This window comes from Stenella coeruleoalba (genome assembly GCF_951394435.1).
Source record: "Stenella coeruleoalba genome assembly, chromosome: 1".
Lineage (NCBI taxonomy): Eukaryota > Metazoa > Chordata > Mammalia > Artiodactyla > Delphinidae > Stenella > Stenella coeruleoalba.
The window spans coordinates 5806098-5950276 of record NC_137169.1 but is presented as its reverse complement, the minus strand read 5'-3'; the positions used below and the strand labels follow the sequence as shown (position 1 = coordinate 5950276).

The following is a 144179-nucleotide window of genomic DNA, read 5'->3' as shown; positions in this document are numbered from 1 at the left end:
TGTAAAAGTATGAGATTAGATCACTCCCTAACATCATACACAAAAATAAACTCAAAATGGATTAAAGACCTAAATGTAAGGCCAGAAACTATCAAACTCTTAGAGGAAAACATAGGCAGAACACTCTAAGACATAAATCACAGCAAGATTCTTTTTGACCCACCTCCTATAGAAATGGAAATAAAAACAAAAATAAACAAATGGGACCTAATGAAACTTCAAAGCTTTTGCACAGCAAAGGAAACCATAAACAAGACCAAAAGACAACCCTCAGAATGGAGAAAATATTTGCAAATGAAGCAACTGACAAAGGATTAATCTCCAAAATTTATAAGCAGCTCATACAGCTCAATAACAAAAAAACAAAAAACCCAATCCAAAAATGGGCAGAAGACCTAAATAGACATTTCTCCAAAGAAGCTATACAGACTGCCAACAAACACATGAAAGAATGCTCAACATCATTAATCATTAGAGAAATGCAAATCAAAACTACAGTGAGATATCATCTCACACCAGTCAGAATGGCCATCATCAAAAAATCTAGAAACAATAAATGCTGGAGAGGGTGTGGAGAAAAGGGAACACTCTTGCACTGCTGGTGGGAATGTGAATTGGTACAGCCACTATGGAGAACAGTATGAAGGTTCCTTAAAAAACTACAAATAGAACTGCCATATGACCCAGCAATCCCACTACTGGGCATATACCCTGAGAAAACCATAATTCAAAAAGAGTCATGTACCAAAATGTTCATTGCAGCTCTATTTACAATAGCCAGGAGATGGAAGCAACCTAAGTGTCCATCATCGGATGAATGGATAAAGAAGATGTAGCACATATATACAACAGAATATTACTCAGCCATAAAAAGAAACGAAACTGAGCTATTTGTAATGAGGTGGATAGACCTAGAGTCTCTCATACAGAGTGAAGTAAGTCAGAAAGAGAAAGACAAATACCATATGCTAACACATATATATGGCATTTAAGAAAAAAAAATGTCATGAAGAACCTTGGGGTAAGACAGGAATAAAGACAAAGACCTACTAGAGAATGGACTTGAGGACACGGGGAGGGGGAAGGGTAAGCTGGGACAAAGTGAGAGAGAGGCATGGACATATATACACTACCAAACATAAAGTAGATAGCTAGTGGGAAGCAGCCGCATAGCACAGGGAGATCAGCTCGGTGCTTAGTGACCGCCTGGACGGGTGGGATAGGGAGGGTGGGAGGGAGGGAGACGCAAGAGGGAAGAGAGGTGGGAACATATGTATATGTATAACTGATTCACTTCGTTATAAAGCAGAAACCAACACACCATTGTAAAGCAATTATACTCCAATAAAGATGTAAAAAAAAAAAAGCCAAAAAAAAAAAAAAGGAAAATAAAGGAGAGGGTATCTGAAAAGAGAGTATTTTTATTTTTATTTTTTGGCTGTACCATGCAGCATGCGGGATCTTCCCCGACCAGGGATCAAACCCATGTCCCCTGCATTGGGAGCATGGAGTCTTAACCACTAGACTGCCAGGGAAGTCCAGAGAGAGTCATCTTTTAACTGACTGCTGTTGCCATGGGAAATACTAAGGATGGAATGTGCAAGGATAGTACAGGGAACAGCATGAAATGGGAGAGAAATGGGGGAAAAAAAGAGCTTATTCAAGAAAGGGAGTAGAGGGAGCTAAGAATTGGAAAGATAGGCTAAAGGCAGAGAATAAAAAGCCTTAAATGCCCATCTGAGAAGTTTGGACTTAATACGTTAAGCAAGTGTGGTTATTAAAGACCTCCCAGCAGTTTGAAAGTCTGAGAAAATCTGCACTAATAAGATGAATTTGACTCCCACTGCTGACTTCCATCCAGAGAAACCCTCCTGGTGCAGAACAGTTCAACTGCAAACAAAATATTCTAAAACATCTTTATAAATACATTGCTGGACTCACAAAATAGTAAGTGAAATCTTCAGAGACCTGACAAAAGAAGAAAACATGACTCCAAATAGGTAAGAAAATGATGAAGTTGGCATCTGCTCTGAGGACATCTGCCAATTCCTGAAGGCCTAGAGCAGAGGTCAGAAAACTATGGCCCAGGGGCTACATCTAGTTTATCTCCTCTTTTTGTAAGTAAAGTTTTATTTGAACCCAACCCCACCCATTCATTTATGTATTGCCCATGGCTGCTTTCATGCTATAAGAGCAGGGGTGAGTAGATGCCACAGAAACCATATGGTCTGCAAAGCCTAATACATCTACTCTCTGGCACTTTACAAAAAAAAGTCTGCTGAACCTGGCCTTGAGTTTTAATGGGTTGAGTTTATGGGATTTGGGAGACAAAGCCAGGCACCTGCATAGGGTGGGATGCCTTATGAAAGACTGAATAAAGTGACACCTTCAATAGATGCATTAGGAAAATGTTTTCCCTGAAGAGGGAGATGGAGGAGATACTTGCTTGTTCATATCTTAGCTGTGGTGGAAAGGAAAATGTTTCCCCTGAGAATTTCTACCATAAGCCCATCTTCACACAGGTTAGAACCCACATTATCTATGTGGTGACCAAAAAAACTCTTAGCCAAAACTTCAGTTTATTCAAGTGATCTTGGCTAAGAAGGGCCCCTAGGTGTCCAGCATAAACAAACACCAAACCTTGAATTCCCATAGATAAAGAGTCAAAGAATAAAAGCTTTAAATCAAAAAGCACAAAATGCATGAGGAAACAAGTTACTAAAAGTAAAGCTAAGCAGAAAAAACAAACAGTAAGAGTAGACTCACAAAGACTGCAGATATTGGAATTATTAGATACGAAAAGTAAAACATTATGTTTACGATAATTAAAAAAATAAAAGAAAATATCAGAGAAGGAAAAAGATTATTAAAAATGAACAAGCATATTTGAAATAGAACCAAATACAACATCTAAAAATGACAAATATAATAAATGATATCATAAAGTCAATTAATGTTAATAGTAGATACAATGAAAGAGAGTAATAACCGATTGGAAGATAGATTTGAAGAAATTACACAAAATACAGCACAGAGAAACAGAAATAGAAAATAAAAAGAGGGCTTCTCTGGTGGCACAGTGGTTGGGAATCTGCCTGCCAATGCAGGGGACATGGGTTTGATCCCTGGTCTGGGAAGATCCCACATGCTGCAGAGCAACTAAGCTTGTGTGCCACAACTACTGAGCCTGTGTTCTAAAGCTCACAAGCCACAACTACTGAGCCCGTATGCCACAACTACTGAAGCCCACGTGCCTAGAACCTGTGCTCCGCAACAAGAGAAGCCACTGCAATGAGAAGCCCACACGCCGCAACGAAGAGTAGCCCACACTTGACACAACTAGAGAAAGCCCATGTACAGCAAGGAAGACACAAAGCAGCCAAAAAAAAAAAAAAACACACAAAAATCTGACAACTAAGTTTTCATCAGTTATGATAATATTAAAATACAACGAAATAATACTTTTAAAGTTCTGAGGAAAAAATTGTCAACATAGAGCTGCATATACATGAAACTATCTTTTGAGAAGGAGGGTGAAAAAAAGACATCTTCAAGCAAACAAAACTGATAGAGTTTCAACCAATATATCACCCACTAAGGAACTTTCAAAAGAAATACATTGTAGAGAGAGAGAAAACCAACCTCAAAATAACATCTGAGAGACCAAAAAAGCAAGAAAGAAGAAAAAGAAACTCCCTAAAACAAGACAAATAGGAAGTTCAGAATAATATAGTAAAAATGAATTCTAATCACCAGTAAATATATCAGCAATCACAATAATTATTAGTAATTAAACTCTCCATTTAGAAGACAAAGGTTTTTTTTTTACATCTATCTCTGTGCTTTTTACAAGACATACATAAAACTTAAGGGAACTCAAAGATTAAAAAGAAAATATTGGAAAAAGATTCACCAACATACTAAGTAAAAGAAAGCCAGTATGACTATAGTCATATCAAACAAACAAACTTGAAAGCAAAACTTATTACTAGAGGTAGAGGTTAATTCCACAGTAACAGAATGTTCAGTTTACCAGACAGGTTTAACAATCCTAAACTTGTGTGCACCAAATGACATAGTCTCAAAATATGTAACTAAAAAGTCAACAAAACCACTAGGAGAATAGAGAGGAAGGATAGACTAAGAGCAGAGAGAATAAAGAAAGCTACTATGAGGAGCTATCCAGATTTCCCTTGAGCACTGAAACTCTTACTTCTAGGATTAGTCCCCATACTTCTAGGATTGCAGCCAGAAAATAGCACTTAGCCATCGATTCTCTTTGCAGATTGCCTCAGCTGAAGAAAACTACCTCGCCCAAGGTTACTACTACTCCCAAGGGCAACTCACATCCAATGACTGGCTGATGAAGATGGAAGGAATACAGGCCCAGCTCCCTTGCCCGAGTTGGGACAATCTGGCTATAGAGCTTTCCATAGGATCAGCAGAGGTCTGTATCACAGCTCAACATCTTCTGCCCAAGTCTGCTTCTTCATCCTCTCTTCCCCAGATCCCAAGAGTAAACTCTAAACAACATCCTGTGTCTCAAAGCCTGCTTCTCAAGGAAGGCAATCTGCAACAAACATCTATGGGAGATGCACTGATAAGAAATTGAAGATATGGAATTAAAGGTCAGGAAGGAAGATAGGGTTACCATTAGATTTTGAGGCAATTCCTATAGAGGTGATAAGAAAAAGTTCAGGAATTGAATGAGATGGCTAAATTATAAACAGGTAAAGACAGCTTCAAAGGATGCCTACAGCTAAGCATCCAGGAAAGAGAAGCACAGGCGACATAGGAGAGGCATCAGAAAGGTGTAATCGTGTAGGTGTCACCAAGGTGAAAGGACAGAAAACATGAAGAAATTTTAAGTTAATGTTAAATGCTTCATTTATAGGTAAGAAAATTGTGGTTATGGCTACATAATGTGTACTAACAACACCCATTTCTCTTTTCTCCTAGTCCCTTCTCTAATTTTACTGTGGGAAACTACCACCCCCTCTACTCTTAGCTGATGTGATTTGGACGGCACTGACTCTACCTATGGTTCCAAAGGTGGGCTCATGTTTGGCTTGGACAGTCAGAGCATGGCAATCCCTGGCTTTCAGTTTGAACTAGTGAGAGTAAGGCTCAAGGTTTTTGTTCAAACCATTAAATGAACTCTTTTTTTTTTTTTGATTGGCTGGCCCTAGGGTTTGCTGGCGGCCACCATGCCACTGAGGAACCTCAAGATGAAGTCAGTATAAAAGAGGACAAAGCCACAGTGAAATAAAGTCCTAATCGGGTGACATCATTTGAGCACCGGAATACAGCTGTGCATATAGCTAGACACCCTTAGACTTTTCTGTTACTGAACCACTGAATTCCTGGGTTTTTTTTTTTCCTTTTAATCCAATTTGAGTTGGGTTTTCTTTCACTAGCAAAGTAAAAAATTCTAAGTGATAGCATGAGGATAACTATTCCATATTCGATTTTGTAGTCCACTTTTTTCACTAAACATGATAATGGAAGAATTTGGGGTGATTAAAAGTAAATTAACTGCCTAGGTCTGAGTCCACAGTTAGTAGCTGTGCAACCTTGGGCATATTACTTGACCTCAGTCATAAACTGAGGAATAGCATGTACCTTATAAGGTTGTGAAAGTTACATTAACATATGCAAAGCCCTAAGACTGTGCCTAATACTTGGTAAGTGGTGTAAAAATGTTAGCTATTATTAATCATTATTTCTAATTACAAAATCTTCATAAGCGTCATTTTAATAGATGAATGGATATTTCATACTTTACTTAGCCAATCGTCCTACTAACAGGCCAGTTTTTCACTATTGTGAATAACACTGCATCGAACATCTTTGAGCACAAAGCTTACTCTGTATATGATTATTTCCTTAGTTTAGAGTACTAGTGAAAATACCAGTTCAAAGAGTCTATTTGATTCTCAAAGATTTTTAGGGACGTAGAGTCTACAGCCTTGCTCCAAAGATACTTCCTTTGCATTTTTGTTTTTTTTTTCGGTACGCGGGCCTCTCACTGTTGTGGCCTCTCCCGTTGCAGAGCACAGGCTCCGGACACGCAGGCCCAGCAGCTATGGCTCACGGGTCCAGCCTCTCCGTGGCATGTGGGATCTTCCCGGACCGGGGCACGAACCCGTGTCCCCTGCATCAGCAGGCGGACTCTCAACCACTGCGCCACCAGGGAAGCCCTTCCTTTGCATTTTTATACCAATTAGTCTATTTGCACTCATCCAAATCTTCCTTCCTGTAATTTAAGCTTAGACCTATGATCAAAAGGAGATATAAAATACAGGCAGACCTTGTTTTACCGCACTTCACTTTGTTGCCCTTCGCAGATACTGTGTTTTACACAAATTGAAGGCTTGTGGCAACCCTGCATCAAGCAAGTCTATCGGTGCTATTTTTCCAACAGCATTTTCTCACTTCACTTCTCTGTGTTATATTTTGGTAATTCTCACAATATTTCAAACATTTTCTTTATTATTATATTTGTTATGGTGATCTGTGATTAGTGATCTCTGATATTATGATTGCAAAAAGATTACAACTCACTGAAGGCCCTGATGATGGTTAGCATTTTTTAGCAAGAAAGTATTTTTCAAAATTTATTTTATTGAGGTATAATTGATTTACAATTTCTGTTTACAGCAAAGTGATTCAGTTATACATATATATACATTCTTTTTCATATTCTTTTCCATTATGGTTTATCACAGGATACTGAATATAGTTCCCTGTGCTATACAGTAGGACCTTGTTGTTTATCCATTCTATATATAATAGTTTGCATCAGCTAACCCCAAACTCCCATTCCATCCCTCTCCCACCCTCCTCCCCCTGGACAACCACAAAGTCTGTTCTCTATGTCTGTGAGTCTGTTTCTGTGTCGTAGATAAGTTTATTTGTGTCATATTTTAGATTCCACATATAAGTGATATCATATGGTATTTGTCACAAGAAAGTATTTTTAATGAAGGTATGTACACTGTTTTTACACACATAATGCTATTGCACACTTAATAGACTACAGTGTAATGTAGACATACTTTTATACGTACTGGGAAACCAAAAATCACGTGACTTGTTTTATTGGGATATTCGCTTTATTGCACTGGCTGGAACTGAACCTGCGACATCTCTGAGGTCTGCCTGTAAATGAGTCTTTACTAGGATCGTATACTCTAATTAATGAAATGGAATAAATGCTTATAAAGTATTATAGAAATTTTAAAATAGAAATAATCCGAAAGCTCAAATAAGTGGATATTTTCTGAATTTTACTTTGAAAAAATAGAAACCATCAGAAGAATATAGTAGATTGGCAATAAATATTTATTGAGTGAATGTGATGATTACCCTAATGTCCTGAAGCGCCTCCTGACGGATGCATCATTATAGATGAATTAATAGGGAGTAGACTTTAGTATATTTCTAAATCGGTGAAAACGAAGTTTTTGTTACAGTTTTCCTCAAACAGCCTTCATTAATGACAACACCCTAAAGTTAATTATATAATCACATGTGTTTTACAATGTAAGAAACTGAGCAAAGGAATGGTCACTTGTCTTAATTACACAGTCAAATATGCCTTTTTATTAAAAAAAAAAACTGGCCACCTTTAAGATATCACTGATTCACAATCATTATTTTAAGAAAAGTACAATCTGGAAAAAAGATGACTTTATCCCACAGTCTTAAATTGACTAAGGAAGAGATCAGAAACAACTCAGAAGAAATGACAGTGGCCAATTGAACTGAAGTATCAACCAACATTCACCTAACCTTTATAATAGATTTGAAGTTCACACCCTCTCTCATAAAAGGGTCATTGAACCTAAAGCCCTGAGTTCTAGCCGTGCCTCCACTAGAAATCTGTAACTTTTGCAATGTTGTAGACACTGAGGGATTTATTATAAAACACCATGAACCCCAATCTGTATTTCCCCAAGCGAGGCCACCAGCCACAGATGCCATTCCTGTCACCCCAAGTGGCTGAAAACCAAGGAGTTGACCAAAAATCTATGCGTTTGTCTCTTTCTCTCTGTCCCTCATCTTGTTTCCCATCTGCTTCATAATTACTGCCAAACGTTGGTGCAGCTCTCCATGTCCAAGGGTTAGAAGAACTAATGCCCTAGCCAGAATGATAATTCAGAACTAAGAAGATAACTTAGCACCCTCAGCCCCAAATTATAAATCTTTTGGTCACATAAGGCCTGTGGCAATAAGAGTGACATCTCAACATGCAAACATTTCACTGTCTACTTTAAACCTTTCCGATAGCACCCTCCGCCTATTTTTAGCACCGAGTCTGAACTTCTTCACATCACATGACATATACAGTCAAGTAAAATCTGGCCTCTACTTAACCTCTCCAACCTCACCTCTTACCTTCTTGTCATTGGGAGTGAACTTGACCTCCTCAAATGTCAACATTCTGAACATTTTCTGTTTGCCCTGTTCTCCCTTCATCTTCCCACAGCTGAAGCAACCTTCACCTCTCAGTAGAGACCTCACATGGTCCGAAAAAGCTCTCCTGACTCCCCCGGGTCTGGGTGGGTGCCTTTCTTATGATCCCCATAGCACCCTGCCAGCCTCTATCACCTTATGGCTTCCTGGGGGCTTGTTTACAACTCTCACAACTGAAAGTTCTCTGAGGGGAGGGATTGTGTGTCTTTTGCTTACTGATGGGTACCTAGTATGGCCTGGAACATAGGAGTTCAAAAAACATTTATTGATGGATGAACGAATGAAAGTATGAATGAATGAAATTAGAAATACAAAAAGCGGGGTGAGGGAGGGTTGGATCGGGAGTTTGGGACTAGCAGATGCAAACTATTATATATAGAATGAATAAACAACAAAGTCCTATTGTATAGCACAGGAAACTATATGCAATACACTATAATAAACCATAATGGAAAAGAACATGAAAAAGAATATATACATATAACTGAATCACTTTGCTGTACACCAGGAATTAACACAATACCGTAAGTCAACTATACTTCAATTTAAAAAAAGGAGAAGAAATACCGAGAGGTGTTGACATTCATTCAGTTCTTACAGCATCTAGTCACTGGGTATATCCCATTACCTTTGCATTCCAGAGAAGATGGTAAAGCTGTTCATATTAAAAAGTTCTGTAGGGACTTGAAGTTTATGGACAAACCAAACCTATTTTTTTCTAAAGGAAACATGCCTATGGATGTTGATAAGTATGGGCTTACAAGTAAATGTTCCTAGACTTATGACCACTTGTTATCTTCCCTTCAGAGTCACTAGGAAGATTCTCCCTGCCTGTAGTTTATCTCTCCAAGAAAGGCTGATGCCTGAAATTTCATTATGACAGATCCCTTTCTTTGGCTTAAGGTTTTATAGCCTCTTAAGTGAAAATACTGCAAAGAAAGTAAAACATTTTATCTTATGAATCATTTATGCTCCTGGAATTTAACAAAACAACCTCCTGGATAAATTAAATCATGTATACTAATAAGCAATAGAGAATTTTGGAATCTTAGACTGAAAGGTGTTCAAAAACTCAAAGAATATATAACAGGTAATTCCGTGGCGATCCAGGAGTTAGGACTCCATGCCTTCACTTCTGTGGGCCCCAGGTTCAATCCCTAGTCAGAGAACTAAGATCCTATAAGCCGTACCGCTTGGTCAAAAAAAAAAAAAGAGAAAAAGAATACATAACAACACTAACAATGAGAATAACAATTGATTTAAAAAACAGCTAACATTCATTGAATCCTGATTGGAGCCAGGTTGTCATCTAAATACTTTTATGTACACAATATCATTTATCTACCCTATGGAGCAGGACGTACTGTTATCCCCAGCTCACTAGGTGTTGAGAGGTGAGGAGCATGCCTGAGTCATATAGCTAGTGATAGAACTGGATTCAAACCCAAATCCTCTGAATGCAGGCCCTAAGCTCTTCATCCCTACACCATTTTCCTTCTTCTTCTTTTATCCGGAAGAAAAGAAAATATCTGCTACCAAGGGACCAATTTGGTAGAATGATACCAAGTTATTTTAGAACTAAATCCAAAGAAAGAAGCATCTCTGTTTTCTTGTTTTAATATAACAATTTAACTTTCCATATGTGTTGTGTTTGCTGAACTATTCGCTTGTGTCTATGTAAACATACCTCATCTGTGTCAACGGCAATGAAGGAGTGAAACATATTTCTGAAATCTCTTAATGAAGAGTTGACATTAATATTTTTAATTAATTAATTAATTTGACAAGGGACTAGAGCACACCCTACTGGCCAGCTAGTGGGAAATACAGCATTTACTTGGAAGAAAATGTCATGTTAAAATCTGAAGATAAAAATCAGATTACTGTTTCCAAGAAATTTGAAAAAATTGTCTCGTAAACATCTATATATTAAATTAGTGTATCTATAGGACACTAAAAAATTTCTAAAGGTTATAAGTTCTAGAAATGGGATAAAACTAGAAATATATTAACAGCCAATAGCATCAAATGTTGGTTAAGAGAGCATTAAGTAAATGAAAAAGTGGCTCAGTTAAAAACAAACTATACAAATAGCCCTCCAAAACTCATACTAAGCAAAATCAGGTAAGCCCTGGCCCTGACACTTAAACTAGTAGATGGATAAGTTAAAACCAGCCTCTTGGGGCTTCCCTGGTGGCGCAGTGGTTGAGAGTCCGCCTGCCGATGCAGGGGACACGGGTTCGTGCCCCGGTCCGGGAGGATCCCACATGCCGCGGAGCGGCTGGGCCCGTGAGCCATGGCCACTGAGCTTGCGCGTCCGGAGCCTGTGCTCCGCAACGGGAGGGGCCCCAGCAGTGAGAGGCCCATGTACCGCAAAAAACAAAAAAACAAAAAAACAAAAAACCAGCCTCTTCAGTCTTTTCCCGGGCTGAGCGTACTGCATGTACTTTTTTCTTTCTTTTCTGTTTTCTGTTTTGTTTTCTTTTTTAGGGGAAAAGCTAAGAAGGGGGAGTAATATCCCTAATTAATATCCCTGGGGAAAATGGAAGTTGTAAATTTGAAAGCTCCATGGAGATTTTGATTTGATGAGGCAATTCCCATGGGTGAATCTCGGCTCATATCAGTGGGAGAGTTTAAAGTAATCCACAAAGTTTATTGGAAATACTGTGTAAATATGTGTGTGTGTGTGTGTGTGTGTGTACCCAGATGTCTCCAAAACATAAAGTGACAACTAAACAAATGATCTTTGTGAAACGCAATTCTTCCATTCTCATGCATTTTTTATTGCACACATCTATAAATTGGTTTTTTTAAAAGTGCATAACTACATATACTGTGAATAGAAAAGGCTCTAGGACTAACAGAGTAATGCAGAAAGTGTCTCACTTTAAAATATGTCTCTATAAACAGAGCCCAAACACAAAAACATCTATAATCAAGATGAATAACCACCAAGTTGCGATCCTCTTCTACAGTATTCGCATAATATCCAAATAGAAATTTGGAAGTGTCATAACGCCCTGTCCAGCACATGTGTGCTTACACATGACTTGCAGGGATACTGGGGGAGGACAGAAAGAAACAGTGTCCTTCGGAAAGCAGAGACTGCGATCCTAAGGTTTCTGAGCCAGAACCTCTCCCTGTTCTCACTCCAAGTACAGCCTCTTCTTACTCTGAAAGAAGGGCAAGTGTAAAGTGACAATCTGGGTCAATGTGAAGTAAGTCTAACATTTTAAATGTTACATTTAGGGTTTTTTAATATTAAATAACAATCAGCCAGTATAAATTCCTTGGGAGGTGGCCTCAAAATTAGATGAATTGGGAGATGTAAAAAAAAACATTGTCTGACTTTAACTTTCTTCCTTACTGGAGATAATTTAAAACATGCTAGATTCAGTACAAAGAGGGTATTTTTTCCCCTAAACCTCTAGACTAGTGTTCTAATCTGTTAAAAGTCATGCAATGATCATTTGATAAACACAAAATGCTCATTTGAAGTTGCTTAGCATTTTCCTTTTAAACTGTTCCACAAATACTCCACAATATTATTGACATGTCAGTGTTATTACAAACTATCATTAATAGAGTCTTAGATAAAAGATATGTGGGGTATAAGTGTTCTCATGTAATTCAGCCACAGCTGAAAGCCACATTGTATGAGTATTATTGTAAGCAAAATTCAGTAAGCCATCAGCTCTAACTGGTTTTTCCCCCAAAATGAATACATCAAGATGTTTATTTTCCAGGGCCAGGGGGCGGGGGGGCGGAAATTTAGGAGTTTGGGATTAAAATATACACACTAGTGTATATAAAATAGATAACCAACAAGGACCTACTGTGTAGCACAGGGAACTACACTCAATATCTTGTAACAAGCCATAATGGAAGAGAACAGAAAAAGAATATATATATTCATATAGATATGTATAACTGAATCACTTAGCTGTCCACCTGAAATTGATACATCATAAATCAACTATATTTCAATAAAAATTTTTTAAGATGTTTACTTTGCAAGTTTTAAATAGATCAGAAGAAAAAATCAGATTCATCAAGAATGACTCATGTGATTTTGTGATTTTTTTTTGATAATTTACCGAAACGTTAGCCCATCATACAGCTCTCAACCCTATACTGAGTATCCTGTTGATCTTCTTTCTCTAAAGAAGGGGTGTGTTTGATGGTTGCTCTGGTGATTATCACTGTTTAATGAATAGGAGAATGTAAAACATGCCAATAAGGCCAAAGCACAAATTACAGCTGTATTGTGGTTACTTGAAATCGTGCAACCAGGGTGCCTTTTGGATGAAACTTGAGCTTGGCTAGGTCCCCATTCAGTAAATGCTGGACTGTGAGGTCTGAAAAGATGTTCTCTGGCAAGTTCTCAGGCTGATCCTTTTTTTTCATACTGATAGTGTATGGGTAAGCTGTAAACATAAATGAAACCAAAATGGGGGGAAAAAAATCTGGATAGATTGTGAATAAAAAACCTAGTTAATTTGGTAAGAAAATTAGCGATTAGTTGTGACTAATTTTCATCATCCTAAAATACTACTACATGAATGGCAGTAAGAAAAGTTAACAGAAAGATGGAATAAATGAATTCTTAAGTAGCAGAGCAATGAAATGACCCAAGAAGCCCTGAAGTCCAGAAGGAGCCCATCAGAATGAGGGATAGAGCTCTCTCTGCTAAATGTTTGTTTATCTTGCAAATAAAAGAGAGTTTTGTTTTGTTTTTAGTTTGGGTTCCTAAGGCCTTGAATTCAAAATTAAGCCTTTGAATTAAATTTAAAAGAATGTAAGTAAATAATAGGGGAGAAAAGGCAAATCACTTCATGGAGTGTAAAGTTAATAGTTAACCTGATAATGAGGTCGGAATCTCATTCCATATGTTAAACTACTCCAATTAGGTAGTGCTAAATGTCTAACTATTGGGCATTACTGCTGAAATGCAAGAAGGGCCTCTGAGGAGACCAAAGAGGTCAGCAAGAGGTCTCTGGCCTCTACTCAATAGAGTACCATTCAGGGGATTTCTTCTAGTTAAAACTGGAGGGTTTCTGTCTGTTTGCTTTTTTTCTTACTTTAGTTACTCTTGGTTTGTTATCATTTGTATTATTTATTTTACGGTTAAACTATAAGCCTAAGTTGCATCACCGGCGCCTCGAGAAACCTCCTCCTGCCGGCTTGCTGGTGTTTTGTCCTTGGGCATCAGTGGCTGCCCTGATGCCAAGAGATGTTGAGGTCTGCCTGGGTCTATTAAGTAAACACGAGGTTCGGAAGTCAAGCGGACGCCGTGTTGCGGTGAGGGGGTGCTTCTGGAAGCCCGTGGGCGGCCCTATCCGGGTCAACTGCCACCAGGGCCTGGCCTCCGTTGGCAAACGTGTGGTCAAAGGTGAGGTTGCCGGGCACCCTGCCAGGAAAGGCCCTCACCAATGTGACCTCGCTGCCCCTCGCTGTCTCACACGGTCCCACTCTGCCCCACGCTGTCCCTCAAGGTTCCGATGCCCCACTTTGTCCTTCCTTGTCTTGAGCTGTCCTTGATGTCCCACACTGTCCCACCCTGTCCCGCGCTGTCCCTCCCACGCCGCGGCCCGCGGGCCTCGTGGTGAGCGCGTGGCTGCAAACTGCAGACGCGTCCCCCACCCCAGGCCGGCCCAGCAGAAGCTCCGCTTGCCTCCCCCCCGGTGCCCTCAGCCCACCCACGCGGCGGCGGCCCGCTGACACGGGAAGACAAAACCCTCCCTGGGGCTGGAAACGGTGGAAACCCCGCGCAAGGCGCGGTGCCGCCTTTGGGTCGGGCAGGAACCGCGGCCGAGGCCGGGCGGCCCGCACACTTCAGAGGAAGATTCCCGGGAGGGGGTTCTCGGAGCTGGGCAGCGGCCACCCGGATCCGACAGAGGGGAGGCGCCCAGACCGCGGCGGCCCAGAAACACGGCCCTCGGGAGACAAAGACTGCGTCCCAGCGGGGCCGCGCGACACTGGCAGACCCCACGCGAGCGCCTCCGGACCCCACGCGAGCGCCTCCGCCGCGATATCGCCCCTTTAAGCGGCTCGCGCCCGGAATTGGCTGCGCGGGGGAGGTGGGGCGGCGAGGGGCGACGTCACGGCCCCGCCCACTCGCTATATAGTGAGGCGGCGACGGCGGCCGAGTGCGAGTGGGAAACGCTAGTGGGAGCGGGTGGCCGGCGAGCGGCGAGGCGCCTGCGCGGTGTCCGGGCCCCTGAGCCCGCGGCGCTGAGACAGCCGGGACGGACATGCGCGGGAGGGCGCCGTGGGGCAGCCGCGGCTTCGCTGGGGTAAGGGGCCTGCGGGCGAGGGCGGGGCGGCGCCGCGCCCCTCAGGGCTCCGGGCGGCTCACTGCGCGGGGCGGGTCCCCGGGGCGCGGAGAGGGTCGCCCGGTGCAGAGTCTCCCGGGACGGAGGGAGGGGCCGGCCCGGGGCGCCAGGGACGCGGCTCCGGGAGCGGCGAGCCGGGGTCCTGCGTCCGCGGGCTGGCGGCGGCCTCGGGGTCTTTCCTCCTCCCGCTGGGGGCTGCACTAGTCTGGTCCACACCGCGCGCCCGCCAGCTCTGTCCTGGGAGCTGCGGGGGGCCGGGATCGGCGCCGGTTCTGACCCGCGGTTCTTCTGCCTAGTCTCGGCGACGACGGTCATCCCCAGTCGGTGTTCTTAATTCATCCGAGCAGCCCCGCGCCCTCCTCCCCCCCTCTCCTCCCAGGAACGTGATTCTTTGCTGTGAAGGTCCTAAATGCTGCCTCAGATGGAAGGAACTGTAGAATTCTGTGTTCGAAACGACAGCACTTATTGATTGGCCGGTTCTTGTGTGTGTACGTGTGTGTTTATATGTATATCATAGTCTTATACAAATTAGATGACTCCTTTACCAGGATTGATACTGGATTGGTGCTTGCGAAGTCTATATTAAGATTTCGTCATTGCTCGAAAGAAACCAGTGTCTTACCTGATAAAAAAATATGAGTAGAGTGTTAGTCATAAACGTAAGTGCAATCAGAATAGAGACTGTAGCTTTAAAAGAGATGTGTTGGTGACTTTAGGTGCACCTGCAACACAGGTAGGGCAGGACTGGTTTCTAGGCAACTGTTGGGGGTGAAGAAAGGTGAGGTTAAAATGCCTTCCCCCCCCCCTTCTGGAGAACAAGTGTTCTACAAAGTTTCAGGCTTTTATAAATCTGTTAAGAATGCAACGGGGATATGTTTGTTCAGGAGACTGAAGCATCTAAATAAGTTCACCATATCTGGTTTTGCCTTCTTTTTTCAACTGCATTTCTTTCTTTTTCTTTTTTTTTTAATCCTTACTGGAATTATATAGTTGTAAGTGAAGTTTTCCTTAAACCAAGGCATTTTGGTACTCATTTCAGAAAATGACCAAATTTTGCTAAGACCAAAATAAAAGAAGTCGGTTCCTTGTTAACAGGCCGACTATGATTGGTTATCAGTATGTTATCAATCAAGCTTTTTTCCAGATATTAGCAAATTTGAAGAGAAATACATATGGGTTTTAGCATGGAGTTCAGACACTGTTCATCTTTGCCTTCACTTCATACAGAAGTTTCCTTTTCAGCTGTGTGTTCTTGTGGACACTCACTGGTAGGTGGGAGAGGTCTGGGAGTAATAATTTATAATCTAACAGATGTTAGACTGTAAACTCCTTAAGGGTAGGAACCCTGCCTTGCACAACTTCTGTCTTATGCAGCTTTGCACATAGTTGATGACTGATAAATAATTGCAGGAAAGCATATTTTACATTTTAAAGCTCAGCAGGATAGGGCCAGTCGCTGATAAAGTTCGGGAAGCAAATCTGTTGTTTTTTTTTTAATGGCCGTTATGAAATGTCTGAATTATTCATATTTTGGGCAGATAGGGAAAACCACTGTCGTGATGCACTGGGTTTCCTACTTTCGGTTCACAGTCGATTCTAGTTGCTCTTTCTGTGAGATTTAATTATACTGTAGACTTGAGTTTTCGTGTGAAAATAACTGCTGCTCCTCAGAGGAGCCAGATAATATTTCCTTTCTGCTAATAGTAATGGTAGCTTTTAAAAGCAAGTCACCTGGGACTTCCCTGGTGGTCCAGTGGATAAGACTCCGCACTCCCAATGCAGGGGGCCCGGGTTCTATCCCTGGTCAGGGAACTAGATCCCGTGTGCATGCTGCAACTAAGAAGCCCGCGTGTTGCAACTAAAGATCCCCATGTTGCAACTAAAGATCCCATGTGCCACAGCTAAGAGCTGGCACAGCCAAAATACAAAAATTTGAAAAAAAATCAAGTCACCTAAATTACAGGTGCAATCTAACATGCTTGAAACTGACCTGAATGTCTACATACCGTGAGGTTGCTTTCAAAAGGGGACCAGAGGAGGAGAAAGGTGGTGCCAGGGGTAATTCGAGGAATTGGAATGTCACAGACTCCCGCCATGGAGGGAGTCTGCTCTTAAGCTAAATGCATTTGTGTGGGTACCTCAGCACCAGGATTTCTGTAGCATCCTTTGGTGCTGTTGTTTGGCCATGCGTTATAAAAGCTGAGCGGGATAACTCAGCAGGTAAACGAAATCCAGTTGTGGCATTCTGGCATCATTCGCACGGTATAAACATGCTGTGTAAAGATAGGTAAAACTGCTGAGTTTTGGGGTTCTGAACATACGTTACTAGCTTAAATACAGAAGTTCGTTTTAAGGTAGGGGGAAGTTAATGTGGGATTCAGATTTCAGAAAAGGAAAAAGGATTCTGCGATATGGAGTCCTCGTTGATACTTGAATCCAATTCTTTATACCATAACATTGGGCGGTATTACCGAAAGGCCATTGAATATATTTTTAAAATGTGGGGCTCTGGCTACACGACGTAGCCCTTTTCGACTCCAAAGTGCCGTGATTCAACAAAAGATTACAGTTTAACAGAGGAAACAGTAGGAAGGTCAGGATGAGAAGACATTGTCCAAAAGCTCTTGTTAAAGACCCCCAGCATATGAAACCCCATAGTCACAGGTTGGGATTTGAAAATACTGTTCCTCTCTGCGCGGAATGCTCCTCTCCTGACTCTTCTCATGGCTGCCTGTTTTTTCATCGTTTAGATTCAAATTTGAAAAGTCACCTGAGAGAAGCCTTCCCTAGCCACCTGTGTGAACAGGTTCTTCTGCCCCCTTGCCCTCTCCTGTTCTCCGCTCATTCCCTTGGAAGTGACCACAATCTGAAATAGTGCGCTTACCTCTTACCTCTCTCCTCGCTAGGCCGAACCTTAGTCAGCACCACCTAGCGTCGTATGTAGTCCAGAATAAGCATCCGATAACTATTTGTGAAAATAATGGAGCCCTGCCCTCTAAAAACCAGTGAGCCAAATGCATGAGCTGAGTTCAGGCTTCTCTGCGCAGCTGACCAGCGCTTGGGTCCTGTCCTTTGTGTCAGTTTCTCCATCTGTAACCAGGAATGTCAGGAGGAGAAACGTGGCTGTCGCCTGAAATGAAGACACTCTAGAAAGGAGAGGTGGTGAAAGTGTAGTGGGGAAAATGCTAGATTACAGGGCAGAAGAGCCGCAATGGCCCTTTGCCAACAGGAAGATGCTTAACCTCACTTCATTTCCTCCTCTGTAAAATGGCGACTATAATCCCTGCCTCCTCTTACAGGGATGCCTTGGGGATCAAGTGAGATAACATGTTAGAAAGTGTTTTGTCGTCTGTGGACCGCTTTCCAAATACAAGACATTTTGTCATTAAATTCTGGATTTTACAATAGAGCCTGATTATCACGACCCACAGGGATCCATGCTGGGAGTGGGTTAAAAGGAGGCCCCTTGGGTGTATGTAGGGACCCCTTTTTACGGGCGGAGACAGACCCGCGTATATCAGATACCATCTTGTAACGGGTTATATGATGGCGGGGCATCCACGTGTCACTGAAGGTTGATGGTGTCAAAGAACTGTTTGAAGTGGTCACGGAATATCAGACTGATAACTTAACCCACCCTTTCCAGAGGATACATAGGACAGACCTGCAAGTAATAACTTGTACAGGAGAATTTGAGGGAGTTGAAGTATAATAGGAACTTTCATAGGCTAAAGTTTGCCCAAGAAAAAACTATGACCAAGCAGCGAAGCCCCAGGACAGTCTGTCTGAGCCACCCTGAAACCTTGAGCATCGTAGCGGGTCAGATCTTCCCCCGGTTTAATTAAGAGCTTGGAGAGCCGTGTGGTGTGTGGGAAGAGCCTGGCTCAAGTCTGGGCCCCAAGTTCCTTAGCTCTGTGCTTGCGGTTCCTCGGCTGTAAATGAGGGTGGTAATAGGCACCCACCTCCCAGGGTTGTGGAGAGGATTAAATTAGTTAATACACATAAAGCACTTGGAACAATGCCTGTCAGATAAGTGTCCAGCGAACTAGTTATTATCCTTACTGGGTTTCTGTTCACTGTAACAATCTCGAGTTACCCATTGGGTGACTTAAACGCTCATTAATTAAATGTGAAGTTTTAGACTCGCTTCCTGTCATTAGACTATTGTGCTCATTGTCCTTAAAATTTGAATAGAAATCACGTATCTTTCACAATTAGAAATCTACCGTGTGTATGTCTAAAAGGAATAATATTTTTCCATCCAGTGTGTCTTTGTGTTCAGCTGATGCTAGCGCTGTGTAGGAAAAGGACAAAGGACAAAAGAATCCATTCCTGCTGTGGGGCGTTTCTGCTCTGTCACCAAAGCCGTGTAGGAGACTGAGGGAATCCAGAGGCTGTCGGTGACCATGGTAGTGGAGCAATACGTTTTCTGTTGGCTTGACATTTCTTAAAATACTTAGCTGGAGAATATTCTGAATTATTTCAGAGCTTAGGTCACCTAGCTTTGACCGCGACAGTGTGAAGATCAAACATTTTCCTGGTTGCCGTGGTTTTTCCCACCTACACATGGGCCATCATGGGCCAGGTGCAGGGCTGCAGGAGGACAAAACGTCCATCCCCACCACACTGGGCCACACGCACATCTTCACTGAAACCACTGAGTTTAGTTACGTGTTACTAACTTCAGATAACACACTTTTAAATCATCTGGGCATTTAACGCAGCGGCTGTTGGTGCTTCCACAGTAGCGGGGCGCTCTCCTACCTTGCTGCCCCTCCTCCCTTCCCCCAGATCAGCCTATTGAAGTGAAATCCGAGAAAAACCCTGAATTAGGGCCTGTGATTTTTGAAGAATCTTCTGCTTTTAGTAAATCAGCTCAGGCCACACAACACTATAGCGATCATAAACGCTGAATGTGTTAGGCGAATGTCAAATAAGTTTTCTCCTTTTATTAACGGCAATTAAAATCCTGTAAAGGAGCTAAACTGAGCGTTCAGTGCAGATCGCTTGGCCACCAGCGCTTTGGACACGAATCACAGTAAAAATAGTGAGGTGTGGTTTTGTTTTCTTTGCTTTTTCATTTTCCCGAAGGTGATTATTTTAGGCATCTTCAAAATGAAAGATGAGTTGGTTTACTTGGGGAGGGTCTAAAATCATGGTAGTTGTCGTGGCCTTAAGTCAGTTTCTTTTCACAGATTTTGGCTGTGAATATAGTTACCTTATATCTCCCTGGGTATGGAAATAGGTCGGTAGGTAATTGTTACATGCAGCTGCGAAGACCATTTATCACCCTGAATAAACAGAAATCAGGTTCTTAAACCAGATTGAAAGAAGGAAATTACATCACGCTTTCAAATAAGGAAGCACTGGGCAGAAGTGGATGAGTTGTGTGACAAAAATGTGCCCCTCCCCCTCTCATGGATTGCCTGAGATTTATTAATGAGATCTGCGGCCAGGTAAGCCTATCTAGGTTATTGTCTCAAGGTAGCCTGTTTTTAAAAGAATAGTCTCAAAGAGGCTGTCCTCAAGCAAAAGGCACGTCATTTCACCTATTTGATAAAGAATGGGCAATGTGCTTTTGGATGGAACCCTTTTTTTTTTTTTTTTTAAGGAAAATGACCTTAAATTTAGCAGCAAAAACACAGGAGGTGCATTACAATCCGGAAGAGAGGAGAAGGTGAAATTCAGTGTTTCTAGAAAGCATCCCCTGATTGCTTTAAGTAGACATTTAGTAACAGATGCCAGTTGGGAAAGTTACACTGTTAACCATTTAAGCTTCTAATTTTTTACCCAGTCTCAAACTGTCCAGTTTGGATTTTGGAGATGAATTTAGTGGAAATTCCTTGCTGGCTACCCGTCCTAGACTTGTTCCGCTATAATTGGGCAATGTCAGCAAATGTTAAGTTTATCGCTTACACACCTGTGTTTTTCCCCTTCTTCACTGGTTTGTATTATAAATTCCATAAATCTTTCATGTAATTACTTTTTTAAAAATGAGATGAATATTTTCTCAAGATCCACTTACTAAGTATGTGTCAGAAATGAATGCGGTCAGGATCTGTTGGGGCGGGGGGAGTGCTGTCCTAGAAAGTTCGGCTGATAGAAGGGGACCAGGGGCACAGAACAACCCGAGCCCTGGACAGCCTCCTCCGGCTTCTCCCAAGGGAGCGGGTTCATGGAGAGGGTGGCCCTGAAGCCTACATTGATTCCTAACAGCGATGTGGGGAAAGGAGAAGAGCTTGAGAAAGGTGGATGGGGGCCTCGTTGTGAAGGCCTTCAACGCCAGACCGAGCAGCTTGCACTGAGCAGCCCTTGAAGACTTTGACGAGGTTGGAGCAGTGGGAGATGAGGAACAGCGATCTGGTGTGCAGGGTGGGTGGGGACTTTCAGACCCGAGGCAGATCTGGACGGAAGGAAGATAGGTTTGAGAAACAGCGTAGAAATAAGCTGTGGACCTTGGCGATTGAAGGTACATCTGCTGTAACTCAGGTTAAAAATGGTGCCTTTCGGAGACGTGTGATCTGCTTAGACTGTGAACTGGTTTGGGAAGGGGGAGGGGATGTGCAGTGGGTGACAGGAGGCCTTTGGTTAGTAAAGTTGGAGATGCCAGGGGACCATCCGACTGGAAAGGTAATCACCAGACAATAGGAAATGCAAAGTGGAGGCTTGCGCCTGGGCTGGACTCGGGTTTCGGGAAGCTGTCAATGTAGAGTTGAAGCCCTAGAGGGGGATGAGAACTCCAGGCAGCACCGGGTTGTAAGGAGAGAAAGTAAAGGGACAGCCTCAAGAAACACATGGCTTTAGGGGTTTTGTTCTGTTTTGTTTTCCTTGAATTAAAAAAAAAAAGAAGTGATGTTAACAGGAAAAAGTAGTTCACACCTGGGATGGGTATTTAACAGCATTTTTGACACAAAGGCTAAAAATTAGTTCATGTATTTGAGAAAAGTTACTATGCCCAAGGTTATTGAGACCCTGGTCTATATACCAGACTGAGTGGGTTCACATTAGCTTTCGTATTGTTTGCATTTCATCGCACAATGCCATCTTGGACTTACAGTTCCTGGTTTTCCCACGTAGGTATCTTTTTGCAGCTGTTTTCCTAATGAATTGTAAGGTAGCGCTAGTTTTACAGTTACAAGGGAACAAACTTCGAAACACGGCAGCATCAGTTAAATTTCACTTGAGCGCCGTGTTTCTTTTTGACTCGAGGTTGACCAAATTGATTGACTTTTTTTTTTTTTTTTTTTTTTTTTTTTTTTTTTACAGAGGAGTATACATATTGAATACTTCCAGAGTTTTGAAAGAGGCATAAAAGAATTCCAGGTGGTTGAGTTTACAACCTGAGGAACACACTTTAAAAGTTTCCTTCCAGACCCCCTGCAGGTTCCCTTTTTTGAGTCTACAGTTGGGAGTTATTTTCCAGAAGAAGAGAGCACACAGTGACACTGCCCTGGGAGCTCCCCGTGCGAGCCAGTGGGAAGTTTGGACAGTTTCATAACATGGCCCATTCACAATTCCCCATTGAAATGTAGAGGCAGGTCACCTTCGATGAATGCACAAAGACACTATTGTGGTCACAAGCGAGCTGCCTCAGTGAACACAATTCTTTTTATACTAAAAAAAAAAAAAAAAATTTTTTTTCTTAAGAAAGCTAACAAGGAGGTGATGGAAACAATGACCGAAAAATAACTTTTTCTAGAACGTGTACATAATGTTAAGGGACCACTGAAATGGAAGTCCAGAATTCCGAGGTCATTTCAGCAGAGGCGATGGTTACACAATCACCCTGTTGAAAGCGAAGATTTAGATGGCATTCGGAGGCCGACCCACAGTAATTACTGGTAGTTCTTGCTGGCCTGCAGACAGGTGAGGGCTGGGCCTTCACCGTCCCCTGCAGCACTTTCCTGTAATCTGGATGGGCGATCTTCAAACGTGTGCTTTCAAACCAGTCAGATACCATATTCTTCTTCCTATCTGGCCTTTCAGTTTTCTATCGCCACAGATACTGTCCCTGTCCTCCTGCCAGTGCTTGCAGATTGCTCAGAAACAGCACCCTAGACCACCGGGCAGGGACAGAGAGGGTATGTCTAGCAATTTTTTGCTGAAGATTTTATCTTAAATTTTTCTTAGAGCTTAACTGCATTCAGGGGAAGTAAAAACACATTTGCTTTGTTCCTGATCTTAAAAACCAACCCTCAGAAACAACAAAAAAAGACCTCCCAATAACTTAGATTTCTGAAATGATGGGGGTTTTTTCCCCCCCTCTTCTTAATCACGTATCTTTAGAGACCGATGAAAGAAAGATAATGCTTGACTATTAGAAATAATATTTTAAACCTGTTGAAATCTCTGCCTAGTATATGAAAACAGCTGACTTCGGGAGAGTAAAAAGCTGAGAAGGGCTGATCGGACCCCGTCCTCCTTTGTCACTGAAACATTAACTGTCTGCATTCCTTTTTACGTGAAAAAAAATGAATCATCAACATTTGCAGAGTATTTTTTTAGACCCTTAGCTTTAAAAAAAACAAAAAATAAACCCTGTGCCTTACATATTGTTTACATTCAGTTGCTGCTGACAATACTAATAGATGGCGTTGTACAAACGTTCCCTTACTGAGCACCTGCTAACGTTCAGGTGGTGATAATTAATGATTGGGGTGCAGCCTCTTTCCTGAGCTCACAGTCTTGTAGGGGGTGATGGATTTGACCCTGAAACAAAACTCTGACCTGTGTGCCCCTCCCCCAGCACAGCACCCATCTCACTCGTCTTGTGTCACCCACAGTCCTCAGCACGGCACCCAGCTCTCGGTTTGTGCGAAAATACTTGCCAAGAGGATGAGAAAGCGTTAGAAAGTGTATGTACACGTCGCACAAGGGGCCAATGTGACACGGAGACTTGACAAGTGACGTCCTCACCTTATTCTAAGCAAACATGCGTATCTGAAGACAGGGCAGACGTGGATGCTAATAACGAATACACCGTGGTAATGAATACGGAAAATGGGGACTGGGGACTCCAGACACATCTGACAAGGGGGCGGAGGGGTCTGAAGGTGAGGAACTGCTGGGTTAAGAAAACTGTAATCCATGCCTCGCAGCTAGGCAGGACAGACGTAAATTACTAGGCAGTTCACAGGGGAGAATGTGGAGAATGCAGTCTTCAGTTTGCCTTTAAAAGGGAGGAGGACGCTATCCAGGTCTCTGCCGAAGCCGCCATGCAGAACTCGATTTCCACGGGAGAATGGAAATGAGTATCTTCATATGTAACGAGTTCTTTTTTCTCGCAAAAGTAGTTACTGGAGAATTTGTCTTCCCGGGGCCCACATCCGAAATACGGAATCCAAGTAAATGCTGGGCTTGTGGGGTTGGTCATCAGGGGCCGAGTGTACTCTCCTGCTTCATCTAAGCGTTGGGGCTTAGAGAATATTAGTGTTGCAGATCGGAACCCAGTAATTTCTGAAATTACTTGTGTAGCTCGGGGGTCGGGGTGGGATGAGCTCCACTCTCAACACAACCACACGCTGGAAGGTCCGTGTGTGTGCTCCGGCGGGTGAGGCCGCTGTGTTGTGCAGCTGTCAGCGCGCAGGACCTCTGCCTCGGCTGGTCTGTTTCCCATTGGCTGAAAGCATCTCACATCCTGGATTAGTACATTCCCCCGCCCCCCAAAAAAGACTTATAATGTCTACATTTACGTACCCTCGTGAAAAGTAAGAGCTAGGTAACATAAAAATGGAAGAACCGGGCTTCCCTGGTGGCGCAGTGGTTGAGAGTCCGCCTGCTGATGCAGGGGACGCGGGTTCGCGCCCCGGTCCGGGAAGATCCCGCGTGCCGCGGAGCCTGCGTGTCCGGAGCCTGTGCTCCACAACGGGATAGGCCACAGCAGTGAGAGACCCGCGTACCGCAAAAAAAAAATGGAAGAACTGAGTGGAAGTCGGTCGTGGAACGTTTCCATTCCACAGCCCCCGAAATTGTCTCACCGTGGCGAGTTGCGTGTGCTTCGGGATTGTTCCGTTTACTCTCTCCTCTGTATCCCCTCTAGGAAATGAAAGCCACTGGCTGACCACACATCCCTCCCTGGGCTTCACGAGTTTTAAGACTTCCCAGAATAAGGCACAATGTCCATGGCCGGAGTCGCTGCTCAGGAGATCAGAGTCCCGTTAAAAACTGGGTTTCTGCACGATGGCCAAGCCCTGGGGAGCCTGAAGGCCTGCTGGGGGGGCCGCGGCGAGTTTGAGAAGTAAGTGCAGGACGTGGGGCCGCTGGAGCCTGAGTGTGTGACGTCCGAGTGAGGGCGGGGACGCGATTGCTGCCTGTTTGTCACCAAGGTGTCTGTCCTTTCCTTTCAGCGGCTTTTTGAACATCGACCCCATAACCATGGCCTACAGTCTGAACTCGACGGCGGAGCACCTAACATCCATAGGTATGTGTCCTGAAAGCCCAAGCGCCCCTGGCACTGGGGGAGGAGGGTGGTGGCAGCCCCTCGCGTGAGCTTGGCCTCCAGCGTTATTTTCTAAATGAGGGAACGACCTGAGCTGTTTCCGACAGGAGCCGGTCCCCTAGTGGCGACAGATTCTGAAGCTAAGCGTGTTCTTAGCCGCCTTTGCACCTCAGCCTGAGTCACTGGGTCTCCCCGTGGGGGTGTGAGCTTCTAAGGCGTCCCAGCGATGAGACATAATAACTCTCAGGAACCCCGGACAGGATCTCTCTTCTTCCTGACGAGCCTCGAATGCCTGTTCGAAAGTGACAAAGCGGTATAAGTGTTGACAAAAACTTAGAAGAGTGTGTGTATGTTAGTCCTCCTAACGTGAACCTGGTGTTCCTTAGATTTTTGCCAAGGGCTGCTTGTCCCATCGCAGGCGAGTCTCTGGCTCGCGGTATCGCAAGGGGCCTGGTGAGGCTCTGTCCTATCTCAGGGCCGCCCTGAGTGTGCTGTGTGGTCCACCTCTCAAAGGACCAGGTTGGTGCAGGCTGGCACTCGCGTAAGTTACATGCTGCTGGCCTTCTGTGGATTCTGCACACGTCACAGAACCTGTCTGGGGCGTGTGGGCATGCGCCGCGCACGCGTCCAAGGCAGATAGAAGAGGTCATTTGTTCTTTGAACCGGATCAGGTGCGTTCCCCACCTCCGGGCCCTAATTACGCCCGTGGGGCTTGCCTGGGTGTGCTCGGCGTTCCAGCGGCTGGGGGTTTGGCCAGGAGCGACCCGGCAGAAGGCGGCAGGAGCGCGGGCAGCTGAGGGCGAGCGTGGTCGATCTTGGGTAACCTCTCGGGTTCCTTCCAGGGCGCGCTTCCAGGTCTGCTCCGATGAACGGCAGCCACTTTCCGGAGCACGGCCCCTCCGCCAAGTCTCGCCTGCCCCCTCTCATCATCCCCCCGAGTGAAGGCTGGGGGCAGCAGGAGGAGGGTCGGGTGGCGTGTGGATTGAAGAAGCTGGCAGTGAACGGGGTCTGTGCCTCCACGCCCCCGCTCACCCCCATCAAGACGCCCCCGTCCCTCTTCCCTGGCGTGGCCCCCTGCGAGCGGGGCTCTAGGCCCCTGCCACCCCTGCCCATCTCCGAGGACCTCTCCCTGGACGAGACGGACTGCGAGGTCGAGTTCCTGACCAGCTCGGACACGGACTTCCTTCTAGAAGACTGCGCGATCTCCGAGTTCAGACCTGACGGCCCTGGCAGGCGCAGCTTCCGAGGGTGCGGACAGATCAACTACGCGTATTTCGATACCCCGGCCGTCTCGGCCGCGGATCTCAGCCAGGCGCACGACCAGGCTGCTGGGGGGACGAGTGCCAACCCCCCTCTGTCCCAGGCCCACCGGAGACTGAGGAGGTGTCACTCAGGCCCCGCAGGGTCCTTTAACAAGCCGGCCATCAGGATCTCCAGCTACGTGCACAGGGCTTCTCCCAACTCCGATGACGACAAGCCCGAGGTGCCCCCCCGGGTCCCCATCCCTCCCCGGCCGGCCAAGCCGGACTACAGAAGGTGGTCGGCCGAAGTCACTTCCAGCACCTACAGCGACGAGGACAGGCCCCCCAAAGTCCCGCCGAGAGAACCCTTGTCCGGGAGTAACTCCCGCACCCCGAGCCCCAAAAGTCTCCCGTCTTACCTCAACGGGGTCATGCCCCCCACGCAGAGCTTTGCCCCCGACCCCAAGTATGTGAGCAGCAAAGCCCTGCAGAGACAGCACAGCGAGGGGGCCGCCGGTAAGGTCCCCTGCATCCTGCCCATCATTGAAAACGGGAAGAAAGTGAGCTCAACGCATTATTACCTGCTCCCTGAGAGGCCGCCCTACCTGGACAAATACGAAAAGTTTTTTAGGGAAGCAGAAGAGACACACACGAGCACCCCCATCCAGCCCCTCCCTGCCGACGGCGGTGTCTTTTCGGCCCCAGAAAAGCTGGACTCGAAACCAAGAGTGGATCTGGCAGGCCACGTGAAGCGCAGACATTTCTCCTACGTGGTTTCCCCTTAGACCCTGGGTCCTGGCTCAGCAGAGGCGCCGCAGCAGCCAGCGGTTCTCCTGCAGTTCTGCAGCCTGATGGCGGTTCCCAGGAAGACGGGGCAGGTCGCAGGGTCAGAGAGTCGAACTGTCTGTCTTAAAGAGAAGGGTTTAGAGGGTCGTGAGGTGCTGCCACGCTGAGCATCCCTGCCCGTGTTAGTGGCGGAGAAAAGTCCGCTCAAGTCTGTGATTTAAAGATGTGATGCGGGAAGGAAGGATGGGGACATTTCTGTACGTGCTCACGTTATGCACCCGTACCTACACTTGTGGTAAAGTCGTAGATCCTAGTTGCAAGTTAACCAAGTAGTTGCTATCTTAGAGTAATATATATTTAGAATGATAAAAACTAAAGCTGGAGGATGGCTCCTGGCAGACTGAAGATTGAGCACATGGAAGAGAATACAGAATACAGTATTGTTTAGATCAAAATCATTAGAAAAAAACCCAACTATTTCTGCTTACTAAGTTGGAGGATTTCTGGCTCGGAGGCCTGTTCCGTTTTGTCTCATTCATCTTTGCAAGCAGTTTTTCCATGGAGGGCAGGGCATTCGTTCTTTCCGTGATTTAACCTGCCTCGTTCAAGTCATCCCAAGACCTAAATCCTTTAGGTCTTGCTTTCTGGTCTGTTGAGGGGAGGGATGGCCACATATTTGGTACCGTATTCTCACCTGTCCGTGTCTCACATCTTGAAAAATGGGAAGGTAACAGAATTAGTCAGTCATTTTTCCTTACCATTCCTGCTGTATTCTACCCCCCACCCCCACCCCACCCCGAAACACAGGGCGCTCGGGGGGGAGAGCAAATTAAACTCTTCGCCAGTGTTGAGGATGTCAGTTGAAGCAATAATGAGACAGCAATGCGGTTGAGAGGATCTGTGTGGGGACGTGTGTCGTGGGTTTTTTTGTTTTGTTTGTTTCTTGTTTTTTTGTCCTGGGTTTTTTCCCTCCCCTTTTTTAGACTGTATAAATAAACGAATACAACACAAGCTGGCCTTGTGTTGCTGGTTCCTCTTCAGTATTTCCCGGGGATTGTTTGCTTTTTAAGTAAAACACTTCTGACCAACAGCCCAGTATGTCTTAAGAGCAGAGGTCACCTCAGCACTGCTTTGGAAACTCTCACAGTCGGCTGCTCCGCTCGGAGAGCTCACGTTCCCATTTTCACAAGCTTCGCTGTATTTATCTTGTGTAGAGCCGCACAAAGGAGATGGTGCTCAGTGACAGAAGTACCTTACTGCAACGTTCTTCATGTTAAACAAGCTGTTTACAGTTTAAACTGCTGAGTGATGTTATTTGAGTTATTTAAAGCTTATATTTTAGTATGAACTAAATGAAGGTTAAAACATGCTTTAGAAAAATGCACTGATTTCTGCATTTATGTGTACAGTATTGGACAAAGGATTTTATTCGTTTTTGTTGCATTATTTTGAATATTGTCTTTTCATTTTAATAAAGTTATAATACTTATTTATGACACCGTTAATAATGTTTCTTGCCTACACTCTTATAAAATTTTGTGTCTCGAGGGAGGGGGAGGGGAGGTGTAAAAAAAATTTGTGTCTCGAGTAATATGACAACATGACCATTTTTAAGCACAAGGGAACATTTTTAAGCAGTCTAACATAGGCTTGAAATTTACCACCATTCCCTAAAATGACAGACGATTTAAGCAATGTACATTTAAGTAGTATACAGACAGTGAAAACGAGCTGTTTGTATTTATAACAATTAAGAAGGTGCATCTGAATTGATGCTGGTTTGTTGCTGTGGAAACAGGTTCCTTCTGGGGAGGGGCGTCCCCATCCAAGGGGCTCTAACAGGAAGCAGCCAGCTCTGACATGGACCTGATGTGACGCACTTTTTTTTTTTTTTTTTTTTTTTTTTTTTTTGCGTTACGCGGGCCTCTCACTGCTGTGGCCTCCCCCGCCGCGGGGCACAGGCTCCGGACGCGCAGGCCCAGCGGCCATGGCCCACGGGCCCAGCCGCTCCGCGGCACGTGGGATCCTCCCGGACCGGGGCACGAACCCGCGCCCCCCGCATCGGCAGGCGGACTCTCAACCACCGCGCCACCAGGGAAGCCCCTGATGTGACGCACTTTGAGTTTGAGGACTGGGTCTGGGTTGCCCTGGGCCCCTGGGGGAGGCTCTGCTTCTTGCTTGATGCAAGGCCACCAAAGGAAGGCCAGCCTGCCCTGGCTTCTCATTGAGTCATAGGTTTGGGAGGCGGGAGGAGGCTGGGATGCCGTCGGGGAGGGTGCCCGTCCGGTGTCGCCTGGTCCTTTGCCTGTTCGCCTCCCTTTCTTCTGCCCTGTCGCTGAAATCCAGCTGCCTGCCGTCCCCCGCCCCCGGCCCGCGACACTCCCCAGCTTCCTGGGCGACGGCAAAGCTCTCCATGACTTTACCTGCACCCCTGCCTGTGCTTGGTTCCTTCCAGAGTAAAGAGCGAGGACTCGGAAATGGTATATCTGGGCTGAAAGTCCAACTCCAGCTCTTTCTAATGACGTGTTGGGCAGATTCTTCGAAATCTCTGTACCTCAGTTTTCTCATTGGTAAAACTGGGGGAGAGGGTTACAACTACGACCGGGAATTATCTGTGACAACGGCGTATAAACCAGTAGCTGGTACACAGTGGGGGCCCTGTCTGTGGATTGATTTCATCCTCACCCCACAAGCTGGGCGTTATTTCTGGCAATTGACAGATGAAGAAATGGGTTTGAGGAGTTCCTTCAACAGACGTTTGTTGAATAACTACCAAGTGCTGGATCCTCGGAAAACACACCCAGGCCCTTATGGAATTTGAAGCAGTACCTAGTGACCATTTGTGATAAACGCTGGAAAGGAATGAACAGCGGTGGTGACAGAATGACAAAAGGGCCCCCACCTCTCTGAGGTGATGAGATCTGAAGGGATGGAATCTGAGCCAAAGGAAGCAGAGTGAACTGGGAAGCCCAGGACGGGGACCGCAAGGCTGGAGGGAAGCTGGGCATTCGCCAGGGGCCGGAAGTTACCCAGCGAGAGCGACAACGGGGAAGGGTAGCGGATGCCACTCAAAGGTCTAAGCAGGGGATGGATGGGATGGGATGTGTTTCAAGAAGACCAAGGGCTGTTGCATGCAGAACGGATTGGAAAGGGGGAGACTTCAGGACAGGCTGTCGGAACTGAGATCCGAGTGTCCGGCGGTGGAGACGGAGAAACACTGGCTTTGCAGATACTTGGAGGTAGAAATAGCAGGTGGTGATCTCAGGTGGGAGGCAGACCCAGGTGTGTGGCCCGGGCCACTGTGCCTGTCCCCCGGGGGCTCCCGATCACGGCACTGAGACCGCACCATCTGCAGCTCGTGGTTTTTGCCTGTTTTTCCCACTCCACTGCCTTTTCTTTGTACTGTGGTCAAGACCATCTTTAATTCATTGCGTACTTGCTTCCCTCTCACCTTCATGTTGTTCCTTGATTTTGCGCGACTATTATCTTTTCCTGTTTCTTCCTGGCCAGTGCCACTAGTGACCAGAACGCTATCCATAGCACCGCTTGCCAGCTCAGTCCTTGGCCAGCACACAGAGCAGATGGAATTCTAAGCGCTCCCCTGGCCCAGGGCAGCCCTGGGCCTGCTCTCTTAGTGTCGATAAGACCGTTACGGGCGAGGAGACAGCCGGCTCTCAGCTGCCACTGAATGCACTCTTGAGTCCTCACTTAAAGACGGGCCTTACCTAGTTAACAAGGCTCTGGCCTAAAGTCAGGAAGTGCAGGCTCATCTCAACCTCCCACGTCCTCCGGGAAGGATTCCCTGAGCTTCCCTTCCCCATGAACGGGAGACCACAGCAGAGCAGGGCCCAGCCCTATGCAAACAGAAGGAATTTATTATTAGGGACCGTTTCATGGCAGAAAGCAGAAGCTAAGTTCAAGAGGACTCCTTTGTTAAGTCAACCCCAAATCTGGATAATATTAAATTCCAAGTCTCTCTAGGCTGCAGTCATCGAGTATGCCTTGCCGATCTTACCAAATTCCACATTCTAATGGAAGTTTAATCTTGTTTATGTGTTGCTTATTTCTCTTTAGGTCTCAAGGGATGTCTTAACTGTGTTATGAAAAGATCTTTTAAAAGGATGTTTCTTAATGCTAGGGGCCCTCGTCAAAACAACAGAGCCATAGATTTTTCTAGAGCAATTCATAGTCGGAGAAAAGAGAACTACATCCACCTACTGGTTTAAGGATCAAAATATATATTAAGCTATTCTCTATTTTAGTTCTTTTTAAAAAAATTTTATTCATTTTATTTTTTGGCTGTACTGCATGGCATGCGGGATCTTAGTTCCCCAACCAGGGATCGAAACCCGTGTCCCCTGCAGTGGAAACACGGAGTCTTAACCACTGGACCGCCAGGGAAGTCCCTCTATTTTAGTTCTTAATTTCATCACATAATTTATTATATTAGGGTATAGGGAGACATTTTCTTAAAAATAAGCTCCTAGTATGGTTATTTCATACAGAGCTTTGTTTTTGTTTTTGACTTTTCGTTTTGAGATTAATTATAGATTCAAAAGTTTCAAAAACAGTACAGAGAGCTCCCCTGTACCCATTACTCAGATTTCCCCAATGATAACGTATAATCATAGTCCATAATCAAAGCCAGGAAATTGACATTGCCACAACACATGTGTGTGTATATATATATATATATATATATATATATATATACACATATACGTGTATATATATATATATATATATACAGTATTTTATTTAGCAATAGTTACTATCAAAATGGACTTAGGGCCTACTTTTATAAAATTAACTTAGAAATTCATTTCAGCATTCTGTTAGGCATTTTGTGAAAAGCCAATAAAACTTTAAAACTATGTTGCCGTGTAAAAATGTCTACATTATGGTAACGGCAACTGAGAAGATAAAGCTGACTCAGGCTGGTTCTGACCTGCCAGGATTCTCCACAAGATTACTTTGCATTAGCTCTAGTCAAGATATTACTTCAAACTTTGAGGATTCTTGAATGATTTTTCCTTTAAAGGCCTTCAGATAGACAGACTGAGGTTCCACACCTTTGAATCTGAATCGTGTAACAACAGGAGGCAAACTGTGAGTTTCCAATCCAGTACTAAAGCTTGGGAATGGGGGGTATGGTGGTGGTATGGGTTCTTGTTTTTAAGAAAATACGCTTAGGTCCAACTAAGATACACTCAGAGACTGGTTTGCTTTGCAGACTAGACCATTTGACAAACGTTCTGACCCTTTTCCTCTCCACATTTGAATCATACACCTTTTAAGAGAAGTTTTGGTGTTTTATTTGGAAAGGAGAGAGAGGAGAGAATAGGGCAGAAGGTTCAAGTGCATCCGAAATCAGCTAGCCTGATGGTACCAAGCGAAACAGTGTAACTGAAGCATGTCTAATGCGATCTGAGGGTGTGAATTTTCATGCTTGCTTTTCACTTGAATGTATCAAACTTCAAGATACTTCTACCTAAGCAGCCCAGATGTGTTACTAGAGCGTGTTTAGACAGGCTCACCTCGGCTTTCACGTGATCTGCCCAGAATTCAGTGGCAAAGGTAGGTATAGTGTTTACGTTTTCCAGCACCTGCAGAAATGCTTTCACATCAGAGCAGCCCTTGACGGCCCTTTGCTTCTCAGGTCCGTGGCCACCTGGCAGGGCCGCAGGGGGGGTTTGGGATGGAGAGGGGGCTGGGGATGGTTGGGAAGGTTTTCCCTGCCTAGAAAGAGAGCTGCTGGCAGGCCATTGGGCTTACACGTGCCTCCACTATGCCGTCATCCTTCACCCTGCGATCCCATCAAATGGCCTGGAAGCCAAAGTAAGCCCACCCGTAGCAAGTTCTCTAAAACAGCATCCATGATGGCACGTGAATCTTCTCTTCCTCCCTCCCCCAACCAAAGTAAGAGGGGGAACCGAGGGGTTATAACCAAGGGACTGGTCCTTGGGAACGTACGAGCATTCGTCATCTTGAACTCTGTGCCCCGATGGGAAAAGGCAGCACCTTCATTCCTTGGAAATAACTTTGGATCCGTGTCAAATAAACATCTGAATCACATGCTTCTTGCATGTTTCTTCATTTCGCAGTTATGAGGGATTAGCCCAGCGCCTCCCCTGGGACCGCGTGACTTTTGTGCACACCCCTCTTGTGTAAGGCAGGATGAGTCTGTCTGTCAGGCCTGAGCTCTGAGTGGCCCTGGGCTCAGCACACAGGAAGCTGTATTTTGCCTGTGCCAGCTCCTCGGCCGTGCTGAGGTTCTTGCAGGCACTAGTGTCCTGTACACAGTTTTCTACCTAGTAACCGATCACAGCTCTTGGCTAAGCAGAAGCCGGGGCCGGATCCTGAGGTTCAGGGAGACCTGGGAGCCCGGCTCAGCGCACCCACAGCAGCCCACACGCATGATAAGACTTGTCTGCGTATCGTCCCGGCCTGGGAGGCTCTAATTACACGTCTGGGGCTCGCAGGAGCCCAGGTGGCCCGGCTCACAAGATCCCAGAACTGTGAAGATAGCGCGGGCACGGTTCTCACTGCCTGGGCAGCCGGATCAGGGAGGCTTCTCCGGGCCCCGTGCGTCATTTCAATACGAATTATGACAACCGCCTTCCAAAGACAACAGTCCATTTACCCAGGTGGCTCTTCTGCAAGCACTGCCACAATTTTATCCTCCCATCAAGGTTTCAGGCTCTACCTTTCTGGTCTTTCCAGCTCAACTTTCCACCTGCCCCCTAACTGGCACAGCAGAAAACAGCTGGGCATCGCGGCAGAGTCAGTGCAAAAAAGCACAATATCGAGGCCCCAGGCAGCCGTGTTCCCCCCACTCAAGGTAGCTTTGGCCTGAGAGGTGGCTCGCGGATGCCACTTTGACTGATTGAACCTGTTCCTGCATTTCCCTGACCGTGTTAACAGTCACCAGTTATCAGAAACGTGCCCTTTGCCAGCGGCGGTGCTGGGCACACGGAGATCTTGCGTGAAGCTACCAGCATCTGCCTTACAACCAAGCGACCTGGTTCAAAAGAAAAGATGCTTGGGACTTCCCTGACGGTCCAGTGGTTGGGACTCCGTTCTTCCACTGCGGGGGGTGGGGGTGGGGCGGCGGGTTCGATCCCTGGTTGGGGAACTAGGATCCTGCATGCCGCGTGGTATGGCCAAAAAAAAAAAAGAAGAAAAGAAAAAAGACACTTGTACGGAGCCGCGCGAGAAAGTCACTGTCACTGGGACCAAAATCCTGATTTGGCACACGTCAGAGGCTCATTGAGGAAAGAAAGGTGTGCCGTGGGAGCAGGTAACACAACAGGTGTTCAACCTGTCATCAGTCAGCTGTATGGGAGGATTTTGTGGACAGCAGCCAGAAATCTGTATTTATTTTTGTTTTCGAGGCTAGTTTTTTTTTTTTTTCTTCCAAGCTTACTGGATGCCGAATCAGTGCAGTTTTTTCCTTTTGCAAGAATCCGCACACTTTAACGCTAATAGGTTGGCACTTCTTTGGTTACTGATGAGTATCTCATAAAGAAATTGATTTACCAAACTGAAATTGTCATGTTTTATAGTTGATTTAGATGTGGTACATATATACAATGGAATATTAGCCATTAAAAAGAACAAGATGATGCCATTTGCAGCAACGTGGATGGACTTAGAGATTATCATACTGAGTGAAGTAAGTCAGACAGACTAAGACAGGTATCATATGATATCACGTATATGTGGAATCTAAAAACAAAAGGCTACCAATGAATTTATCTACAAAACAGAATTAGAGTTACAGATGTAGAAAATAAATTTATGGTTACCGGTGGGTAAGGGGGGGAGGGATAAATTGGAAGATTGGGATTGACACATATACACTACTATATATAAAATAGACAACTAATAGAACCTCTAGTATAGCACAGGGAACTCTACTCAATACTCTGTGATGACCTATATGGGAAAAGAATCTAAAAAAGAGTGGATATATGTATACGTATAACTGATTCACTTTGCTGTACACTTGAAATCCTCATTTTCTTTCTTTTTTTTTTTAAATTTATTTATTTTTGGCTGCATTGGGTCTTTGTTGCTGCGCGTGGGCTTTCTCTAGTTGCGGCGAGTGGGGGCTACTCTTTGTTGCGGGCTTCTCATTGCAGTGGCTTCTCTTGTTGCAGAATACAGGCTCTAGGTGCATGGGCTTCAGTAGTTGTGGCTTGCAGGCTTTAGAGCGCAGGCTCAGTAGTTGTGGCATGCGGGCTTCGTTGCTCTGCAGCATGTGGGATCTTCCCGGACCAGGGCTCGAACCCCTGTGCCCTGCATTGACAGGTGGATTCTTAACCACTGTGCCCCCAGGGAAGCCCCAAATCCTCATTTTCAATGTTTTCCTCTAAAACCTGGGGTATCATCAGTCTATAGACATCTTCTATTCATGTCTTTTTTTTTTTCTTAAATCATATTCTTAATGGTTCTATGTATTCAGTAATCCTAAAAAGACAGATTTCTGGATACAGAGTTTTCTCTGAACAGCCTTACAGGCAAAAAGAGGTGTTACCGTCCCACCCAGCGTGCATTATAATTCTGTCGTTGCTTAATCCCCACCCAAATGCCCATTTCCAGCTATACAAACTTATATTATTCTTTCTGAATCATACATACATGCCACACCCTGAGTTGCACGTAAAACTTTGCTGTGTTATTTCTACATCACTGTGTCCTGACGCAAGCTGTGGCTAACTTAGAAGCCCTTGTATATTTTTCTGGACTCATTTATCACCTCACTTCCCCGTAACTGGTTCTAGGTGGGAATTTCATGGAAAGGTTTTCTTCTGAAATTCTGTAGCCTAATGTTGAGGATATGTTTTCAACCCCTCTCCCAGTTGCAAATCCTGACGTCAGCAGGTCTTTCTCCTTTAAGTTTGAACCTCAACCAGGACAAGAGACACTGTATTATTCGGAGGGGTGCAGAGCCCCTACCCTGTGGTCCATAACCAGGAATGTGATGCAGGCGAGCTGTGGGGACCCATCCATAGCCCAACGCAGGTGGGCCTCCTGCCTCCCTGGTAAACATATCCTGGAGTCCCCTGAAGTCAAGAATAAACCTGGGACCTCCCTGGCGGTCCAGTGGTGAGGACTCCGCGCTCCCACTGCCATGGGCCTGGGTTCAGTCCCTGGTTGGGGAACTAAGATCCCACAAGCCACGCGGCGAGGCCCCCCGCCAGAAAAAAAACACAAAAAAACCTTTAAGTAAAAACCCAAAATGTCTATTGGCATACCGGACTGTTTCAGGAATTCACGAAAGATACAGAGTAGATAGGTGTGGTTTGTTGGAGAAATAGGATCAAAGGAAAAGGAAACCTAAAATATTCACAGGCAGTGACTTCTGTGAAAGCAGTCCAAGAGTTCTGAGAAAGTTCTGTGTTTATGGAAATGGAACAGGAAGCAGCCCTGGGGCAGTAGTCAGGGTGATTATCTGGGGAACCACTTTCGGAGTATCCGCTGGCTAGCGGCGGCTCCCACTCCCTTCCCTGTACTAAACCCGTGCCAGTGAGTGTCTGCCTCCAGGCTAGAGCGTTAGTGTCCAAGAGACAGGCAAGGCCCCAGGCAGCAGGAAGTCTCTAGGTGGGACGGAAAGCCCTTCCCGATGAAGAGGACCCATCCCCACTGCACACCCTGTCAGAAGCACGGACCCTCCTCTTCCAAGCACATGTGATCAGAGCCTGGATCCACAGACAGCAGAATTGGGGGTTTTCAAACACAAATAGGAGCCTAAGATTAAAAATCACCAAACATCTGAAAACCAATGAATGTCAAGAAGAGCACACAACTCTATAAACAGAGACCAGCACCCATGCAAAGATTTCACAAAGTAAACAGGTGTGGAAATAACCCTCAGACACAATATTACAAGACACAAAACCAAGGTATTATGGGAAAAGTCCGAGGAACAGCAAAGGAGAAGAAAAGTAAAGAGGCGTTTAGAATCTGAGGAGACAGGAACAGAGAGTGGCATGAAAGAAATAATTAAAACATAATGGAAGAAAATTTCCCAGATCTGAAGAAAGATACAGGTCTTCACATGGAAAGGGCCCTCGGGTGACAAAATGACTTACTTGGAAATAAGACACACCCTTACACATTTCCCAAAACTTCAGAATACCGAGAGAAAAACAAAAACAGAAAACAACACCGTTTCCAAAGGAAAATAAGCAGAAAATTACCCTCAAAGAAGTAAGAATTGTATGAGCCCCAGCAACATAGGATGCTGGTGGAAACTGGAGCAATGTCATCAAGGTTCTAAGAAAAAAGGACTTTGAACCCAGAGGCCTTTACTCAGCCAAATTAGCATTCACGTGAAAGGTCACAGCGAAATACTTGGGGCATATAAACCTCAGGAAGTCTGTCACTCTCAGATTTGCTCCCTGAAGGAATTTCTCAAGGATTGCCACATAGCAAGACACAAAGAATCCAAGAAGGAGGTAGCTATGGTATCCAATGGGCAGTGGCCAACAGAGCAGCCATTACAGCTTATAGTGAAGTTTAAATAGTTTTTATGCATAGCTAAAAAATGAATAATAATAGAGAACTAAGATCCCGGATTAATTCAAGGAAAAGGAGAATGAGAAGGGAAGTGAAAACAGACTCAGGTTTTGGTCTTTCGGGAGGAGAGGATAGAATTGATTAATTCTGGATATTATTGAATACTATTAGTGTACATTAAAAATCTAGAGGAGGGGCTTCCCTGGAGGTCCAGTGGGTAAGACTCCACGCTCCCAATGCAGGGGGCCCAGGTTTGATCCCTGGTCGGGGAACTAGGTCCCGCACGCATGCCGCAACTAAGAAGTCCGCATTCCGCAACTGAAAGATCCCGTGTGCCGCAACTAAGACCCGGCACAGCCTAAATAAATAAATGAGAAGTGTCAGGCTCCCTAGGAAACCATTAAAAATTAAGCTGTAAAATATAGAGAGTGGCATGGGAATTAAAAAAAAAATCTAGAGGATAGGAGACGATGTCTGAAGTAGGTTCCCGCTTCTCCATTCTTTGCCCACTGAATAAAGCTTGCTGTTCCAGTCTCAAAAGACAAAAAATCTAGAGGGTAAGTTCCACCTCAGGTAATAGCACAGAAGCTATTGAGAGTTAGAAACTCGGGAAAAACATAACAAACAACTAGGTGAAGACACAGTGCCCTAGACGGAAGGAATCTCGGGGTGGTCCACCTCATCTTACAGGGCTGAAAAGACAGAAGCTGGATTTAAGGGCTGCCAGAGTAGCTGGGAATTGAGGGAGGGCAGATCCTGAAAGGAGGAAGCCCCCAGATCTGTGTACAAATAACCCTTCAAGCCTGGGCTGATTGCTGAACCTGGTATGTACGGGTCATGCCTCCAAGGAGCCCAGTTGAAAGTGCCAAGTGGAGAGACAGAGGACTGAGCAGAGATTTCAGCAGCTGCCCGACTGCAGACTCAGAGTTTGGAATTCAAGTCCACCCTAGTTCGAGGTGTTTGGTAAACCCCCTGGGCTTTATACTAAAACCCCAGAAAGGCCATGTTTTAGAAGTGAGGCCCGTATATACACACACATACACATACATACATACACACAGTGGAATATTATTCAGCCATAAAAAAGAATGAAATAGTCCCATCTGCAGCAACATGGATGGACGTAGAGATCATCACACAAAATGAAGGCACTGAGGGCAAAACTGAAATAAACATACCCTAACAAAGCCTAGAACTGAGCTGCCACAGGACCAAGTTTATCTGCCAGTAATTTAATGGCCTTCTAGAACAAAGTTCATCACCTTTCAGAGGAAGTTGACAGAAACTATGTGTCTGTCATGATGTATCACCCATAATGTTCAGTGTACGATCAGAATTTATGAGACACGCAAAGAAGCAGGAGACTGCATCCCATAATCAAGAGAAAAAAGCAGACCCACAGAAGAGCCAGACACTAGAATTAGCGAAGACTCAAAAATAATTATTATAAATATGTTAAAGATTTGACAGGAAAAGAGGGATATAATGGGTGAAGGTATAGGGATGACTTTTTAGGAGCAATATAGAAACACTAAAAAAGAGCCAAATGGAAATCTTAGACCTGAAAAATGCTATATCTGAAAGAAAAAATTTTAGGAGATTGAAAGCAGATTGGATACTGCAAAAGAAAGGATCGTAATGTGAACATAAAAACAGGTAAGTAGAAGGTATTCAAACTACAGCACAAAAAGAAAATCGATTGGAAACTTGTCCCAAGTGGGATGGTAGAAATTGGATGTACACCTTCTAAAACACTTGAAGAAAAAGAAAATGAAACTTTAAGAGAGTGATCAATCCAAGAAATGGTAAGAGGAGAAATTTAATATGAAAAATCATGGTAAAAAGCAAACATAAAATAAGATAGCAAGAATAAGTCAAAACATTCCAGTAATCACAAGGGGTATGAATTAAATTCCCATTTACACTCTTTGGCAGAAATTGCAGCAATACCTTTTTAGATACGCCTCCTAGAGAAATGGAAATAAAAACAAAAATAAACAAATGGGACCTAATGAAACTTGAGCTTTTGTACAGCAAAGGAAACCATAAATAAAACAAAAAGACAACCTACAGAATGGGAGAAAATATTTGCAAATGATGCAACCAACAAGGGATTAATTTCCAAAATATACAAGGAGCTCATACAGCTCAATAACAAAAAAACAAACAAGCCAATAAAAAATGGGCAGAAGACCTAAACAGACATTTCTCCAAAGAAATCACACAGATAGGGCTTCCCTGGTGGCGCAGTGGTTGAGAGTCCGCCTACCGATGCAGGGGACGCGGGTTCGTGCCCCGGTCCGGGAAGATCCCACATGCCGCGGAGCGGCTGGGCCCGTGAGCCGTGGCTGCTGAGCCTGCGCGTCCGGAGCCTGTGCTCCGCAACGGGAGAGGCCACAACAGTGAGAGGCCCGTGTACCACAAAAAAAAGAAAAGAAAAAAAAAAATCACACAGATAGCCAACAGGTACATGAAAAAATGCTCAACATCACTAATAATTAGAGAAATACAAATCAAAACTACAATGAGGTATCACCTCACTTTGGTCAGAATGGCCATCATCAAAAAGTCTACAAATAATAAATGCTGGAGAAGGTGTAGAGAAAAAGGAGCCCTCTTGCACTGCTGGTGGGAATGTAAATTGGTACAGCCACTGTGGAGAACAGTATGGAGGTTCCTTAAAAAACTACACATAGAGCTATCATATGATTCTGCAATCCCACTCCTGGGCATATATCTGAAGAAAACTATAATTAGAAAAAATGCATGCACCCCAAAGTTCATTGCAGCACTATTTACAATAGCCAAGACATGGAAGCAACTTAAATGTCCACTGACAGATGACAGATGAATGGATAAAGAAGATGTGAGATATATACACACACACACACACACACACACACACACACACACATACATACATACATACACACAATGGAATATTATTCAGCCATAAAAAAGAATGAAATAGTGCCATCTGCAGCAACATGGATAGACGTAGAGATCATCACACAAAATGAAGTAAGCCAGACAAAGACAAATATATGATATTGCTTATATGTGGAATCTAAAAAAAAGAAAAGATACAAATGAACTTATTTACAAAACAGAAATAGACCCACAGACATAGAAAACAAATGTATGGTTACCAAAGGGGAAAGGGGGGTAGGGATGAATTAGGAGGTTGGGATTAACATATACACACTACTATATATAAAATAGATAGCCAACAAGGACAGGGAACTCTACCCAATATTTTGTAATAACCTATAAGAGAAAAGAATCTGAAAAATAATATATATGTATGTATATATGTATGTATAACTGAATCACTGTGCTGTACACCTGAAACTAGTAGGACATTGTAAGTCAACCATACTTCAGTAAAATAAAATTTATGTAAACAACAGCAAAGAAGATGAAGGTGACATTAAAAATAGAGACTTTCAGATTAACGACAACCAAATTGATATGTTATTCGCAGAAGACACACGTGAAAAGAAAGTTATATGTTAGTTGGAACTGCTTTTGAATACAAATAACAGAAACACCAACTACAGTGTCTAACAAAGTGGGTTTATTTTTCTTGTAGAAGTCTGGAAGCACGTGGCTGCTGGTGTTGGTTCGTCAGCGTAGGGGCGGTATCTCTGCAGTTCTCTTGGCCTTTTCTTCATGGTCACAGGATGGCTGCCAAGGCTTTACGCATTACATCCACATTGAAAGCAGGAATGGGAAAAAAACAACACTGGTCCCATGGCTTCCTCTTTCAGGAAAAGCAAAAACCTTCCCAGAGTTCTCAACAGACTTCTGCTGGTGTTTCAGTAATCAAAACTGTTGTCAGGGCTTCCCTGGTGGCGCAGTGGTTGAGAGTCCGCCTGCTGATGGAGGGGACACGGGTTCGTGCCCCGGTCCGGGAGGATCCCACATGCTGCGGAGCGGCTGGGCCCATGAGCCATGGCCGCTGAGCCTGCGCGTCCGGAGCCTGTGCTCTGCAGCGGGAGAGGCCACAACAGTGAGAGGCCCACGTACCGCAAAAAAAAACAAAAAACAAAAAACTGTTGTCAGCTGGCAAGAGGGGAGGTCACCCCAGCTTATTTAGTAAAGGCAGACAAGAGATAAGGGATTTCGAAATGAATGCTCCATAGCCAGTGAAGAGTGTCTCACACAGGTTCAAAATACAGGGATGGAAAAGATACACTAGGCACAGGCTGACAAAAGGGTAACAAGAACTGGGAGGCTGCAGAGCGGTGAGAAGCAACCCAGTAGCTCTGAGCAGGTCATGATCAACGGACTCAGCCCGCTTTTCAACTCCTGTATTGTAGAGGCTGGAACGTAAAAACCTAATTTCTGATGCTCTTTTGCAGCTAGACTCTAGACATGAATTAGGTTCTCCCAACTGCATGGACCTGCATGAGATTTGGTAGCTGGAATTGAGGCCAAGACTGTTGTTCCGCTGGCAACCAAGGTCATGACGAGGAGTGTAAAAGATTGGCAGTGGCCAGACTCAGCATTTCAGGGTTTTATCAGCAGCTTTGTGGGTAGATATGGTCATTATGGAAACAGCCGCAGCAGCAGTGGCCTCCTAACCCTGGCTTCCTTATGCCTGAATCAAAACTACACTGATGTGGTCTTCAACTCAATAGTTCCAGGGGAGCTTTCCTGATTTACCACACCTCCAGTTTTTCCAGTGATTTTATAAGCACCTAATTTCCTGTTTTAAACCCCTTTCTGCTTAAAATACACTGAGTGGTTTCTATTTCCTGCACTGAACTCTGAAACTGGTAACACACACAACCACTCAGGTCTTAGAATGATAGGGCCCCTCAGGTGACTTTCAGAAGTAGTGTAAACCCTCTCTGGGAAGAGCTCAAACTCAGTCTGAACCTCAAAGAATCCTATAGAATTAACAATAAAAGAAAGGAAAATGAACACTTCCCAAGCAAAAACCACAAAACACACAGGGAAACAAAGCACCATAAACAAAAACAGCAGGAACCACAGACAGCAGAGACAGAACTGCAAAGACTTTGGATTTGGGAATTATCAGACACACACGGCTATATTTAACATAGATAACCAGTGAGGACCTACTGTATAGCACAGGGAACTCTGCTCAATACTGTGTAACAACCTAAGTGGGAAAAGAATTTGAAAAAGAATAGTTACATATATATGTGTAACTGAATCACTTTGCTGTACACCTGAAACTAACACAACATTGTCAACCAACTATACTCCAATATAAAATAAAAATTTTAAAAAAAACATAAAAAACACATATGTTTGGTATATTTAAATAAATAAACATGTGCCTACAACAAATAGATTTGAAAAAGAATAAAACATTTTAAAGTAAAATTAATATGTAACAGGGCTTCCCTGGTGGCACAGTGGTTGAGAGTCCGCCTGCCGATGCAGGGGACACGGGTTCGTGCCCCGGTCCGGGAAGATCCCACATGCCGCGGAGCGGCTGGGCCGTGGGCCATGGCCGCTGACCCTGTGCGTCCGGAGCCTGTGCTCCGCAACGGGAGAGGCCACAACAGTGAGAGGCCCGCGTACCACAAAAAAAAAACCAAGAAAGCAAAAAAAAACCAAAAACAAACAAAACAAAACAAAAAAATGTAAAAAGAGAGGTCAAGAGATATGAAACATATAATAAAAGGAGGTAAATTACATTATCTGGAAGGAGAGACAAGAGGGAATGAGGAAGAAGCAATATTTGAAAAGATAATGGATGAGAATTTGCCAGAATTGTTGAAACATACCAAGGCTCAAATCCAGAAATTCTAATAAATCCCAGCAGATTAAAAGGAAAGAAGGAAGGAAGGAAGGAAATAAATCCACAAATCATGGATTTGCAGTGCAAAACACCAGAGGAAAGGAAAAGTTTTAGAAGCAGCCAAAGCAGGAGAAAAAAAAAAATCACCTACAAAGGAATAACAATTAGATGACTAAATTCTCAGCTGCAACAATGGGAGTCAGAAGAAAAATGCTAGTTAAAAGAAAACATTGTTGGGGACCTCCCTGGTGGTCTAGTGGTTGAGACTCCGCACTTCCACTGCAGGGGGCGGGTGTTCGGGGAACTCAGATCCTGCATGCCGCGTGGTGTGGCCAAAAAAAAAACACTGTTGGGCCAGATTTTTTAAAAAATAATTCTTCTCTATGCTATTCACAAGAGGTGCTTCCAAAACATAAGGACACTAAAAATTTGAAAATATAGAAAAAAGTAAACCACAAAGTAGTGGCCAAGAGAAAGCTGAAATAGCTTATTAAACATCAGACAAGGGCTTCCCTGGTGGCGGCAGTGGTTGAGAATCTGCCTGCCAATGCAGGGGACACGGGTTCGAGCCCTGGTCTGGGAGGATCCCAGATGCCGTGGAGCAACTGAGTCCGTGAGCCAGCCACAACTACTGAGCCTGCGCGTCTGGAGCCTGTGCTCCGCAACAAGAGAGGCCGCGATAGTGAGAGGCCCGCGCACCGTGATGAAGAGTGGCCCCCGCCTGCCACAACTAGAGAAAGCCCTCGCACAGAAACGAAGACCCAACATAGCAAAAGTAAATAAATTAATTAATAAACAGAAACAGAAAATTATCCAAAAAAATCAGACAAAATAGACATTAAAGCAAAAAGCAATAAAGAGGACTACTACATAGTGATTTTTTTAAAATCCAGTTTACCAGGAGGAGATAACAATTCTGAACTTATATGTATCTAATAATATAGCCTCGAGATATACAAAGCAAATATGTACGCATCTATGAGAAGAAACTGACAAAGCCACCATTACGGTGGGAAAGTTGAACACACTTCTCTCAGTAACTGACATATCAAGCATATAAGAAATAGGTGCGGACAGAGAAGATGTGACTAGCACAGTTAACACACTTGATGTAATGAATATATAAACATCGCACCCAGCAACTAAAGAATAGAGTTTTTTACTGAAGTAAGTATAGTTGATTTACAATGTTTCAGGTGTACAGCAAAGTTATTAAGAATATATATATATATTTTTCAGATTCTTTCCCAAGAAGGGACTTTATTTTTATTTTTTTGCGGTACGCGGGCCTCTCACTGTTGTGGCCTCTCCCGTTGCAGAGCACAGGCTCCGGACGCGCAGGCTCAGTAGTTGTGGCTCACGGGCCCAGCCGCTCTGCGGCATGTGAGATCTTCCTGGACCGGGGCACGAACCCGTGTCCCCTGCATCGGCAGGCGGACTCTCAACCACTGCGCCACCAGGGAAGCCCAGGAATAAACATTTTTAAACTAAACTTTTAACTGAATGAGAACATAAATAGAGAAGAGTACACAGATCAAAAATATATGACTCGACAGTCCTCGCGGAGAGTCGCCGCGGTTTCTTGCTTCAACAGTGCTTGGACGGAACCCGGCGCTCGTCCCCCGTTCCGGCCGGCCGCTCAGAGCCAGCCCTCGCCATCACCTCACGGCGCCCTCCGACCGCCCCAAGGTCCCCGCCGCTGTCGTTACAGCGCCGCGCAGCCACCGCCACCGTTTCACCTCAGCCGCCCGCCATGACGACCACGTCCCCCTCGCAGGTGCGCCAGAACTACCACCGGGACTCGGAGGCTGCCATCAACCACCAGATCAACCTGGAACTCTACGCCTCCTACGTCTACCTGTCCAGGTCGTACTATTTTGACCGCGATGATGTGGCTTTGAAGAACTTTGCCAAATACTTTCTTCACCAATCTTGTGAGGAGAGGGAACATGCTGAGAAACTGATGAAGCTGCAGAACCAACGGGGTGGCCGAATCTTCCTTTGGGATATCAAGAAACCAGACCGTGATGACTGGGAGAATGGGCTGAGTGCAATGGAATGCGCGCTACCCTTGGAAAAAAGTGTGACTCAGTCACTACTGGAACTGCACCAACTGACCACTGAGAAAAATGACCCCCATTGGTGTGACTTCATTGAGACTCATTATCTGAATGAGCAGGTGAAATCCATTGAAGAATTGGGTGACCACGTAACCAACTTGCGCACGATGGGGGCCCCCGAATCTGGCTTGGCACAGTATCTTTTTGACAAGCACACCCTGGGAAATAGTGATGATGAGAGCTAAGCCTTGGGCTGGCTTCCCGTAGCCACAGGGGTGACTTCCCTGGTCACCAAGGCAGTGCATGCATGTTTGGGTTACCTTACCTTTTCTGTAAGTTGTACCAAAATATCTACAAGTCCTTTCCTTAGTACCATTCCTTCAAATAAAGTAATTTGGTATCCCCCCCCCAAAAAAATATATATATATGACTCAACGATTTCTCACAAAGTGGACACACTGCAGATCCAGGACTTGGATTAAATCAGGAAATGGAAACTTACAGCACCCCAGAACCCCCTTTCTTGCTGCTCTGCCCCACCCCCAGTCACAATCCATGCTATATAGGTAACCATCATCCCGGCTTCTAACACCACAGATTAATTTTGTCCCTTTTTACTTTATATAAATGGAATCATATAGTAGTACTCTTTTGTATCTCTTTGGCTCAATATTAGGTTTGTGAGATTTAAGCATGTAGAAATGTCTTCTTCGTTCTTCCATTATATGAATAAACCACAAGATGTTTATCTCTTGTTTCACTGGTGGACGTTTAGATAGTTTCCTCCTCACAGCTAATACAAATGATGCTGAGATGAACATTCTTGGACATGTCTTCTGATGATCATGTGTACACATTTCTGCTGAGCAGGCTGAGCTCAGGTTTAGTTATTGTGCAGATACTGACAAAAAATTTTCCCAAATGGTTGTAGCAATTTGTATCCCCACCAGCAGCATATGAGTGTTCCAGATGCTCCCCCATCATCCATGCTCAATATTACCCTACTATCTTCATCTTAGCCATTCTGATGGGCGTGAGAAGACCCATGCTTCTCCATCACACATGAAATATTTACAAAACTGACCCAATGGTAAGGTTCAACAAAATTCAAAAGACTGTTACCCTACAGACCAGGCTCTCTGACCACGTTACAATTAAGTTAGAAATCAATAGCAAAAATATAGCTGGATAAATTGAAAAAAAGATGCAGGCAGTCGGAAATAATCAGAACCAAATGCTAACACAAACTGACATCAATATATATATTTTTAAAAAAAGTAGAGCCTTGAATGTTTCTATTAGAAAAGAAGAAAATCTCAAAATTAGGGAGCCAAGCATCCAAGTGTAGAGGTTGAAAAGTCTGGAAAGAGTAAGAAATTTCTGAAAAGTAGGGAAAACGTAAAATAGAAAGTATTATCAAAAGTTGATTCTTTGAAAAGACTAATTAAATAGACAAATCCCTTGCACGATTATTAGTCAAAGAAAATAAAAGGAGAAAGCACAAATAAACAATAATAAGAATGAAAAGAGGGACACGATTCCAGGTGGTTGCCAAGATTAAAAACATTCTAAGCGACTATAAACCAGTTTATGCCAATAAATTTGAAAACTTAAGTAATGAAGATAAAGTCCTAGACAAATACAACTTTACCAAAACCATCTCAGGGGCCAAAACCATCTCAGGAAGATAAAAGAACCTGACTAATCCTATTGCCTGCAAAGAATTTGAATGGTGGTTCTTCAAGCAGTTAAACGTAGAGTGACTGAACCCATAGAAAACCCAGTAATTCCATGCTCTAAAATGGTTAATATTATGTTATATGAATTTCAGCTCAGTTAAAACAGAAATCTCACCACAAAGAAAACACTGGGTCTAGATTGATTTAGAAGGAAATTTCATCAAACATTCAAAGAATATATAAGTTTAATCCTTCACAAATGATTCTATAGAAAAGAAAAAAATGGGGGTGGGGGGTGGATATTCCCCAACTCAAATTATGACCTTAGCACAAGCTTGATACCAAAATTGTACAAGAAAGGAAACTTCCAGTTCAACCTTACACGTGAGATGCAAAAAAATCCTAAAATAAATACTTAGCAAACAGAATCTGGTAATGAATAAAAAAGATAAAACATGATGACTAAGTTGGGTTTATCTAGGCATGCAAGAGATTAGTAGATTAGAAAATTTACTAATTTAATTCACCACATTAACAGATCAAAGGACAAAAACCTTTAATGATCTCAACTGCTGTGGGAAAAGCATTTAATAAATTTCAACATCCATGCATGACACAAATTTAGCATGCAAAGAATGGAAGTGTATTTCCTTACCTAATAAAGAATATGATGACGGCAGGCAGAATAATGCTCCCACCCACAACCTCCCCTCCCCTAAAGATGTCCCTGTTCTAATCTCCAGAACCTATAGGTTACCATTAATGGCAAAAGAGACTCTGAAGATATGATTAAGGCTCAGGACCTCAAAGTGGGAGATAATTTTGGGTTATCCGGGTGGGCCCAAACCAGTCATACAAATCCTTAAAAGTGGAGAAACTTTGCTGGCTGCAGTCAGTCAGAGAGGGCCATGTGACCACAGAAGAACAGTCAGGGAGATGTTGTGCTGCTGGCTTTGAGGATGGAGGACTGGGCCACGAGCCTAGGACTGCAGGGGGCCTCTAGAAGCTGGAAAAGGCAAAGAGATAGATTCTCCTCTAGCGTTTCCGGAAGGAAACACACACCGGCCCACACCTTGATTTTAGCCCAGTGAGACCAGTGTCAGAGGTCTGACCTTCAGAACTGTAAGATAATATACTTGTGTTGTTAAACCACTAAAATTGTGGTAATTTGTTACAACAATAGAAACCTAATAACAACATAACAACAACAAAAGAACTCTACAGTAGGGCTTCCCTGGTGGCACAGTGGTTGAGAGTCTGCCTGCCGATGCAGGGGACACGGGTTCGTGCCCCGGTCCGGGAAGATCCCACATGCCGCAGAGCGGCTGGGCCCGTGAGCCACGGCCGCTGAGCCTCTGCGTCCGGAGCCTGTGCTCCGCAACGGGAGAGGCCACAGCAGTGAGAGGCCCGCGTACCGCAAAAAAAAAAAAAAAAAAAAAATCCAGTACCACTTAAGATGGCTATTGTTACCACCTGAATTTAGAATTTTACTAAATTCAGATCCTAACCAGGATAGAATGGCAAGATAAAGCCAAACATCTAAGGACTGGAAAGAGAGAAATAAATTGCCATTCTTTGCTGATGATGTGAATGTCTACATAAAAAATTCTGTATAATTTATAGCTAATTATTTATAGCTAGTTATATTAGAATAAGAGAGTTTAAAAGCCTGAGTACATGATCAATATATAAAAGTATCTGCATTTCTATATGCCAGCAACAATCTGAAAACATTTTTTCAAAGGTATTTACATATCAGAAGAAAGACAGAAAGAAAGAAAGGAAAAAAGAGAGAAGGAGGAAAAAGAAGAAGGGGAGGGGGAAGGGAAGGGAGAAAGATTTAAAGAATCTAACAAAAGATGTGCAAGCTCTTGATAGAGAAATCGGAAAAGTTTATTAAAGGCAGATATTAAAGAAGACACAAAAGGGTAGAGAGTATACTCTGTTCTTAGTTAAGAAGGATCAACATCAGAAAGACGTCAACTTTCCCTAAATTGCTCTACAAATTCAATCAAAAATTGAAAAATCCAAAAATCCCAACGGTATGTTTTGTGAGACGTGATAAGCTGATTCTAACATTTATCTGGAAGAGCCAAGGCTACAAATTGCCAAGGGACTTCTGAAGAAGTTGGGAGAATTACCTCCACCAGGTAAAGAAATTAGCCTGTGTGGTACTGATGCAGACACAGACCAATAGATTGATGAAACAGAATAGAGCCCCTAAACAAAGATAAACGCTATGGAAATCTGAGTTAGGACAGAACTAGAATTGCAGATTAGTGGGGAAAAGATGGACCCTTCACCAACTGGTGCTGGGACAACTAATTAACCATTTGGAACAAAGAGAAATCTGGTCCATACCTCACACATACACAAAGTTAATTCCAGATGGCTTAAAGGCTTACAGGTGGAATGCAAAACTGTAAAAATTCAGTAGACAATACAAGTGGACATCTTTACAATCTTGAGAGAGAAAAGAGTTCAGCACAAACTATAAAGACAAACATTGAGATTCTACTATATTAAAATTAAGAATTTCTGTTTATCAGAGATGCCATAGAGAATGAAAAGGCTACTCAGCCATAAATAAAAGAATGAAATAATGCCATTTGCAGCAACATGGATGGACGTAGAGATCATCACAGCAAGTGAAGTAAGTCCGAGAAAGACAGATATCATATGATTTCACTTATATGTGGAAACTAAAAAATGATACAAATGAATTTATTTACGAAATAGAAATAGACTCACAGGCATAGAAAACAATCTTATGGTTGCCAAAGGGGGAGTTTGAGATGAACAGATACAAACTACTATACATAAAATAGATTGACAATAAGGACCTACTGTATAGCACAGGGAACTATATTCAATATCTTGTAATAACCTATAAAGGAAAAGAATCTGATATATATAACTGAATCACTTTGCTGTATGCCTGAAGCTAACAGAACATTGTAAACCAACTATACTTCATTAAAAAAAAAAATCTTAAAAAAAAACAAGTGAAAAGGCAAGCCACAATCCAGAAGATATTTGCAAAACAAATAAATAACAGGGTTTTTTTTTCTTCTTTATTTAAACTAAAATCAAAAGCAGTTCACTCGGGCTTCCCTGGTGGCGCAGTGGTTGAGAGTCTGCCTGCCGATGCAGGGGACGCGGGTTCGTGCCCCGGCCCGGGAGGATGATCCCGCATGCCGCGGAGCGGCTGGGCCCGTGAGCCATGGCCGCTGAGCCTGCGCATCTAGAGCCCGTGCTCCGCAACGGGAGAGGCCACAACAGTGAGAGGCCCACGTACCGCAAAAGAAAAAAAAAAGCAGTTCACTCATTTCTCCCAATTTCTTCTCAAATAAATGATAGTGATTAATATTCAGAATGTATAAAAAATTCCTACAAATCAAAAAGATGAAAACCCAACAGGAAAATGAGCAAAAGAGAGTCATTACACAGAAGAAACCATAAGAAAAATGCTTCCTGAGTTACCAGGAAAATGCAAATTAAAGCCTCAAGGAGATACCACTTCACACCTACCAAATTGGCAATAACTTAAGAGTTGGACAATAGCTAATGGCGACAGGATATGAAGCAACACCGCTCGTGGAGAATAAATTCCCAGAACTGTTGGGAAGTGGCTTAGCGCGTCCTAGCGCAAGACTTCTTAACCTGGGGCACGTGGTTAGAGTTCAGGGGGCGTCTGTGTGCTCGAATGGGAAAAAAAAGTATGTCTGTGTTGTCACTAATCTCTAACTGAAACTTGCTATTTCCTTCCATTAGGAACCAAACCTTTGTGTTACTAGTGCTGCACCTGTGACGTGTACCAACCAAGAGGATACAGATTTTGTGTATTACATTGAATTTGTTGCAGATATCTCAAAATACCGGTTATGCTCACCAGAACTTCGAAATTATGGTCGTTGTTAGACCAATGGCTAAATAGGACCATTTAATGGGAGGAGGACATGTATTGCTTTATCACAAGTTTGTATTTTTAACATTTTGAAAACTATATTCCAATACGATTGGTTTCCCTTGTAATCCAATGTATTTTATGTATTTTAAAATGTTATTCTAAGAAGTCATCCAAGACTTCACTACTGTACCAAAGGGGTCCATGAAACAAAAAAGCAAATACTAAAATAAGTGGTCCTTAGCAAAATGTCTACCATGGAGAAACTCTTGCCCATATGCATCAGGAGATACGAGCAAAACCCTGGGAGACTGGAAAGGGCCCAAACGCTCATTAGCAATACAATGGATAAATTGTAGAATGCAGTATAATTAAATTTTTTAAAAAGTGCTTGAAGACTCGGGTGGCACTGAGCTGGATGTCTCATGGGCTAATGACATAGTATTATCCACAATCCAGAGGCAGTTCACTCTGTCGTAAGTAGGCTGAGCGGCCCGTCATTCTTGGATGATGGAAGGAGAAGCATAACCAAGTATTAAAAAAGAGGGTGAGTTCATTCTTGCTTGCAAACTTGTCCATTATTCTTGCATTGATTCGCTGCTTAAGGCAAACCAAGGGGATGGTCTAAGGCTCTAAGGCACGACTATCAGTTTCCGCATCATCATCCTTTACCTGCCTCTCACCTGGCAAGTCATCCCTAACAAGATTGCCACCTTATCTCCCTACATCCCCAGGGCTAGTCATTCAGCAAGGCTAATGGAGAGAGACTGCTTTTTGTGTAACTGACCACACATCACGTTGGGGGCCTGAGGCTCAAGGCAGGTGGGCCCCAAGACCTCCCCACAACAGGCCGGAGTGGGGTAGGGGCTGGAGGGACAAGCCCTCAGGACGCAGGAATTCAGGACTGACACCGGTTACATTCCATGTGTCTTTTAAATCAAAGCACAACTCGCTCTTCAGTAAACTCTGTGAAATATTATTCTCCCCTTGAACAAAGAAACCTTTACGGCATACTCACTTTTGCTTGGCTTTTAAGAAAACCTCTCAAGCAAAGCCGTGACATCGACCGAGGCCCAGCGTCCCGATCCCGGGCGGGATTCCGTCACCGCCAACCCAAGGTCTGTGTCTGCATATGGCTCCTCTGTTACCCACAACTTTTTTCTTTTTTAAGACAATGAACTTTCCACTCGAATGTCATTTTTAATCCAAGGAAAAATCTCCAAGAGCAGGATGAATTCAAAAACAAAACAACAAAAAATAAACTTTTTTAAAGAGAAAACCCGAGAATGTGATCACACGCAGAACTGAAAAAGCAAAATAAAGCAGCTGAGTTGTGAGGCCCGGAGCGGGGATCGCATCTGATCTGACGATGGATAGCAGCTGGCCCAGGACTTGGGGAACCTGAAACAGCCCCTGCGGGCTGCAGGAAGCAAAGATGGTGATGCTGATGGCGATGGTGATAATGATGGTGATGGCAATCCTGCCGCAGCGCCTGGCCTCAAGAGAGCCCTGGCCCTCTGGCCCTGGGTGCCTTGAGGCTGGAGCTGGGATCTGGGGGAGGGGCTAGCTCCAGGATCCCACGCTAGGAGCCAGCAGGGTGTGTCCAGCCCAGATACTCCTCAGCCCCTTCCTGTGCACCTCACTGACTCTGACCTCACACGCGAGGGCAGACGCTGTGGCAGGTATGTCAGTGGCCCTGACCCCCTGCTGCTCCTCGGGCACCCAGGTCCCCTGACCAAGGGCAAAGGCAGGGAGTTTTTTTTTTTTTTAAAAAAAAGCAAAACTATGAGATGATTGCTCAGGAAAATTGCATGTTCTCCTCATTCCTTAGGGAAGCAACAGCCTAGAGTACAGAACACACAACCAGACTCTAAGATGATAGAGTCGGCTACGCTGAAACCACACTTTACATCTCATGTTTCACAGTTGAAGAAATGTACTTCCCCCCTTCATGGCTGCCTCTGACCTTCGGACAACCCTACAGCACAGGACCGAGAGACGACAATTTTCTCTTCTTTTTACAACGGATGCCAATGGCCACTTTGTCAGGACGTTGGGAGAATTGAGTTGCATGATGTAGCCAGCACGTACATCTCCGCATGCTGGCAGAGAAAAGGTTCTCTAGGATAACAATCAGTGAAAAAGCAGGGGGAGAACAGTGACACACGTAATGACTCTGTCTGCATCCAGTGTGAAAGGTTAGCCACCCAGCTGGATGCTTGGTCCACCCTGGACCCTCCCTGTTGTACTACTTAGCCCCTGGGAAACAGCCGCCCTAAGCCCCTCCTTCATTTATTCATCAGGCTTTCACCAGATACAGTCCCAATCACTAACTCTTTGGAAGAGCAGTTTGGCCGTCCCTCCCCTGGGGCAACAGTGACCGCCTGGCCAGCCGAGCCTGGCCACCTCTGCCCAGTGCCGGAAAGCCACTGCCCTGAGCTGCTCACCCGGGCTGGGCTCCGGGTAAGAGATTTGACTTCCAGACCCCATCTCCTCCCTAACTCTGCAAGCGGCCTTGGGCAGACACCGGAGCTCCAGAAGCCACAGCTACTGTCGCAAAGGTGAGAGTGGAGGAAATGATGCCCAAAGTGGGGTGACCCCTGGCTGAGGAGGCCCGTTTAGCTGGAGGGGCCACACACTTAAAACTCCAAGTCCAGGTCACTTTGAAATGTAGCCAGCCGCCCCCCTCCTTCAGTTCCCAAGTTCTCTCGGTCGGCACCACTGTCCCGCACTCCCTGCCCCCCTACTTCCTAGAAGGAAGAGAGCAGGTGTGTTTAGCATAGGAAAGAAGCCGGCAGATTGACAGGGTGGAGGCTTTTAGATGCTATCGATCCGCCTGAAGCCAGTAATTCTTGACCTGGCCCGAAAAGGTCTAAGGTTTAGATAAAGCAGGTCCTGGAGCCCCTGCCCCAAACACTGTCGGTGGGGGGGGGGTGGTGGTGGTGGTGGTGGTGGTGGAAATCTTCCCTATATCGCCTGGAGTCTGATAAACTGAGTCTCTTAAAAATGCTCCTTCCTTTTTGTCCATCTGGAATCACCTTTCCCTGCCGCCCCAAAGGCACAAAAATTCAAAGAGCTAATCTCTTAAATAGTTCCCTTCCTGCAGATCACTCAAATTCCAGGGAGCTTAATCAGAGGTAGGGGCTGCTGGTAAGATACGCCATGACTTGCGAGAGTCTTTTTTTTAAAACCAAATAATTAGTCTGTCTCTCTTTCTTTTTCTTTTTTGGCCGCGCAGCATGCGGGATCTCAGTTCCCCGACCAGGGATCGAAACTGCACCCCCTGCAGTGGAAGCGCAGGGTCCTAACCGCCAGGGAAGTCACGCAGGAATTTTTACTGTTCACTCTTAACAATGAATTACTTAAACATCAGTAAACTGGGACTTTCAAAGTAACAGGTTTTGAGTTTTTCTTTCTTTGTTGAAAGTGTATTTTATAGACCTCTTGAATTCATCAATCTGCACTCCAAATTCACCCCTCCTACCCCACGGGCTCCTTCTCCAGCTCAGGACACAAAATTTCCATTTGACCGTGTGTTCGAGTTGGAAACGTGGGAATGGCCTTCTCACCCACATGGGCGCCCACCTCTGGGGTCCTCCCCCCTGCTCCCCATGGGTCCCCTCTCAACAGAGAACCTCTGAACCGAGAGAGATCAGGGTCCTCCTCCAGGTCTCCCCATCTAGGTGCCTGCCAGCTAGCTCTCCAACCCCACCCCCAGCCAGCCGCCCTCCACACCCCACTGATCCTGCCGCAGGGCCTTTGCTCTTCCTGTTTCTTCTTCCTGGAATGCTCTTAGCAGTCCTGCCTTACTCAACACCGGATCTCTCCAGGTTTCCCCTCAGGTCCCTTTTCACAGAGGTCTCCTATATACGCCCTGCAGGAAACATCCCCGTCACTGCCCCCTTACCTGGCTTCTCTTCATAGAACGTAGATGTTTTCCAGTCTCTCCCAATCCCACATGTTAGCTCTAAGAGGACAGACTGTGTCTCCCAGTGGCTCTTGCAGCACCAGGAATGGGCTGGGCACAGAGCAGGTCCAGCACAGCCAACGGCTGCTGAAGGGGCAAACCTGACCTTTCGTCAGGTCTCAGCTGAAACCTCACCTCAGAGGCCCCCCCACCCCTCACGCAGTCTCTCCTGTTCCCTCCCCGGCATCCTCTTTACACCATCAGTGCTTATTAAAACCTGCAATTACGTTTGCATTTTTCATCAGTAACATCCGTCTTGCCTTCTGGCTCAGGGGTAGGCAAGCTGCAGCCCGAGGGTGCAATCCCCACTGCTGCCCGGTTTGATAAAGGTTTTGCTGCGCGGCCATCCTGCCTGCTTGGTGGCGTGGCTGTGGCTGCTTTTGTGCTACTAGGACAGAGCTGAGTAGCTGTGACAGAAACCTCACAGCCTACACGTCGAAAAGGCCAGGAGGGAGGGAAGGAGGAACAGGAGGGAGGGGGGAAGGAGAGACGGGGGTGGGGTGGGGGGCAAGCCGGGACAGGCAGCAGAGCACGCTGGTGGTTCGGCAGTTTTACTCAGTGGCTCAGCCCTCCACCTTCAGGAGCCTGCCCACCACCTCGTTCCTCTGGGTCCCATCAGTCACTTATAAATAGTGAAACAAAAAGGCCACGGGAATTTGCTGGCTCCTGTTCGCAAGTCCAGGCGTTGCCTGCTTCAGGGGCAGGATCTTGGGTCAAGCACGTTCTGAGCTTTCCGCCTGTCATGCTGGAGTCACGTTCGGCCAGGCCTTTTTCCTCCAGGTTCGCTGCCGGCCCTCCTGACCACCCAGCAGAGAACCCCAGCGGGCAGGGCGCAGGCCCTGGCACTGAATCCCACTGGCTGACGGTCCCACCTTGGTCAGGGTGCGTCAGGCTTTGACTGGCTGGGCCTGGGCTGTGTGCCCAGCCCTGGTGTGCATCCCACCCACTGCACACGGGAGCCGGGCGGCTCGCGGGGTGAAACAGCCAGGTACTGTTACCCAAGGAAGGGAGGGCAGGCTAGGCCAGCCTTGGGAAGTTTTCAATTCCATCTCAGGACTCTCTGCAATGGGAGACGAGGGATTAGCTTACAAAAATTCACCAGTGCAGCCAACTTCGTTGGTATCTTTTAGTCGCACATTAGAGATACAGTTAATGGACGGGAGAGAAGTCACAAGCCTTTTCAATCTCTGTTTTATGCTTTTCCTCCCTGCTGTGTAAAATGCGTTTCCTATTCATTTATTTCAGCAGCCGTATCAATAGTTAAGAGCTGCGGACGAAGCTGACAATCACTTGGTTTCACACAAGAAAACAGAGACCAGAAGTAAAAGAAGGAAGCATCAGTAGTTTTGCTAAATGCCCCATTTATTCTGCAGTCAAGGTTCAGAAACGTGGGGACACAAGTGCAGGTTGAGGAATCTCTGTGCAGCTGTCACGTCACAGCCACACTTGAGGGGGGATGGTGATGACGGCGTCTCCGCACGGTAATCCCCCTTCTTTTGTTTAAAGCGAACACGGTGAGCATGGATTACCCATCACCAAACCTCTCTGCTCTAATCTTTAAGAACCAGCGGGGCCTTCACTTGTTCGGCCACCTCCTTGCCGGCCAGCGCCTCGACAATCGCCAGGGCAAACTCGAAGCTGGTTCCCGGCCCCCGGCTGGTGAGGATCAGGCCGTCCCTTTCCACGCGGTTCTCTGAGTAGCTGTAATGATCTTCGAAATAAAAACAAAAAAGGGTTATGTCCCAGCGGGCTATGCTGGACAGCAAGAACCACCACTCAGCAGCCCCACTCCCCTGCAGCACTACTACTGGTCTCATGAAAATCAAAACAAGAACAAGCAAAAACCCCCGGGACAACAACGAGGTGGCCAGTCCCTCGCGACCCTCAGGCACTCCCAGCTCTCGGAGCACAGCGGGAAGATACCGAGGCCGCCACGCACAGCAAAGAGCAGGAGGCGCTACCAACTGCTGAAATGAAGTGTGTGAACACACGTGACTTCAACGCAGCTGCAAAAGCCCTCGTACGTGTGAGGGGGATGCCAGAGCGAATGCTAAGCAGTCACGTTTCTATTCCACAACACACCCAAGTGTCAATTCTGTGAAGTGAAGGGGAGAGAATACACACTCGAAAGTGTGACGGCAGGAGTTCAGGAAACGCCACCCCAAAATAGGCTGCTTTGCTTTGCTGATTATTTTGAGCTAAAAGCACTTGAAAAACAGCACAGGCAGGGAGAGGGAGTGGCTTCCTCGGAACCTCCTTTCCTGCCTAAAGACAGATCATCCGGAAGGAACTCAGAAATCCCCTCCCGGGAGTCTCATCAACCGGGAGAGAAAACTAGAAGTTGACACCACACCCAGACGAACTTGTCACAACTACTACTCCTCCCATCTGCTCTTCGAAGGGTCCCTTCAACTTTCCTAAAAGCCAATTACGCTCCCCTGAGAGGCCTACCTCCCCGTCTCCTTTCTCTATTAAGATGGTACTTAAGCCAGAATTCTAAACCATCTCAGGGAGTTACTCATTTTTCCCTGGGTATCTCCCATGTATACACGTTAAGCTTGTTTTTCTCTGGTCAATCTGTCTTTTTTTTTTTTTTTTCAGGGGTCTCAACTAAGAACTCAGAAGAGTAGAGGGAAAATTACTTTTCCTTCCCTACAAAATGCTGGAGGAAAGGGGGATGAGGGTGAACTGGTGTTGAAGGTAGAAACTACCTGTGATACAGACCACCTAGGTAACGCACACACACGCGCTCTGCTGCCTCAAAATCAAACAAGCACAAACTACACATAAGGGATCGGGAGCGGGGAGGGAGGCGCGGAGGAGGAACCACACTCACTCGTCAGGGACTATTTTCCTCTGCGGCCCCAGTTGGCTGTATTTTTGCAAATGTAATAAGAAATGTGCTTCTCCTATATTCCCAGGAAGTAAACGACACTACCTCCGGGCAAGTCTCAGGGCACAAAGCTGGGATTCCCCGCACCAGCCCCCACAGCTCTCACCCTCCACGCCAGGCAGGCGGCAGCAGATCCTCCCCCCACGCGCGCGTGCAGCACCGCCGCCCCATGCAGCCGGCCCCACCGCCCTCTTGCGCCGGGAGCTGCTGCCGGGCACACTGCACTCTTTCCGGCCCCACGGGGGGCCTGGGCCGCTCCCTCTGCCCAGGAAGCTCTTCTCAGCGACTTGCTCTTTCAACTTCAGCATCAGCACCAAGCCCTCAGAGAGGGCACCTGTGACCCCTCTCTAAACCAGGTCCCTCAGGTCACTCCATCACAGTGCCCTCGCAGCGCCGAGGAAACAATCCGTCTCCTGTTTACTGTCTATTCTGTAAAACGCTGAGCCTTCACCTGCCCGTCTGGGCCAGGGTATTAATGGCACCAAGGGGGGGCCCCCGAGGACCAGGTAAATGAAAGAATGAATGACTGTTCCTCCGCCTGCTGCCTTATTGCGGGACCTCTGTGTCCAGCCTCCCTTCTGGCTGCCCTTCCCTCCACACTCAGCACCACCAAAACGGGAACCTTTCCAAAGCGCAAATCAGAGCACACCCAGTTCCCCCAGGAGAAGCCTTCGCCAACTTTCTCCAGCACATTGAGGTGACCCTGAGCTCCACGTCACGGTGCACAAACCCCGGGGCCTGGCCTGCGCACAGAGACTGGACCGGAAGGAACCAGAGGGGAGACGGAAAAGAAGCCGCATCCAGGTGGGGGCAAACGGTGACCTGGATGGGACAGCGGCAACGGAGAGGAAATGAAGGTCTGAGATGTACCTTGGAGATAAAATGCCCGGGCCTTGGGGAAAGACTCGATGTGGAGAGACATCAAGGATGACTCCCAGTCGCCTGTCCTGGGCAACTGGGTGGGCGGGTGGTGGTACCACTCAGTGACGTGGGACACGAAGGACAGAGGGTCCCCGTGAGATCCCGCCACACCCAGTCCCCGCAGGGAGAGCCAGGCACACACCGCCTCTGAACCCCTCCCCTCCCCCATGCTCAGTGCAGACCTCCTGCCAGTCCCCCCCCACCCCCACCCCCCACCCCCGAGAACACCTGAGGACGTGGCTCTATCTTGTTCCCTTTTCTGTTCCCAGAGCCTAAGGAAGAGCTCAGGAAATGCCTGTTCAGTGAACACATACAGAAAAACGTCTCCTGGGACTTCCCTGGCAGTCCAGTGGTTAAGAATCCGCCTTCCAATGCAGGGGACATGCGTTTGATCCCTGGTCGGGGAACTAAGATCCCACATGCCGCGGGGCAACTAAGCCCACGCGCTGCAACTACTGAGCCCACGCACTGCAACTAAGACCCAACGCAGCCAAAAAAAAAAAAGAAGTCTCCTGAGCAAGATGCTTCTGCTGTGTTAACGAGCTTTAGAAACCACGTCCTGATGCTCGTGTCCTTTCAAAGTGGATGAATAACACCTGCAGTGATTTAGGTCTTCCTAAACCTCATTAAAAATCACGTCACCCACTGAAATAGCTGACTACAGTACGTGAAACATTTCCTAGTTACACTTTTTTAGAAGAAAAGTGGATCCCTGGTTTGAGGGCGAGAGGTTTTCCTAATCTAACCTCATTTCCTGATGGTTAAAGATCATTTTAAATGCTGAACTAGGAAACCGGCTGGGCTGGGTCTCCTGGAGCTGAGACGGACAGGTCAGCGGGAGGCACGGCTCTAAATGGTTCACTTAACAACCTCTTTGTGGGTAAAATATTACAAATACAGCCTAAACTGGTTAAAGATGTTTAAAGGTTCCACGGTTCTAAGAATCTCAACCAGGAAGAGCAAAAGGTCTACTTACGGACCACCTCCACCTAGTGGCGACAATGAGGAAAACGCCCCGCGCACCAGCCAACTCCCAGCCAACCCGCAGGAGGCATTCATTCCGTTAACTTTAAGCAAACACCCCAAAGCCTCTCTCAAAGCCCAGAGATCAAACACCTGGGGGGCCGGGGGCCGGGGGGCAGCAACTAACGGCAGCTCTTACCTGCACACCCCTCACCTACGTGGTCTGGGCGCCACAGGTGGAGGAGTCGCCACAGAGACGGGGCGTCCCAGAGAGCCCGAGATATTTACCATCTGGCCCTTCAAGGAAAAGCCGCCGACCCCTGAGCACAGCAGCTCTGGGTTCAAATCCAGGTCTGCCATTCAGTAGCTGTCTGACCCCTCTGAGCCTCCTTTTTCTCTTCTGTAAAATGGGGATGATACCAACCTAACAGGATGATCATGGGAACCCAACCGAACCAAACGCCAGCAGAAAGTGGTGGTGTCACTACCGCAGACGTGGCCAGGCAAGGGCAGCCTGTTCACTGCGGCGTCCCCAGCACTCAGCACACAGCCAGGCCTACTGATCTTAACACGACGTTCACCACGAGGACGAGACAGAGGGCCTCCCGGAGGAGACATCCAGGAAGCGATTACAGCTCCACCTCTCAGAATGTTCTGAAGGGGCAGAAACTGCAAACATTTTTCTCTTACAAGAGGACTTACGTGTAAGAGGACAGAATGCAATGCTGGTAACTTAGGCGTGTGGGGGGCCTCACCAGGACAGAGGCGGGGGCCCCAGTTCCGGCCCAGCTCCAACAAGTGGCCTCGCCTCCCCAGGCGAGGTGAAGCCAACACCTGCCTTGCTGGGCACCGGGGATGCAAGGCTCGAGATAACACGCAGGAATATACCCTGTAGGTGCCCGAGAGTTAACGATCTCATCTTTTTCTAGTTCTATCAGCCTCAACTTCCTGAGGCGTTACAAGGAAAGAGCCACAGAGATACATGTGCAGATAGCGGGGAACACGTTCCACTCCTTCTTCCTTCTCATGTGTCGTAACTACTAAAGGAAGCCCGACTCTGTTCTTTCTAACCCTCCCAAACCCCTCCATGAGCTCAAAGTAAATTAAACCCCTACAATAAAAAATGCCCAGAAACCAGAGCCTTTAAAAGAAAAAGTCAATTTTCACAAAGATGGCTTTACTGACAACTTCGTATCTTTCTGCCAACTCAACTCATCGATTTTCCAAGAAAATACTACTTTGGATCAGATTTAAGAATATGCAGAATCTGCAACACCGAGAGTGAACCCTGACATAAACTATGGACTTTGGGTGATGACGACACATCAGCGCGAGTTCATCGACTGCAGCCAAGGCACCGTCTGGTGGGGGAAACAAAGCTGACGGTGAGGGGGATGGGGTGGGGTACTGGGGGTTTAGGGAAACGCTGTATTTTTTGCTTAATTTTGCTGTGAACATAACACTCCTCTAAAAAATAAGGTCTATTAATCTTTTTAAAAAGGCAGTGAATGAAAAATGCATCACTTTACTTTGCGATGAAAGCATTAACATAAGAAAAAATTTACTTGCCCTACTTTTAGTTCAGAATAAGTCCAGAGCAGAACAGAGATAGACAAGAAAATCTATCAGTCGCGCAGCTGTTTTCAAATCCGCTTTTGATACCATTAGTCTTTTATTTTTTTTCCAACATCTTTATTGGAGTATAACTGCTCTACAATGGTGTGTTAGTTTCTGCTGTATAACAAAGTGAATCAGCTGTACGTGTACATATATCCCCATATCTCCTCCCTCTTGCGTCTCCCTCCCACCCTCCCTATTAGTCTTTTTATTTAGCCACTGGTTTTTGGTTGGTGGGTGTTTTAAACAGAGCCGGTCACTCGGTCTCCCTGCTGGCTGAACGCCAGTCGAACCACTTTTGGCTTCTAAGTGGGAATCTGTGATTCCCTGCACTTATCCACACCAGCGTGATTTTCCTTTCTCTCTGCATGTTCCAGGGTCTCTGCCACCCTGTGATATGCACTCCAGGGACAGGTGGCAGAGGAAGATACCACCTGACAAAAGACACTACTTGGTTGGTGCTCTGAATGTCACACTGAGAAGCAGTGGCTACACAGTTGGACATCCAGGAGCTTGGTTACATTGTTTTGCTGTTAATTACACACTGCCTCATATTTTTAAGTCTGATGCACATGTCTCTGCAAGCTGTTAACTCTTGGAGGGCAGAGACAATGACGTGCTTTTTAAAAATAATCTCCAAGTGACAAGCAACAATATGAGAATTTTTTAAAAAGCTGATCAATTACAGGTTATACTATTAGGTTAAAAAAGCAAGCTGTAGAATGTACTTACTAGATCTCATGTGAGTAACAATATTAAACTGCAAAGGGCAATGAGTACGTGCAGAGAAAATTCTAGAGTTTCACAGGAAAACTTAATAGAAGTTAAATGTGAAAAGTAGAAAGGTGCTGGGGAAGTTAGAGAGAAGAGAAACACTTCCTTTTACTTCACCCCTTTCTGTACTGTTTGCATTTTTATTTTAACCATGTATAGAAATTGTTTTCATAAAAATAAATGAATGAAAGTTAAACACCTAGCTGATATTTATAAAAGAAGCCCATGAGCGAAGGAACAGGCCTGCCTGCCACCCGGGCCTCCTCTGGAAGAAGGGAGCAATGTCCATTTTACTTTGGACTGTGGGCAAAAGGGCACCTTCTGAAATCGCTATCAAGGTTTAAAATTTACCCTCAGGCCACTGGCAAAGTATTGAGTAAAATACTCGTTAAACTGGCATTTTGCGCCACTCCGAGCCAGGCTGGCCTTTGGCTCAGCACCTGCGTTCCCGTTAGGGTGCATGTCTGCAGACCCACACCGTCAGGGGGCGCACACGTAGACACCCACACCATTAGCCCGTCTCTCTCACTGAAACACTTGCAAAGAAAGTGAGGAACACATCACACCCCAACCCACAGAGAATCCCTATGTACTACTGTCTACCAAGCGGGAGACAACGCTATAGCACAGCTTTCTGAGTAGGTCTTTTGGCTCATTACAATATAAGCAGGTACTTACTTCCGTCCATCATTTTGTCTTTAGCAAGTGGGTGTGTTGTAACTTTGCTTCCAAAACCTATTTCATGAGTCAACAGAGCCGTAGGTCCTAAAAAGAAGATGAATAAAAAGACTTAAATGTAGACACAGAAAAACCCATGTTTTAAAAATCGCAGCAGCAAAACTATTCTTCAAAATCAGGGGCTCTTATCTAAAATATGCTTACGATTCTGAAACTAAACACTTCTTAGTATGAGAGGTAAAGTGTGTTTATAATAAACCATCTGCTGAGCACATGCGGCAAAAACGCACAAACTTAAAACACATCAATAACCATTTAATCAAAAATATCTGCTTTTATAGCTGAGGCGCAAACAGATAAATAGAACATGTCCCCTCGAGGGACAGGCTGCAAGTGTAACAGGGGCACAAAGGAGGGGGAGACCATGGAGGGCAAAACGTCCTGCTTACCCTTTGCACATGGAAGATTTAGTTACACATTAAAGGCAACTAATACTCTCTGAACCCCTGGGCTTGACTGCTATTGTAGAGACTAGTTTTATTTTTCTACTTGAGAATGAAAAATTAGCACTCATCCATCTGTCTATCCAAATGTATCAGGCGGTAGGATTATTAAAATGAACAGGACATTGTACCAGCCCCAAAGGAGACACCTGTGAAACGCCCATGTCTGAGATACAAAGGCACTGGCGTTTCTGTCTCACGACGACGCACTTAAGAACCCTGTGCAAATGCCCCCTGTGGTCCTCTACATGCTCCCTCTTAAAATGAAGGTTAAAAAAAAATATGCCGCTGCTAACTTGAGATTTTTATGAATGGTCAACTTCACTGCTAATCACAAGCATATTTTGTAGGTCACAGTCCTCAAATAGGGACTAAGACAAAAAAGTCCCTATTTGTTATCTTAAAACTTTTAGAAAAGTAGTTTTTCTACCTTTTCCCTCTAAGCCACCAAAAAATAACAAAAGAAAAACTTTCTAAGGCCTAATGTCACACCCAGAAAAACTTCAGAAGAGCACCGTGGCCTTCTAAGTGGTTAGGGCACTGTGGTTAACATCCCAGGACGGACTCTGCACACTTTAACTCCAGCAAACCCAAGCACTTGCTCTCATGACCTTTCGTTTTACAGCACCGTTCCAAGGATAAAGTGGTTATATAACGGACCTACCTACAGGCTACTCAGATCTTACCTGCTACTAACAGGAAGATCAAACAAATGATACGTAATTACATAAGCTTTCTGTCTTAACGTCAGTTGTCAGTTTCATACCAAGTCCTCACTTATATCTTAACTGGAAAGCCTCTTAAATATACTTGACGCCCCCTTCCTCCTTACTTGTATGCTGCATATGAGAGCTATGTTTGGTAGCAAATCCTAAGAGTGTGTAAAAATTGAGTAATTATCTCAATTTTTATTTGATGTATTCATGAATTACCTTTAATTCTTATTTTGTAAGATTTTAATAAAAAATAATTTCCTACGTCATATATTTTAAAGCAAATTTCAAGCAAGGACTGATCGTACATGAGGACAGCAGGTCATACAGTGAGCGAGGAATTCTTAGGCCGCTCCCTCCAGGTGATAAAATGGCTGCCTATAACATCAGTGACTGTACGGTAAGCTCAAAATTACTGCTTGCCGGTGCTTCAGAATCCTAGCTGGAAAACTCGAGGGGACACTTAACTGCTCCTATTACTTGAGATTCCGGTGGATGAAATGTGGCCGAGTCTGCAACAGGGGTCCAGCTCTGAGCAGGGAGCAGAAGGTCCAGGGAACAGAGGGTCCAGTGGACAGAATCGCCTTGGGAGGCCCAGAGGCGAAAGCCAACAGCGCCACCGTGTGGTGATGTACAGAGGGAACACCAAGCCCGGCAACCGCCCCCAGCTTGCACCTGCAGCCCAGCGCTTGCCCACAGCCTGCTCGTCACCTCCAGGCTTCCTTCCCCTGCCCCACCCAGAGTGAATCTCGTTTTATTTTCTTCTCAAGGCAGCCTCCCTTCCAATTTCTGTCTCTCCCGTTCACTCCATATTAGGGGTTAAGTTAATATTCCTTCAGTTCAATAAACCGTTCCCATTTCCTAACTGTGACAGTTAAGAATCATCTTGTTCTCATCTGCTGATTTAAACACCAGAATCTCTCCCATCGCTCGTTCCAACCTCGCTGCAATCTCCTTCACAGGCCATCACGCCTCTCCTACTTTGTGCAGCACCCAGAGGGGCAGTGCAGGACATTCAACAGGACAACAGGTCACTAGCTCCGTTCACTTTACAATGTGGATGTAAATGACGACAAGGCCTGTGTGTCTTAGCAGCGTGGGATTCAAGTCTGCCTGAACACAAAACCCTGAACCAGATGTGGCTGATAATTCTACTTTGGTGACACAAAATGACAAACTGATATGTGGTTTTTACTTGCAACACAGTCCTAAGAGGACAAACCCAGCCCAAACCCTTCCTTTCTTCCTTTAGGTAAAGCACTAAGAATGAGGCAGAGGTGAGGGTCAGCACGTGGGGAGGGGGAGGGGGACTAAGCCCTTGCATGAATGACAGCTCCTCTGTCTTCCTCCACAAGGAGGGCTGCAGCTGCTTGGGCTGCAGCGTCCTTCAGCAGACAGAAATCCTCGAGCCCCAAGGGCAGGTCAGAGATCAGTGCTGACCGGAACCCAAGGACGGGACTTGCCAGGTGGTTGCCCCTCAGTCCTTCCCGGTCTTTAATGCAGAGGTTCTCAAACATGTAAAGGGGTCTTAGGACCCCTCTAGCTATTATACGAGTTACATTTATCAGTATCTGCCATGCTAGAAATTAAAACTGGGACAGGTTTACAACATAAGAATACTCGAGCACACAAGCCATGCCTGAATGATGACATCGTCATACTCTGATGGCACTCTTGTGAGAATAAGAAGGAAAAAGGCAAATAGTGTATAAATAGTATCTGCTCTGCCCTTACGAACCCTCTGAAAAAACTCCGAGAACCACTGCTGTAATGCAGTCCCCAGATCCCCGGCCTATGACTTCTTTTAAAAAGTCTACTGTATTGAAGAAAATATCAACACATCATTTTAATTAACCATCCATACATTCATCTCTTTATTTGCTCTTTTTTTTTTTTTTTGGCGGTACGCGGGCCTCTCACTGTTGTGGCCTCTCCCGTTGTGGAGCACAGGCTCCGGACGCGCAGGCTCAGCGGCCATGGCCCACGGGCCGAGCCGCTCCGCGGCATGTGGGATCTTCCCGGACCGGGGCAAGAACCCGCGTCCCCTGCATCGGCAGGCGGACTCTCAATCACTGCGCCACCAGGGAAGCCCGTATTTGCTCTTTTTGACAAACATTTAATGAAGACCTATGAATAAGGAAAGCACCTGCCAAAATTACACTATGAAAAAAAATGCAAGATGGCAGAATATCATCTGATATTAGAGCAAGAAGGATGGACTTTAAAATGGTATCAAAAACCAAAGTATTACTAGGTTTCAAAGATGTGGAGACATCGACAAAGCACCAACAGCCTTACTCTAAATTAAGTGGCAGAGAATACAGTACCTAAGACCCAGCTCTCAACACTGGGGACCAGGCAGGAAGCCCCCCAGGGCAAGCACAGGGCAGAGCTCTGACACTATGCTGGCCCAATTCTTGCTGACCCTGTGCGGGCAGAAGTACTTCCTGGCACGGGGGTTTGTCGTAACAAGCTGTTTACTGAGTGCCAGAGGGGCCACGTTCTCCTCCAGGTCCACCAAACAGGGAAAACACTAAGTTTCACAGAACGTAGACCAAAGGCAGGGAGAGGCAGAAAACGGAACTAGTAATTTCTGAGATGACATCAGCCTCATGCCCCAAACTAAATACACCGATACAGATGCCCTTCATACCTTAGGAAGGGGAAGAAGTACTGGGAACACGATCTTATAACTAAAGACGACCCCGTCACGAATTTTCTGAAGAAAGTCAACAACACACTTGAACACAGGACGGCTCTGTACTTACCCGCACAGATTGCGGCGATGAGGCCCTTCCTCTTTTCTTGTTCCTTCAGTATCTCCTTCACAGCAGAGGACTAGTCGAAGAAAACCAAAAACACAGCACGTTGTCATTAAGCTGCAGCCAATCTGGCTGGCAACTTCGGCAGAATCTGATTTTAGCTTAAACCACAAGGTCTTCAATCTATTTTTCAACAATACCGCTAAATCATCAATATAAAAACTACCAAATTCGTAGTGTTTCTACATCCTTAAACCCAATCAAGGCATTTACTATAAGAAAAAGGTACCCTTTTCTTAAAGATGTTTAAAGATAAGAAAAGCAATTTCCCTTGGGCATATTAACCCTTGCCATTTTGTACTCTAGGGAGAAAGACACAGAAGGGAGGAAATGTGCTGTTTTGGGTGTTTTCCGACAGCAGAGTAGGGAGTGGAGCTCAGCAGCCCCAAATGTCTGATTCCACCTGCCTCATGAGCTTCTGTGTGCCCTGCCCCTGCCACCTCTCTCTCTTCTTCTTCCTGCAGGCTAACTCTTCACACGAGACAAAAAGAAGCAGCAGCGGCTTCTTTTATGCCATTTTTCATTCAAGCTGGCAGCTCCAGCCCCCTGCAACCTCCCTAACCCCGATGGTTGAGTAGACAGCCGATCTCTTATCTTTCTAGGCTTAACCCTTCTCACAAGCACAAAATTAATCATTCTGCTGCGGTTGGGGGAAAAAAACAAGTAGTCTTACATTTGAACTGTATTCACAGAATCTGTTCATAACTGTTTCACCAATTCCGCTTACTTCTATAGTAAATGTTATCAGAAGCTTTTTTTAAAAATTAAGCTAGAACAGCACTTTGTTAATTTCACCTTTTCCTAATCTATCCACAGCCTCCTTCCTGAAATATTTTAGCAGCAAACCCAGCAGAATACGAGAGGCTGAAGCCCCCCAGCTTTACCTGGCATAAATTCTGTGCGCCCAGACCACCTCCTGGCATAACCACCACATCGTAAGGTCCCTGTAACAGTTCAAAAAATGAAAAAGGACGTGAAGATGTTTCACTTGAAGTGTGCGTTAAGCAGGAACACTTTCACATCAGAGCAAAAAGCTGTTCACAGAAGAACAGTTAAATTAGGGGTTTCTCTATAATGGGATACTGTAAGTAAAAACTGCAGAAAATCTGTACACAGTAACATGAAACGATGTCCATGCTGCAGAACTGCAGGCGTTATCATGATCTCATTCCTGTACAAAGCATAGATATACACACGCATGTACATGCATGTGTGCACACACCTCTCAATGCCCCCACATACATGTGTACAGTGTACAGACACTCATGGACAAAGGAGCTCGCCAGCTGAGGCAGGGTGGGGGGAGGGCGAGAACAAGAAAGGGACATTGAGCGTTTGACTCTGCGTTTGTCTACACCGCGTGAATTGTTTTCAACAAGAATGTACATAGTAATAAATAACTAAAAACAAACTCTAAAAAGCACAAAAAGTTTTTCTTAACCTTATGAAAAATGGAACTTGGAGGATAAAAATGATGCAATATTTTAGTATCCCAGATACCAGAACACCCCAGAAGTCTAATGATTTCAAACTTGCTGAAATTACAAATAGAAATTGGTTTAATACGGTATCTTAAATTGTTAAAAGCTTTAAAAATTTAGTCATTAAGCAAATGAAATGAAAATTTACATTTTTAGTCCAACATATACTATTTAGAGTTACTTTTAAAGACTGTAAAATGCCCTATGTTGTTTGAAAACCAAGCAAAACTTAGAACAATATTTGTGAAGTACAGAACTTTTTTCACTCCTTTTGGAAACTGAACTAAACACTAAATAGACACAAGATGTCACCTGTTCTAAAACACCCAGTCACCTGGTCTAAAACACACCCAGACACCACAGGACAAAAAGGAACAGGGAAGGAATATTTACTCCTACTTTCTCATTTTTAACCTGCTATTTAGAAAGTTTCACCAATTTATGTGAAATACCAATGTTCTTACACTCCACAGTCTAGCAAATAAATCTGAAATATCTGGATTTATTAGAAAGGAATACACTTTTTTCTATGCATTTGACAGTGAGGCATAGGGAAATCAGGCTCCAGGTTCCCCAGGAGGGCAGAGATGGCCGTCCATGAGAGGGCTCTGCTCCAAGAGGGTACAGCCTACACTCCTGTCACACCGGCCCCTGAAGCCTGAGCCCGGTGAAACCGTGTGCAAAGTTGTCTGGTATACGTAGCGTGGGGCACGCTTCTGAGGAAAGGGACCACAGCTCTTGACAGATTCCCGGAAGTGTTGGTCCCCCTCAAAAGGAAGAACCGCAATAATGAAAAAGTGACCAGTTTCAGGGGACCTCTTACCCCTCCCTTAATCCGACCACAAATCAAGTATGAGTTGTTCCATGTAACATGAATCACACAACCACGTCTGTGTCACTGATAAAGGAAAGATAAGAAGTAGCTTTCAAGTAAAGAGTAAAAAATGAATGGGAAATGTCCACTTGACTCTTTTATATTAACATAATTATAAGCGGAGGACAGGCTGCCTGTATGAGCCAGAACACTGATGAAAGGGTCCCACCCATCCACCCACACTGAGCACACGTGGTATCAGGGACCTGCCAGGTTCCGTGGATACACAGTGGAAAAAGGCAAAGTCCTTCACTTCCCAGGGCTTAGTTTAGTGCCGAAGACGTCCAAGCAAAGTAACTTTCTTAAAATAAGTCTGTGCTAACAACAGTCTTAGATGTCGTCAAGAGACAGTTCAAGAAACTGATAAAGAAGCCAGAGGAAGGAATAATTCCAAGTATATGGAACAAACCTGTTTTTTTGCATCTTCTAGACTGGCATCAGGACAAATGACAACATCTCGGCTACACTGTACCGGGTCTTTTCCAGTCAGACCTGCAATGGTGACCTTAATCTAAGAGAAAGACATCATCACGATATTTAAGAACACTGAAACATAAATTTAGAGTAACATTTCCACAGCTGCCCTGTGTTTTAAAATAACTGGGCAGGAAATACTGCAACCAAACCATGCTGACCTTAGGCTATTAAGATGGCTAAATATATTTAATCACTAGGTCTGTCCCACTTTGCCTGGAACAGTATGAATTAAAGATGCTGTCCCAGCACCCTGTCTGTTTAGCGTCCTTTCTCCCACAAGTGTTCTGGTTTAGGTGATAAATTATATGATCCTCCTATCAATAATCCACCTGGCAAAGTTGCTGCTGCCATTTAACCCTCCTGGTATTTTCTTAAGGTAGAAATACAAGTTAAAACAACGAAATACTACTCCGCCTTGCAAAAATTTACAAAGTTGACAATACTGGAAAAAATGGGAATTTTCCTCACTGCTGGTGGGCCCACATATTAGTACTTTGGATAGTCATTTGACAAAATCTAGTAACACCAACCAGGCAACTAGCAATTCCCTTTAGGCATAGAGCCTAGAAAAACTGCTAAACCTGTGAACAATGAAACCTGTACAAGAATATTACAGTATTAGAATGCTGTGAAACAGTGTAATAAAGGAATGGATAGACTGGCATATTCCTACAGTGCAAGACTAACCAGCAATTTTATTGTTTTTTATTTGACCATGCCACGCGCGGCATGCGGGATCTTAGTTCCCCAACCAGCGACCGAACCCGTGCCCCCTGCAGGGGAAGCACAGAGTCCTAACCACTGGACCGCCAGGGAATTCTCTACGCAGCATTTTTAAATAAACAAACTGGATCTATACTTTTACTACAACGTGGGCACTTTATTTAATTATTTTATTGATTGTTTCTGTGCCTCAGTTCCTTCAACTTTAAAATGAGAATGGCAATAATTCATAAGGTTATAAAATTTTAAAAAGTTTATATAAGTGCTTAGAATGATACCTACCACTCAGTAAATGCTATTTAAGCATTCACTATGGTTATATGTGTATATAGGGGTTTATACCACAGACATGCAAAATGAGAACCACACTCTTATGCTACTTTAAAGACACGCATAGGTCACTGTGAGGACAGCAGTTACCTCTGGGGCAAGAAAGGGAAAGGGATTAGGGAAATTTACAAAGAGGGCTTTGCAATGCCTTCTTCCTTTAAAGCACCTGTTCTTCAAGGCGCAGGTCAGAAAGAAATATAGCAAAATGTTAACAAGTAGTAAATGTGCACAGTAGATAAACAGGTGGAATCAGTCCCTGTACTGTCGTGTCTGTTTGAAATACTTCATAAAGTACATGGAACATTACTTTATTCAAAATGACTTATAAAACTCCAAAAATGTTTTAAAAGACAGGAGAGCTAGAAAACTTTGGGGGACATACTCCAGCTCGTCTCATGACATCGACAGGGATGACCGTCTCCATCTCCTCTGCTCCTGTAGCCAGGATGACCAGAGCTCTTTTTGAAGCCATTTTGATGTTGGATTTCTTAAAGATGTAACTGAAAAAAAGAAAAAAGAAAAAAAGATTTTCGAAAAACTTTCACTGCGACTCTGTAAGAGCCAACAACTTCAATTTTAGGAACATTTTTAAGGAGAGTAACTAAGTGCCTCCTAGGGAAAAGGTTTTGATACACAAACACAACTGAACATGAAAAATGCATTTTAGATTAACACTGGTTTTCACAGCATTTCAATTGATGTTTTTTGAGATGAAAACACAGTAAGGTTGCCAACACGCTGGTATTGTTTAGATTTTCTTTCATCATGTTTTTAAAAATCCAATTCCTAGTAATATATTGCAAATGTAATTTTCCAAGACACAAGTACATGGGTCTTTCATTTCACACGACGCGGGGGAGGTACAAAGTCATCTTTTTTCAAGTACTATTTCACAAAGAAACGACTAAACTTTATTAGCTGGGTGAGAAACGAAATACACTCTTTAGCAATTAGCTCCTGAGATTTTTGGAGGGGATTTTTTTTTTTAGTTCCAATAACTGCACTAAAAATTCGGGGGAAGTTAACAGTGTTAAATATTTGAACACACTTTTTTTTTTTTAATAACGGAGAAAAATGGTAATTCCCCCTCACTACGCTCAATGCAGCTAGATTCTCTCTTTGCACTTAGCAAACGCCGTTGTAAACGACGGCTGCTAAGCCAGGGTCTGAATAGTTTTTAGCCTGTTGTCTTTCCGCAGGGTTTGTCTTCCGTGAACTGATCTTGGTAAAACGATGCTAACACACACAGGATTAACTAGCTCCCGGCTGGTGGGATGCTATGCACGCAAATTCCGGCAGCTTTAGCGTTGCTACTACGCTGGCGGCCTAACGGCGTCCTCTGCTTATGTCAGAAGGCCGCCCACCCCTCAAACACTGCGAAACGCCGGCCAGGTCCGCGCCGCCTCCGGGACCCCCCGAGGGTCCAGCGGGCGGCCGGCGCGCCCTCGCCGCCCGCGGCGCCACGGCCTGCGCACACGCCGGGTTCCCCAAGACCCCGACCTGAACCTCGCCTCTCTTCCCAGGGACGCGGAGACTCGGCCCCTTCCGTCGGCACCTCTACCCGGAGGACAACAGGGCCAGAACGGGACTAACCCAGGACTCACGCAGGTACGCAAACCAGCACGCACGCGCGCCGCCACGCTCCGGTCTCAGCCCCTCATTACGCAGGCGCGCGCCGTCCGGCTTCTCATCGCCCCTCACTGCGCAGACGCGCGCCGTCCGGCCCGGCTCCTCAGCCTCGCACTGCGCAGACGCACCTCGCTCACATCACATTACGTCACGTCCGGCCGAACCCACCCTGGAGAACGGGTGGGAAGCGCCTACCCTTCAGCGTGGAGATTGTGCTCCTGGGATTGATTCCATTTGGAACAACCGGCACCGCGGGAAGCCTGTGGACTCACGTATCCTGCCGAAATCTCCCACATCCGAGGCACGGTTCGGTGTGCCTACGGCTCACGCTGAATTTAACCCGTTTTTTTTTTTTTTCCCCGCAGCCCATACGTTTTTTGCTGTGCCGGTCTGGAGAGTGCGTCGGCTTCCTTTAAATACTCATTTTCACAAAATATCAGTAGAATTGTTCCTTTCACGCTTCATCTGTGCACTTAGGGCTCCCTCTGCATTGTTCCTGTTTCCTGGAGCGCCTTCCCTCGTCGCCCCCGCTCTATTAGGACTCTTCAGGGTCTCCCTGCGCTCTGTCACCCGATCCCCTGTGACTAATTTGGTTACGGAGGCTAATTTCAGGTGTATTCGTTTCTCAAAATAGTATCTTTTAAAGATTCCAAAGCTGCTTCTGCATCCACAGAATTAGGGAGGGAGCCGAGCACGTAAATCAGGCACGTCTAGGTGTACTTACGAGATATTGTAGGGCTTCCCTGGTGGCGCAGTGGTTGAGAGTCCGCCTGCTAATACAGGGGACACGGGTTCGTGCCCCGGTCCGGGAAGATCCCACATGATGCGGAGCGGCTGGGCCCGTGAGCCATGGCCGCTGAGCCTGCGCGTTAAAAAAAAAAAAAGAAATACCGCAGGTTGGGTCCCACACCACTACAGTGAAGCGAGACGCTCGAGTTCTTTGGTGTTCCAGTGCAAATAAGAGTTATATTAACACTATACTGTAGTCTGTTAAGTGTGCAATAGCATTACGTCCAAAAAGAGTATGTGCTTTTTTTTTTATTATTATTCCTAAAAAATGCTAACCATCACCTGAGCCTTCATGGAGTCCTAATCTTTTTGCTGATGAAAGGGTTTTGCTGGTGGAGCCTGGGATGTGGATGGCTGCTGACTGAATAGGGTGATGCTTTCTGAAGGTTGGGGGCGGCTGTAGCAATTTCTTAAACTAAAACAATGAAAATATATCAATTGACTCTGCTTTTCATGAAGGATTTCTCTACAGCATGCAGTGCTGTTTGGTAGCATTTTACCAAATGCTTTAGAACTTTTTAAGATTGGAGTCAGCCCTCTCAAGTCCTGCCACTGCTTTGTCGGGTAAGTTGATGTCATATTCTAAATCCTTTGTTGCCATTTCAATAATTTCAGAGCATCTTCACCATTAGTAGATTCCAGCTCAAGAAACCACTTACTTAGCGCATCCATAAGAAGTAACATCTCATCTCCTTAAGGTAAAGTTTGATCATGAAATCGCAGCAACTGAGTTACATCTTCAGGTTCCACTTTTAATTCTGGGAGAATTACCCAAATGTGCCACAGACACGAAGGGAGCAAGCGCTGTTGGAAAAATGGTGCTGGTAGACTTGCTTGATGCAGGGTTGCCACAAACTTTCTATTTGTAAGAAATGAAATGTCTACGAAGCACAATAAAGTGAAGTGCGATAAAATGAAGTATGTCTGTATTTGATTAATTAATTTATTGAAATTACAATCTTGTGAAAATGCACAAAGGAAACCTAAATCAAAATGGGCTGGGGAAACCATGAAGGGAGGGTTCTAACACACGTATCACTCACTGCATCTTACAGGCCCCAGGGAAAGAAAGAAAATTTCCTTCTGGCACAGCAACAAGCTGCCTATAATTGCAGCCAATAAAAAACCTGCCACAGCCCTCCCCAATTTCCTTCAGAATCTAGTAAAAACTGACCTTCCGTTGGCCTCCTTGAACTTGCCTGTGGTTTTCACCATAGTTGGCTTGTCCTGAATTGCAATTCCTCTGCTATTCCCAAGTAAACTCATCTTGGCTAGCTAAAGGTCTTACTATTTTATTTGTTTTAAGGTCAACAATCTCAAATTATGTTGTTAAAAGTCTGGTTAGTGATACTTTTACTGGTTTCAGAATCCAAAATGATATGGTTACACTGAACAGACAACTCCTATCCGGGTCCCCATCCAGTTCCATTCCCACCTCCTAGGTAACAATGTTCTTAGTTTCTTGGGCATCCTTCCATTATTTATGCATGCACAAGCAAATACCAATATATACTATTATTTTCCTTCTTTCTCATAGAAATGTAGCAGACTCTATATTGTTCTGCACTTCCCTACCTGCTGCCACTACCATATTAAGAATATCTTGAAGATTTTCCATATCAAGAAGTTCCTCATTTTTTTCCCCACGGATAAATAGTATGCCATTGTGGACACGTTTCGTAGATTATTTACTGGTGCCCTATCGTTAACACTTAGGTTATTTCGAGTCGTTTTCTGCCAAAAGCACTGCATTGACTGACCATGTTCATATGTCCTACTTGTGCAAGGATAACTGGAGGATAAATTCCCAGAAGTGGGAAATAAATTTGAGCGACTCCGTACAAGTTGAATCACTTAGCATTCTCACCATTAATGTATGAGATCAAACAGTATTTTTAAATGTCAGTGTTTTTAAAGTTTTGATTTAGATATTAAAAACCTGTTTCTTTTCAAGAAATAACATGCCATTTTTATTTGCAGAACACTTTCATATATTTCATGTTATCCTTACAATGGTGGTGACTGGTTTTTATTTAATTTTTAAAAATTGTAACTATATTAATTTATGCAGCACTGCACTCATGCAAAAAATTTAAGTGCCTCCAGTCATTTTGCATTTTAAGAAGAAAATGTTTGGGGAGTTCTGGAATGACTTCACCTTTGGCTCTTTGTGAAGAAAGCAGGCAAAAGTTGCCCCCTTTTAATTTTGAAGGGGTGTGGGAAATAGAGACAAAGAAGGAGAGGAGACAAGTGGTCAGACACACTTCAAGAACAAAGGAAGGGACTTCCCTGGTGGCGCAGTGGTTAAGAATCCCCCTGCCGATGCAGGGGACGTGGGTTCAAGCCCTGGTCTGGGAAGATCCCACATGCCGTGGAGCAACCAAGCCCGAGAGCCACAACTACTGAGCCCGTGTGCTACAACTACTGAAGCCCGCGCATCTAGAGCCTGAGCACCGCAACGAAGAGTAGCCCCTGCTCACTGCAGCTAGAGAAAGCCTGCACACAGCAATGAAGACCCAATGCAGCCAAAAAAAAAATACGTTATATATTAAAAAAAAAAGAACCAAGGAGGGATTTAGGTGGATAGAAGGAAAACTAAGAGAAGACGGGCTGTTTTGCTCTAGAGCCCATGGTAAACTCTTGTAAGGAGACAACCATACCTGCCACAGCATGAGACAACCAGGACAGAATAAAAATGGCAAGACAAAGGTTCAGTAAAAGAGAGAGAGAAAGAATCTGAGTTAACACTCCTGAGACATCTGCATCACCATCAGGAGCTGAAATGGACCTGAGTCAGTGTGAATTTTTGCCAAATGAATACATTACGTACAGTTTTAAAAACCCAAATTATTACTTAGGGTAGATTGGATTATTTTTCAGAAATATTCCCTCTTTCCTCTCCACCTGCAGCCCCTTGACTTTGGGTTTGTCCTTGCTTTGTCCAACAGACACGACCTGATCAAAGCCTTGAAAAGCACCGACCTGAGGATTAGGTTTGCTCGCTTGTACTTTGGCCTTGCCATAGGAAGAGACTGCCCCCCAGGGAACAGAATGCAGTACCCAGATTTTGTTGCACAGTGATAGCCCACTGATGACTGCCTTCAAAGGCTCATCAGGAAAAAACAGCAGCCTTCTGACTCTGTCCTTCATACTCCTCAGCCCTGCTCTCCAGAGGCAAATATTTTCAGCTCTTTAAATGATTTCTTCTGGTAATTATCTCTATTTTAAAACAATACGCTAATACTGTTACTTCTCACGTGTTTGTTTTAGACATTATATATAGACTTCCTGGCAGGTATTAACATAGTTTTCATTTCACAGATGCAGAGGTTGAGGTCCAGAGGGGTGAAGTGACTGTATAAGGTCCTGCAGAGTCTTGGTCCAATTCAGATATTCTGATGCCAGATTTCATACTCTACCCACCATAGACTCTATCAATATTACTTATTAATAAGTCAGCAACTCAACACTCTTTCAACCTTAGAGTTCATACCTATTTCTCATCACACATTTACAAAACTAAGCCAAAAAATTAAACCACTTACCAAAAAACCTTGCTCTAGTACTGGAAATGAAGACATCCCTTAGTTCAGTCCCTTTTTCCAGGTAGAACAATGCCATCCTATCCACTGCATTTTTAATTCAACATTTGACAAGTCTTTAGGCATTGGAGCAAGTACATACTAAAAGACTCTCCCTGTTTTCGAGGAGCTTAAAATTGTCAGTTTCTTGCAGCTGTTGAAACATTTATTTAAGAGATCTTGAGCTGCCTTGTGGAGCTCACAATCCAACAGTGGAGAAATGGTGTTGCTAATGTTAGTGAAGGACTTTAGGATGTGCCACCTCCAAGTATGCCACTTTAGCATATCGATTATTTTGAGTTAAAGGCATATGAAAAACAATCAGCACTCTGATTCCCATTTTTCCTTCCCCAAAGCAAATGACGCTCTTATGTAGGAACTTCCCTCCCTATACCAAGAAGAAAGAAACATTCTTATCACCAGAGAGGGAGAAGGGTCTGTTAGAATTTGTACAAAGAGACTTTGTTAAAATAACTCTCAACTTCCTCTAATTTCCCCCATTTTCTTCTACTTTCCCACAATTCCCACTTTTTGCTCAACCCAGTGTATATACACCTGGGTTTTATTTCTTCTTTGGGTCTTCCAATTCCTTACAAAATCTCCCAGGTCATGGTAAAGTTTATATTAATTTGCATGCTTTTTCTAAATCTTAATGTCAATTTAATTCTCAGGTCCAGCCAGAGGCCTTAAGAAGGTAAAGTTTTTGCGGCCCCTACATTAGCCAACAGCGAACCATGGCCCTTCTGATACTGGTTCTACAAAGCAACTTCCTGGAAGTAGCCATATCACAATAAATAGCAAAGAAGCCGCTGCCAGGTTATTTATTATTTTTTCATGGGTCACTTACATCTTGCTTAATAACACTCACTTTCTATGAATGTATCCTTTTATTTCATTGATAGCACTTATTCAGCATTTTCTTATCTTTTGTTTACTTATTTATTATGTCTCCCTTTAATCCTGTGAACGCCATGATAGGACCTTCCTGTCTTGGTCACTGCTGAATCCCTAGCATCTATTGCAGCCTCTGGCGCATAGCAGGTGTTTGATAAATTCTTGCAGGTGTTATCCTGATTTCACCCTGTAAGACGTTCCTTCCTTTCTTTGACTATGGCTATAGATTAATACTTTACATTTGTAGAATACTGAAGTTCACGATGTGATTTCAACCAATTTCTTGTTCCTATTTTAATCTTATTTCCCACGTCATTTTATTTTCACCTGCTTTCTCTTCACTGAAAGGCGGGGGAAGGTTGGGGGGATGGAAGCTCTAATTGCAGTTACTGGGCATAAAGAACCCATTTGTTTGGCATCAAATAAATGCATTTTTTCAATATCCAGTAAAGGCTGGGTTCAGGGCACTCCCTAGAGAGGTCCGACAGGAACTGCGAATTTCCCCTACAAGCCCCCAAAAGGTTAGGCTGGCGAGACCGGAGAAGAGTGGGCGAGCCCTGACATTTGAAGCAGCGCTGGCTCAAAGGGGGAAATTCTGACACCGAGGTCTGTGAGGGCCCGGAGGATACCTTCGCCTCTGCTCCCACCCCGTGTGAAAAGCCCCCCCCAGCCGCGGGCCACGACGCACAACTCCCACGGCCAGCCGAGCGCCGGAAACGGGCCGGCTGACCCGCAGTGACGTCAGACCCACTTCCGTCGGCCTGGTCGTGCTGCGCCTGGATTGGTTGAGCCGCACCGCAGTGGGCGGGTCGGGGCGGGTCGGGCGCGAGGAGGCGGGGGCGGCACGCGGCTCGGAGGTGGGACGCTGTGTGAGTTCATGGCCAGCTCTAGCAGCTGCGCGACGTGACCCCTCAGGCCCACTCCTTGTGGGCGGCGAGAACGGGCCCTGAACCACGCGGCCAGTCACGTTGGGGTCGCTGCCCCTTAACGACCTTGCGGACTTCTGGGGAAGGTTGCGCTCTGGGAGGGGGAGGCAGGAAATCGACGCTCCCCACCTCCTCGTCCCAGATTGGCTCCGGTGGCCGATTGGTGGCAGAGGGCGGTGGATGCGCGAGGGAACGACACTGACCCTGTCCCCGGTCTCTGGAGCCATGGGTGTTTTGAAGAATCAAAACCCAGGCTCTGCAGCATCCTGTGTATTCATCACCTCATTGATAACTTATTGGAAAACCTGCAGAGCCCTGTGGGAAAACAAGGCTCTGCCGTGGGCTCCGTTGTTTCTCATTTCTCCCGGAAAACAGCTGCTGCTGTGCTCTGCTCTTACTGGCACCTTATTTCTGGAAGTAGAGTAAGATCTGATTAGGGTTTCAATATGGGTTATCAAAGCTTTAAAAAACCCTTTTCAGTTGTAAAATGTGAATAGTAATGCCTGTCCGTAGCTTGGTGAGGCCCTAGATCTCTCTTACCTAAAACGCTAAGCTCAAAGGAATTGAAATGTTGAGTCCCTTTTTGTTATTTCCTGTTGTAGTTCTTTAATTCTGCTTCAGTAATGTCTTCATATAATCCAGGAGCTATGCCAACGTTTCTCTCAACGTGCAAAGTAATCAACATTCCACCCAGCAACACACATTTGAACCTAGCAGAACTTTCCTGACTCCCTACCTGTTGACTGCATCTTGTATCCCTTTCTTTTCTTGAGGCCCACGTACTCCACAGATTGTTAAACTGTGGCTGCACCAGGGTGAGAACCTGGAGACCTTTTGCATGTCTGCAACATTCTGTGGATCTGCGGACTGGCAGCGCGCCACTATGTAGGGGATTAAAATCAATAGGAGGTTTGCCAATGACATTCAAATCCCTCCACACTGTGGTTCAAACTTCTTTTCTGCCTGATCTGCCACATTCTGACCTCTTACTCTCCCTCGCTCACTTTATCTGTTCCTTGAACATACCCTGTATTTGCCTTCTTCAAGCTTCATGCTTCTCCCTCTTAACTGGAATGCCCCTATGCTTCTGTACTATACTTTCAATGCATTATCCATCCTGCAAAACCCAGTCGCAGTGCCAATCCCTCCAGGAAACTTTCTCTATATTCCCATAGTACTTTGTCCTCCTAATATAGAATCTATAAGGCTGTGTGGCCTTACCTAATGTGCATAAACTTCTTCCTCCCTCTCTAGGTTGTAAAAGCTATTGGGATGGTTCCTTATCTTTCTATGCCTCACAAAACAGCAAAACTCATTCAAGAAGCACTTACTGAGGGCCTGTCACGTGCACAGTCCTACTCTGGGTGCCATGAACACAGCAGTGAAAAAACAATGTCCTCCAAAGGAGATGGAGAATGACAGGGAATAGAGAGTGGTCAAGGAAGCCTTTTTTTTTTTTTTTTTTCCTGAGGAGGAAACCTGAGTAAAATGAAGTCATATAGAAAGCAGGAGGAAGAGATTTTAGATGAGGGAGCAGCGTAAAGGCCCTGAAGCAGAAGTGTGTTTAGTATGTTAAAAAACAGCAAGGGAGTCAGACCAGAGGGGAGTGGTGGGACTTAAAGCAGGAGAAGGTAGGGGGTTAGATCATGACACACTTACATTAGACATTCAAGAAATGCTTGTTGGATTGAATTTATTAAATCGATAAGGGATGGAGAATAACGACAGTAACAAGGAAACTTGGAGATGGCTTGGATGGGATAGACCCAGTAGGCATATATAAAGTATTCACAGTTTGCACACACATACGTTGGAACTGTTATTTAGTGCGGCGACATTTCACTGAAAAAATCTTAGTGAAAACCAATGGTTAATGCAGGGATCTTCCATTAGAATGGAAACCCAGAAGACGGGGAGGTAGATTTCTTGGAGGAAGAAATGGATTGACATCACTCCAGTGAGTGGAATTATTTGGTAGATAATACTGACTGCTCTTAAAAAGTTCGGAGGGGGCTTCCCTGGTGGCGCAGTGGTTGAGAGTCCGCCTGCCGATGCAGGGGACGTGGGTTCGTGCCCCGGTCCGGGAAGATCCCACATGCCGCGGAGCGGCTGGGCCCATGAGCCATGGCCGCTGAGCCTGCACGTCCGGAGCCTGTGTTCCGCAACGGGAGAGGCCACAACAGTGAGAGGCCCACGTACCACAAAAAAAAAAAAAAAAGTTCGGAGGGAATGCGCTTTTGATTGATTTATTTATTTATTGGCCATGCTGCGCTGTTTGCAGGATCTTAGTTCCCTGACCAGGGACTGAACCCATACCCTTGGCAATGAAAGCATGGAGTCCTAACTACTGGACCACCAGGGAATATTACTCAGCCATAAAAAAGAACAAAATATAATAATAATGTCATTTGCAGAAACATGGGCCGACCTAGAGGTTGTCATACTGAGTGAAATAAGTCAGACAGAGAAAGATCTATGATATCACATGTGGAATCTAAAAAAATGGTACAAATTAACTTATGTAGAAAACAGAAATAGAGTCACAGATGTAGAAAACAAATTTATGGTTACCAGGGAGAAGGGGGAGAGGGATAAACTGGGAGATTGGGATGGACATATGTACATTACTATACATAAAATAGATAACTAATAAGGACCTACTGTATGACACAGGGAACTCCTCAATACTCTGCAATGATCTATATGGAAAAAGAATCTATTAAAGAGTGGATATCTGTGTATGTTTAATTCATTCATTTTGTTGTATAGCAGAAACTAGCACAACATTTTTTTGTTTTTTGGCTGTGTTGGGTCTTTGTTACTTGCGTGGGCTTTCTCTTTGGGGCGAGCGGGGGCTACTCTTTGTTGGGGTGTGCAGGCTTCTCATTGTGGAGGCTTCTCTTTGTTGTGGAGCACGGGCTCTAGGCATGCGGGCTTCAGTAGTTGTGGCACACGGGCTCAGTATTTGTGGCTCGTGGGCTCTAGAGTGCAGGCTCAGTAGTTGTGGCCCACAGTCTTAGTTGCTCCGCGGCACGTGGGATCTTTCCAGACCAGGGATCGAACCCGTGTCCCCTGCATCGGCAGGTGGATTCTCGACCCCTGTGCCACCAGAGAAGTCCCTAACACAACATTTTAAATCAATTATACTCCAATAAAAATTATAAAAATAAATTTAGGAAGGAAACAAAATCCATCTCCTGATGTTGTCCTTTTTATTTGCAGGAAAAATATTTGAATGTTAGTTGACAAAAGTTGAGTGTATGAGATAATCAGATACATTTTAAAACCCCTACCTTCCCCATGGCTAAAGGGAACGCTAGGGGCAGGGAGCCAATACCCTACAGGCAGAATTTGACCTTTAGCTCTAAGTCATAAACTTCAAGGTCACGTTGCTTGTTGGAGTGATATTGCTGTGGCAACAGTTGTCATTTGCAGCCCAACCCTTAGTGGCTCATGGCAACTCTCTCCAGCAGAATTTAAAAATACAGAACACTTGTTTACTTAATAGTTTTTGATGACAAGCTCTTAACTTTAAAAAATTTTTGAATTTTGTTACTATTATTATTTCGGTTTGGCTCTATCTAAAAAGTGGCTACTATGGGCTATTGATTTCACTCTTTGTAACACTTCTCAAAGTTTAAACTGTCAGTTTCTTGGCAATCATTCACGTATATGAGATTGTGGTTTTCGACTCAGCTCTCAAACCACTGAGTTGACTGTCTCAGTCTTGGTTGCTGAGTCAACACATCTTTTTATTCATTCACAGGAATGAGTAGTTCCATTACGGGCAGTTCCTGAGTTAGTCACAACCGGTGGCCAAATGTTAAGGCAACCTTGGAATGAGACTTCATTCCATCCCTGGCTTCCTCGTTCCTTAAATGTGGCAGCATGAGTGGTGGGAAAGTATTGATATTTGCTCTGAGTGTGGCCTGTCTGGGGTCCAGCCCAGATCTGCCCCATGCTAGCTAAGTGATCCTGAGCAAATTACTTATCCTTCATGCCTTGGGTTCCCCACCTATAGAACAGGGATAACTTCAAAGTGTTCTCATAAGGATTAAAAGAGTTTATAAAGACAGAGCTAGAACATTGGCCTAGAATAAATACTCAAATGCTGCCATTAATACTTGGCTGTTACTTGAACTCTCTCAGCTTCTGTTTCTTTAGCATTAGAAGAGTTACATTAGTTCTTACCTCCTAGAATTGGTAAGAGGCTACATAAAATAATGTGCTGAAACACTACTGCAATGCAGGAAGCCACCCGTAAGTATTTACTATTATTAAGATTAGAAAACATTTATTTATCAATAGTTGCAATCTGTTTAAATTCAGTGGTGATGGGATCACAGGAGAGGAACAGAGAAAATGATATGCCATAAAGATATACCATCTTGTTGAAGAAGATGAGGGCTAGAAATTGTATAGTTAAAGTTTTTGCCTTGAGATACAGTGACAGGATTTCATGGAAGGATTTGAAAAAAATAAAGTGCAAATGGCTCTTCTTAGAGTCAGAGCAGATTCCCAGAGCTAAACCTATTTAAGCTTTGAGTACCTGTCTCAAAACAAGACATTTATCTTGGCCTGAAAGGCAACAAAGGGACTTGGTACAGGGGTTGTGATGTGGAGCTCTGCAGATGCCCAAGGGGCACAAAGTTCAGGGATGTGTGAATTTGGATGGGGACAACTACATCTTTCATTTTCACTAATCTCTAATGGAAACCTAGGCTTCAATTTTTTTTTTTTTTTTTTTTGCAGTACGCGGGCCTCTCACTGTTGTGGCCTCTCCCGTTGCGGAGCACAGGCTCCGCACGCGCAGGCTCAGCGGCCATGGCTCACGGGCCCAGCCGCTCCGCGGCATGTGGGACCTTCCCGGACCGGGGCACAAACCCGTGTGCCCTGCAGCGGCAGGCGGACTCTCAACCACTGCGCCACCAGGGAAGCCCTAGCCTTCAATTTTGAATTAAAAAATTCACAAACATAGACAAAGAAACAGTACCTGTGGTGTTGCACCAATAGAAATTAGTTTTCATATCACATTACGGTTCTTGCAGATATCCCCAAATACCATTTACCCAAAGGTGAATTTGAAGGTATGTGATCATGAAGAAGTCCATGTATTACTACATCACAAATCGGTTTTTAAATATTTGGTAAGTATATTTCAATACAATCGGTCTCCTTTGTAATCCTTTGTATTATATTTACAAACTTAAGAACATCATTCTGTGGGACACCACAAGCGTCAGGTCTACAAGATTAAAGGTTAAGAGTCCTTGATAGGAGCATGGGCTGCAGAGCCAAACAGCTGAGTTTGAACCCTTTCTCGGTTCCTTTCCAGCCAGGGGACACTGGGCAGGCTACCCAGCTTCTCGTGCCCTAGGGATGAAGGGTGCTGTGAGGTATAATTTAGGGGACTATGTAAACATAAAGCAGTGCCTCGCAGGTAGTAAACCCTCAGCAAATGTGAGCCATTTGCAGAAAAGCAAATGTGAGAAAGGAAAGCCGTACAGCTTTGGCTGGGGTTTACACACCAGAACGATTTCCCAAGGAAGAGGGGGAGAAGTAAAACTTTAGGTCGTGAAGAAGTAGGCAGACTCTGAGACTGGAGTTATTCATTGATTCATTCACTCATTCATTCAATCACTCCATTCATTCAAGAAAGGTTTCTTGACTGCCTACTATGTGCCTCTCAACACATTCACTACCACTTGTGGGCCTTGAGCAAGTGTAGAAATGGGGCTCATACACCCTACATCTAAATAAGTGGCAAACCCAGCCAGTGTTGAATGTGTTCTTTTCCACTTCAACAGAGAAATCTTCAAAATAACAAAATAAAGAAAAATTGCTTTTATGTGACAAAGGTACGAAAATATCAAAGATGACTGGATTTAATTATTACAGGTGTCTACGTTCTTTGATGGCCTAGAAATGTTTGCATGGGTGGTGAAGACACACAGTTCATAAATTAGTATATATTTGGTCCATAATATTAAATTAAATTAAGTTAAAATTTTTTCATGTTGTTTTAAAGTTATTTTTCTGGGACTTCCCTGGCGGTCCAGTGGTTAGGACTCCACACTTTCACTGCTGAGGGTGCAGGTTCAATCCCGGGTGGGGGAACTAAGATCCCGCAAGCTGCATGGTGCAGCCAGAAAAAAAGTATTTTTCTTCTGAATGTTTCAAAATTATCTATAAAATTAAAATAGTATACTTGATAAAAATCAAATATCTAGTTTGTTTAAATATATCTGACCTTTTTATTTTGTGAAATTTAATTAAATTTTATTAAATACTTTTATAAAAATTAAAACTGTTTGCCATTCTGGGGTTCAATGTCCCTCTAGTTAATTCCTGTAAAGAACCACTATTACAGTTCTCATGCTACTTCCTACATATGTGGAGATTTAACTGTCAGATGAATCATTTAATATTGCAAAGCCTTCCTCAGATTTCTTGTGCAACTATTTTGAATTCCATGGTAATTCACAAGGACTTCCAAAACCACAAAAGGGAGCATAAGTAGCATCAAGATAATAGACACTTGGGACTCCTGGGAAGCTACAGTTTCCAGAATGTTCCTGCATAATAACAGATTATGCAAGAATTTATCGCATCCTAGGCCTCTGAGAGGGATTTGATTAATTTTTTTTTTAAATCTCATGTTGATTTTTATTTTTTCCAGGTTTTTTTTTTTTTTTGGCTGCATTGCGTCTTCATTGCTGCGTGCAGACTTTCTCTAGTTGTGGCAAGAGGGGGATACTCTTTTTTTCATTTTGAATTTTATTTTATTTATTTTTTTATACAACAGGTTCTTATTAGTTATCCATTTTATACATATTAGTGTATACATGTCAATCCCAATCTCCCAGTTCATCCCACCACTAGCACCCCTGCCACTTTCCCCCCTGGTGTCCATACGTTTGTTCTCTACATCTGTGTCTCAATTTCTGCCCTGCAAACCGGTTCATCTGTACCATTTTTCTAGGTTCCACATATATGTGTTAGTATACGATATTTGTTTTTCTCTTTCTGACTTACTTCACTCTGTATGACAGTCTCTAGATCCATCCACGTCTCTATAAATGACCCATTTTGTTCCTTTTTATGGCTGAGTAATAATCCATTGTATATATGTGCCACATCTTCTATACATTCATCTGCAGATGGGCATTTAGGTTGCTTCCATGACCTGGCTATTGTAAATAGTGCTGCTGTGAACATTGGGGTGCATATGTCTTTTTTTTTTTTTTTTTTTTTTTTTTTTGCGGTACGCGGGCCTCTCACTGTTGTGGCCTCTCCTGTTGCGGAGCACAGGCTCCAGACGCGCAACTCAGCGGCCATGGCTCACGGGCCCAGCTGCTCCACGGCATGTGGGATCTTCCCGGACCGGGGCACGAACCTGCATCCCCTGCATCGGCAGGTGGACTCTCAACCACTACGCCAACAGGGAAGCCCTGTCTTTTTGAATTATGGTTTTCTCTGGGTATATGCCCAGTATTGGGATTGCTGGGTCATATGGTAATTCTACTTTTAGTTTTTGGGGTTTTTTAAAATTTATTTATTTATTTTTGGCTGCGTTGGCTCTTCATTGCGGTGCATGGGCTTCTCATTGCGGTGGCTTCTCTTTGTTGTGGGCAACGGGTTCTAGGAGCGTGGGCTTCAGTAGTTGTGGCACACGGGCTCAGTAGTTGTGGCTTGCGGGCTCTACAGCGCAGGCTCTACAGCGCAGGCTCAGTAGTAGTGGCGCACGGGCTTACTTGCCCCGCGGCATGTGGGATCTTCCTGGACCAGGCCTCGAACCCGTGTCCCCTGCATTGGCAGGCGGATTCTTTGCCACTGCACCACCAGGAAAGCCCTATTTTTAGTTTTTTAAGGAACCTCCATACTGCTCTCCACAGTGGCTATATAAATTTACACTCCCACGAACAGTGCAAGAGGGTTCCATTTCTCCACACCCTCTCCAGCATTTGTTGTTTGTAGATTTACTGATGATGCCCATTCTAACTGGTGTGAGGGGATACCTCATTGTAGTTTTGATTTGCATTTCTCTAATAATTAGAAATGTTGAGCAGCTTTTCATGTGTTTTTGGCCACCTGTATGTCTTCTTTGGAGAAATGTCTATTTAGGTCTTCTGCCCATTTTTGGATTGGGTTGTTTGTTCTTTAAATATTGAGCTGCATGAGCTGTTTATATAATTTGGAGATTAATCCTTTGTCTGTTGATTCGTTTGCAAATGTTTTCTCCCATTTTGAGGGTTATATTTTTGTCTTGCTTATGGCTTCCTTTGCTGTGCAAAAGCTTTTAAGTTTCATGAGGTCCCATTTCTTTATTTTTGTTTTTGTTTCCATTACTCTAGGAGGTGGGTCAAAAAAGATCTTGCTGTGATTTATATCAAAGTGTGTTCTTCCTATGTTTTCCTCTAAGAGTTTTATAGTGTCTGGTCTTACATTTAGGTCTCTAATCCATTTTGAGTTTATTTTTGTGTATGGTGTTAGGGAGTGTTCTAATTTCATTCTTTTACATATAGCTGTCCAATTTTCCCAGCACCACTTATTGAAGAGACTGTCTTTTCTCCTTTGTATATCCTTGCCTCCTTTGTCCTAGATTAGTTGACCATAGGTGTGTGGGTTTATCTCTGGGCTTTCCATCTTGCTACATTGATCTGTATTTCTGTTTTTGTGCCAGTACCATATTGTCTTGATTACTGTAGCTTTGTAGTATAGTCTGAAGTCAGGGAGTCTGATTCCTCCAGCTCCGTTTTTTGCCCTCAAGACCGCTTTGGCTATTCAGGGTCTTTTGTGTCTCCATACAAATTTTAAGATTTTTTATTCTAGTTCCATAAAAAATGCCATTGGCGATTTGATAGGGATTGCACTGAATCTGTAGATTGCTTTGGGTAGTAGAGTCATTTCCACAATATTCATTCTTCCAATCCAAGAACATAATATATCTCTCCATCTGTTGGTATCATCTTTAATTTCTTTCATCAGTGTCTTATAGTTTTCTGCATACACGTCTTTGGTCTCCCTAGATAGGTTTATTCCTAGGTATTTTATTCTTTTTGTTGCAGTGGTACATGAGAGTGTTTCTTTAATTTCTCTTTCAGATTTTTCATCGTTAGTGTATAGGAATGTAAGAGATTTCTGTGCATTAATTTTGTATCCTGCAACTTTGCCAAATTCATTGATTAGCTCTAGCAGTTTTCTGGTGGCATCTTTAGGATTCTCTATGTAAAGTATCATGTCATCTGCAAACAGTGACAGATTTACTTCTTCTTTTCCAATTTGTATTTCTTTTTTTTCTTTTTCTTCTCTGATTGCCATGGCTAGGACTTCCAAAACTATGTTGAATAATAGTGGTGAGAGTGGACATCCTTCTCTCGTTCCTGATCTTAGAGGAAATGCTTTCAGTTTTTCACCATTGAGAATGATGTTTGCTGTGGGTTTGCCATATATGGCCTTTATTATGTTGAGGTAGGTTGCCTCTATGCCCACTCCACTTTCTGGAGAGTTTTTATCATAAATTGATGTTGAATTTTGTCAAAAGCTTTTTCTGCATCTATTGGGATGATCATATGGTTTTTATTCTTCCATTTGTTAATATGGTGTATCACATTGATTGATTTGCATATATTGAAGAATCCTTGCATCCCTGGGATAAATCCCACTTGATCATGGTGTATGATCCTTTTAATGTGCTGTTGGATTCTGTCTGCTAGTATTTTGTTGAGGATTTTTGCATCTATATTCATCAGTGATATTGGTCTGTAATTTTCTTTTTTTGTGACATCTTTGTCTGGTTTTGGTATCAGGGTGATGGTGACCTCGTAGAATGAGTTTGGGAGTGTTCCTTCCTCTGCAATTTTTTAGAAGAGTTTGAGAAGGATGGGTGTTAGCTCTTCTCTAAATGTTTGATAGAATTCACCTGTGAAGCCATCTGGTCCTGGACTTTTGTTTATTGGAAGATTTTTAATCACAGCTTCAACTTCACTCCTTGTGATTTGTCTGTTCATATTTTTATTTATTCCTGGTTCAGTCTTGGAAGGTTATACCTTTCTAAGAATTTGTCCATTTCTTCCAGGTTATCCATTTTATTGGCATAGAGTTGCTTGTAGTAGTCTCTTAGGATGCTTTGTATTTCTGTGGTGTCTCTTGTAACTTCTCCTTTTTCATTTCTAATTTTATTGATTTGAGTCCTCTCTCTCTTTTTCTTGATGAGTCTGGCTAATGGTTTATCAATTTTGTTTATCATCTCAAAGAACCAGCTTTTAGTTTTATTGATCTTTACTGTTGTTTTCTTTGTTTCTATTTCATTTATTTCTGCTCTGATCTTTATGATTTCTTTCCTTCTGCCAACTTTGGGTTTTGTTTTTTCTTCTTTCTCTAGTTTCTTTAGGTGTAAGGTTAGATTGTTTATTTGAGAGTTTTCTTGTTTCTTGAGGTAGGCTTGTATAGCTATACACATCCCTCTTAGAGCTGCTTTTGCTGCATCCCATAGATTTAGGATCATCGTGTTTTCATTGTCATTTGTCTCTAGGTATTTTTTGATTTCCTCTTTGATTTCTTCAGTGATGTCTTGGTTATTTAGTAATGTATTGTTTAGCCTCCATGTGCTTGTGTTTTTTACGTTTTTTCCCCTGTAATTGATTTCTAATCTCATAGCGCTGGGGTCAGAGAAGATGCTTGATATGATTTCAATTTTCTTAAATTTACTGGGCTTGATTTGTGACCCAAGATGTGATCTATCCTGGAGAATGTTCCATGCGCACTTGAGAAGAAAGTGTAATCTGCTGTTTTTGGATGGAATGTCCTATAAATATCAATTAAATCTATGTGGTCTATTGTGTCATTTAAAGTTTCTGTTTCCTTATTTATTTTCATTTCGGATGATCTGTCCATTGGTGTAAGTGAGATGTTAAAGTCCTCCAGTATTATTGTGTTACTGTTGATTTTCTCTTTTACAGCTCTTAGCAGTTACCTTATGTATTGAGGTGCTCCTATGTTGGGTGTATGTATATTTATAATTGTTATATCTTCTTCTTGGATTGATCCTTTGATCATTATGTAGTGTTCTTCCTTGTCTCTTGTAAGATTCTTTATTTTAAAATCTATTTTATCTGATATGAGTACTGCTACTCCAGCTCTCTTTGGATTTCTATTTGCATGGAATATCTTTTTCCATCCCCTCACTTTCAGTCTGTATGTATCCCTAGGTCTGATGTGGGTTTCTTGTAGACAGCATATAGACGGTTCTTGTTTTTGTATCCATTCAGCAAGCCTGTGTTGTTTGGTTGGAGCATTTAATCCATTCACATTTAAGGTAATTATCAATATGTATGTTCCTATGACCATTTTCTTAACTGTTTTTGGTTTGTTTTTGTAGGTCCTATTCTTCTCTTGTGTTTCCCACTTGGAGAAGTTCCTTTAGCATTTGTTATAGAGCTGGTTTGGTGGTGCTGAATTCTTAGCTTTTGCTTATCTGTAAAGCTTTTGATTTCTCCATCAAATCTGAATGAGATCCTTGCTGGGTTGAGTAATCTTGGTTGTAGGTTCTTCCCTTTCATCACTTTAAGTATATCATGCCACTCCCTTCTGGTTTGTAGAGTTTCTGCTGAGAAATCAGCTGTTAACCTTATGGGAGTTCCCTTGTATGTTATTTATCCTGTTCCCTTGCTGCTTTCAATAATTTTTCTTTGTCTTTAATTTTTGCCAATTTGATTACTATGTGTCTCGGCATGTTTCTCATTGGGTTTATCCTGTATGGGGCTCTCTGCACTTCCTGGCCTTGGGTGGCTATTTCCTTTCCCATGTTAGGGAAGTTTTTGACTATAATCTCTTGAAATATTTTCTCTGGTCCTTTCTCTCTCTCTTCTCCTTCTGGGACCCCTATAATGCGAATGTTGTTGCGTTTAATGTTGTCCCAAAGGTCTCTTAGTCTGTCTTCATTTCTTTTCATTCTTTTTTCTTTATTCTGTTCTGTGGCAGTGAATTCCACCATTCTCTCTTCCAGGTCACTTATCCATTCTTCTGTCTCAGTTATTCTGCTATTGATTCCTTCTAGTGTATTTTTCATTTCAGTTATTGTGCTATTCATCTCTGTTTGTTTGTTCTTTCATTCTTCTAGGTGCTTGTTCTTTAATTCTTCTAGGTCTTTTTAAACATTCCTTGCATCTTCTCGATCTTTGCCTCCATTCTTTTAATTTTTTTATTTTTGGCTGCGTTGTGTGTTCGTCGCTGTGCACAGGCTTTCTCTAGTTGCGGTGAGTGGGGGCCAACTTGGTTGCAGTGCATGGGCTTCCTACTGCGGTGGCTTCTCTTGTTATGGTGCAAAGGCTCTAGGCTTGTGGGCTCAGTAGTTGTGGCACATGGGCTCAGTAGTTGTGGCTCGAGGGCTCCAGAGTGCAGGCTCAGTAGCTGTGGTGCACAGGGTTCGTTGCTCTGCGGCCTGTGGGATCTTCCTGTACCAGGACTCGAACCCGTGCCCCCTGCATTGGCAGATGGATTCTTAACCACTGCATCACCAGGGAAGTCCTTTGCCTCCATTCTGTTTCCGAGGTCCTGGATCATCTTCACTATCATTATTCTGAATTCTTTTTCTGGAAGGTTGCCTATCTCCACTTCATTTAGTTGTTTTTCTGGGGTTTTATCTTGTTCCTTCATCTGGTACAAAGTCCTCTGCCTTTTCATTTTGTCTATCTTTCTGTGAATGTGGTTTTCCTTCCACAGGCTGCAGAATTGTAGTTCTTCTTGCTTCTTCTGTCTGCCCTCTGGTGGATGAGGCTATCTAAGAGGCTTGTGCAAGCTTCCTGATGAGAGGGACTGGTGGTGGGTAGAGGTGACTGTTGCTCTGGTGGGCAGAGCTCTGTAAAACTTTAATCCACTTCTCTGATGATGGGTGGGGCTGGGTTCCCTCCCTGTTGGTTGTTTGGCCTGAGGTGACCCAACACTGGAGCCTACCCGGTTCTTTGGTGGGGCTAATGGCGCACACTGGAAGGGCTCACGCCAAGGAGTACTTCCCAGAACTTCTGCTGCCAGTGTCCTTGTCCCCATGGTGAGCCACAGCCACCCCCCCACCTCTGCAGGAGACCCTCCAACACTAGCAGGTAGGTCTGGTTCAGTCTCCAATGGGATCACTGCTCCTTCCCCTGGGTCCCGATTCACATACTACTTTGTGTGTGCCCTCCAGGAGTGGAGTCTCTGTTTCCCCAGTCCTGTCAAAGTCCTGCAATCAAGTCCCACTGGTCTTCAAAGTCTGATCCTCTAGGAATTCCTCATCCTGTTGCCGGACTCCCAGGTTGGGAAGCCTGACATGGGGTTCAGAACCTTCACTGCAGTTGGGGGACTTCTGTGGTATAAGTGTTCTCCAGTTTGAGTCACCTACCCAGCAGTTATGGGATTTGATTTTATTGTGACTGAGCCCCTCCTACCATCTCATTGTGGCTTCTCCTTTTTCTTTGGATGTGGGGTATCTTTTTTGGTGAGTTCCACTATCTTCCTGTCAGTGATTGTTCAGCAGTTAGTTGTGATTCTGGTGCTCTTACAAGAGGGAGTGAGTGCACATCCTTCTACTCCACCATCTTGAATCAATCCGCGAGGGGGCTGCTCTTTGTTGTGGTGCGCAGGCTTCTCATTGCCATGGCTTCTCTTGTTGCAGAGCATGGGCTGCTCTAGGCACACGGGCTTCAGTAGTTGTGGCTTGTGTGTTCTAGAGCGTGCGCTCAGTAGTTGTGGTGCACGGGCCTAGTTGCTCCACGGCATGTGGGATCTTCCTGGACCAGGGATCGAACCCGTGTGCCCTGCATTGGCAGGCGGATTCTTAACCACTGTGTCACCATGGAAGTTCCAGGATTTGATTACTTGATTTGCCTTTTCCCAGCCCCCTACTTCTGTGGCTCATGCTCGCTGTGCTCCAAGGCAAGGCTGCTCTGTTTGGCAGTAAAAAAGCACAGAGACCCCGTCACCTTGCATTTCAGGATGTAGAAAAGAGCTGTGGGGAGGAGTTGACCTGGGGACAGACAGTGTTATCTCCGAGGGCAATAGAACTGTTGGTAGCATTATGTATTCTCTATGCCAGCATGAAGCACCAGACCCCCGATCAGAGGCACCGTGTGTTCATTGTGTGTGTTTGATTTGTGGGGCCCTGTCCTGGGTAGAATGGAGTTTATTTAATAGTGTATTTACCTTGATGTGTAACTTCTGAATATCCGGACATAGGCTATGCGGGCCTCCATTTGCCCTCTTGCCCTGGGAGCTGCAGGATTGGAGGTGGTCTGAAGTTGGAGGTACAGATCTATGAGTCACTAACATAGATGTGGATATCACACAGAGAAAGTGTGAAGAGGGAGGAAAAGTGAGCAAATTGGATGGCTGCTAACATTCCACTTTTCCTTACAGTATATGCTTCCTTCTCTGCCCCACTCTACCTCCTTCCTCTTCTCTGATTTCTCACTCATTCCTTTTTCCAATTCCTTTTTAGTTTCTTCCTTCCCATGTGTCAGGACTCCCATTGGCATCACAAGCATCCACCATCCCTAACAGCAACTGCTACCTGGATGGCTGGATGGATAGATGCTTGGGGGAGGGGTAAGGACACTGCATCTTGAATGAATCCATTTTGGGGGAAATAACAAATGTAGGTAGTGAACATTCCATGGGTGAGATTACCTCTAAGGTGTGTGCTGGCAGGAAAGGAGCATACTTTACAGGAAGCTTATTTTGAGGGGCTGTTTCCCTTTCTAAGTATTGTCTTTATCTTATTTAGAGTAGTTGAGCCTTCATGCTGTTTAACCTCAAGCTATACTCACTCGAGACCTTCAATCTTAGACCCACAGCCAGTCACGTTAAAACAAAATCTCTTCCTTGGCTTAGAGCGAGATGTTCAGAATGTGATGGAACAAAGGTTATTGCTGATACGGCTAAAGTGTTGATGTTTTGTTGGGTCTATCTCTGTTTAGTTTGGGAAGACTTTTTAGAAGAGGTGAGTTTTTTTGTGGCCTTTGACTGTTTAGAAGACTAAAATGGATAAAGCAATGTGATATGTATTGATATTCTAAAGCAAATGAAAATTGTACTGAAAGAGTATTACAGCTTTGGCTAGCTTGAATATCATGTGCATCTAGTTAGCAATAGAATTTGCCTTAGCTTCTTATCATGATTTTATCAAATAAAATGCAGAAAAGTGAACATTATAAAACTCTTCACACAGCTGAATGAGGCTGTGCGCAACCTCTGGTAGAATCATTCTGAAGTGGCTGATTTTGTTTAACCATAGGCTGGTAAAACTAATCTTGAGAACCTTTTAGCTCAGTAAAGACTCTTATGTCATTGACCCCGCTTCAAAAGGTGAGCTAATTACTGTGCTAGGAAAGGACACACATCACTTTCAGGGGAGGTAATACCTCTGCCCACAGAATATCCAAAATGTAAATTAGCAAGTAGCAGTAAGTGAAATAAAAATATAGTCCAGTTAAATGTCATGCTGTCATGTTAAACCCAGAGTCCCACAGTTAAATGAGGTTAGATGGTGACACTGAAAGTGCTAGGAAATTAGCAGCTGTGTGGTTTCTATGGCGTGATGCTCCGCTATTCGGCCAACTCTGCTGAAGTTGGTGGAGGGGATCCCACAATTATCACAGGGAGAATGACTCTCAGATGATGCTCAGAATTGGGGAATAAATTCTGTAGATAGCCCATGCATTTTTCTCCTTCTCTCTTGCTACTTGCCCTGGTTGCTTTACTGACAATCACTGTGGGAGGCTGGGGAGGGAAATTTTTGAAATAATAAGTCTCATAATAACAGTTACTATTTTCTTGAGAACTATGTGCCAGGCATTGAACGAAGCATTTCATATTCATTGTTTCATTTAATCCTCACTAAATGAGGGTGGGGTACAGGGTTCCTGTATCTGTAAGGTATGGTTGGAAAAACTGAGATTTAGGGAGGTGAAGAAACTTGCCCAAGGTTGCGTGATGGCAGAGCCTAGATTCAATCCAAATCAGCCTGATAGTAAAGCTTGGACTCTTAACCGTGTGCTATACTCTACTATTCCCATTACATGGGGTGCGGGTGAGGGTTGATGAAATTGGGGCGTGGGTAGCAAATCAAAACCACAATGAGATACTTCACACCTACTTGGATGGCTATAATAAAAAAGTTTTTTGTTGTTGTTAAAAAAAAACCCCGACAGAAAACCAACAAGTGGTAGCAAGGATGTGGAGAAATTGAAACCCTTGTACATTGCTGGTGGGAATGTAAAATGCTGCAGCTGCTGTGGGAGACAGTCTGGCAATTCCTCAAAAAGTGAAACAGGCTGACCACACAATGGAGCAATTCCACACCCAAGAGAACTGAAAACATACGTTCGTACAAAAACTTGTACACATATCTTCATAGCAGTGTTATTCGTAATAGTCAAAAAGTGGCAACGACCCATATGTCCATCAGCTGATGAATGGATGAACAAGATGTGGTAAATCTACAGAATGGAATAGTATTCAGCCCTAAAAAAGGAATGAAGTACTGATATGTACTACATCATGGAAGAACCTTGAAAATATAATGCTAAGTCAAAGAAGCCCAATACGAAAGACCAGCTGTCGTATGATCTATGTATATGAAATGTCCAGAACTGGCAAATTCATTGAAACAGAAAGCAGATTAGTGGCTACCGGCAGCTGGGGGGAGGGAGATTGAGGAGTGGCTGCTAATGGATATGGGGTTTCTTTTCGGACCAATGAGAATGTTTTGAAATTATATACTGGTGATGATTGCACAACGTAGTGAATACTAAAATCCACCGAAATGTACCCTTTAAAATGGTGATATTTATGTGAACTGTATGTTTTGTTTTGTTTTGTTTTTTAAAGGCAGCTTCAGGTCAGATCTGGGATGTCCTTGAATACTGGACTATAGGGTCCAGGTTTTCTTCTGTGGACAACAGGGAGCCACTGAAAGTTTCTAAGGAGGTTGATGGCATCATAGGAGTCGTGGAGATGTGTAAGGTGCTTAGCACACAGCAAGTGTTTAATAAATATTTGCTCCCTTCCCCCTTCATCCCCCAATTCAAGACAAAGCCACCCTGTCTCCTGTGGAAAAAGAACTCTTCTGTTTGGATCCTAATAGAAAACCATCTGTTTTATTGAAAACCACTCTGGCTCTTGGCTCCCGGGTCATCTTCCTGAGGGCTTCTAGCCATTCAGTGCTGGGTGAGTTTTAGCACCTTGAAAGCAACCTCCTCCTCTTCCTCTCCTCTTATTCTTTCTTTCTTTTTTTTAATTTGAAATAATGGTTTTCTAAAAGCCCTCATAGATCCTAACTTCACCCAATAAAGTCACCCGCCATATAAATTCTATGCTTCCGTTGTCTCCAGTTCCCCTCCATTTCTTCCTCCTTCTTCCTCCATCTCACCCAGATAGCAAGGAACACAGTCAAAAGGAGTCAGGTCATCTTTGTTTCTAATCCTGGCTCCCCGTCCTGCTGATAATCTGGCTAGACTCATAGCTCAATGATCTTATTTGCATAATACTGTCATACGCATCTTCAACATCCTATCAACACCTAGGGTTCATTTGCAACTAAGTCGCTTATCTGATGCCTGGTACATCAGCTGCAGTCAATAAGTTATAGCTATAGCATCACTGTTATTATAGGGTTAAGAGGTAGTAATTGACAGGAGTGCTGACCTTTTTTTTTTTTTTTTTTTGCGCGGTACGCGGGCCTCTCACTGCTGTGGCCTCTCCGGTTGTGGAGCACAGGCTCCGGACGCGCAGGCTCAGTGGCCATGGCTCACGGGCCCAGCCGCTCCGCGGCACGTGGGATCTTCCCGGACCAGGGCACGAACCCGTGTCCCCTGCATCGGCAGGCGGACTCTCAACCACTGCGCCACCAGGGAAGCCTCTGACCTTTCTTTAGTAGAAGTGGGTTTCATCCTTCAAATCTCAAATATTTTAAGGATGCCTTAAAAGCTTTGACATGGAGAACTACTTTAAGTGACAAAATCTGTTTGCCAAAGTCATCTGAAAAATGCCCTAACGGCAGAGGGCTGCTTTTAGTATGAAGTGTGTTATTAAGTGGGGACAGAAGCTCTAGGGGACTTTGAGGTCAGCAAATATCAAGTGAACTACCTCACAGAGCTGTCTCTGGGGATTTCCCACGAGGCCCCGCCCCCGGGTGAGTCACCAAACTCCCCTCTTTGAGTCTTTGACCTGCAGCCCTTGTCAGCTGCAGAACCTCACTGCTCTGAAGATCAAGGAGTAGGAAAGTTCTCCACCATCCCTGCGATCTCAAGGTTTGTCCATTTGGGGCAGATAGATGGGGGGAAGCGAGGAGGGATGAGGATGAAGCTTTGTTCCCTTTGTACATTTCTAGACCTTTTCCCTCCTAATTTCTAATAACTTTTATTCCATAGCCCGTTAAATAAGGATCAAGAACCTGGCCTATAGAGATTGTTGGACTCTTTAGTTTTCTGACTAGATGAGCTTTAAATCTCAAAATGAGCAGATACATGTCTATTAAGAAAATGTGATAATGAGTTGACCAAGGAGGTGTTTCAACATTTTAGCAACTAGGTGTTGAAATTCCACATGCTGTTTGGACAAAGGGAGAATAGTAATAATGAGATGTCTTCTCACTGAGCTGAACTGTTGGATGCCCCTGACAGATTCTCTCTTTAAGGACTATATTTCAGGGGCAGCAAGCCACAGGCATTGTTGAAATCTAGACGCTAATGCTAAATATCTATGAAAGTCCCCAAAAGTTCTTGCTATTGTTATTTCTGCATTTCAGCAAAACATGTTGGAAAGTACACTCTTAGACTTTGGCAAATCTACAGAAAGCTATGTGTTGAGTCTTGCTTCTCTTATCCTAGAAGTTTCTATGAATTTGCTACCTTTTCCATGGTATTCCATCATTAATTTTTCCTGCAAACCCTGAGTTATGATCGTGTAGAATTGTACAGATGATAGCTGAACTGTAGGTAATTCTGAAAGGAGAAACCACCTCATCCTAGGAAACTTTCACCTTTTGCAGAGTGGTACATGTGAAACCAGCTACTTTGATTAAAATTCTTTTGGAATCTGCTTGGCTAATACGTCTCTGCAAGATTTCATCATGGGAAATTGCTATTACAACATAGTGGCTACTGTGCTGTTGGTCATGAATTTCGAGAGGACAAGATCATTGCAGGATTTCTGCAGTAACTGTTCAGCGGGTAAGGACCAAATTAACATGTGTGCTTGATCTGTTCTGCTGAAAACATGGTTCAGTTAGTCTGGTAGTCAGGGCGTATGAGCTCTGTTTTAATGATTTTTTTAAAAAATTGAACTATAGCTGATTTACAATATTGTGTTAGTTTCAGGCATACAGCAAAGATATTTATATATATATGTATATTACAAGATATTGAATATAGTCCCCTGTGCTGTACAGTAGGTCCTTGTTGTTTATCTATTTTATATACAGTGGTGTGTATCTGTTAATCCCAAACTTCTAATTTATCCCTCCCCCGCAGTAATGATCTTTGATTCATTCATTTACAAGAACCTGCATTACATTTCTTGAATGCTACATCTTAGCTGTGTGAATGCAGGCTTGTCACTTAAACTCTTGTGCTCCAGCTTCATCATCTGGGGATGATATGAGAACCTATCTCACAGGATTGATTGCTGGGAGGATCCTATGATGGGCTTAGATCAGTGCACGGCACAGGGAAAGACCTCAACAAATGTTAGTTTTGCGTGTGCAGACAGTGCTCAGACTGGGGGGTGCAGCAGGGAATAAGCAAGTGGCAGGAGGCTTAACAGAGTGGGAAAAGGCAGACACCTTTCAACTGTAGTGTGCCAATAAAGGACATTGATCTCCTGAATCCAGTCACTGGTGTCCTGGATTAATCATGAGAAATCATTCTGTTTTATTCAATAGGTAAAGGAAACTATTTTCCTTCCATTGATTTTTTTGTTGCAATATCTATACTTTGTTATTTTTAATTCTGTGATTATGCTTAGGGCAATCTTTCAAATGGATAATTTAAAACAGTCAATCAACAAATAAAGTCTATCACTGTGGTACCTAGAAAACGAATCTTTGTTTCATATTCTGGTTTTCCTGTGAACCTCATAATGCTTTGGGTGATGATGGTCCATTGTCAAACATGTACAGCTCTTATCTACCCTTTTTAGGTACTTTCTGTGGGAAAAACAAGCATGAGCTTTGCACTCCTTGTCCTTCAAATAGTTTCTCCAGCACAAGTGGACAAAAGGCCTGTGACGTATGCAGGAAGTGTGAAGGTATGATTTAAAAGATATATTCTTCATCCAGATATGTGTTGGGAAGACAAGCTTTTATTCCCGAGTGTACTGATCTCTTTTGAAAATCTGAAGTGTCAAATAGGCTGGTTCCTCTGTTAATAGGAAGGTCCAGTAAAATAATTTACTGTAATAGCAACTATTGGTGGATTGAGCTTTTTAAATATTAGAGGAAATATTCATTAGACAAGAGAGAATTTTTTAATTAGCAAAATGTAAAAAAGTCTTCTATAGATATTTAAAAGTCAACTTTATACTCTGAGACCATTAGGACCATTCTAAGTAGAACAAGCATAGTTTTTATTGCAGAACATAAATTTGCTTCCTGGATTTGGAGATCAAGGGTATTATAACACTGGGGGACTTTGTAGGTGTTTTCAGGACCAAGAAAGCGTGTTCCTCCACCAGCAATGCAGAGTGTGAGTGTGTGCCGGGATTCTACTGCCTGGGAGAAGGATGTAACATGTGTGAAGAGGACTGTAAACAAGGTCAAGAATTAACAAAAGAGGGTAGGTTTCCTCTTCTATCTAGTGCCAATTTGTGGTCTAGTCATATGTTGTTAACTTAGTTCTTGGTCCTTTGATTACAAAATAAAACGTAGATTTGTAGAACCTTTAAGTAATAGTAATGAACTGCTAAGTATCTGATATTTACAAAATTATTTCTCAATCAATGGAAATAATTTGAAATCACATTCGTTTTTCACCAGAACCATGCCTTTTCATGCATCCTATACATGCATATACAATACTCTATGTACAACTAGAATAAAACCTTTAGTCGCATTAAGGTTTCATTTCAAGAAAAACGGTTGAACAATCTATGTAGATTGTATTCAGTTAATGACTTTATTATGGGATTATGTTCATCACAAACTATTCAAGAAGAATTGTTCATCACTAATGAAATTCAGGAAGAATTGTTAGACAATCGGTACAGATTTTATTAAGTTAATGACTTTATTATTATGTGATCATGTTCATCACAGAGAAAGTTAAAAATGATTAAAATGCTTCCTTTTTCATTATTCCTTTAATTTTTACAAAAGGTTGTAAAGACTGTTCCTTTGGGACATTTAATGATCGGGAACATGGTGACTGTAAACCTTGGACAGAGTACGTATCATTTCTTTCTGCTTACAACATAAAGTATCTGGCTTAACTTTTCTAAAGACAAGGAATGTGATCACTGATGCTTTTTTAAACCTATCAAGTGTAGACATAGAATAACATGCAAATAGGTGGTATGGGAACAGTATGGGGTAATTGTGACTAGATTGCCAAAGTGGGCATTTTCTCCAGAAGTACTGCCCAGAACAATGAGGTCAGATTTGCCAGTGGAACTTAGCTACTGTCTGCCCCAGGTGTCCTTCTGTGTCCTTCCAATCTCTTTGCTGCCTCTGACTTTCCCCCAGTGATCAACCCACCTTCAAGTGTTCAGTGCCAGCATTGATAATGATACAGAAGAGGGTAAAGTATGTTTCCTTCCCTCAAAAGCTTTAACATAGTCTTGGGGAAACAAGACTACCACAGGTAATAAAATAACCAACAGTGTATTTTTTACACTTTTGTTCTTTTTGCCTTTGATCTTCTTACTAGAAAATCATTTTTATCATTATTTTACATTTACATTCTTATTGTGTGTTACAAAAGTATTGGTCCATAACAGATTAGAAAGTTGTTTTTGTTGTTTTTTGTTTGTTTGTTTGTCTTTTGACACAAATAGTTCAGAGCAGGGAAGTGAGTCTGCATGGACAGTGGGATCGAACTGGGTTTTGGAGAATAGGTGGATTTGCTTTAGATAAAAAGAGGCAGGGGAAAGACACAGGACAATGATGATGGTGATGTGGACAATGATGATGGATGGCTACCGTTTACAGGGAGTAAGTCAGGCACGTAGTGTCGTTTACTCTTCACAACAGCCCTGGGACATGTATATCTTATTTTTCAGATGAGAAAACTGAGGCTTAGAGCGATTTCCCAACTTGCCCAAGGTCATTCTACGAAGGGACCGAGCCAGGGCTCAAACCCTGGTCAGTCTGATGCCAACACATCAGACTGACCAGGAGTCTCCTAACTAGCCTGGGAGTTAGGAGCTCCTAACCCTAGGCTAACTTGTCTGTCCTTCCTGTGTGCCAGAGATGGTCAAATATGCTTAAGAAGGTGGGGGTGAGAGACTAACCAGGCAACAGCCTGAAGCAAGCTGTCGTGGGACAGGCCTCCCCAGCCTGGGAAGAAAGAAGAATCCAATTAGGTAGATAGAGTGGGATGAATTGTGGAGAGCCACGAAAGCCAAGTGAACATTGGTAGAAGCCCAGATGGTCAAGTAGAAGTTTTTCAAAATATCTTTGCTTTGCCTATGAACCCAGATCCACACATCTTTTTCACCAGAACTGCTTTCCTGGGTAGAAAATGTCAGTCTTTTTTAATTAGAATGATCCGTACCTGAATTAATGATTTGAACTCTTTTCATTGGACCATCTAAGCTGTTCTTTGGATGGGAAGTCTGTCCTTGTGAATGGGACGAAGGAAAGCGATGTGGTATGCGGACCGGCATCAGCTGACTTCTCTCCAGGTGCATCCTCCACCGTCATGCCTGCCCCTGGGGGAGAGCCAGGTAGCTGGTTTGTTGCTGTTAAATCAAATGAATGTATGTGGCCATTCGGATTGGTGTCTAAGTCACTCCTGATGCCTTGCATCTCTGCCTCTAGCAGGCACCTCGACATGCCTTCCTCCTCTTACCCTGGCTTCCAGGGACCCATCCATTTCTTCGGGTGCTTCTTATTCACTCTGAATTCCACATTAGTAAGCAGAGCGAGGTGAGACTGCACCCAAGCAGACATTACACCTTTGATAACGCCAAGTAATGGCGATTATAGAGTTCCATGTTTCCTATAGGCTAGAAAGGCCAAACCACTTAATTTCTGTGGGCTTCTAGGAAAATGACTAAGGTTGTAAAAAACGTTTTCTTAACAAGCAGGCAAGTTTACTAAGATAGCTGGTGGGAGATGCCCAAGGCACGACTTCCCATGCTTAAGGGTTTACAAACGCAAATATAAATATCAGCATATTTGCAAACTTTTATTTTTGTCTGAATTTCTCCTTTTGTTCTGTTTTAAAGGTCACACCAACCGGATCATTATCTTCTTTCTTGCACTGACGTCGACTGCAGTGCTGTTCTTGGCGTCCTTCGTGGTGCTCCGTTTCTCTGTGGTTAAACAGGGCAGAAAGAAGCTTCTGTATATATTCAAACAACGTAAGAGGAACATAAAAGTGTTAGATATGAGCCTTTTTATAAAAAAAACTATTTATTTATTTATTTTTGGCTGCATTGGGTCTTCGTTGCTGCGCGCGGGCTTTCTCTAGCTGCGGTGAGCGGGGGCTACTCTTCATTGCGGTGCACGGGCTTCTCATTGCGGTGGCTTCTCTTGCTGCGGAGCACGGGCTCTAGGCTTGAGGGCTTCAGTAGTTGTGGCACATGGGCTCAGTAGCTGTGGCTCGCGGGGTTAGTTGCTCCGCGGCATGTGGGATCTTCCCGGACCAGGGCTCGAACCCGTGTCCTCTGCATTGGCAGGTGCATTCTTAACCACTGTGCCACCAGGGAAATTCATTATGAGCTTTTTGAGGCTAGGCTTTTTACAGTAGAAAGAGAAAGATGATTTGTTTTAAGTTACAGAAGCTAGGTTAGTATAGCACAGTGGTTATCAAGTGGGACAATTTGGCCCCCAAGGGGACATCTGGCAATGCCTGGAGAGTTTTGGTGGTCACAGTCTAAGCGGTGGGGTAGGGAGTGCTTTGCTCCTGGCATCTAGTGAGTGGAGTTCAGCGATGCTGCTAAATTTCCTACAATACACAGGACGGCCCCACCACAGAGAGTTAGCCGTCCCCAGATGTCAGTGACGCTGACGTGGAGAAAGCCTGGTGATGGCAGCCCATAATCCGAAGGTGCCAGAAAAATGCCCACTTGAAGTACGCTGCAGCCTTGGGCCACTGTGTGTGTGTGTGTGTGTGTGTGTGTGTGTGTGGCCACTCAGCTGTGGATACAGGACCCTGACAAAGAGGAATCAAAAATAACGTTGCCCCGTCTCGCACTTCTCCTCTGGCTGATGAATGGCCTTAACCTGAACTAGACCCACAGCTAGAAGAAGGCCTAGAGAACAAGGAGGGAGCTTAAAGTGGGTCTAATGAGATGAATTATTAGGACAGGGATCTGGATTAAATGAGAAATTTCAATAATGGATACCATTCATGAAGCCAGATAGTATTTCTATAAGGAACTGGGCAAGTGCCTGGCACAGGGTCAATACTCACTAAATGAATGCTATTAACATTTATTCCAAAAGGCTTAGAGATGGGGGCAATCTGCATTTTTCTTTTCTTTTTTTTTTTCTTTTTTTTTGCGGTACGCGGGCCTCTCACTGTTGTGGCCTCTCCCGTTGCGGAGCACAGGCTCTGGACGCGCAGGCTCAGCGGCCATGGCTCACGGGCCCAGCCGCTCCGCAGCATGTGGGATCTTCCCGGACCGGGGCACGAACCCGTGTCCCCTGCATCGGCAGGCGGACTCTCAACCACTGCACCACCAGGGAAGCGCTGCATTTTTGTCTTTGTGGAGAACAGAACCATAGATAGCAGGCTAGACTTACTAAGAGGGATTCATGTATAGGAGGAGCGCTCTGAGAGCTCTGTGATGTAGCCCAAGCCACCATAAGACTAGAGAGTGTCAGTTTGTGGGTTGTTAAAAATATAGGAGGGGAAGTATTAGCAAAGTCTTCTCTAAAGATGCAGTACACTAATTTGTATAAAGTTTCTTTCTGAAAACAATATAAAACTTTTGAACATTTTGAAATATACAGGAAAATGCATAGGCATAAAGTTTAACAAACTGTAAGACGAACACCTGTGTAACTCTACCCAGGTCAAGAAACAGAACATACTCTGCTCCCCGGAAGCGCTTCTTGTGTTCCTTCCAGATGAAAACCTTCCTTCCACTAGTGCTAACCACAACTAGATTCTTACGGTGTTCACTTCCTTGCTCTTATTTATAGTTTTGCTACCTAAAAACAGGGTTTAATTTAGTTGCTTGTGAACTTCAGACAAGTGGAATCACACTGTATCTGTTCTACATTTTCCTTCCCCTTTTCACTCAACTTTGTATCTTTATGATTCATCCACGTGTGGCATTTATCTTTAGTTGATTTCCAGTGTTGAATACTCTTCTCTTGAATGACTGTATCATAGTTTGTTTACCCATCTTAATATTCCTGGACACTTGGGTTGTTTCCAATTTGGGGCTCTTACAGACAGTGATATTTGAATATTTTTGTCTACGTATCTCAGTACACATAAGCACATGTTTCTGTTTTTGTTTTGTTTTTAACCTGGGAATAAAATTGCTGGGACATGAGGAATGTGTATCTTGGTCCTTAGTACTAGATTTACCAAACTGTTTTCCAGAATAATAGACCTCATTTACACTTTCACAGCAGCATATGAGAGTTCTTTTTGCTCCAACCCTTGCTACTACCTAGTGTCATCAGACTTCTTAATTTTTATCTGTCTGGTGGGTGTATAGTAGTATCTCGTGGTTTTAATTTGCATTTCCCTGATTACTAGTGAGACTGGACATCTTTTCATGTTATATTGGTCATTTGGATTTCCTCTCTTGCAAAGTGCCTGATCTTTTGAGCCTTTTCCCACTGGGTTGTTTGTCCTTTTCTTATTAACCTATAGGAATGTTTTAGTCTACTGTTCATGTGCTGCAAATATATTTTCCGACCCTGTGGGTTGACTCTCTTTTTGAGGTCTAAACCTCTGATTTAAGCTTTAAGTTCTCACTGAAACCTCTGTTTTAAACAACTATCCCTCCCAGCTTTACCCCAATCTACAGTAAAGGTCTTTATAAAATGATTTTCAAAAGTACTTATGAGTAATTAGTGAGTTTCAATGGAAAAGTAATCCATTTAAAAAATTTTTAGGTTATTTTTAAAAACTTTCTATTTTGAAATAGGGATTCACAAGAAGTTGTAAAAACAGTACAGAAAAATCTTATGTGCCACTCCTGGGGTTACATCGTACGTAACTACAGTACAATATCAAAACCAGGCAACTGACATTGGCACATGGCGTGTGTTTAGTTTACTGTATGTCATTTTATCACATGTGTAGTTTGGTGTAAACCACTAGCACAATCAAAATACAGAACTATTCCATCGCCACAAAGTCTCCTCCTGCTAGTGTTTATACTCCAAACACTCCCTTTCCCCCACCATCCCTAACCCCTCATAACTACAGATATGTTTTCCATCTCTGTAATTTTGTCATTTCAAGAATGTTATATAAATAGTATCATACGATATATAAATGGATCATAAATAAGAGACCTTTTAAGACTGGCTTTTTCCCCTCAGCAAATGCCATTGAGATCCATCTGAGTTGTGTTTCAATAGTTGACTCTTTTTTATTGCTGGCTAGTGTTGTAAGGTGAGGTTGTACCACAGTGTGTTTTACCATTCACCTATCGAGAGACATTTTGGTTGTTTCCAGTTTATGACTGTTACATTAGAGCTGCTATGAATAATCAAGTACAGATCTGTGTGGACATAAGTTTCCATATCTTTAAGATAAATGCCCAGGAGTGCAATTACTGGGTCATATGCTAAGTATGTATTTAGTTTTTTAAGAAACTGCTAAACACTTTTCCAGAGGAGTTGTACCATTTAACATTCCACCAGCAACGTAGGAGAGTTTCTCCTCATCTTCACCAGCAGTTTGTATTGCAGCAATTTTTAATTTCAGCTGTTCTAATAGGTATGTACTGATATCTCACTGTGGTCTTAATTTGCCTTTCCCTAAGGGTTGAACGTCTTTTCATGTACTTATTTCCCATCTGTATATCTTCTTCAGTGAAATGTTCCTTCATGTCTTTTACCCATTTTCTAACTGGACTCTTTGTTTTACTTTTGACATTTGAGAGTTTTTTATATCTCCTCGATATGAGTCCTTTATCAGATGTGAGGTTTGTAAGTATTTTCTCCCAGTCTGTAGCTTGCCTTTTCATCCTCTTCACATGATCTTCTGCAGACAAAAAGTTTTTAATTTTGATGAAGGCCAATTGGCCAATTTTTTTCATTTATGGGATTATGCCGAAGAACTCTTTACCAAGTCCTAGGTCCCAAAGATTTAGACTTTCTCCTATGTTATCTTCCAAAGGTTTTCTATTTAAATCTATGCTTCATTTTTAGTTAAGTTTTGTATAAGGTGTGAGAGTTTCAAGTCAATATTTTAAAATTATTTTTATTTTTTTTTTTGCTGATGGGTGTCCAACAGCTTCAGCATCATTTATTGAGAAGATTATCCTTCCTCCATTGAATTGCTTTTGCACTTTTGTCAAAAGTCAGTTGGCTGTACTTGTGTGGGGACTCTTTCTGGTTTCTCTCTTCTGTTCCACTGATATGTGTGCTTTACCTTCTGCCAATACCACACAGTCTTGGTTACGGTAGCTGTAAAACAGTCTTGAAATTGGGTATAGGGGAGAGTGAGTCCTCCCACGTTATTCTTCTTTTTCAAAATTGTTTTGGCTATTCTAGTTTGTTTGCATTTCTATACAAATTTTAGATAATCTTATCCCTATCTGCAAAAAGTGGGCTGGGATTCTGATAGCAATTGTGTTAAATCTGTATATCAATTCAGGGAGAATTGACATCTTTACTATGTTAACTATTCCTATCCATGAACACAGTATGTCTCTCCATTTAGGTATATTTTCTTTGATTTCTTTCATCAGCATTTTGTGGTTTTCAGCATACAAGTCCCACACATGTTTTGTTAAATTTAGGCCTTAGTATTTATATTTAACAATTGCAGATGATGTGGTATCTTAAATTTTGGTTTTGACGTGTTCATTGCTAGTATATAGAAATACAGTTGGTTTTTGTAGTTTGATTTTGTGTCCTGTGATTTTGCTGAACTTGCTTACTAGTTCTAGGTTATTTTGTAGATTCCTTGGGATTTTTTACATAGACTGTAGTGTCATCTGCAAAAAAAAATAGCTTTATTTCTTTTCATTTCCCATCTATATGCCTTTTATTTCTTTTCTTGTCTTATTATTCTGGCTAGAATGTCCAGTACTATGTTGCATAAGAGTGGCGAGAGGGAACATCTTCGCCTTGCTTCTAATCTTTGGGGAAAAGCATTCAGTCTTTCACCAGTAGGTATGATGTGAGCTACAGAGTTTTAGTAGCTATTCTTTATCAAGTTGAGAAAGTGTTCTGAAGATTTTTTTTTTTTTTAATCATGAAGGAGGGTTGAATTTTGTCAGGTGCTTTTTTCTGTATCAATTGATTTGATTATGTGATTTTTCTTCTTTAGCCTGTTGAGATGATGAATGAGATAGATGGATTTTTGAATTTCAAACTAGCCTTGAATCCCTGGACTAAACTCCACTTAGTCATGGTATATAATTATTTTTATATATGTCTGAATTCTCTTCACTAATATTTTGTTAAGAATTTTTGCAGCTATACTCATGAGGAATATTGATCTGTGGTTTTCTTTTCTAGTACTGTCTTTGTCTGGTTTTGGTATCAGGGTAATATTGACTTCCTCAGATAAGTTGAGACATGTTCCGTCTTCTGTTTTCTGGAAGAAGTTGTGTAGAATTGGTGTTAATTCTTCTTTAAATAGTTTATAGAATTCTCTAGTGAAACTATCTGAACCTGGAGCTTTCTTTTTGGAGCTCCTTAATTACAAATTCAATTGCCTTAATAATTATAGGGACTCAAGTTATTTGATTCATACTGAGTGAATTGTGATAGTTTATGTTTTTTGAGGACTTGGTCCATTTCATCTAAGTTGTCAAATTTATGTGTTTAAGTTATTTATACTATTTCCTTACTATTTTTTGTTGTATGCAGGTCTGTAGTGATATCACCTACTGATATTGGTAATGTGTGTCTTCTCTCTTTTTTTTCTGAATCAGTCTTGATAGAGATTTGTCAATTTTATTGAACTTTTCAAAGAACCAGGTCTTTGTTTCATTGATTTGCTCTATTATTTTTCTGTTTTCAATTTCACTAGTTTCTGCTTTTACCTTTATTATTTCATTTCTTTTGCTTGCTTTGGATTTATTTTGTTCTTTTTCTATTCAGGTGGAAGCTTATGTTATTGGTTTGAGACATTTTCTCTTTCTTTTTTTTTTTAATGATATAATGACCATTTCCAAGGTTAGTGCTTTATTTTTATATATTTTTTTCGTGGGGGGGATTATATTTTTTTAATTTAATTAATTAATTAATTTTTTGCGGTACGCAGGCCTCTCACTGTTGTGGCCTCTCCCGTTGTGGAGCACAGGCTCCGGATGCGCAGGCTCAGCAGCCATGGCTCAAGGGCCCAGCCACTCCGTGGCATGTGGGATCTTCCCGGACCGGGGCACGAACCCGTGTTGCCTGCATCGGCAGGTGGACTCTCAAGCACTGCGCCACCCGGGAAGCCCTATTTATCATTTTATACAGCAGGTTCTTATTAGTCATCAATTTTATACACATCAGTGTATACATGTCAATCCCAATCTCCCAGTTCATCACACCACCTCCCCCCACGCAGCCGCTTTCCCCCCTTGGTGTCCATACGTTTGTTCTTTACATCTGTGTCTCAATTTCTGTCCTGAAAACTGGTTCATCTGTACCATTTTTCTAGGTTCCACATATATGCATTAATATACGATATTTGTTTGTCTCTTTCTGACTTACTTCACTCTGTATGACAGTCTCTAGATCCATCCACGTCTCTACAAATGACCCAATTTCATTCCTTTTTATGGCTAATATTCCATTGTATATATGTACCACATCTTCTTTATCCATTCATCTGTCGATGAGCATTTAGGGTGCTTCCATAACCTGGCTATTGTAAATAGTGCTGCAATGAACATTGGGGTGTATGTGTCTTTTGAATTATGGTTTTCTCTGGGTATATGCCCAGTAGTGGGATTGCTGGATCATATGGTAATTCTATTCTTAGTTTTTTAAGGAACCTCCATACTGCTCTCTATAGTGGCTGTATCAATTTACATTCCTACCAACAGTGCAAGAGGGTACCCTTTTCTCCACACCCTCTCCAGCATTTGTTGTTTGTAGATTTTCTGATGATGCCCATTCTAACTGGTGTGAGGTGATACCTCATTGTAGTTTTGATTTGCATTTCTCTAATAATTAGTGATGTTGAGCAGCTTTTCATGTGCTTCTTGGCCATCTGTTTTGTCTTCTTTGGAGAAATGTCTATTTAAATCTTCTGCCCATTTTTGGATTGGGTTGTTTGTTTTTTTAATATTGAACTGCATGTGATGTTTATATATTTTGGAGATTAATCCTTTGTCCATTGATTCATTTTGCAAATATTTTCTCCCATTTTGAGGGTTGTCTTTTCATCCTGTTTATGGTTTCCTTTGCTGTGCAAAAGCTTTGAAGTTTCATGAGGTTCCATTTGTTTATTTTTGTTTTTATTTCCATTACTCTAGGAGGTGGGTCAAAAAAGATCTTGCTGTGATTTATGTCAAAGAGTGTTCTTCCTATGTTTTCCTCTAAGAGTTTTATAGTGTCCGGTCTTACATTTAGATCTCTAATCCATTTTGAGTTTATTTTTGTGTATGGTGTTAGGGAGTGTTCTAATTTCATTCTTTTACATGTAGCTGTCCAGTTTTCCCAGCACCACTTATTGAAGAGACTGTCTTTTCTCCTTTGTATATCCTTGCCTCCTTTGTCCTAGATTAGTTGACTATAGGTGTGTGGGTGTATCTCTGGGCTTTCTATCCTGTTCCATTGATCTATGTTTCTGTTTTTGTGCCAGTATCATATTGTCTTGATTACTGTAGCTTTGTAGTATAGTCTGAAGTCAGAGAGTCTGATTCCTCCAGCTCCGTTTTTTGCCCTCAAGACTGCTTTGGCTATTCAGGGTCTTTTGTGTCTCCACACAAATTTTAAGATTTTTTGTACTAGTTCCGTAAAAAATGCCATTGGTAATTTGATAGGGATTGCATTGAATCTGTAGATTGCTTTGGGTAGTATAGTCATTTTCACAATATTGATTCTTCCAATCCAAGAACATGGTATATCTCTCCATCTGTTGGTATTATCTTTAATTTCTTTCATCAGTGTCTTATAGTTTTCTGCATACAGGTCTTTTGTCTCATTAGGTAGGTTTATTCCTAGGTATTTTATTCTTTTTGTTGCAATGGTAAATGGGAGTGTTTCCTTAATTTCTCTTTCAGATTTTTCATCATTAGTATATAGGAATGCATGAGATTTCTGTGCATTAATTTTGTATCCTGCAACTTTACCAAATTCATTGATTAGCTCTAGTAGTTTTCTGGTGGCATTTTTTTTTTTTTTTTTTTTTTTTTGCGGTACGCAGGCCTCTCACTGCTGTGGCCTCTCCCGTTGAGGAGCACAGCCTCCGGACCCGCAGGCTCAGCGGCCATGTCTAATGGGCTTAGCCTCTCCGCGGCATGTGGGATCTTCCCGGACCGGGGCACGAACCCATGTCCCCTGCATCGGCAGGCGGATTCTCAACCACTGCACCACCACTGAAGCCCTGGTGGCATCTTTAGATTTCTCTATGTATAGTATCATGTCATCTGCAAAGTGACAGTGTAGTTTCTTCTTTTCTGATTTGGGTTCCTTTTATTTCTTTTTCTTCTCTGATTGCCATGGCTAGGAATTCCAAAACTATGTTGAATAATAGTGGTGAGAGTGGACATCCTTGTCTTGTTCCTGATCTTAGAGGAAATGCTTTCAGTTTTTCACCATTGAGAATGATGTCTGCTGTGTGTTTCTCATATATGGCCTTTAATATGTTGAGGTAGGTTCCCTCTATGCCCACTTTATGGAGAGCTTTTATCATAAATGGGTGTTGAATTTTGTCAAAAGCTTTTTCTGCCTCTATTGAGATGATCGTATGGTTTTTATTCTTCCATTTGTTAAATGGTTTATCACATTCATTGATTTGCATATATTGAAGAAGGCTTGCATCCCTGGGATAAATCCCACTTGATCATGGTGTATGATCCTTTTAATGTGTTGTTGGATTCTGTTTGCTAGTATTTTGTTGAGGATTTTTGCATCTATATTCATCAGTGATATTGGTCTGTAATTTTCTTTTTCTGTGACATCTTTGTCTGGTTTTGGTATCAGGGTGATGGTGACCTCGTAGAATGAGTTTGGGAGTGTTCCTTACTCTGCAATTTTTTGGAAGAGTTTGAGAAGGATGGGTGTTAGCTCTTCTCTAAATGTTTGATAGAATTCACCTGTGAAGCCACCTGGTCCTGGACTTTTGTTTGTTGGAAGATTTTTAATCACAGCTTCAATTTCATTCCTTGTGATTGGTCTGTTCATATTTTCTATTTCTTCCTGGTTCAGTCTTGGAAGGTTATACCTTTCTAAGAATTTGTCCATTTCTTCCAGGTTGTCCATTTTATTGGCATAGAGTTGCTTGTAGTAGTCTCTTAGGATGCTTTGTATTTCTGTGGTGTCTCTTGTAACTTCTCCTTTTTCATTTCTAATTTTATTGATTTGAGTCCTCTCTCTCTTTTTCTTGATGAGTCTGGCTAATGGTTTATCAATTTTGCTTATCGTCTCAAAGAACCAGCTTTTAGTTTTATTGATCTTTGCTATTGTTTTCTGTGTTTCTATTTCACTTATTTCTGCTCTGATCTTTATGATTTCTTTCCTTCTGCCAACTTTGGGTTTTGTTTGTTCTTCTTTCTCTAGTTCCTTTAGGTGTAAGGTTAGTTGTTTATTTGAGAGTTTTCTTGTTTCTTGAGGTAGGCTTGTATAGCTATAAACTTACCTCTTAGAACTGCTTTTGCTGCATCCCATAGGTTTTGGATCATCGTGTTTCATTGTCATTTGTCTCTAGGTAATTTTTGATTTCCTCTTTGATTTCTTAAGTGATCTCTTGGATATTTAGTAACATATTGTTTAGCATCCATGTTTTGTGTTTTTTACGGTTTTTCCCTGTAATTGATTTCTAATCTCATAGCGTTGTGGTCAGAAAAGATGCTTGATGTGATTTCAGTTTTCTTAAATTTACTGAGGCTTAATTTGTGCCCCAAGATGTGATCTATCCTGGAGAATGTTCCATGTGCGCTTGAGAAGAAAGTGTAATCTGCTGTTTTTGGATGGAATGTCTTATAAATATTAATTGAATCTCTCTGGTCTATTGTGTCATTTAACGCTTCTCTTTCCTTATTTATTTTCATTTCGGATGATCTGTCCATTGGTGTAAGTGAGGTGTTTCAGCCCCCCACTATTATTGTGTTACTGTCGATTTCCTCTTTTATAGCTGTTAGCAGTTGCCTTATGTATTTAGGTGCTCCTATGTTGGGTGCATATATATTTATAATTGATATATCTTCTTCTGAGATTGATCCCTTGATCATTATGTAGTGTCCATCCTTGTCTCTTGTAAGATTCTTTATTTTAAAGTATATTCTATCTGATATGAGTATTGCTACTCCAGCTTTCTTTGGATTTCCATCTGCATGGAATACCTTTTCCATCCTCTCACTTTCAGTCTGTATGCGTTCCTAGTTCTGAAGTGGGTCTCTTGTAGACAGCATATAGATGGATCTTGCTATTCAACAAGCCTGTGTTTTTTGGTTGGAGCATTTAATCCATTCACATTTAAGGTAATTATCAATATGTATGTTCATATGACCATTTTCTTAATTGTTTTGGGTTTGTTTTTGTAGGTCCTATGCTCTTGTGTTTCCCACTTAGAGAAGTTTCTTTAGCATTTGTTGTAGAGCTGGTTTGGTGGTGCTGAATTCTCTTAGCTTTTGCTTATCTGTAAAGCTTTTGATTTCTCCATCAAATCTGAATGAGATGCTTGCTGTGTAGAGTAATCTTGGTTGTAGGTTCTTCCCTTTCATCACTTTAAGTATATCATGCCACTCCCTTCTGGTTTGTAGAGTTTCTGCTGAGAAATCAGCTGTTAACCTTATGGGAGCTCCCTTGTATGTTATTTGTCATTTTTCCCTTGCTGCTTTCAATTGTTTTTCTTTGTCTTTAATTTTTGCCAGTTTGAGTACTATGTGTCTCAGCGTGTTTCTCGTTGGGTTTATCCTGTATGGGACTCTCTGCACTTCCTGGCCTTGGGTGGCTATTTCCTTTCCCATGTTAGGGAAGTTTTTGACTATAATCTCTTGAAATATTTTCTCTGGTCCTTTCTCTCTCTCTTCTCCTTCTGGGACACCTATAATGCGAATGTTGTTGCGTTTAATGTTGCCCCAGAAGTCTCTTAGGCTGCCTTCATTTCTTTTCATTCTATTTTCTTTATTCTGTTCTATGGCAGTCAATTCCACCATTCTGTCTTCCAGATCACTTATCCGTTCTTCTGCCTCAGTTATTCTGATATTGAATCCTTCTAGTGTAGCTTTCATTTCACTTATTGTATTGTTCATCTCTGTTTGTTTGTTCTTTATTTCTTCTAGGTCTTTGTTAAACATTTCTTGCATCTTCTCGATCTTTGCCTCCATTCTTTTTCCGAGGTCCTGGATCATCTTCACTATCATTATTCTGAATTCTTTTTCTGGAAGGTTGCCTATCTCCATTTCGTTTAGTTGTTTTTCTGGGGTTTTATCTTTTCCTTCATCTGGTACATAGCCCTCTGACTTTTCATCTTGTCTATCTTTCTGTGAATGTGGTTTTCGTTCCACAGGCTGCAGGACTGTAGTTCTTCTTGCTTCTGCTGTCTGCTCTCTGGTGGATGAGGCTATCTAAGGAGCTTGTGCAAGCTTCCTGATGAGAGGGACTGGTGGTGGGTAGAGCTGGCTGTTGCTCTGGTGGGCAGAGCTCAGTAAAACTTTAATCCACTTGACTGCTGATGAGTGGGGCTGGGTTCCCTCCCTGTTCGTTGTTTGGCCTGAGGCAACCCAACACTGGAGCCTACCTGGGCTCTTTGATGGGGCTAGTGACAGACTCTTGGAGGGCTCACGCCAAGGAGTACTTCCCAGAACTTTTGCTACTAGTGTCCTTGTCCCCCTGGTGAGCCACAGCCACCCCCCACGTCTGCAGGAGACCCTCCAACACTAGCAGGTAGGTCTGGTTCAGTCTCCTATGGGATCACTGCTCCTTCCCTGGGTCCCGATGCGCACACAACTTTGTGTGTGCCCTCCAGGAGTGGAGTCTCTGTTTACCCCAGTCCTGTCAAAGTACTGCAATCAAATCCCACTGGCCTTCAAAGTCTGATTCTCTAGGAATTCCTCTTGCCGTTGCCAGACCCCCAGGTTGGGAAGCTGACGTGGGACTCAGAACCTTCACTCCAGTGGTGGACTTCTGTGGTATAAGTGTTCTCCAGTCTGTGAGTCACCCACCCAGCATTTATGAGATTTGATTTTACTGTGATTGCACAGCTCCTACTATCTCATTGTGGCTTCTCCTTTGTCTTTGCATGTGAGGCATCTTTTTTGATGAGTTCCAGTGTCTTCCTGTCGATGATTGTCCGGCAGCTACTTGTGATTCTGGTGTTCTCTCAAGAGGGAGTGAGTGCAGGTACTTCTACTCCGCCATCTTGGTTCCGAACCTTGGGACTTTTTGTCTTTCTAATATAAGAACTTCACATTATAAATTTCTTTCTCAGTACTGAATTAGCTGCATCCACACATTTTGATATGTTGTTTTTTTCATTTTCATTCAGTTTGGTGTATTTTTTGTTTTTCTCTTGATTATTTAAAAGTGTGTTTTTCAGTTTCCAAGTTTTTGGTGATTTTCTTGTTTTCTTTCTGCTGTTGATGTGTATTTTAATTCCACTATAATAAGAGGACACTCTCTGTATGATTTCTTGTAAATTTGCTGAGGTTTGGTTCATGGTCCAGGTTACTGTCTATCTTGGTCTCTGTTATATAGACACTTGAAAAGATGGGTGGAGTGTTCTTAAATATTGATTTGATCCTGTTGATTGATAATGTTTTTGAGTTCTTCTATATCATTGCTGATTTTCTGTCAAGTGTTTCTATCAACTCTTGGGAGAAGGCCATTTAATTCTTCAAATATAATTCTGGATTTGTATATTTCTCATTTCAGTTTTGTCAGTTTTGTTTCACCTATTTTGTAGCTCTGTTGCTTGTTGTATACATATTTAGTACTGCTATGCCTTCTTGGTGAATTAACTCTTATAATTATGTAAGGTCCCTCTCTATGTCTGGTTTTCTTTGCTCTGAAGTCTACTTTATCTGATAGTAATACAGCCACTCCTGCTTTTTTAAAAATTAATAATATACATGGTATATCTTTTTCCATCCTTTTACTTTCAACCTTCCCACATTTTTATATTTGAAGTGAATTTCTTATAGACTACATACAATGGTCACACTACTAATTTCTATCTTTTGATTGGTACATTTAAACAATGTACATATATTGTAATTATTTATATGATAGGGCTCAAGATATTATTTTATTTTTTTGTTTTCTGTTTGCTTTCTCTGGCATTCATTTCTCTGTTTTCTTTTTCTGCATTCCTGTGGATTACTTGAACATTTTTTAGAATTCCATTTTGGTTTATCTTTTTTTTTTTTTGCGGTACGCGGGCCCCTCACTGCTGCAGCCTCTCCCGTTGCGGAGCACAGGCTCTGGACGTGCAGGCCCAGCGTCCATGGCCCACGGGCCCAGCTGCTCCATGGCACGTGGGATCCTCCTGGACCGGGGCACGAACCCGCGTCCTCTGCCTCAGCAGGCGGACTCTCAACCACTGCGCCACCAGGGAAGCCCTCCTTATATTTTTCGAGTGTATCTCTGTATAGCTCTTGTGTGGTTGCTCTAAGTACCATACATATTTATATAGACTACATCAACATTTTAACAGTTTGAAAAAAGTATAGAAATCTTACCTCCTTTTACATCCTTTTAACCTCTTCCAATTTATAATATACTTGCCTAAAATATTTCTGCTACATGCTTTGAGAACCATCTTAGTGTTATAATTTTTGCTTCAACCATCAAACATAATTTAGAAAACTCAAGAGAAAGAACGTTTATTTACCCATATATTTGCTCTTTCTGTTGTTCTTTCTTCCTTCCTGATGTTCCAAGATACCTTTTTTTTAATCATCTCTCTTCTGTTCAGAGAATTTTCTTGAGCCATTCTTTTAGGGTAGGCTTTCTTTTGTCTGAAAATTTCTTGATTTCCCCTTCACTCCTGAAAGATATTTTCACTGGATATAGAATTTGGGCTTGAGAGTTCTTTTCTTTAAGCACTTGAAAAATGTTGTGCTACTTCTTCTGGCCTGCCTGGTTTCTGGTAAGAAATTCACTGTCATTCAATTTGTTTTTCCCCTATAAGTGATGTGTTGCTTCTCGCTGGCTGCTTTCAAGATTTCTTTCTTTCTTTCTTTCTTTTTTTTCTTTTTTTGGTTTTTCGTTTTCCAAACTTAAACTACAATGTATCTTGGTGTGGATTTCTTTGGATTATCCTGTTTAGCATTCACTTAGCTTCCTGAATCTGTAGATTTATGACTTTTTCCAGATTTGGGAAATTTTTGGCCATTATTCCTTCAAATACTTTTTCAGCCCTACTCTCTTTCTCTTCTTCTTCAAGGACTCCAATGACATGATATTAAGTTTTTTTGGCTATAGCCCCACATGTCTCTGAGGCTTTGTTCATTTTTTTCCCTAGTCTTTTCTCTCTGTTGTTCACATTGGGTAATGATTCTTTCCTTTGTCTTCTCCATTCTTGTGCTGAGCCCATTCATTGATATTTTACATTTTGGTTATTGTAATTTTTCAGTTCTAAAATTGTCACCTGGTTCTTTTTTAAAATTTTCTTTTCTTTTTTTAATTTGTTTCAAATGTGTTCCCAATTGCTTGTTGAAGCTTCTTTTTTTTTACCATGCCACGCAGCTTGTGGGATCTTTGTTCCTCCAACCAGGGATTGAACTTGGGCCCTCAGCAGTGAAACTGCTGAGTCTTAGCCACTGGACCATCAGGGAATTCCGTGAGGCATCTTTATGATGGCTGCTTTAACGTCCTTGCCAGATAACTCTAACATCTATATCACCTAGATGCTAGCATTTGTTGCCTTTTCTTATTCAAGTTGAGATCTTCCTGGTTCTTAGAATGACAAGTGATTTTTTTAAAAATTGAAACCTAGACATTGGCTATGATGTTATCAGACTTTGGATATAATTGAAAGCTGGTGTTTATTCAGGGTTCCTCTAACACCACTCTGGCAGAGGAAGGAGGATGCTGCCAGGTGGAGGTGGAAGTCCAGGTTCTATACTAGACCTCCTGGGGGTGGTAGATCCTTGTTATTGCTCCCCACTAAGCTCCCACAGATACTACCCTGTCTGGGATGAGGAAAGACACTTTGTTCCTGCTCCCCACATGGTTTCCACTGACACTGAATGGGTGGGGGGTGGGGTGGCCTTGTTACTGTTGAGTGGTGGTGAAGTCCTAGCTCTCCACTCGGACTCCTCTGATGCTGCCCCAATGAGGATGTGGCAGTGAGCCTTGATAGAGCTTGGCAAGGGTGTAAGTCTATGCTCTCTACTGTGTCTTTAGTGGTGTGCTTGGGTGTGGGTCCATGGTTTTTTTTTGCTAGAGTAGAGCTGTGATTATCTAAAAGCTATTAGTCTTGTTATTCTGCTCTTTTCCTGGTTTCATAGCTAGAGAGATCAGACTTCTCTTGGGGCATTTTTTTTTTATTAGCCTACTTCTCCAGTTCCCAGTCTGGGACATGTGAAACAGAGAGAATACTCAGGGAACTCAAGACCATATTTCTCCTTGGGTTCCAAGCTCCTTAACTGGTCTGCTTTCTTGCCACCTTTCAGATTCCTCTTACGTTTGTTATACATAAAATGTCCAGCCTTTTCAGCAATACTTGGCAGGAAGAATAGGGAAAAGTATGGCTACTGTATCTTTCCAGAAGCAGATTTCCATTTAAAAATTCATCTTTGATGCTATTTCAAAGGAAAAGAACATCTCATTGGTATTCCTGGATGTCTTGCCAGGTTTTCATAAGTTCTTGGAGATAGTGTGCTTGTTGGGTTTTGGTTATTTTTTATAGTAACAAGCAAGTAAAATTGGGGTAGGACCTTTTGCTTTGACAGGCTATAAAAATAATCTATATTTACTGGTGGGCTTGGGTGTGGGGATATAGTTATATATGTGTGTGTGTGTATATATATATGTATATATATATATATATAATTTAATATATATTTTAAGATTGAAAGTTGCTCGGCAGTAACACAAATACTATACACTACCATGTAAATGAAAATCTGGAAGCTAGTGCACAAATCAGTTCTTTACTTACTAATTGATGGAAGCAGTGGGAGTAACTTTAAAATCTCGATGCCATAAGCATTTCATTCAAAAGAAGCCATCTAATGTGTAATCTAAGTAACCCTCAAGACTAAAACATGTGCTGCTGAATTGAAACTACAGTTACGTTTGGCACATGACTAACTTTATGCTATAATGATTCATGCTCAAGACTGTTTTTAGCCTTTGTAGACAATAAAGAAACTAGTATTTTTCAGGACCAATAAAAAAGTATTTGGTAAAATGAAAAAAAATCTTAAATAATCCTGAAAAAACGTTTATACTTGCTATTACCTCTCTTGCTGATGAGTTGGTTCAAACTAAAGTTGAAAATGTTTGCTGCTGAGAGATGTTCTGCAAATGGGATTTATGGAAAATGAATGTTAAATGATTCAAACAGACAACAAAAGATAACTCTCTTTTAAATTACTTTTAGCATTTATGAGACCAGTACAAACAGCCCAAGAGGAAGATGCCTGCAGTTGCCGGTTTCCAGAAGAAGAGGAAGGAGTGTGTGAACTGTGAAGAGGAAATCCACAGATGTGTTGGAACTCTCTTGAGAAGAATCACAGGAGAAATATGAGGGATCCCACTACTGTACCTTTCAAATTTAAAAACTCCATACTGGATAATACCAACGGTTACCCTAACAAGTTTTTTTTCCTAACTGCTAACGACTTGGCCTTTCAAGATGTACCACTTTTAACAGAACAGAAAAATGGGACAGAAATGGTGGTAAAAGTGATATTTTCTAGATACTGCTTAAGAGGTTTGGGCTAGTTTTCTTGAAATCCAAAGAGAATTATATTTTAAATTTAATCATGTAGGCCAATCGTGCAGCTAAAATTATAATCAAAATCAATTCTATTTTTTTTTTTTTGGTGCTAATATGACATATGGCAATAGCCATAAGATGCAGGCACTATCCCCCATCAAATTTTCCATGGGTTCAATCATTCAACACAAGACATCCTACATTGTCAGGGGAGAATGAGGACAGTCATCATCATTGCCCAAGTTTGGGGTCAAGAGCAAAAAACTAAAAAATAACAGACCTTGGGACTTCCCTGGTGGTCCAATGGTTAAGACACCTCACTCCCAATGCAGGGGACACAGGTTCAATCCCAGGTCAGGGAACTAAGAGCCTACATGCTGCACAATGTGGCCAAAACCAAACAAACAAACAAATGAACAAAAGAAGAAAAAGCAGACCTTGAGGAACAGTTTTGGAAAGAGTCAAATGTCCCTGCATATCCTTGGTCCTCTCCATCTTCCCATCTTCTGCCTTTGTCCTACTCCCCTCTGAGCCACAGATTACTTTTTATTTTATTCTTAAAAACTTTAGCAGTAATATTTTATATACATAAACTAGTAAATGAAACAGGAGTGCAGACCCGTGAACACATAACCCAACCCGAGCGCTAGAGCAGGAGTTGCCAAACTCCCACGGGCCAAATCTGAGATGCCATGTGCCTTCATATAGTTTATGAACTAAGAATGGTTTTACATGTTTAAATAATCAAAAACAAATCAGAATAAGAATAATACCTCATGACGCATACAATTATCTGAAATTCAAATTTCAGAGTCCATAAGTAGTTTTCCTGGAGCACACAAGGCACCCTCAGGTGGCCTTTGCATTGCAACAGCAGAGTTGAGTAGCTGTGACAGAGATTGTATGGCCCACAAAACCTAGAATATTTAATAAGTGACCCTTTATAGGGTCAAAGTCAGGATCAGAGCATCCAGCTGTGTGCTGCTTCCCTCCCTCATCTCCTGTCTACCGCCTCACCCCAACTCCAGGCAACTTCTCACAGGAATGTTGTCTCTCATTTCCTTGCTTAAAAGAAAATCACGTATCATATAATTATGTACCCCACAACTATTTTACTTAGTTTTGTTTGTTTTTGAGCTTTATGAACATGGTATTGTGCTGTATGGAGACTTGTGCTTTAATCACTCAGAAGTATATTTGTAAGCCATTCATGTTATTGTGTGTAGGTAGCTAGAATGCATTCATTTTGACTGCGGTACAGCTTTGCAAATAGACCATTATTTATCAGCCCACTCTGAATCAAAGGACACTTGGGTTGTTTCCAGGTTTTTTTTTTCAATTATGAAAAATATTGCTATGAATGTTCTTTTATATGTTTTCTATTTAAAAGTGTCTCTAGGGAAACTTCCTTAAAGTAGAATTTCTGGATCTTAGGGCGTATGAATGTTCAACTTTATGAGCTAGTCCCATGTCAGTAAGGATATGCTAAATTATGCAGAAATGACAAATGAGCCCCCCCCCCCAGTCTTAACAGATTACAACCACACAACAGAGGTGCATTTCTGGATGTCATTACATGCCTGTTGAAGGCTGACTGTGACTCTGTCCCATGTTATTTCACTCCGGGATTTAGGTGGAGAGAGCAGCTTCTACTTGGGACATTGACCATCTTGTGGCAAAGGAACACACTCATAGGTAGTTGGCTAGATTCTAACTTTAAGAAAAATTCCTGCAGCCATGCTTGGCAATAATAGGACAGAAAGTATAATCTTCACACAAGGAGGGGCAGCAAATATTTCTGAACAATAAAAAGTCTACTGCAGGGCTGAACTGCTTTTCACCATGGTTGTTCTAATTTGTGCTCCTGTCAGCAGTGAGTCCCATCCTTGCCACCCTCAGGCGTTTTCAGACTCAATTTTGCCAACCTAGTGGGTTTAGGATGGCATCTCACCATAGTCTTATTTTGCATTTCTGTCACGTTTTTATATATTTTGTGTTTCTTTTTTGAGAAATGCTTGCTCGTGTTTTTTAAACCATTTTAAAATTTTGGTTATTTCTCTTTTTCTTATTGATTCATAAAAGTTCTTTATGTAGTCTAGATACTAATCTTTGGTTACTTATATATGTTATAAATATTTGTTTGCAATTTGTTTTTTCTCTTTTTAACTGTGTCTCTCTTTTTCTTTGTGGTAATAAGAGAAACGTTCTTAATTTAATATGGTTCAGTTTACAACTCTTTTCTTACATGGTTAACATTTTTTTTGGTGTCCTGATTAAAGAAATGCTTCTCTGCCCCAATATCATAAAGATATTTCCTCACATTTTATTCTAAAAGTTTTAAGTTTTGTCTTTTGTATTTAATTCTAACCTATCAGGAATCATTTTTGTGTATGTCGTGAGAAATGATCCAATGTTGACTTTTGTTTGTGGATAACCACTAGTCCCAATACCATTTATTCAATGCTCCCTTTCTTCCCTATGGATCTGCAATACACCTCTGTCATTTATCAAATTTCCATCTATCCACAGGCGGTTTCTAGGCTCTCTATTCTGTTCCATTTGTCAGTTTGTCTGTCCGTGTGCCAATACGCACTGTCTTTGTTACAGTAGCTTAATAATAGCCCTTGATACCTGGCAGGACAAATCTTTAATGTCCTTCAATAAAGTTTCCTATAGTTTCTCCAGAAGTTGTACATCTTTAGTTAGATTTATCTCTAGGTTCGTTGTTGTTGCTTCTTAAGCAGTTTTTTTTTTGTCGTCGGAGTAGAGATGTCGTTGATTTGCGTACATTGCTTTATAGCCTGCCTCTTTCCTAAGCTTCCTTTTATTTTCTGATAGTACGTATGTGGATTCTTTGGGGTTTTCTAGACACACAATCATGGTATTTGTCATAATAATAGTTTCTTGCATTTCTAGTCTTTTGTCATTTATTTCTTTTGCTTGGGGTACGCTTGACTTATCGTCAGGACCTCCAGTACAATGTGATAGTCTGTTTTTTATCCTATTTATAGAGGATACTTTCAGGGTATTTTTTGGGTAAATATACTTGATCAGCTTAAGGAAGTTCCCTTCTATTCCTGGTTAGTGCAGAGGGCTAGTTCTTCATTTTGTAATCACGAAAGGGTGTTGAGTTATATCAAATGATTTTTCTGGAAGAAAACAAAAGCATTTGATTACAGATGACTCAGTTAATTGTTCTATCACATTGACTTGGAGCTACACTTCGGGCAGATTCCAAGAAAATTACTGCCGGCAAGAAATTTAATGCAATAACGAGTGTAATAATAGGTATTCCTCCCTCCTCCTTAAAGGAAGCTGTGGTGTATGATATAATAATGTGTTCAGAAACATTTTTTGTTTTAATTTAAATAGATGAAGTACCTCCATTTGGCTCTTTCTTTACTGTTTTGATAAGAGTTTTATTTATAGTAAAAGATGAAGGTAATATTTATGGAGGATTTTTTGAAACTTTCTAGCCAATCTCACCAAACACATAAAAAAGTACGAATGGGCATGATTACTTTTCCAGAACAAGAACATTTGAGACTTGACTTGAGCACTTTGACCTTCTCTGAATGGCTCATATGCGGTCTCTGGGTGGGGCCGGTTGGTATTTTGGGAGCCTGACCAGGAGGTTTCAGGCAAAAATTCTGTTAACCTGGTGTTCTGGTAAGAATAAGAGAACAGTCATTGGTGCTACAATCCTTTTAAAATAAGAGGCAAAGCAAAGCTGAGGGCGTTCACCAGTGCTGCTTCAGAACAGAGCTAGGTATAACTTTTTTCTCCCTTTTCCAAACTACAGCACTAAATTCCAACGTGGCTTTCACGCTCAGCTTTGGACTTTTGATGTTTAATTCTCTGTTGTCCATTATCCACAAACACAAAGGGACCGGTCATGCCCCACAGGCTTGGGTCACCCAGGCTAATTCATTTGTCCCAGGTTATAAACACAGAAAATCCACCATTTATTCTGCTTATCTGACAGAGGTTATGTTTATTACACAGACTGTACCATACTCTTATCATAGTATATTTTGGTATAATGTCTAAATGTTATAAATGAAAAACACAGGAACTTGGGGGTATGAGTCACCTTTCCCCCTAAATGACAGTTAACAAAGAATGAAAGTAAAGACAGAATTAAATGGTCCCCTTTGAGGATTAATTTAGGAAATCCAATAATTAAGTTTAATAGAAATGCATGGAAATTTCTCTAATCCAAATAAATGAACATATTTAGGGATGTACAAGTTGCAAACAGTTTTCTAAATGCTGCAAAACAAGCTTCGGTTACTTCTGAAGCAAATTTGGATTTTCGTCTTTGGTGGAAGGTATCACTCTGGTGGAAACTTTTGATACGAGGGGCCTACGGTGGCTAAAGTGGGTGTCTCCCTCCTCTGCAGAGCCGATCTTTCCACTGTGGGTGAGGTGTGCTCACGGACCACAGAGAGTGTGAGTTATGTGTGGTCTGTGTGTGGTAAGGCCAGAAGAGCAGTCATTACCTCTTTTTTTTTTTTTTTTTTGCGGTACGCGGGCCTCTCACTGCTGTGGCCTCTCCCGTTGCGGAGCACAGGCTCCGGACGCGCAGGCTCAGCGGCCATGGCTCACGGGCCCAGCCGCTCCGTGGCATGTGGGATCTTCCCAGACCGGTGCACAAACCCGTGTCCCCCGCATCGGCAGGCGGACTCTCAACCACTTTGCCACCAGGGAAGCCTTACCTCTCTTTTTAAAAAAAAAACCTCTATAATAAAACACACATTGGTCATTTCACAGAAAAAAAGAATATCTAAGAAAAACGCTTATTTTTTTTAAAGTTCTATTCCTGTTGCAATGTCAAATCATAAGGCTAATTAATAGTGAAATAACGTGCTATTCTTTGTAAACGATGGAAACAGACTTTAGTGCCTAGGTACGAGAAAGATTTCAAGTTTGGGATTTCTTTGTCTCCCAACACCTGACTTTTTAGTCACATACAAACATGAATGCTGTTTTTTTATATCAATATTGATTCAGATAGCTGTATTTCAAATCGTCACTGAAGCCTTTCAGTTAACACGTCTTTCACAAATTCACGGAAGAGGCTGATTCTGACAAACCCACTGAAGGGATGACTCTGAAATAGGTGACTTCTTCATCGGACCAGCATCCTCTGGAAGCTCTGATCAGCCCCGTGCTAGGACACGAAGACAACGGACCCACCTCCCCCTTGAGGGCTTTGAGGCCAGGGGACTGATAAGAGACACAATGTTACCAGGACCTACTATGTGCCAGGAGTAGACAAGAGCGCTGATCTCCTGGAACTTCCAGCCTGGTAAAGAGACAGCAGTGCATCAGGGTGCCTGCGTGTTTCGTGGGGAAGGGGTAAAGCACACACAGCAGGGGTGGAGGGAGGACTTCCTGGGGATGGTGAGGACAACTGGGAGGAGTAGGTGGTATCTACTCAGGCTGTGTGTTTTCCAGAAGAAGCGAGGGTCCCAGGCAAATGGGAGTGAGCGTTGGGGTCAGGGAATGGAGGGGAGATGAAGGGAGCTGCAGGGTCAGCAGGGACCAAGTCCCCAGAGTTTAGAAGCTAAATTTAGAAGCTCGGATTTTAAACTGTGGACACTGACTGGGGAGCCAGGGAAGGGATTTGATGTGACTTGCGTTTTCAAAAGATCTCCCTGACTACAGTGAGGAAAATGGATTAAAGGGATGGGGGGCGCCTCCAGGAGAGACACATCTGGGGATGGGGCACAAGGCCCTGGTTCCTGGCTTGGGCAGTTGGGAAGACAGTGGTACTGTCAGTAGAAGAGAGAAACCCTGGAGGAGGAAGGGGCAGGTCCAGTGTCAGCCCCAGACCCTGTGGTATACCCCAGCGGAGGGGCCACATGGTGCAGGGGGTTGGGGGGGAGATGAGGGATGCGGAAAGGGGCATCGCAGAGGCCAGGGCGGGGTCTCCAGAATCCAGCAGATGACGGTAGAGTCAGGACCATCCAAGGCCACCAAGATGCCAGGAGAGTTGACAATAAAACAGATACTGGCGGGCTTCCCTGGTGGCGCAGTGGTTGAGAGTCCGCCTGGCGATGCAGGGGACGCGGGTTCGTGCCCCGGTCCGGGAAGATCCCACATGCCGCGGAGCGGCTGGGCCCGTGAGCCATGGCCGCTGAGCCTGCGCGTCTGGAGCCTGTGCTCCGCAACGGGAGAGGCCACAGCGGTGAGAGGCCTGCGTGCCGCAAAAAAAAAAGAAAAAGAAAAAAACAGATACTGGGTTTAGCTACAAGGTATTAACCTTAATGGGAACTCTTTCAGGGGAAAGCCAGGCCGTGGGAATGCATGGTAAGAGACAGGAGGCGAACTCAATCCTTTCAAAAGTTAGATGGTAAAAGAAAGGTGATGGCATGGGAACCGGGGAGCCACCTGGGGTCCTGGGGTAGGGTTATCGAATAAAACACGGCACTCCCCGTTAAATTTGAATTTTAGAGAAGAGGTGAATAATTTCTCAGTATAAATAGGTCCCATGCACTATTTGGGACATGCTTTTAGTGAAAATTGTCTGTGGTTTATCTGAAATTCAAATTTACCTGGCGTTCTGTTTTGTTTTGTTTTTTTTTTGGCTGGGCCATGTGGCTTGTGGGATTTCAGTTCCCTGACCAGGGATTGAACCCGGAGCCCTTGCAGTGAGAGCTCAGAGTCCTAACCACTGGAACGAATTCCCATGGGCGACCTGTATTTTTATTTGCTAAATTTGGCAAACCTCGTTAATGGGGAGTATTTGGTTCTCTTTTAATCAGAGACTTGAGCAAGGTGAGATGCAGATGTTAAAGGGAGAGTCTAGGGACTTCCATGGTGGCGCAGTGGATAAGACTGTGCTCCCGATGCGGGGGGCCTGGGTTCCATCCGTGGTGGGGGAACTAGATCCCACATGCATGCCACAACTAAGGAGCTGGAAAGCCACAACTAAGGAGCCCTGGAGCCGCAACTAAGATCCGATGCAACTAACTAACTAAATAAATAGAGAGAGTCTATAACGGGAATCAGGTTGGGGGTTGGGGGTTGGGGGATGGGCGGGCGGGCAGTGCCTGAGGGGTGGACAGGGTGTGGCTGGAGTGCAGGGAGTGAGGGTGGAAGTATCCATGGGGGCCAGACGAATGCAGGTGCTGGGCTAGATGGAGGAAGGGGGAGCTGCCTGACAGAAGGTTCTCTGGGATCCTCTGCCGGTGTGGAGGGTGTAGGGGAGGCTGAAGGATGGGAGATAAAGAGCTCATTTTATTGGAGGGTTGGTGAGCTCCTTCCAGGTAAGAGCTTCACCCTGCAGGGGCGGCGGGTCCTGATCCACTAGGGCCGAGCTTCCTGCAAGGTCTCAGAAGACACCGAGTGAACTGCCCCCCCCCCCCACCCCTGGGGCCGGGGTTTTCCAGGAGGGAGTGACAGAGGCCAGCGGGAGAAGCAAGTTGAAGATATTGGCAAGAGAGTTGCAAAAAGATTCCAAGTTCAGATTTTACACGCGAACTAGGTACTTTCTATAAAGGCCATTATAATACATCATTCAATGTTTCTGAAGACAGGTTACCAAAAACACTTAAACTCACAGGGTAATGTTAGGGCTCCGGCAGCAGCATATAGCAAAACAGCCTCCTCTAGTGCATGAGAATTTCAAGGAGGAAATGGACGTCAGCAAGGGAAGGAAGTCAGCTGAAAAGTGCTGTCCTTCCTCTCTCCCCACTTTGAACCTCCCACTCCACCCCCAGCCTGCATGGGATAAGAAGAGCTCAGAGCCTTTGATACCAGAATATGGCTTTGACCATGACAAAGGCTGGGTGTACAGACTGTTGTATACATTGTGTACTGGAGAGAACTCACTGTAACCAGACATCATCCTCACCACCTAACATCACATTGTATATCTCTTTCTTCTTTATTGTCTGGCAACCACTGAATTTCTGCTGTGACCCTCGGAAAGTGCCAGTAACTGTGGCTTGAATGAACGAGTGAATGAATGAGATCAGGTAGGCACACTGAGAGCCACCCGCTTTTTGCATAATTTTCAAGAAAATATTTCTGCAACACCAACACCTTTCATTTATTGTAATAAGATCCCGCCAAATTCTCTTCTACCTTCTACCCAGTGAAGACAGAGGTTGGGTGAGTTGCTCTCTATGGTTACTGAGAGCTTTAAGATTGATAGCGGTTTATTTTCTTCCAACTTCGATCATGATTGCTGGTCTTAGCAGGGAGAGGGACTTGTAAGAAGGCTGAGCAACATCTAAGTGTTCTTTTCCACTTTGGGGTGATTGGGGGAAAAGTTAAAGATTGTATCTTCCATTTGGGATGCATATCATTCCCTGATTTTGCTTCTATTCAGAGGATCTGAGATGGGATTTCATCTTCGGCTCTTGGTGTTGGCAAGATCCTATGAAATAAACACTTGACCCCGGTGTGGAAGAGACAACCTGTCAAACACTGAGAGCTGAGATGAGGTGGCATTAGACCAGCACATGCTGGCATACATAAGAAATCCTGGGTTGCGCTTTTTCAAGATTTCTTTTCACTCTTATTCAAGTCACATAACAAGCCAGAATCTATTGAGAACTCTTCCATCTGATACACCTGCTAAGACAGCTTGAGGCCATATAGTACTTGGGTTAAGTTCATGGGTGTTGGACTCAGCCAGTTTGAGGTTTGATCACTGCCCTCATGCCTTGTGGCTGAGTCAACGTATCCTCTAAGCCTTGGTTTCCTCCTTTGTAAAATGACATGGGGCAGTTGCTAAGATGACATAAATAAGGCCTGTGGCACCGTGTCCCTCACAAGCCAAGCGCTCAAGAAGCCATCTTATCATATTCTTATTAAATAAGCATGCACAATTCTATCGAGCAATTTAACATTTCTGATTGCAACAAATGCTGTTAACTCAGTGTAATTATAATCACACATCCTGCAATTATGGTGTTTCCAAATATAGACACTGGCTGGTCTGGTTCTAAGAGACCCCAAGAAATCAATCCTAGCACAGCTGTCCGATGTGGGGATGCCTGCTTACCTCCTGTGCAATTTTGCACTCTGATAACCATGGCTGTGTTCCATTTCTTCCTTCTTCACTGAAAAAAATACAGGAAGTTGAAATAGCAGGGGCTTCCATCTAAAGTAAAACATTCCATGTATTAAGCTTTACAAGTGAATTCTGTGTATATGTTTGACAGTGGAACAATGTTCCCTTATTTTAAAAGACAAATTCCTTCATGGCTTGTGTAATGTTAATGAATAAATATGTTTGGTACCTGAAATCACCCTACGCTATGCTTATTCCTGTGTCACAAGAACACTTTTTAAAAATAGAATTCTTCTTCTGGCCTATAGATCTCAAATATGAAGCCTTCTTAAAAGAAAGTTAAATGTTCATAGAGAATACTATGGAAAAATACTGCTCTTTTAGAATTTTTAGGTATCAGTGCTTAGCCTTAATAACTTTTGAGATATAAATTTTAAATAAAGATATGGAATAAGAGCGTCAAAACTGTCTCAAATGATAAATGCTTAAATTGCTGCAGATAATTAGTAAAAACAAATTTGTTTTCCATGATGCATTTGCAATGATATTTTAAAATTAGGCCATACCACTCTACCGTGACTTATTAAGTTGAATTTTTTTGTGCTATTTCTTAATATATATTTATTTATTATCTTTTGCTGTGTTGGGTCTTAGTTGCGGCCCGTGGGATCTTCGTTGAGGCATGCGGGATCTTTCATTGAGACGCATGGGCTCTTTGTTGTTTCACGCGGGCTTCTCTCTAGTTGTGGCGTGCGGGTTTTCTCTTCTCTAGTTGTGGCGCGTGGACTCTGTAGTTTTGCAGCCCGTGGGCGCTCTCGTTGAGGCGGGCGACCTCAGTAGTTGTGGTGTGCGGCCTTAGTTGCCCCGTGGCATGTGGGATCTTAGTTCCCAGACCAGGGATCGAACCCATGTCCCCTGCATGCATGGCAGATTTTTACCACTGGACCACCAGGGAAGTCCCTAAGTTGAATATTAATACAGCAATGAATTTCTTCTTTCATGCTTATGAATATTTTTATAGAGCCCCGGAGGTGAAACTGCTGGACTATAGGGCATGTGAATTTAAAATGTTTATAAGTACTGTGCAGCACAGGGAACTCTACTCAATACTCTGCAATGGGAAAAGTATCTAAAAAACAGTGGATGTATGTATATGGGTAACTGATTCACTTTGCTGTACAGCAGAAACTAACACAACATCATAAATCAGCTATACTCCAATAAAAACTAAAAAAAAAAAATCATATAAAAGGTATGCAAGGTACACATATAGGGAGAAAAGTGAAGGAAAGCCATAGTTTCTGATAAGAAAAAAGTAATATTTTAAAATATTGACCTGTAGATTCAATGAAATTCCATTAAGCTCTACAATTTTGTGTTTTTCATGGTATTTAAAAATTTTCTGAAAGGTATTTCGAATACCAAATAACCTGGCATATCTAAATCATTACTTTCAGAGAGGCCCTCTTCCATGTGCTATCCAGATTTATTATAAATATGGATGAATTGAGAGGAAATAGCTATTATTTGTTTTATATTTCAATACATGTTCCAAATTGATTAAAACAAAAATCAAAATATTTTGCATTTTAAAATGAAATAAAATAATATGTTTACAGGTGTTGCAAAATTGTCCTTTAACAGGGACTGGGGGTGAGGATGATGAAAAAGTTCTGGAAATAGTGGCAATGGTTACACAACATTGTGAATGTTCATTTTTTTCCCAAAGTTTTCTAATGACATGTTTATAATACAGTTTCCTGTAATTCAATCACTTCTTTTTTATTGAAATATTGTTGACATGCAGTATTAAGTTAGTTTCAAGTGTACTCCATAATGATCTGACATTTGCATACATTATAAAATGACCAGCACAATAATTCTAGTAACCATCTGTTCCCATACAAAGTTATTACAGTATTATGGACCATACTCTTTATGCTATATATTATATCACTGTTGCTTATTTATTATATAACTGGAGGTTTGTACCTCTTACTCTCCTTCACCTATTTTGCAACCTCACCAGTCCCCCCTTCTGGCAGCCAACTATTTGTTCTCTGTATCTGTGAGTCTATTTTTGTTTTGTTTTTTAGATTCCATGTATAAGTGAGATCATACGGTATTTGTCTTTCTCTGTCTGACTTATTTCACTTAGCATAATATCCTCTAGATTCGTCCATGTTGTTGCAAATGGCAAGATTTCTTCTTTTTCTTTTTTTTTTTTTTTTGGACTGAGTAATAGTCCATTGTACATATGCCACATCTTCATTATCCATTCATCTATTGATCGATGCTTGGGTTGCTTCTATATTTTGGCAATTGTAAATAATGCCGCAGTGAACATTGGGGTACAGATATCTTTTCAGATTAGTGTTTTTGTTTTCTTCAGGTAAATACCCAGAAGTGAAATTATTGGATCATATGGCAGTTCTATTTTCAATTTTTTGAGAAACCTCCATGTTATTTTCCACAGTGGCTGCACCAATTTTCATTCCCATCAACAGTGCACAAGAGTTCCCTCTTCCCCACATCCTTGCCAACACTTGGTATTTGTTCTTTTTAATGATGGCCATTCTGACAGGTGTGGGGTGATATCTTATTGTGGTTTTGATTTGCATTTCCACAATAATTAGTGATGTTGCACAGATTTTCATGTGTCTGTGAACATCTGTATGTCTTCTATAGAAAAATATCTATTCAAGTCCTCTATCTTTTAATTGGGTTTTTTTGATGTTGAGTTGAATGAGTTCCTTGTATATTTTGGATATTAACCTCTTATCGGATATATTGTTTGCAAATATCTCCTCCCATTCAATAGGCTACCTTTTCCTTTTGTTGATAGTTTCCTCTGCTGTGTAAAAGTTTTTTAGTTTGATGTAGTCTCATTTGTTTATATTTGCTTTTGTTTCCCTTGCCTGAGAGATAAAACAAAAAAAATTGCCAAGAATGATGTCAAAGAGTGCTCTACCTATGTTTTCTGCTAGGAGTTATATGGTTTTAGGTCTTAAATTTAAGTCTTTAATCCATTTTGAATTTATTTTTGTATATGGTAAGAGAAAGTAGTCCAGTTTGATTCTTTTGCATGTAGCTGTCCAGTTTTCCCAAAACCATTTATTGAAGAGTCTGTCTTTTCCCCATTGTATTTTCTTGCCTCTTTTGTTGCAGATTAATTGCCCATATATGTGTGGGTTTATTTCTGGGATCTCTATTCTGCTCCAATGATCTATGTGTCTGTTTTAGTGCCAATACCATACTGTTTTGATTACATTCACCTTGTAATATAGTTTGAAATCAGGGAGCATGATACCTCCAGCTTTGTTCTTCTTTCTCAAGATTGCCTTGGCTATTTGAGGTCTTTTTTTAAAAATAATTTTATTTATTTATTTACTTTTGGCTGCGTTGGGTCTTTGTTGCTGCATGAGGGCTTTTCTCTAGTTGTGGCAAGTGGGGGCTACTCTTCGTTGCCATGCATGGGCTTCTCACTGCGGTTGCTTCTCTTGTTGTGGAGCATGGGCTCTAGGTGCACGAGCTTCAGTAGTTGTGGCTCATGGGCTCTAGAGTGCAGGTTCAGTAGTTGTGGTACCTGGGCTTAGTTGCTCCACGGCATGTGGGATCTTCCCGGACCAGGGCTCGAACCCATGTCCCCTGCATTGGCAGGAGGATTCTCAACCACTGTGTCACCAGGGAAGCCCCTATCTGAGGTCTTTTGTGTTTCCATACACACTTTGCTTTGAATTTATAGATTGCCTTGGGTAGTATGGTCGTTTTAACAATATTAATTCTTCCAATCAATAAGAAAGGTATAACTTTCCATTTGTTTGTGTTGTCTTCAATTTATTTCATCAGTGTGTTATAGTCTTCCAAGTGCAAGTTTTTTACTTCCTTGGTTAAATTTATTCCCAGGTATTTTATTCTTTTTCATGCAGTTGTAAATGAGATTGCTTTCTTAATTTCTCTTTCTGATTGTTGTTGGTGTATAGAAATGCAACAGATTTCTGTATATTAATTTTATATCTTGCAACTTTAGTGAATTTGTTTATTCTAATAGTTTTTTGGTGGTGTCCTTAGGATTTTCTATATATAATATTTCATCATCTGCAAACAGTGACAGTTTTGCTTCTTCCTTTCCAACTTGATTACCTTTTATTTCTTTTTCTTGTCTGATTTCTATGGCTAGGATTTCTGATACTTTGTTGAATGAAAGTGGCAAGATTGGGCATCCTTGCTTGTTCCTTGTCTTAGAGGAAATTCTTTCAGCTTTTCACATTTGAGTATGATGTTGTCTGTAGATTTATCATATATGACCCTTATTATGTTGAGGTATGTTCCCTCTATATCCACTTGTTGAGAGTTTTTATCATAAATGGATGTTGGATTTTGTCAAAAGCTTTTTCTGCATCTATAGAGATGATCTTATGATTTTCATTCTTTGAAAATGAATTTGTTAATCAATTTGTAAATGTGATGTATCACTCTGATTGATTTGCAGATATTGAACCATCCTTGCATCTCTAGGATAAATTCCACTTGATCGTGGTGTGTGATCCTTTTAATGTATTATTGAATTTGGTTTGCTAATATTTTCTTAAGGATTTTTGCACCTGTGTTCATCAGTGATATTGTCCTGTAATTTTTGTGTGTGTGGTGTTTTTGTCTGGTTTAGGTATCAAGGTGATGCTAGCTTTGAACACATTGGGAAGCATTTCTTCCTCTTCAATTTTTTGAGAACAACTTGAGAAAGACAGGTGTTGTCTCTTCTTTAAGTGATTGGTAGAATTCATTTGTGAAGCCATCTGGTCCTGAACTTTTGTTTATTGGGAGTTTTTAAAATTATTATTATTGATTCAATTTCATTACTGGTAATCAGTCTATTCATATTTTCTATTTCTTCCTGATTCAGTCTTGGAATACTGCACATTTATAGGAATTTACCCATTACTCTAGATTGTTCATTTTATTGGTGTATGATAGTAATCTTTCATTATCCCTTGTATTTCTGTGATATCAGTTGTAATGTTTCGTCTTTTGTTTCTGAATTTATTTATTTAGACCTTTGTTTTTTTCTTGATGAATCTGGCTAAAGGTTTATTAATTTTGTTTATATTTTAAAGAATCAGCTCTTAGTTTTATTAATCTTTTCTATTTTTTAGACACTATTTTATTGATCTGATCTTTATTTTTTTCCTTCTACTAACTATGCATTTTGTTTTTTTCTTCTTTTTCTATTTCTTTAGGCATAATGTTAGATTATTTATTCAAGATTTTTCTTGTTTGCTGAAGTAGGCTTGTATCACTATAAGTTTCCCTCCTAGAACTGCTTCTGCTGTGTGCCATAAATTTTGGATTGTTGTGTTTCCATTTTCATTGTTCTCTAGGCATTTTAAATTAATTAATTAATAATTTTAACATCTTTATTGGAGTATAATTGCTTTACAATGTTGTGTTAGTTTCTACTGTATAACAAAGTGAATCGGCTGTATGCATACATATATACCCATATGCCCTCCCTCCTGCATCTCCCTCCCCCCTCCCTATCTCACCCCTCTAGTGGTCACAAAGCACCAAGCTGATCTCCCTGTGCTATGCAGCTGTTTCCCACTAGCCATCTATTTTACATTTGGTAGTGTGTATATGTCAATGCTACTCTCTCACTTCATCCCAGCTTACACTTCTCCCTCCCCATGTCCTCAATTCCATTCTCTACGTCTGCATCTTTATTCCTGTCCTGCCCCTAGGTTCATCAGAACCAATTTTTTTTATGTTCCATATATATGTGTTAATATACGGTGTTTATTTTTCCCTTTCTGACTTACTTCACTCTGCATGACAGACTATAGATCCATCCACCTCACTACAAATGACTCAATTTCTTTTCTTTTTATGGCTGAATAATATTCCATTGTGTATATGGGCCACATCTTCTTTATCCATTCATCTGTTGCTTCCATATCCTGACTATTGTAAATAGTGCTGTAATGAACATTGTGTTACATGACTCTTTGAATTATGGTTATCTCAGGGTATATGCCCAGTAGTGAGATTGCTGGGTCATATGGTAGTTCTATTTTTAGTTTTTTAAGGAACCTCCATACTGCTCTCCATAGTGGCTGTATCAATTTACACTCCACCAACAGTGCAAGAGGGTTCCCTTTTCTCCACACCCTCTCCAGCATTTATTGTTTGTAGATTTTTTGATGATGCCCACTCTGACTGGTGTGAGGTGATACCTCATTGTAGTTTTGATTTGCATTTCTCTAATGATTAGTAATGTTGAGCATCCTTTTGTGTGTTTGTTGGCAATCTGTATATCTTCTTTGGAGAAATATCTGTTTAGATCTTCTGCCCATTTTTGGATTGGGTTGTTTGTTTTTTTGATATTGAGCTGCATGTGTTGCTTGGATAATTCAGAGATTAATCCTTTGTCAATTGCTTTGTTTGCAAATATTTTCTCCCATTCTGAGGGTTGTCTTTTTGTCTTGTTTATGGTTTCCTTTGCTGTGCAAAAGCTTTGAAGTTTCATTAGGTCCCACTTGTTTATTTTTGTTTTTATTTCCATTTCTCTAGGAGGTGGTTCAAAAAGGACCTTGCTGTGATGTATGTCATAGGGTGTTCTGCCTATGTTTTCCTCTACGAATTTTATAGTGTTTGGCCTTACATTTAGGTCTTTAACTCATTTTGAGTTTATTTTTGTGTATGGTGTTAGGAAGTGTTCTAATTTCATTCTTTTACGTGTAGTTGTCCAGTTTTCCCAGCACCACTTATTGAAGAGGCTATCTTTTCTCCATTGTATACTCTTGCCTCCTTTATCAAAGATAGGGTGACCATATGTGCATGGGTTTATCTCTGGGCGTTCTATCCTGTTCCATTGATCTATATTTCTGTTTTGTGCCAGTATCATACTGTCTTGATTACTGTAGCTTTGTAGTATAGTCTGAAGTCTGGGAGCCTGATTCCTCCAGCTCCGTTTTTCTTTCTCAAGATTGCTTTGGTTATATGGGATCTTTTGTGTTTCCATACAAATTGTGAAATTTTTTGTTCTAGTTCTGTGAAAAATGCCATTGGTAGTGTTATAGGGATTTCACTGAATCTGTAGATTGCTTTGGGTAGTACAGTCATTTTCACAATATTGATTCTTCTAATCCAAGAATATATCTCTCCATATGTTTGTATCATTTTTAATTTCTTTCATCAGTGTCTTATAGTTTTCTGCATACAGGTCTTTTGTCTCCCTAGGTAGGTTTATTCCTAGGTATTTTATTCTTTTTGTTGCAATGGTAAATGGGAGTGTTTCCTTAATTACACTTTCAGATTTTTCATCATTAGTGTATAGGAATGCAAGATATTTCTGTGCATTAATTTTGTATCCTGCTACTCTACCAAATTCACTGATTAGCTCTAGTAGTTTTCTGGTAGCATCTTTAGGATTCTCTATGTATAGTATCATGTGATCTGCAAACAGTGGTAGTTTTACTTCTTTTCTGATTTGGGTTCCTTTAATTTCTTTTTCTTCTCTGATAACTTCCAAAACTATGTTGAATGATAGTGGTGAGAGTGGGCAACCTTGTCTTGTTCCTGATCTTAGAAGAAATGGGTTTTGTTTTTCACCATTGAGAATGATATTTGCTGTGGGTTTGTCATATATGGCCTTTATTATGTTGAGGTATGTTCCCTCTATGCCTACTTTCTAGAGAGTTTTTATCATAAATGGGTGTTGAATTTTGTTGAAAGCTTTTTCTGCATCTATTGAGATGATGATATGGTTTTTATCCTTCAGTTTGTTAATATGGTGTATCACATTGAATGATTTGCGTATATTGAAGAATTCTTGCACTCCTGGCATATACCCCACTTGACCATGGTGTATAATCCTTTTCATGTGCTGTTGGATTCTGTTTGCTAGTATTTTGTTGAGGATTTTTGCATCTATATTCATCAGTGATATTGGCCTGTAGTTTTCTTTTTTTTGTGACGTCTTTGGTTTTGGTATCAGGGTGATGGTGGCCTCATAGAATGAGTCAGGGAGTGTTCCTCTCTCTGCTGTATTTTGGAAGAGCTTGAGAAGGAAAAGTGTTAGCTCTTCTCTAAATTTTTGATAGAATTCACCTGTGAAGCCATCTGGTCCTGAGCTTTTGTTTGTTGGAAGATTTTTAATCACAGTGTCAATTTCACTGCCTGTGATTGGTCTGTTTATATTTTCTATTTCTTCCTGGTTCAGTCTTGGAAGGTTGTACTTTTCTAAGGATTTGTCCATTTCTTCCAGGTTGTCCATTTTATTGGCATAGAGTTGTATGTAGTAATCTCTCATGATCCTTTGTATTTCTGCAGTGTCAGTTGTTACTTCTTTTTCATTTCTAATTCTGTTGATTTGAGTCTTCTCCCTTTTTTTCCTGATGAGTCTGGCTAATGGTTTATCAATTTTGTTTATTTTCTCAAATAACCAGCTTTTAGTTTTATTGATCTTTGTTATTTTCTTTGTTTCTTTTTCATTTATTTCTGATCTGATCTTTATGATTTCTTTCCTTCTGCTAACTTTGGGGGTTTTTTGTTCTTCTTCCTCTAATTGCTTTAGGTGTAAGGATAGGTTGTTTATTTGAGATTTTTCTTGTTTCTTGAGGTAGGATTGTATTGCTATAAACTTCCCTCTTAGAACTGCTTTTACTGCACCCCATAGGTTTTGGATCATCATGTTTTAGTTGTAATTCGTTTAGGTATTTTTTGATTTCCTCTTTGATTTCTTCAGTGATCTCTTGGTTATTTAGTAGTGTATTGTTTAGCCTCCATGTGTTTGTATTTTTTACAGTTTTTTTTCCTGTAATTGATATCTAGTCACATAGCATTGTGGTTGGAAAAGATACCTGATACCATTTCAATTTTCTTAGGTTTACCAAGGCTTGATTTGTGACCCAAGATATGGTCTATCCTGGAGAATGTTCCAAGAGAACTTGAGAAGAAAGTGTATTCTGTTGTTTTGGGATGGAATGTCCTATAAATATCAATTAAGTCCATCTTGTTTAATATGTCATTTAAAGCTCATGTTTCCTTATTTATTTTCATTTTGGATGATCTGTCCATTGGTGAAAGTGGGTTGTTAAATTCTCCTACTTTTATTGTGTTACTGTTGATTTCCCCTTTTATGGCTGTTAGCATTTGTCTTATGTATTGAGGTGATCCTAAGTTGGGTGCATAAATATTTACAATTGTTATATCTTCTTCTTGGATTGATCCTTTAATCATTACGTAGTGTCCTTCTTTGTCTCTTGTAATAGTCTTTATTTTAAAGTCTATTTTGTTTTATATGAGAATTGCTACTCCAGTTTTTTTTAAATTATTTTTATTTTTTAATTTATTTCTGGCTGTGTTGTGTCTTCATTGTTGTGCATGGGCTTTCTCTAGTTGCAGTGATCAGGGACTACTCCTCATTGTGGTATGCAGGCTTCTCATTGTGGTGGTTTCTCTAGTTGTGGAGCACAGGCTCTAGGTGTGTGGGCTTCGGTAATTGTGGCACATGGGCTTCAGTAGTTGCAGCTCGCAGGCTCTAGAGCACATGTTCAGTAGTTGTGGCCCACAGGGCTTGTTGCTCCATGGCACGTGGGATCTTCCCAGACCAGGGCCCAAACCTGTATCCCCTGCATTGGCAGATGGCTTCTTTTTTTTTAACCTCTTTATTGGAGTATAATTGCTTTACAATGGTGTGTTAGTTTCTGCTGTATATCAAAGTGAATCAGCTATACACATACATATATCCCCATATCTCCTCCCTCTTGTGTCTCCCTCCCACCTTCCCTATCCCACCCCTCTAGGTGGACACAAAGCACTGAGCTGATCTCCCTGTGCTATGTGGCTCTTTCCCACTAGCTATCTATTTTACATTTGGTAGTGTATATATGTCTATGCCACTCTCACTTCATCCCAGCTTACACTTCCCCCTCCCCATGTCCTCAAGTCCATTCTTTATGTCTGCGTCTTTATTACTGTCCTGCCCCTAGGTTCTTCAGAACCCTTTTTTTTTTTTTTAGATTCCATATATATGTGTTAGTGTATGATATTTGTTTTTCTCTTTCTAACTTACTTCACTCTGTATGACAGTCTCTAGGTCCATCCACCTCACTACAAATAACTCAATTTCATTTCTTTTTATGGCTGAGTAATATTCCATTGTATATATGTGCCACATCTTCTTTATCCATTCATCTGTCGAAGGACACTTAAGTTGGCACGTGGATTCTTAACCTCTGTGCCACCAGGGAAGCCCTTCTACTTCAGCTTTTATTTGACTTCCATTTGCATGGAATATCTTTTTCCATCCCTCACTTTCAGTCTGTATGTGTCCCTAGGTCTGAAGTGGGTCTCTTGTAGACAGCATATATATGGGTCTTGTTTTTGTATCTATTCAGCCAGTGTATGTCTTCTGGTTGGAGCATTTAATCCATTTACATTTAAGGTAATTGTCAATATGTATGTTCCTATTACAATTTTCTTAATTGTTTTGGGTTTGTTTTTGTGGGTTTTTTCCTTCTCTTGTGTTTCCTGCCTAGAGAAGTTCCTTTAGCATTTGTTGTAAGCTGGTTTGGTGGTACTGAGTTCTCTTAACTTTTGCTTTTCTGTAAAGGTTTTAATTTCTCTGTCTGTTGAATCTGAATGAGATCCTTGCTGGGTAGAGTAATCTTGGTTGTAGGTTCTTCCCTTTCATCATTTTAAATATGTCCTGACACTCCCTCTGGCTTGTAGAGTTTCTGCTGAAAGATCAGCTGTTAACCTTATGGGGATTCCCTTGTATGTTATTTGTTGCTTTTCCTTTCCTGCTTTTAATATTTTTTCTTTGTATTTAATTTTTGATAGTTTGGTTAATATGTGTCTTGGCATGTTTCTCCTTGGATTTATCCTGTATAGGACTCTCTGCATTTCCTGGGCCTGATTGACTATCTTCTTTCCCATGTTAGGGAAGTTTTCAACTATAATCTCTTCAAATATTTTATCAGTCCCTTTCTTTTTCTCTTCTTCTTCTGGGACCCTTATAATTCGAATGTTGGTGTGTTTAGGGTTGTCCCAGAGGTCTCTGAGACTGTCCTCAATTCTTTTCATTCTTTTTTCTGCTCTGCTATAGTTATTTCCACTGTTTTATCTTCCAGGTCACATCCATTCTTCTGCCTCAGTTATTCTGCTATTGATTCCTTCTAGAGAATTTTAAATTTCATTTATTGTGTTGTTCATCAGTGTTTATTTGCTCTTTAGTTCTTCTAGGTCCTTGTTAAATGTTTCTTGTATTTTCCCCATTCTATTGCCAAGATTTTGGATCATCTTTACTATCATTACTCTGAATTCTTTTTCAGGTAGACTGCCTATTTCCTCTTCATCTGTTTGATGTGCTGGATTTTTACCTTGCTCCTTCATTTGCTGCATATTTCTCTATCTTCTCATTTTGCTTAACTTACTGTGTTTGGGGTCTCCTTTTTGCAGGCTGCAGGTTCATAGTTGCCATTGTTTTTGGTGTCTGTCCCCAGTGGGTGAAGTTAGTTCAGTGGGTTGTGTAGGCTTCCTGGTGGATGGGAACTGTGCCTGTGTTCTAGTGGGTGGGGCTGTATCTTGTCTTTCTGGTGGGCAGAGCTGTGACCAGTGGTGTGTTTTGGGGTATCTGTGAACTTATTGTGATTTTACGTAGCCTCTCTGCTAATGGGTGGGGTTGTGTTCCTGTCTTACTAGTTGTTTGCCATGGGACGTCCAGCACTGGAGCTTGCTGGCCGTTGGGTGGAGCTGGGTCTTATTGTTGAGATGGAGATCTCTGGGAGAGCTCCTGCTGATTGATATTACGTGGGGCTTGGAGGTCTCTGGTGGTCCAATGTCCTGAACTTGACTCTCCCACCTCAGAGGCTCAGGCCTGACACCCGGCTGGAGCACCAAGACCCTGTCAGCCACACAGCTCAGAAGAAAAGGGAGAAAAAAAGAAAGAAAAAAAGAAAGAAAAAATTTTAAAGTAATAATAAATAAAAATTTATTAAAATAAAGAAATAAAATAATAATTTTAAAAACAGAGCAACCAAACCAATGAACAAATCCACCAATGATAACAAGCACTAAAAACCATACTAAGATAAACATAAAAATCAGAAACAAATCAGTCACAGACAGAAAACCCCAAGTCTACAGTTGCTCCCAAAGTCCACTGCCTCAATTTTGGGATGATTCGTTGTCTATTCAGGTATTCCACGGATGCAGGTACATCATGTTGATTGTGAGAATTTAATCCGCTGCTCCTGAGGCTGCTGGGAGAGATTCTCCTTTCTCTTCTTTGTTCGCACAGCTCCCAAGGTTCAGCTTTGGATTTGGCCCTGCCTCTGCGGGTAGGTTGCCTGAGGGCATCTGTTCTCCACCCAGACAGGACGGGGTTAAAGCAGCGGCTGATTAGGGGGCTCTGGCTCATTCAGGCCGGGGGGAGGAAGGGGTACAGTAGTTATAATTGGAATGTGGGGGGAGCCTGTGGCAGCAGAGGCTGGCGTGACGTTGCAACAGCCTGAGGCACGCTGTGTGTTCTCCTTGGGAAGCTGTCCCTCGATCACAGGGCCCTGGCAGTGATGTGCTACACAGGCTCCCGGGGGGTGTATACAGTGACCTGTGCTTGGACACAGGATTCTTGGTGGCTGCAGCAGCAGCCTTAACGTTTCATGCCCGTCTCTGGGGTCCGAGCTGATAGCCGGAGCTCACGCCCATCTCTGGAGCTCGTTTAGGCGGTGCTCTGCCTTCCGTGGGCAGACAGGGAAGGAATCCCCTCTCTTCGTGCACCCCGAAAAAATGGTCTCTTGACACTTAGGCAGTTCCAGACTTTTTCCCGGACTCCCTCCTGGGTAGCTGTGGTGCACTAGCCCCCTTCAGGCTGTGTTTACACCACCAACCCCAGTCCTCTCCCTGGGATCTCACCTCCGAAGCCCGAGCCTCAGCTCCCAGCCCCCATCAGCCCTGGTGGGTGAGCAGACAAGCCTGTCAGGCTGGTGAGTGCTGGTTGGCACTGTTCCTCTGTGCAGGAATCTCTCCGCTTTGCCCTCTGCATCCCTGTTACTGTGCTCTCCTCTGTGGCTCTGAAGCTTCCCCCCACCCCACCCCCCCACTCAACCCCCATCTCCGCCAGTGAAAGGGCTTCCTAGTGTGTGGAAACTTTTCCTCCTTCACAGCTCCCTCCCAGATGTGCAGTTCCCATCCCTATCATTTTGTCTCTGTTTATTCTTTTTTCTTTTGCCCTACCCAGGTACGTGGGGGATTTTCTTGCCTTTTGGGAAGTCTGAGGTCTTATGCCAGCGTTCAGTAGGTGTTCTGTAGGAGTTGTTCCACGTGTAGATGTATTTTTGTTGTATTTGTGGGGAGGAAGGTGATCTCCACATCTTACTCCTCTGTCATCCTGAAGGTCCACTTCAAGACAAAATTTTTGAAATCTCTATAACTCTGCCCAGTGCAGTTTTTGCTTTGCTAATTCCTATCCACATGGAAAATGAGTTATGTCCCACAGGATTCCACTGGAGGTGCCACTCTCGCAAGTCACAGGTAAAGAGAGCTGGCTCATTGATCAGTGATCTTTGATGTTGCTGTTGCAAAAAGATTATGACTTGCTGAAGGCTCAGATGATGGTTAGCATTTTTTAGAAAGAGTTTTTTTTTTTTTTTTTTTTTGGCCATGCCATGTGGCTTCTGAGATCTTAGCCCAGAGATTGAACCCACGTCCTTGGCAGTGAAAGCTCAGAGTCCTAACCACTGGACTGCTAGGAATTCCCAAGGAGGTATTGTTTTAAATTAAGGTATGTACATTATATTTTTAGATACGATGCTATTGCTCATTTCATAGACTAGAGTATAAACATAACTTTTATATGCACTAGGAAACCAAAAAAATTTGTATGACTCATTTTATTTGAATATTCACTTTATTTCAGTGGTCTCGAACTGAACCTGCAATATCTCCAAGGTATGCCTGTAATATGGGTTGATTCTATAAACTGTAGAACTTGGTCATATAATAAGAGAATACTATGAACAGCATTATACCAGTAAAGCCATTTGGATTCAGGGCTTAATTTGATGAAGTTTTTATCTCTGTTTTACGTAATTTGTCTAGAACTGATCTTTATGTTTGGTGTGAGGTAGGGATTCCATTTCATTCTTTCTTCTACATAGATTGTTGCCCAAACTTGCTTTCTGTTTACCAGTGCCAAGTAGAAATGTGGAGACAGTGTGCTGGGTGAAGTAGGAAAGAGTAGATTTATTGCTTTTCCAGGCAAAGGGGGCCACAGTGGGCTAGTAACCTCAAGACTGTGTGTCCCAGAAGTTCCCTGGTGGTCTAGTGGTTAGGATTTGGTGCTTTCACTGCTGTGGCCTGGGTTCAATTCCTGGTGGGGGAACTGAGATCCCGCAAAGTGTGCGGCACAGCAAAAATGTGCTTGGGGTCAGCATATAGTTAATCTCTTCCACCTGGTGGGAGTGTCAGTATCTGCAAAACAGCTTAAAGGACATGGCTCAGAATATTATCTATAGTCCTTGAGGAAAAACTAAATGTCCTTGACTTGTTTAACAGCTAAGTTATTATCATTTTGTCTTGATTGACTATTTCCCTTTTTCCATGCATTTTCTCACTTCTCTGATTAAATTTATTCTTTGGCTAAAGTTTTTCTACAGACAAAAGGCAGGCGGAGGACATGGGTGAGGGGGTCTATTCTGGGAAGGCCTCATAGGGTCCTGCTCGGTTACTGGATGACTAACCTTTCCCCACTTAGCTGCAATGTCGCTTTCAAAAACTCAAGTATCTAATTACAGATGAAGTGAAAACACAGTTTGGGGGCTTAATTAACACATTAAAATTCAAATAAAGCCTAGAAAAACATTCCACTAAGCACTTGTTATATTTCCCTTAGAAGGGGTTTTCAGAATGAATTGAAATGAGGAAAGTGGCATTCACTCCACCCCCACCCCCACCATGTTTCTTGTCTGGATGACAGAACACAGAATGTCATTTATCTCAAGCACTGATACAAAAATCTCTGTTGCCTTTGATATTTAGCATCTCAAACACTGGCCTGAAAAATGGAGAGAGCATCCTGCAATGCACATTCAACTCTTTTATTTCAGTTACAAAATGAAATTCCTAAATGAACTCTAGTGATTCTTGAATAAGAAACGATGGTTGGGCAATTCATGCCCTTGTTTGACTCTTATTATGGAGGATTATTTCTCAGTTTTGATCGTGTCAGATGATAGTTGTCTTTAAATTAATCATTGACAAGTTACTGATTTTAAGCAGCATTGCATTGCTCCTCACCTTTTTTATAGCATTAAAAAATTTTAATGTCAATTTATATCACAATAAATTTTTTAAAAATTCACAATAAATAAAAAGAACAAAAGGAACCTGTTTCATCAGCGTAACAGTCTGTTCCAGAATCATCCTCTATTAAAAAAAATTTATTGGAGTATAGTTGCTTTACAATATTCTGTTAGTTTATACTGTACAGCAAAGTGAATCAGCTATATGTATACATATATCCCCTCTTTTTCAGATTTCCTTCTCATTTAGGTCACCACAGAGCACTGAGTAGGGTTCCCTGTGATATATAGTAGGTTCTCACTAGTTATCTATTTTATGCATAGTATCAATAGTGTATATATGTCAATCCCAATCTCCCAATTCATCCCACCCCTTCCCCTTTCCCCCTTGGTATCCATATGTTTGTTCTCTATGTGTGTGTCTCTATTTCTCCTTTGTAAATAAGATCATCTATACCAATTTTTTCAGATTCCACATATATGCATTAATACTTGTTTTTCTCTTTCTGACTTACTTCACTCTGTATGACAGTCTCTAGGTCCATCCACATCTTTACAAATGACCCAGTTTCGTTCCTTCTTATGGCTGAGTAATATTCCATTGTATATATGTACCACATCTTCTTTATCCATTCCTCTGTTGATGGACATTTAGGTTGCTTTCATGTCCTGGCTGTTG

At 42.8% G+C, this 144179-nt stretch overlaps 4 protein-coding genes across 7 annotated transcripts; 3 read left to right on the top strand and 1 right to left on the bottom strand.

Annotated features, from left to right (window-relative positions):
• The first annotated feature begins 14598 nt into the window (after window positions 1–14598).
• ERRFI1 (ERBB receptor feedback inhibitor 1) lies at window positions 14599–28766 on the top strand. Its single transcript, XM_079945663.1, has 4 exons — window positions 14599–14774; window positions 24853–25050; window positions 25160–25233; window positions 26094–28766. The coding sequence occupies exons 2-4, from the start codon at window positions 24929–24931 to the stop codon at window positions 27275–27277; spliced, it is 1380 nt and encodes a 459-aa protein (XP_079801789.1). The 5' UTR covers window positions 14599–14774; window positions 24853–24928; the 3' UTR covers window positions 27278–28766.
• Window positions 28767–45334: 16568 nt separating this feature from the next.
• LOC307191838 (ferritin heavy chain-like) lies at window positions 45335–46034 on the top strand (the record flags this gene model as incomplete). The annotated part of the gene is made up of 1 exon (XM_079932057.1): window positions 45335–46034. The coding sequence occupies one exon, from the start codon at window positions 45335–45337 to the stop codon at window positions 45884–45886; it is 552 nt and encodes a 183-aa protein (XP_079788183.1). The 3' UTR covers window positions 45887–46034.
• A 10498-nt stretch (window positions 46035–56532) lies between these two features.
• On the bottom strand, window positions 56533–73571 carry PARK7 (Parkinsonism associated deglycase). 4 transcript variants are annotated; one of them, XM_079941927.1, is made up of 7 exons: window positions 73317–73571; window positions 71346–71463; window positions 69843–69944; window positions 67963–68022; window positions 67025–67094; window positions 63041–63127; window positions 56533–56905 (listed from the first exon to the last, which is right to left on the bottom strand). In XM_079941927.1, exons 1-7 carry the CDS (start codon window positions 73412–73414, stop codon window positions 56745–56747), a joined length of 696 nt encoding a protein of 231 aa, XP_079798053.1. In that variant the 5' UTR covers window positions 73415–73571; the 3' UTR covers window positions 56533–56744. The 4 variants fall into 4 exon arrangements, with proteins under 4 accessions (XP_079798053.1, XP_079798056.1, XP_079798055.1 ...); XM_079941930.1 differs by lacking the exon at window positions 73317–73571 and adding an exon at window positions 72475–72543; XM_079941929.1 differs by lacking the exon at window positions 73317–73571 and adding an exon at window positions 72557–72664 and having other exon boundaries at window positions 56534–56905.
• A 24316-nt stretch (window positions 73572–97887) lies between these two features.
• Window positions 97888–118982, top strand: TNFRSF9 (TNF receptor superfamily member 9; the record flags this gene model as incomplete). The annotated part of the gene is made up of 7 exons (XM_079936176.1): window positions 97888–97987; window positions 98955–99062; window positions 99452–99589; window positions 100129–100195; window positions 101566–101696; window positions 102201–102335; window positions 118832–118982. 7 exons carry the CDS (start codon window positions 97888–97890, stop codon window positions 118918–118920), a joined length of 768 nt encoding a protein of 255 aa, XP_079792302.1. The 3' UTR covers window positions 118921–118982.
• Window positions 118983–144179: the final 25197 nt, after the last annotated feature.

Bases quoted from the DNA above. Each gene is read 5' to 3' on its own strand.
- ERRFI1 (XM_079945663.1), top strand. From the start codon at position 24,929: ATGTCCATGGCCGGAGTCGCTGCTCAGGAGATCAGAGTCCCGTTAAAA. The intron at 25,051-25,159 runs GTAAGTGCAGGA...CTTTCCTTTCAG, and splicing joins GGCCGCGGCGAGTTTGAGAA to CGGCTTTTTGAACATCGACC. The intron at 25,234-26,093 runs GTATGTGTCCTG...GGTTCCTTCCAG, and splicing joins GGAGCACCTAACATCCATAG to GGCGCGCTTCCAGGTCTGCT.
- PARK7 (XM_079941927.1), bottom strand. From the start codon at position 73,414: ATGTGGGATCTTCCCGGACCGGGGCACGAACCCGTGTCCCCTGTATTA. The intron at 68,023-69,842 runs GTTTGTTCCATA...GAACTGTTACAG, and splicing joins TAGAAGATGCAAAAAAACAG to GGACCTTACGATGTGGTGGT. The intron at 63,128-67,024 runs GTAAGTACAGAG...TCTTCTTTTTAG, and splicing joins CATCGCCGCAATCTGTGCGG to GACCTACGGCTCTGTTGACT.